Source organism: Zonotrichia leucophrys, chromosome 5, assembly GCF_028769735.1.
Source record: "Zonotrichia leucophrys gambelii isolate GWCS_2022_RI chromosome 5, RI_Zleu_2.0, whole genome shotgun sequence".
NCBI classification, from domain to species: Eukaryota; Metazoa; Chordata; class Aves; order Passeriformes; family Passerellidae; genus Zonotrichia; species Zonotrichia leucophrys.
In genome coordinates, this window is record NC_088175.1 from 61,428,504 (window position 1) to 61,567,056 (window position 138,553).

General features: G+C 50.7%; 5 protein-coding genes and 1 non-coding gene across 8 annotated transcripts; 3 read left to right on the forward strand and 3 right to left on the reverse strand.

Annotated features, from left to right (window-relative positions):
- The first annotated feature begins 653 nt into the window (after window positions 1-653).
- Window positions 654-17,137, forward strand: PRPF39 (pre-mRNA processing factor 39). Of its 2 annotated transcripts, XM_064715999.1 has the most exons (14): window positions 654-744; window positions 4,549-4,898; window positions 5,263-5,388; window positions 6,025-6,143; window positions 6,894-7,061; window positions 7,652-7,808; window positions 8,653-8,760; window positions 10,564-10,728; window positions 11,037-11,163; window positions 11,623-11,891; window positions 12,432-12,616; window positions 13,830-13,904; window positions 14,433-14,553; window positions 16,438-17,137. In XM_064715999.1, exons 2-14 carry the CDS (start codon window positions 4,569-4,571, stop codon window positions 16,486-16,488), a joined length of 2,001 nt encoding a protein of 666 aa, XP_064572069.1. In that variant the 5' UTR covers window positions 654-744; window positions 4,549-4,568; the 3' UTR covers window positions 16,489-17,137. The 2 variants fall into 2 exon arrangements, with proteins under 2 accessions (XP_064572069.1, XP_064572071.1); XM_064716001.1 differs by lacking the exons at window positions 654-744; window positions 4,549-4,898; window positions 5,263-5,388 and adding an exon at window positions 5,441-5,897.
- On the forward strand, window positions 11,975-12,060 carry LOC135449281 (small nucleolar RNA SNORD127). The gene has a single exon (XR_010440707.1). It is a non-coding gene; the product is annotated as a small nucleolar RNA SNORD127 (small nucleolar RNA).
- An 837-nt stretch (window positions 17,138-17,974) lies between the features above and the next one.
- Window positions 17,975-23,035, reverse strand: FKBP3 (FKBP prolyl isomerase 3). Its single transcript, XM_064716003.1, has 7 exons — window positions 22,601-23,035; window positions 22,399-22,500; window positions 22,215-22,322; window positions 21,590-21,725; window positions 20,685-20,752; window positions 18,928-19,025; window positions 17,975-18,202 (listed from the first exon to the last, which is right to left on the reverse strand). The coding sequence occupies exons 1-7, from the start codon at window positions 22,709-22,711 to the stop codon at window positions 18,148-18,150; spliced, it is 678 nt and encodes a 225-aa protein (XP_064572073.1). The 5' UTR covers window positions 22,712-23,035; the 3' UTR covers window positions 17,975-18,147.
- Window positions 23,036-23,050: 15 nt separating this feature from the next.
- On the forward strand, window positions 23,051-81,097 carry FANCM (FA complementation group M). Of its 2 annotated transcripts, none has more exons than XM_064715997.1 (23): window positions 23,051-23,554; window positions 24,607-24,779; window positions 25,639-25,716; window positions 26,188-26,346; window positions 46,245-46,376; window positions 47,185-47,317; window positions 47,995-48,123; window positions 48,567-48,668; window positions 50,064-50,251; window positions 51,560-51,766; window positions 55,336-55,570; window positions 60,424-60,581; window positions 61,451-61,597; window positions 70,636-72,424; window positions 73,172-73,251; window positions 73,352-73,420; window positions 73,873-73,977; window positions 75,615-75,771; window positions 76,526-76,632; window positions 77,605-78,102; window positions 78,773-79,154; window positions 79,569-79,860; window positions 80,885-81,097. In XM_064715997.1, exons 1-23 carry the CDS (start codon window positions 23,125-23,127, stop codon window positions 81,012-81,014), a joined length of 5,880 nt encoding a protein of 1,959 aa, XP_064572067.1. In that variant the 5' UTR covers window positions 23,051-23,124; the 3' UTR covers window positions 81,015-81,097. The 2 variants fall into 2 exon arrangements, with proteins under 2 accessions (XP_064572067.1, XP_064572068.1); XM_064715998.1 differs by having other exon boundaries at window positions 50,067-50,251.
- Window positions 27,702-38,557, reverse strand: LOC135449240 (heme-binding protein 2-like). Its single transcript, XM_064716002.1, has 5 exons — window positions 38,303-38,557; window positions 34,584-34,675; window positions 33,454-33,595; window positions 31,579-31,762; window positions 27,702-30,714 (listed from the first exon to the last, which is right to left on the reverse strand). Exons 1-5 carry the CDS (start codon window positions 38,529-38,531, stop codon window positions 30,543-30,545), a joined length of 819 nt encoding a protein of 272 aa, XP_064572072.1. The 5' UTR covers window positions 38,532-38,557; the 3' UTR covers window positions 27,702-30,542.
- Window positions 81,098-82,130: 1,033 nt separating the features above from the next.
- On the reverse strand, window positions 82,131-98,376 carry MIS18BP1 (MIS18 binding protein 1). Its single transcript, XM_064716004.1, has 16 exons — window positions 98,122-98,376; window positions 96,724-96,846; window positions 95,915-96,408; window positions 95,118-95,194; window positions 94,449-94,579; window positions 91,140-91,230; window positions 90,754-90,926; window positions 89,927-90,090; window positions 89,396-89,501; window positions 87,894-88,725; window positions 86,989-87,158; window positions 85,249-85,397; window positions 84,614-84,762; window positions 83,321-83,405; window positions 82,728-82,770; window positions 82,131-82,625 (listed from the first exon to the last, which is right to left on the reverse strand). The coding sequence occupies exons 1-16, from the start codon at window positions 98,237-98,239 to the stop codon at window positions 82,528-82,530; spliced, it is 3,003 nt and encodes a 1,000-aa protein (XP_064572074.1). The 5' UTR covers window positions 98,240-98,376; the 3' UTR covers window positions 82,131-82,527.
- Window positions 98,377-138,553: the final 40,177 nt, after the last annotated feature.

Here is a 138,553-nt window from a genome sequence, read left to right on the forward strand (position 1 = left end):
GGCAGGGGCTGCAGAATCCCTGAGGAGCCGGGCAGGGGCTGCAGAATCCCTGAGGAGCCGGGCAGGGGCTGCAGAATCCCTGAGGAGCCGGGCAGGGCTCACCTGGAGCAAAGGAGGCTCAGGGGCCCTTGTGGCTCTGCACAGCTCCTGCCAGGAGGGCACAGCCGGGGGAACAGGGACAGGAGCAGAGGGAACGGCCTCAGGCTGGGCCAGGGCAGCTCAGGGTGGGCACAGCAGGAATTTCCCCACGGAAAGGGGGCTCAGGCCTTGGAACTGCCCAGGGAGGTTTACAGTGCCCATCCCTGGATGACACTGGAGGTGTCCCAGGAATTCCTGGAGGTGGTGTGGGAGACATGGCTTAGTGGTTTAAGGGCTAGTGACACTGCTGCGTGGACAGCGGGACTGGGTGATCTTGGAGCTGTCTTCCCACCCTAATGATTCCAGGATGTGTTTCCATAGGGGGTTGTGTTTATTCTATTCCCTTTACCGGGCTGTATATATTTCCTTTAGCGGGCTATATTTATTTTATTCCCGTCCCGGGCTCTGTCTCCCAGCCCTGTCCCTCAAGGCCCGGCGCCATTTGGCGGGAAGGGGCGGGCGCTGGGGGCGGCCGGTGCGCACGCGCGGGGGCAGGCGGGCACGCGGGCGGTGCGCGCGCGCGGGGCGTAGTGCGCGTGCGCGGTGCGTGAGGCCCGGGCGAGGCGGCGGCGGCTGTGGCGGCCCCGGCTGTGGCGGCCCCGGCAGGTACCGGCGAGGGGCGAGGGGGCTGCGGCGGCACGGGGCCAAGGGGAGGAGAGCGGGGAGCTCCCACAGCGGCCGGGAGCGGCCGGGCCGAGGGACAGCCGGGGCGGGAGGGCGAGGCGGGCGGAGGCCGGGCCGGGCCGGGCCGCGCGCGGGGCGCTCCGAGCGCCGTGTGGGCCCCGCGGCCGCTGCCAGGCCTCGGGTTTGCTCGAGAGCGGAACTGTGCCGTGGGGGTGCATCCCGGTATCCGTGCTGTATCCTTGTATCCCCGTTCTCTGCGTTGAACGGCCGCTGGGCGAGTAACGGGCCCTGGCGGAGCCGCTCCGCGCCGCGCGGGCTGTGACGTTATTGCCCAGCCTGGGCCCCGAGAGGCCCTGGTGGAGAGGGAACGGCCTCGGGCTGGGCCGGGGAGGCTCAGGGTGCACACCAGCAGGAATTTCCCCATGGAAAGGGAGCTCAGGCCTTGGCAGGGGCTGCCCAGCGAGGTTTGGAGTGCCCATCCCTGGAGGTGTCCGAGGAATTCCTGGACGTGGCACTCAGAGCTCTGTGCTGGTGGCGAGGTGGGGATCGGGCACAACTGGGACCCGATGGCCTTGAAGGGCTTTTCCAGTGAATGATTCCGTGATTCAAACGCAATCACGGCCCGGCCGCGCTGGGCCCGGGCAGCGCCAGCCCTGCCCCGGGTGGATCCAGCAGCGCCTTATCCGGGCTGTGAATGGAGCGTTCTGGGCAGAGCTCAGATAAGGCTCCGCATTCCTGCTCCTCTGCAGCTTCCCTGTTTGTTTCCCATTCGCTCATTCACGTTTATGAGCGGCAGTTTTGTGTACAGCAGTCTTTTGTACCAGGCTGAGTAATACATGTTGGCATCAATTATTTAATACCAGTGTGTGTGTAGCTGTCTGATACTCTGATTCAGTTGTTTAGCCTGTGTGATGTCAAACGCTTTGGAATTAACGTGAAAACCCCCGGAATTGAAGTGGGGGAATTAAGATTAAGGTGGAAACCCCGGAATTAAGTTTCCCTGGTGTGCCCCACCCCTGGACTTTTGTGGCCTGTTGCATTGGCTGGTTTAAGCCATGGATTGCTGTCAGATTTTGGGATATGCCGGGGATCAGGCTGGAAGAGCTGTCAGACAGACTTGGTTTCAGTTTGGAGCCACGTGTGCCGATCCTTGTGAGTTTTCACCAGCTCATCCCTTGGGTGCCCATCCCTTCAGCTTCTCCCTCCTCATCTGAAGACAACTGGATTTGGAGAGCTGATTTTTTAAGATGGAATATGTCTTCTGAATCAGCTAGAGAGAGAAAACATCTGTTAAACATCAGAATAAGTTTAGGTTGTGAATTTCTAACGATGACAGAATCCATGGAATTGTTAAGGCTGCTCATTAAATCCAGCCATTCCCCGTGCAGCCAAGGCCACCCGGTGTCCCCAAGTGCCACATGCACAGCACTTTAAATCCCTGCAGGGATTTAAGAAAAATCCTCCCCAGGGATGTGGCCTGGGCAGCTGTGCCAGGGCTGGACAGCCTTGCTATGGAGAAATTCTCTGATATCCAACATGAACCTCTCCTGGTGCAATTTGAAGCCATTTCCTCTCATCCCATCACCAGTTACCTCTGTCACTGTTAGGTCACATTTTAGAGCTGTAAAGAGCCTTTAAAGTGTTTTCTCTGGTGTTGGGGCTGTGGTTTGTGTCACTCCCTGCTCTTACCGCTCGGTTTTAGAACCTGAACCGAGGCACCCTCAGAGGTGCAGCAGCCTCTGAGTGATTCACATCTCTGCCTGTTGCACTGGGAAAGGCACAGTGATACTCTTTGATACTTAATGTATAACCTAATGTTACAGATGAGGGTTTTTCTCAAAATCTAGAGGCACACAATGGTTTGGGCTGGCAGACACTTCTAAGCCATCGAGTTCCACCCCTGCCATGGGCAGGGACACCCATCACTAGCCCGGGCTGCTCCAAGCCGTGGCTGCCTAATGATGGAGAGCAGAAATGCTTTAAAAGCACTTATTAGAAAACTTGCAGGGTAGACCACGTGGACTCTTGGACGTTGTGCCGAAGTTCCTTGGCTTGGGGAGCTCCTGGGGAAACATGAGCTGTTATCCCAGGAGCTGAAGCTGCTGAAGATAAGGGAGAGAGATTTTTCCTTTCTGGCAGGAACTTCACCCCAGGATGTAGTGGTGTCTTCTCCATGCCCTTGTTGAAGTGAAGGGAGTGCTCTGGGTGTTGTCTCTTCAGGTTTCTGGGGAGTTCTGGGCTGGGCACTTGTGCTTTCTTTTTGAAATCCCAAATGTGTTTGCCACCTGCTGGGAGGAGAGCACAGGAGGAACCAGGAGTGCAGTGCAGGGTGTGAGGGTGTCAGTCCAGCACTGTCCTTTGTGCCAGCTGCACTCAGGGCTGGGGGCTGCTGTGTCCTGCAGGGTGCTGTCCCTGGGGTGTCAGTCCAGCACTGTGCTCCATTCCAGCTGCACTCAGGGCTGGGGGCTGCTGTGTCCTGCAGGGTGCTGTCCCTGGGGTGTCAGTCCAGCACTGTGCTCCATTCCAGCTGCACTCAGGGCTGGGGGCTGCTGTGTCCTGCAGGGTGCTGTCCCTGGGCACGGAGCAGGCACAGCTCAGTGTCCCTGCTCTGGCTCTGGGAGGGAAGGCCGGGCACAGCCAAGGCTGGGTGGCACCCAGCCAGGTCAGGCTGGCCTGGTGCTGGCACAGCAGGGCAGGGCCAGGCTGTGGCTCTTGGCAGGGACATCAAAGGAGGAGTGGGAGGAACAGGAGTCTGTCCCAAGGGCCAGAAGGAAGCGCCTGGCACTGGGGGTGGTGGGACTGAGGGGCTGCAGGTCAGGGGCAGCCACAGCATTTCTGTGTCTCTCTGGTGCTGCTGGGTGTGTTTGGACATCACTAATGGGGACTGAGTTGGTGCTGACAGGAATTCTTGTCTTTGCTTTAGCCTGGTGTTGAGGGCACCTTTTAACACCTGTTTGTTTCACAAAGAATGTACTGACTTGTACTGAGTAGGAAAATTGAATAAATTGAGGGACATGGGTCCGTGGTGGCCCTGACACTGCTGGAGTGACTTGGACCTTGATGGTCTCTGACAGCTTTTCCAGCCTGAATGTTTCTGTGGAATTTGAACATTGTGACGGTGTTCACAGGGGTTTGCGGGTGAGGGAAGAGACGAGAATGTTGACTCCGTATTTCAGAAGGCTGATTTATTATGATATATATTACATTAAACTATACTAAAGGAATAGAAGAAAAGTTTTCATCAGAAGGCTGGCTAAGCTAAGAATAGAAAAGAATGATAACAAAGGTTTGTGGCTCAGACAGAGTCTGAGCCAGCTGACTGTGATTGGCCATTAATTACAAACAACCACAGAGACCAATCCCAGATGCACCTGTTGCATTCCACAGCAGCAGATAATCAATGTTTACATTTTGTTCCTGAGGCATCTCAGCTTCTCAGGAGGAAAAAATTCTAAGGAAAGGCTTTTTCATGAAAAGATGTCTGTGACAGAACATAATTCTTTATTTAGAATAAACTTCCACTGGGCTCCTACAGGAAAACTGTAGTGATTCACTTTTATACCTCAGTAGCTCCCTGCAGTAGTTTTTTAGAAATCCACAGTTTGTATGTGCAGATGTGAAAATCTCTGCTGTTAATATTTTTCTTGTTGAGCCAGGCTGATGTGTGAGGCAGGTGCCATGGGGGCTGTGGTGCCATGCAGGGATGCCTGGAGCCCGTGGGCACTCTGAGCTGGGGATCTGAGCCCAGCTGTGCCCCAGGAGTGCTGAAGGGAGCTGTTCCCCCAGGATCCAGTCGCTGTGGTGCCATGGAGAACGCAGAGAGCACGGAGGAGGAGCAGCCGACTGTGGGCAATGCGAGCGCGGAGCCCGAGGCCGGGAGCGCGGCCGAGGAGCAGCACATGGACTTCAGCACCGAGATCATGAGTGTCACCGAGATGGAGCAGTCCCCAGACAGCTCCCCAGACCTCAACGAGGACAACACGCAGGAGAGCGAAATCCCAAACATTGAGAGCTTACAGACCACAGATATCGAGGCTGACTTCCCTCCGGATTTTGACAAGTTTTGGAAAGTAGTAGAGGACAATCCGCAGGATTTCACAGGATGGGTTTATCTACTGCAGTACGTAGAGCAGGAGGTCAGTACCTGCCCCTTTCTCCTCAGGCTCCCCAAAATAAATAAACAAAGACAACTAAAGTTGTGGAATTCCAGTGGCAAATGTAGAATGAACATCAAGCTGTCACAGACACTGATTTAAGGCAGCTGTCCTTGCCACTGCTGTCATTTAATCATAGAATGCCAGGATGGTTTGGGTTGGAAGTGACCTTAAAAAGCTCGTCCAGTTCCACCCCCCTGCCATGTGCAGGGACACCTTCCAGTAGCCTGGGTTGTCAATGTCAAAATAGCACCAGGCGTTTCTAACATTGTTAATAATTGTATTTAAAATAGCCTGAGGCTGTTGCTAAGGGAAGCCCTGATTGTGCTCTCTCTGTTTCCCACAGAACCACTTGCCAGCAGCCAGGAAAGCCTTTGACAGGTTTTTCTCACACTACCCCTACTGCTATGGGTACTGGAAGAAGTACGCAGACCTGGAGAAGCGCCACGACAACGTCAAGCAGTCAGACGAGGTACGTAGGGCCCGGGGCCAGCGCTGCCACCAGTCCCAAAGCCACCAATGACTGTCCCACTGCGAGTCATTGGGCTGCCAGTGCCTGCCCTGCACGGCCAGGGCTCGAGGGACGTGTTTGCACGTGTCACAGCTGTGGCATTTGGAGCTAATGTTCTCTCTCTTTGTTGGCAGGTGCGTTAAACCTCTACAGTTTGTCAAGCTTTGCAGTGCAAGCCTCTGTATTACACTGCAGCTTAACAAGTAGGGCAGGGCTTTTCTGTCACTTCCATTTATTACTCATTTTCAAAACAATAATAGTTGGTTTGCTGGTCACAATTGCTCCATCTTATTGCATTTTTGGTCAGACGCTGTCAATGATGCTCTAATGGGTCTGTGCCCTATGGTCTGTACCCCAAAGCCTGCCCACACAACCTGGTCAGAATGCAGGGACCGCTGCGCTTTGAAGATCAAGACTCTGCACGTGGAGATCAGAACATTGCCATGTTCTATCCAACCTCCACCCGAATGGTAATGGTAGATTATTTAAACAAAATTCCAGTAATTAGTATTTCTAAGGTTCACCGGATAACACAGTGTTGCCTCTCTCTTAGGACCCCATTAAGGATTTGAAGTACAGTTCATGTTCTCTTCATAGGTCTATCGCCGAGGGCTTCAGGCAATTCCTCTTAGTGTTGATCTTTGGATACATTATATAAACTTCCTAAAGGAGACTTTGGACCCTGCTGATCCTGAAACTAACAGTACCATCAGGGGGTGAGTTGGGAGCAGCCTGATACCCATACACATCGCTGGGGTCAGGTTATTGTGTTTTTAAGACAAGAGGCAAAATCATAACAACCTGGTGTCACTCTAAAGATTTTTAAATTAAGAGGTGATGGAGCCAATTTCCATAAGAAGGGGGAGAGTGTGCAGTGTGGTACAAGAGGAAAAAGCTTGAGAGCTTCAGACTGGATGTCTGAAGACATATTAAGAAATACTTAGTGCAGCATTTGGAATCCTGGAATTTTATTCCTTGGTGTTTCCAGGGTATGCCTAGGATGTGTCTGCTTGCTGTGGCTGGCAGTGGACCCAGTTAAAGGGCTGGGCTAGAGTTTGAGCAGAAGGCTTAATTGAACTAGAATTGAATCTCAGCCAGGCTGCAGAATTGCTGCACAGCTTTTGGCTGTTAAGCTGCTGCACTGGTGGGTTTGGAGTCTGTACAAGACAGAAGTGGTAAAGGTTGTGTATTTTCCTCATATCTTGTGTTCCTGCCAGTGGCTTCTGCTGTTGCTTGTATTTGTTCAGTTGTGGAAGTGCTGGTGGAAAATAATGAGTGTGAGCTTTTGGAATCTCTAGACACCTTTCTGTAAATATCTGGAAAACACTCTGAAGTATGTCAATAATTAATATAAGTCTAGTTTCAAGGAAATGAGGATGCTCATAACCTTTAATAAGAGCCAGGACTTTCCTTCCTTGCTCTGGTCCTGGTATCCAGAAACCAGTGTAAAACCTTTCCTTTTCCAGAGCCTATGAACACGCAGTGCTGGCTGCTGGGACAGATTTCCGCTCTGACAGACTCTGGGAAATGTATATAAACTGGGAAAATGACCAGGGAAACCTGAGGGAAGTGACATCCATCTATGACCGCATCCTGGGAATCCCAACGCAGCTCTACAGCCATCACTTCCAGAGGTAAAGGAAAGCAGGCAGTTAATGCCATGAGCACAAGAGCTTGGAACAGGCCTATGTAGTTACTTACTCACATACTCAGGCACTTGGGCTGATTGTTGGAAAGTACTGATGCACATTTAAGGAATTTGGGTTCACGTACATTCAGAGGTTTTGTTGTGGAATAAGGACAGACCTTGGAAGTGTGGGGGAGAAGAGAGGATGTCTTAGAAATCAGAATGAGCAGTTCTGGACTTTAATACTTGTGCAGTGCCCATGTGTGGTGTAGCACCAATTTAACTGAGGAATCCTGGTTAAGTTAAATTGCACACAGTCTTCCCCAGATCTCTTGGTGTGGGAAATAAATTATTTCCTTTATAACTGATTTTGTCCTTTGCCACCTCTTTTCCACGGCAAGGGTTCTGTCCCTTTGGCACACGGCGCTCGTGAGGGCAATGGGTGCTGGCAGTTGTGGCTGTGAGCTGGCAGCACTCAGTGTCACTCAGGGGCCATGGAGCAAAGCAGAACCCCCTGGGATTTACAGCTGTGCCCTGTTGGGCAACAGTGCAGCGTGAAACAGCCCCTTTGCAGTGCCTCTTTGTGGCTTTTGCTAGGTTTAAAGAGCACATCCAGAACAACCTGCCCCGAGACTTCCTGACCACAGAGCAGTTTGTGCAGCTGCGCCGGGAGCTGGCGGCCGCCAGCGGCCACAGCGGCGAGGACGGGGACGAGCTGCCCTGCGGCACCGAGGACATCACCGACCCTGCCAAGGTACGGCACTCAGCACCAGCCTGCCCTTCCTGGGCTGGCCAGGCCTTCACTGCAGCCACCCTGTGGCACTGAGGGCATCACTGACCCCACCAATGCACCTGCATGGGGTGGGCACAGGCACCTCTGTCCTTCCCTGGGCTGGCCAGGCCTTCCCACCATGGCATGAGTCACTTGAGCTGGTGCCAGATGAAGCTCACTAGCACCTATATCAGTGCCAACCTGCAAGCACTGGCTAGGACATCATCTGACCCCACCAATGCACTTCTGCATCGGGGTGGACACTGCACATTCTGTCCTTCATCATGGGGCAGGGTGTTCACTGCAGCTGGCGGTTTGCAGCTGTGGCTGGCCACAGAGCTCCTGCACTGCCCTGTGGCTCATGTGCTAACAGGACAGCCCCTTCCAGTGCTGAGAAGTGCAGGAGCATTAAAGAAATGAGTTAGAAAATGAAAGAAGTGGTGTACAAAACCTAAGGAGCAAATAGTAATAATTCCAGGTCAGCAGATTGATATCTGTGGTCTAAGAAAGCTCCTCACCAGCACTGGCTTGGGCAGGTTCAGACTGTTACAGGCCTAGGAAAGCCTGGAGCTGTCCAGAGGAATTGCTGATGGTGAAAGCACAGACACTGAAACCAGGGCTGACTTGGATCCAAATCCATCCTTAATCTCCAGCCAGCTTTAGCACAGGATAAACACCAGCTGAGCTGTGTGTGCTGAGGCCCAGGGCTCAATCAGGCAGTGTCCCAGCCCTTCCCTGGCTGCTCAGGGAGAATCCATGCACAGGAGGCAGTTACAAAGGTGGTACCATGTCTGCTTGTGTTACATGTTCTGACATTCTGTTCTAGCTGATCACTGAGATAGAGAACATGAGGCACAGAATCATTGAGATCCATCAGGAGATATTTAACCACAACGAGCATGAAGTCAGTAAGAGGTGGACGTTTGAGGAAGCGGTAAGTGTGGTGGGGTTTGTGTGAGGCAGCAGCAGCAGTGGTGCAGGGAGCAGGACTGGGAGCTGGGAATTGTGTGAAACAGCCTTAACTTAAACTGCTGGGAGGGGATTGAACAGAGACTCAAAGCTGGAACAGTTTCACTTCTCTGCCGTTTTTCTTGTGAAGAGGCACCTGGTGATGTAAAGATCTCAGAGCAGTGCTTGGAGAGAGGCAAGGTGCTGTAATGTTTGCTAAGCCAGTGAGTCCTGGGAGTTAGTGCTGCTCATGCCCTGGGGTGGTGCAAAGGCATGAGGGGATGGAGGGGACTCCCTTTGAAAGGTAAGCCTGGTCTCAGAGGAGAATGAAACTCCTGTGGTTTTCTATTGTAACATTACACACTTAATCAGGTAGCTTTTGTTTTGGACCTCCTATGTATAATATATTAAAAGTACTCAACTAAACTAATAATTTGATCACTTCAAATATTCAGCTTTTGCTGTAGAGTTAGGTTGGATTCCATTCAAAAATACAATGGGAGGTTTTCATCTCAGTCTTTGTATTTTTCTCCCTGGCAAACAAGGTCCTTGTTTTAAATTTACTTCTTATTCTAAAGAGTCCACTGTGTTACCCAGCTGGGACAGATTTTCAGAGACTCTTTACTGGGTTGGGTGCTGCCTGCACTGGGTGGGACTGGCCAGGAGCTCTCAGCCATTGGCAGTGAGCTCTGTGCCTGTGACCCGTGGCAGCAGGGAGCAGAGCAGTGTCCCACATTCCTGCCTGGGGAAGCCTTAAGCTGCCAACCTGTGGGACCTGGGAGAGCCCTGGAGCTGTGGGCATTGGGCAGGGCAGGTGTGGGAAGCTGAGTGTCCTTGTGGCCACAGAGTGCTCTTGTCACCAGCAGTGTGTGCTCTGCAGCCCCAGGGGCTGGGGGCAGCTGCACATGCAGAGCTCGGCCTGGCCATACAGGACAGCACAGATCCCACCCAGGGCTGGGCATTCCCTAGAGCTGCTTCCAGCAGGAGGGGGACTGTGAGCTGGGCAAAGTGGCCACAGGGTGTTGGGTTCCACACCAGAGGTCAGTGAGGAGCATAAAGGGAGGGATTGGCTTTAAATTTCAGGTGGATTTGAAGAACTGGATTCTCCCTAATTACTCTAAGTTCTTCATCCATTTGTATGGGTTTGGATCTGAGAGGAAATTGCAGCACAGGAGAGAGATAATCAAATGCAATGAAGATGATGAGCAAAAACAGAGGATCTCTGGCAGGATGCCAGACAAAGCAATTTCAATTTAAACAGAGCAGTTTTTAATTTTCTGTGCTGAGCTCTGACCCACCCAGCCCCTCTTGCAGCCACCAATAACAAGACAATGGTGCTAAATTTGTGGTCTTGCTATAACCAGATTGATGTAAATATTTGATAGGAAGTCCAGTTCAGTTTCCTTGTCATGATTCTCAACCAAGTTCTGAGTTGAATTTGTGGGCTGGCTGTCCCACAGTGAGCACTTCCCCTGTGTGCCTGCATGTGGGCAGTGTCCAGTGTGTCCGTAATGTCACTGACCCTGGGCTGCCTTGGCTCCTCCCCCAGCATCTCTAAACACTTGCACTCCAAAAGCTCTCTAGGAAAGGAGGTTTCTAGCCTGGAATGTCACTGCAGAAAATCCCTTGATCCATAGCTGGATAACCCTTGATTGAGTAGATGAGGAGGTGTCCCAGGAGCCCTGGTCACTGAAGTGGCAGGAACTGAGTGTTGGTTGTGTGGCTGTTGATTGTTTGAACCCTTGGTGGTGTGTTTGTAATCACCAGTTGCATCCTGTGACTCTTGCAGATCAAGAGGCCTTACTTTCATGTAAAACCTCTGGAGAAAATTCAGCTGAAAAACTGGAAAGAGTACTTAGAGTTTGAGATAGAGAATGGCACTCACGAGCGAGTCGTGGTCCTCTTTGAGAGATGTGTCATTTCATGTGCCCTCTATGAGGACTTCTGGATCAAGGTAAGGGAGGCAGCTCACGGCTCTGCTGGTGCACACCTTGACCTGGTGACTAACCCTTGTACCCTGTGGAACGTTGTTCATCTATAACTATATCTGTTGCATTAGGAGATGGTCTGCTTGCAACCAGATTTGACTGCTGCATTTGCCAACTGCGTTGCCTCTCTACGTCCTTCCTTACAGAAACTAGTCTAGTGGTTCCATAAAGGTGCTGAATGGGTTTAAACAAAAGAATTTTATCGTTCTGGCGTGTTCTTGGAGACAACTACAAGCTTTAACCTGCCTGGTCTCTGCTCTGTTTCCAACCCTAGTATGCCAAATACATGGAGAACCACAGCATCGAGGGCGTGAGGCACGTGTACAGCAGGGCCTGCACCATCCACCTGCCCAAGAAGCCCATGGTGCACATGCTGTGGGCAGCCTTCGAGGAGCAGCAGGGTAAGGGCAGCCCTGCCTCAGGGGGCTCTGCTGGGGGAGCTCTGGGACCGTGTTCACAGGGCTCTCAGGATGAGGGAAGAAACAGAGATCTGACTCCATGTTTCAGAAGGCTGATTTATTATTTTATGTTATATATTACATTAAAACTATACTAAAAGAATAGAAGAAAAGGTTTCATCAGAAGGCTGGCTAAGAATAGAAAAGAAAGAATGATAACAAAGGCTTCTGTCTCAGACAGAGGGTCCAAGGCAGCTGACTGTGATTGGCCATTAATTAGAAACAACCACATGAGACCAATCCCAGATGCACCTGTTGCATCCCACAGCAGCAGATAACCATTGTTTACATTTTGTTCCTGAGGCCTCCCAGCTCCTCAGGAGAAAAATCCTAAAGAAAAGATTTTCTATAAAAGTTATCTGCGAGTCTGCCCTGTCCTAAAGCATCTCCCTGCTCTTGCAGGCAACATTGATGAAGCCAGAAGGATCCTGAAGACGTTTGAGGAGTGCATCCTGGGGCTGGCCATGATCCGCCTGCGCAGGGTGAGCCTGGAGCGCCGGCACGGCAACATGGAGGAGGCAGAGCAGCTGCTGGAAGATGCTGTCAGGAATGCCAAGTCCATCAGTGAAGCCTCCTTCTATGCCATCAAACTGGCACGGCACCTCTTCAAAGTGCAGAAAAACCTGCCAAAGGCAAGAAAAGTGCTGTCAGAAGCCATAGAACTGGACAAAGTATGTGTTCCCTCTCGACTCTCTTACCCAAACCTCAAACCACCCTGGTGTCTTTCTCTCTTTCTGAAGCATTTTGTGAAACATGGCAGCAGTGATGACAGGTGTTGTAACTGGATGTAATGTCCCATTACTGCATGGAGACAACAGTCCCTCTAAACTGATGCTGCCATGTCCCAGCTTGGGAATCTGGAAGTTTGAACCCTTATCCCATCAGAAGCACAATGTGCTTTACACCTTTATTTTAATTTTTAGAATCTTAAACGTTCTCAGTGCGTTCAGTGTTATTGGTGTGGGGCAGTGTTTGGTGGTTTGGTGTCAGCACAGGAATATCTGGCACTCAGATGCTGCCAGCAAAGTGCAGCACCTGGGTTTGTGGTGTTGGTCACTTCTGGTGTTTCTGCAACAAACCAGCCCAGGGGGAGGAAATTCCCTTTATTGCCTGTCATTGTGTGTGTTCATGGGGTGAACTGGGGTGTGTAACAGAGTTAAAAACCTGCTGTGAGGGTCAGGTGTGCACCTCCTAATGGCTGTTTTGCACAGGAAAACACCAAACTGTACCTGAACCTGCTGGAGATGGAGTACAGTGGTGACCTCAAGCAGAACGAGGAGAACATCCTGAGCTGCTTTGACAAGGCCATCCATGGGGCCTTGTCCATCAAAATGAGGATCACCTTCTCTCAGAGAAAAGTGGAATTCCTGGAAGATTTTGGGTCTGATGTGAACAAGTAAGATGTCCTGTGGGCAGTGGCCAAACTGGGGTCCCTGGGAGAGTGCTGGGAAAAGGGTGGGGTCAGTGGATTCTGTACAATTATTTCCTTTATCAGCTCTTTGTAAGGAACAGCTGCTTTTCTAAACCAGCCTCCTGGTGTTAAACAGGAATAGATTTGTAACCAGGAATAGATTTTTATACAGGAATCTCTTTTCAGACAATTGCCCCTTTTATCTGGAGTGCCCATCACCTGACTGAGCAGAGCTGTGCTGCCTGCCAGGTTTTCCTGTGGCTGGTTACCCTTGCTAAGCCCTATGGAGGGAGGTGCTCATTCCCAGGGGAATGGGACAGTCTGTGACAGGAATGGGACAGTCTGTGACAGGAATGGGACACTCTGTGACACAGGTGTCCTTTGAGACTGTTCCTGGCAGCTCTGCTTGTTTCCAAAACTGCACTGGTCAGGTTTTCCAGTGTTCAGCACTACCAACGACTGTGCACTTCTGTGGGAGGATACACCAGAAATGCAAGTTTTAGTTCAATGCTACAATATCTTTTTCCTCTTAATTGTCTATTGTTTTTATTTACATTTTGCAGCTAAATAACCCAGAAGGATTAATGACAAGTCAGTTTTTCTGCTTTGTGTGTTTTAAACAATAGCTGTCCTTAAATTCTGCTGCCTCTGCAGGGCAGCCAGTCAGTGCAAGTTTAGGATCTGAGACAGATCAACACAAAGAATTTTTGCATAATCCCAGAGCACGCTGTCAGAAGCTGCAGATTTTGTGAGATGCTGCATGGGGGAGGGCATTCAATATTTGTGAGAATTTTAGGCAGGAGTCTCCTGTGCTGCATTGACCACACTTGTTCTTCCCTGCTTGATGGGCAAAGGCTGCTTTGGGATTGGAATAATTTCCAGTGTTTAAATGCTGAGTCCCACATCTCTGTGCTGCTGTGGGTGGCATCTCCAGCAGGCTCTGAAGGAGCAGCTGAATCACAAATCACTTCTAGAAAGCTTCTTTATGAAGGAGCTTGGTAAAAACTGCATGGAGTGTGAGGGAAGTTGAGCAGGTTGGGAACTGGAGCTGTTGTGAACAGAACCAAGTTGGCTTTCCCCTGTTCATTACTCATTAGAATGCGTTACATTGCAGTTTGCTGTACTGTTGCAGCTCCCTGTAGGCTTTGCTCAGGTGTTTCAGGTACTGACAGGCCCTGACTGGCTGTGCTCTCCCCAGGCTCCTGGATGCCTACGACGAGCACCAGGCGCTGCTGAAGGAGCAGGAGACGCTGAAGCGGCGAGCAGAGAACGGGTACGGACTGAGCCCGGCTGCCCTGGGCAGGGCAGGGAGCAGCCTCACCCTTAGTCTGGCAGTGGAGGTGTTTGTCAGCTTTGAACCCACTGATGGGAGAACAGAATCACTTGATTTTAGTCCTGAAGTGTGTACTGGATAGAGCTGTGCTGCCTTAAATATTCACAGAATTGTTTGCATTGGAAGGGACTTTAATGCCCTAAAACCTGCCATGGACAGGGACACCTTCCATAGGCTGTTCAGAGCTCCATCCATGCTGGCCTTGGACACTTACAGGGATGGAAATTTGGAAAATAAATTTTTGGATTGTTGAGTTGAGCCAAACAGTGCTGGTAAAGTAACTCAGTCTCTAAGCAGGAACGTGCCTTTGCTGTCTCAGTTTGGGCACCAGCTTTAAACCCAGCCTGTTCTGCACAACCCAAACCGTCCATCCCTGACCCCAATTCCCTCACCCCTCTGGGCCAGGGCAGCAGCTGAGCAGAGTTTGGGCTCCCAGCTCTGCTCTGAGTGTGCTGTGTTCCCCTGCAGCTCCGAGGAGCCGGACGAGAAGAAGCTGCTGACGGAGGAGGCGGGGCTGGCGTCGGCCCAGCTCATGGACGGGGACATGCAGGTCAACCAGGCTGCCTACAACTACAACGCCTGGTACCAGGTATGGGGCTGCCTGCAAACTTCCAAACTCAGCTCTTGGGGTGCTGGCACCTCCTGGTGTGCTCCACAAGTGCTCAGAGTTGTTGTGTGGAGCAAGGAGCAGTTTGGTGGCTGTACTGTCACACAGGGAGGTGTGTGGAACTGTTCTGCCCTTTTCCTGTGTGCCTGGAGAGTGACTGTCTCCAGGCAGTGATTCCTGTAGTGCCTTGGAATGGGTTCTGCTGGTACAAAATCAGCTTGTGCTCTGGGGCTCTTCCTCCAGGGCATTTTAGCTTGGAATAGAATTGTTGGGGTTGGAAAAGCCCTCTAAGACCATCCAGTACAGCACTGACAAGGCCCCCACTGACCCATGTCCCTACTGGCGCAGCCATGTGTTTTTCAAATCCATGGAAGTTTTGAAGTGGTTTTATGAAAAGCATTGTTCAGACTGTGGCGAGCCCCCAGAGCTGGGGGAGCAGTGGTACAGCTGGGGCACAAGCCCTGGGTAGCCCTGCTTTGGGATTGTCCCCAGCCAGATCAGGAATTCCTTCCCAAGTCAGGCAGTGGGAGCAGTCTCATCCTGGGCCAGGAAAAGTGCCCTGAGCTTCACACACAGCACTGCAGGAATGGCAGCCTTGAGGCTGGGCCAGGGGGACTCAGGCTGCAGATCAGGGAAGGGCTCTCCCCCAGAGGGTGGAACAAGCACTGGAACAGCTCCCCAGGGAATGGGCCCTGCCCCGAGGCTGCCAGAGCCCCAGGAGCACAGGGATGCCAGGCTGGGATGTTGGGGTGTGTGCAGGGATGGGGCTGCACTGGCTGATCCCTGTGGGTCCCTCCCAGCTCCGGACGTTTTGATTCTGCTGTGCTGGGGATGTGTCCTGTGGCAGCCCCCTGTGGGACCTCCACCCCTGCCTGCCTTCCCTGCCTTTCCCAGGGTGCTGTTCCACAGGGAATGGCACTGATACCCTGCATTCCATAGGGAATGGCACTGATACCCTGCATTCCATAGGGAATGGCACTGCTGTCCTGCATTCCACAGGGAATGGCACTGATACCCTGCATTCCACAGGGAATGGCACTGCTGCCCTGCATTCCCAGGGTGCTGTTCCTTAGGGAAAGGCACTGCTGCCCTGCATTCCCAGGGTGCTGTTCCTTAGGGAATGGCACTGCTGCCCTGCATTCCACAGGGAATGGCACTGCTGCCCTGCATTCCACAGGGAATGGCACTGATACCCTGCATTCCACAGGGAATGGCACTGCTGCCCTGCATTCCACAGGGAATGGCACTGCTGTCCTGCATTCCACAGGGAATGGCACTGCTGCCCTGCATTCCACAGGGAATGGCACTGATACCCTGCATTCCATAGGGAATGGCACTGCTGCCCTGCATTCCATAGGGAATGGCACTGATACCCTGCATTCCACAGGGAATGGCACTGCTGCCCTGCATTCCCAGGGTGCTGTTCCATAGGGAATGGCACTGCTGCCCTGCATTCCCAGGGTGCTGTTCCACAGGGAATGGCACTGCTGCCCTGCATTCCACAGGGAATGGCACTGCTGCCCTGCATTCCACAGGGAATGGCACTGCTGCCCTGCATTCCCAGGGTGCTGTTCCTTAGGGAATGGCACTGCTGTCCTGCATTCCATAGGGAATGGCACCGCTGCCCTGCATTCCCAGGGTGTGCAGAGGGAATGGCACTGCTGTCCTGCATTCCCAGGGTGCTGTTCCTTAGGGAATGGCACTGCTGCCCTGCATTCCCAGGGTGCTGTTCCTTAGGGAATGGCACTGCTGCCCTGCATTCCCAGGGTGCTGTGCTGGCACAGAGGGGCTGGGGGGGCTGTGCTGCCCCAGGGGCTCCAGCAGGGACTGACTGGTGCCTGATGCTGCTGCTGTGTTTGGTTCCAGTACAACTACCAGAACGCCTGGAATTACGGACAGTATTACCACACAACCTGATCCCCGAGGGAGTGGAGTTCACTGTGCTGCAGTTTCAACAAAGATGGAATAAAAAAAAATTATATTTTTCTAATTTTGGGCTGTGAAGGAACTGTTGTGCCACCTGCTTTTGGTCCTCTGCATGTGAACCGAGCTGCTGCTCACGGGGTATGTGTGAAGCAAGATTCGTGTGCTGGTAACTGATAAATGGTCTCTGTACAATTCTCATTTACCATAAATGATTTTTTTAATTCCCTGCACTAATTTATGGAGTGTCAGAAGAATTCTCGTCGGTCTCATGATTCCATAGCTGAGTGGGTGAAGCTGTGGGGGTTTGGGTTGGTTTTGCCCCAGAGCTGCTGTGCTGCCTGCCCTGGCCCAGGGCTGGAGCCAAGGCTTGTCCCGCTGCCAGCCCAATGCCAGGGAGCTGTGCCAGGGCCGGGCTGTGCTGGGATTGGGGCCCTGGCAGAGCTGCCACACGGCTTCTGTAGTGTGGGAGGGGCAGGGATTAAACCACCTTCATTCTTTTTTAAAAGCACAAACTGTGTTCGGGATGAGTTTTGTATTTAGAGTTTTTCATGTACACGGTGTGAGCAAAACTTTTTTCATTTTGATCAAAGTGATCATTCCCATTTTTGTAATAAAAGCGAGGAATTCAGTAGTGCTCTGAGCTTTCTTGGACTGCCTCATTCCAGCCAGGAGAGAGAACAGAATGCCTGAGTTGAGCTCTGGTGGTGTTCACAGGAGGGGCTGTGGCACAGGGACACCTGGGAACACCCAGATCTCTGCCAGCAGAGCTGCTGTCAAATAAATGGAGTGGGAACGCTGTGGGATTGTGGGGCAGGAATGCTGTAGGACTGTGGGATGGGAATGCTGTGGGGTTGGGCTCCACAGGGGCAAAGGAGCCCTGGCTTGGGTGTGGAGCCATGGGATTGTGAAGCAGGAATGCTGTGAGATTGTGGGATGGGAATGCTGTGGGATCATGGAGAGGCAATGCTGTGGGGTTGTGGAGCAGGAATACTATGGGACTGTGGAGTGGGATTGTGGGATGGGAATGCCGTGGGAGCGTGGAGTGGGAACGCTGTGGGATGGGAATGCTGTGGGGTTGGGCTCCACAGGGGCAAAGGAGCCCTGGCTTGGCTGTGGGGCCATGAGATTGTGAAGCAGGAATGCTGTGGGGTTGTGGAGCAGGAATGCTGTGAGATTGTGGAGTGGGATTGTTGTGGGATGGGAATGCCGTGGGACTGGGGGGCAGGAATGCTGTGGGAGTGTGGAGTGGGAACGCTGTGGGATGGGAATGCTGTGGGAGTGTGGAGTGGGAACGCTGTGGGATGGGAATGCTGTGAGATTGTGGAGTGGGAACGCTGTGGGATGGGAATGCCGTGGGACTGGGCTCCACAGGAGGGAAGGAGCCCTGGCTGGGCGTGGGCCCTGCTGCTCCCGGGGGCTCTGCAGTGCCCGCAGAGGAGCTGGGGGAGCACAGACACAAAGAAGGGAGGAGGCACTGGCAAGTACAAACTCTGCTTTAGTGGTGGGGCTGTCACTACAGCAGCGGGGCAGGGACAACACTCAGCACTCATCCCCACAAAGGCACCGCTGTAACCGGAGCCAGGAGTTACAGCAAGGCCAGCAGGAAGCTCTCTGTGGCAGAAATGGATTCCCAGCAGCACAGGGAATTCTTCACTCAATATCCACCAGCTCCACTTCAAAGAAGAGTTTTGCATTTGGTGGGATCCTGTTGGCAAATGTTAAGGAAACAAAAAGCAAAGGGCCCTTGCAGTGACCCCTCCCTGGGCAGGGAGTGCCCAGCTGCTCGCCAGCCTCTCCCCTGGCCCTGGCATGGCCCTGACCTGGTGGGACACCCAATCCAGCCACAGCTGCTGCCCAGCAGGAGCTGTCGGGAGCCAGGGACAGCCCCACCATCGGCACAGCTGCTGCTCCTGCCCTGCCCTGAGCTGCCCAGCCTTGTCTGCAGCTGTGGGGCAGGGCCTGGGGAGCTCACACTGTCCCACTGAGCCCAGGCAGCCCTTCAGATCACAGCATTCCAGCACAGCAGAACAATCCCTTCTCCTCCTCCGGGAGGGTTGGCAAAAATAAACAGGGCTGCATGAAACACTGTGGGATCACTCCTGCACCCCCTACTGCAGCTGTACCCCAGAACCAAGTGTAACTCCCTGCTCCTGTTTCCCTGCACTGGTGAGGATCCCCATCAGGCAGAAGCATTTGCAAGCAGCTGGGATGAAAATGCAGGTGGAAAACAGCAGCAGGCTCCCCCTGCATGGGTTATTCTCCAGAAGAAAAGGGCAATTGCTCCCCCAGGAAGTGCCCAGAACTCCGAGTGGGAATATCCTGAGCCTGCTGTAACAAGTGAACCCCTCTCCTGCATCCCATAGAGCTCTGTCCCTCCTTGTCCCCAGCACTGCCAGGCTCCCTGGGCAGTCACAGGCCGTGGAAGGATACTTGGCATCGGGCTGCCCCTTCTTGCCATAGCCCCACTCGGGCTCGATCTCCAGCTGCGCCTTCTCTCCTTTGCTCATGGTCAGCAGGGCCTCGTCCCACTGCAACGGCAGAGCAGCTCCAGCCAGGGATGGGACAGCGGCCACGGCACTTCCCAGCTTTTCCTGGGCCCCAGGCACCTCCCCAGCCCTGTGCAACACCCCGGGGGTGTTCCCTGTCCCCACACAGCCCCACACAGCAACCTGTGCCCCCGCGCTGGGATGGCACCGGGGAGCGATGGGAACGCGTCCCATCAGCATTGCCAGCCTCAGGATGCCCTTCCAGGGAGTGCCCAGGGATTGGTGCTGTGCCCACTGAGGGAAGGCTCTGGCACCCACAAACCCGGGAGAAACCTGGGGCACCCACAAACCCGGGATAAACACAGGGAGAAACCTGGGGCACCCACAAACCCGGGATAAACCTGGGGCACCCACAAACCCGGGATAAACACAGGGAGAAACCTGGGGCACCCACAAACCCGGGATAAACCTGGGGCACCCACAAACCCGGGATAAACCTGGGGCACCCACAAACCCGGGATAAACACAGAGAGAAACCTGGGGCACTCTCAAACCCGGGATAAACCTGGGGCACCCACAAACCCAGGATAAACACAGGGAGAAACCTGGGGCACCCACAAACCCGGGAGAAACCCGGGGCACCCACAAACCCGGGATAAACACAGGGATAAACCTGGGGCACCCTCAAACCCGGGATAAACCTGGGGCACCCACAAACCCGAGATAAACACAGGGAGAAACCTGGGGCACCCACAAACCTGGGAGAAACCTGGGGCACCCACAAACCTGGGAGAAATCTGGGGCACCCACAAACCTGGGATAAACCTGGGGCACCCTCAAACCCGGGATAAACCTGGGGCACCCACAAACCCGGGATAAACCCAGGGAGAAACCTGGGGCACCCACAAACCCGGGATAAACACAGGGAGAAACCTGGGGCACCCACAAACCCGGGATAAACCTGGGGCACCCACAAACCCGGGATAAACACAGGGAGAAACCAGGGGCACCCACAAACCTGGGATAAACACAGGGAGAAACCTGGGGCACCCACAAACCCGGGATAAACACAGGGAGAAACCTGGGGCACCCTCAAACCCGGGATAAACCTGGGGCACCCTCAAACCCGGGATAAACCTGGGGCACCCACAAACCCGGGATAAACACAGGGATAAACCTGGGGCACCCACAAACCCAGGATAAACCCAGGGATAAACCTGGGCCACTGCTGCTCCTGCAGCCCTGCCCATGGACACAGCCCCTGCCCAGCTCCAGCCACATCCCACACCAGGACACCTGGAGCAAAGGGGGCTCAGGGGCCCTTGTGGCCTCCCAGGGAACAGGGACAGGAGCAGAGGGAACGGCCCCAGGCTGGACACAGCAGGAGTTTCCCCATGGAAAGGGGGCTCAGGCCTGGCACAGAGTCCAGCCCAAGGAATGCACACAGGGATGGAGGGATGGAGCCTGGGATGCCATCGGTCTCAGCTGCTGTGAGGCTCTGCCAGGGCTGACCCCAGGGAACAGAGCCCGTGTTCCAAGCTCTGCCTGATGAGGGAATGGCTGAGGATCAATGTTCCATCCTCCCAGTGCAATCCCTCAATCTGCCCCCAGGAGAAAGAGAGCCCACAAACTGCACCCCTGTCCCAAAGCACAGACTGGAACTGCCCAGGGACTGCAGGGAGCCCTGAGTGCTTTACTTACACCTCGGATCACTTTTCCTACACCAACTTTGAAACTCAAGGGCTTGGCTGCTTTTTTCTTCTTTGAACCTGGAAAAGAGTTTTGTGTTCATTTGCCTCAACATCACACCAGCACACTGCACACCTCTGTAGAAAACTGCCATTGCAATAATGCTTTATATAAATAGCTGCTTTCTGATATTACTTTTAGCCCAATATCAGATTTTCAAGGGAAATATTAAAGCTGTGCACTAAAAACATCATTACATGTTGAAACTGCACCAAAGCATCTTTCAAACCCCAAAAGCTCATTCCTGAATTACTCAAGTTGACTGTACAAGTTATGGACATATTAAGGAGCCAAGAAAAGCCAACAGGGAACATACAAGTATGAGGAATTACAGTGACTCTGGAATACTGTTCCTGAGCGTGGGACAGCACTGCTGGGAAAGCCCTTCCAGTACTGCACCATTTCTGATCTGTCACAAAACTGCACACCAGAGTGTTCAAACCCCTCTCATTCCAGTGCCTCCATATGTAAAGATTTACTACAGAGTGGCCCCAAGGTGTGTTTATTTAGAGAAACTGAGGACACTGCTGGTGCAGGAGTTCTCTAGGCACCATCTCCCCGGGGGACTGACTCCCTGCATTCCACATTCCCAGGGCTGGCAGGATGCAGCCGTGTCACTTGACACCAGCCAGCCCTAAAATACTGCCCTTGCTAGCTCATGGAAAATCGGGATCCGGGAGCTGCAGGGCCGCTCAGCAGCACCATGATGAAGCTGTTTGTCAGGAATGCTCCCACAAACACCTCCCGGGGGCAAACCCCTGCCCTCATCTGCTGGAGGAGCCCGGGTAATTCCCTCTAGGAGCATTTGCAACCAACCCCAGGAGTTTGTCTGCACATCTGTGTACCCATAACCTTACTTGATTGAATATTGGTATCGAAGACTGTCCCATCCTGCAGCTTTCCCGTGTACCAGCAGTGGACAGTGTCTCCCTTCTTCGGGAAGTTGGTTTTATCTCCCTTCTTTAAAATGGATTTTGTGTACTTTGGTGGCCCCTAAGGTTATAAAAAGAGAGTTATGACTGGTGGGTTAAACAATCTCAGATATCCAAGACTGAACAACCACTGAGTTTAAGGCACCAAAAAAGACACTTAATGAATGGTGTGTTCATGCTACTGCAGGGCTGCAACATTTGTGGAAAATGCAGCTTAAGGTTAAGGTTGGGTATAAACATCAGATTTCTTACTGTAAGCAGGTTTTGAAGACTTATAATCAGACAACCTCCTGATCTGGAAGGGACCCACAAGGACCATCCAGCCCTGCTCAGACCCTCAACAATCCCACCCTGGGCATCCCTGGCAGTTTATCTGGAGCTCTGGCAGCCTCGGGGCCGTGCCCATTCCCTGGGCAGCCCAGGCAGTGCCAGCACCCTCTGGAATAGTGGAACCTTTCCCTGATATCTCCCTAACCCTCACCCCGAGACAATCCACCCGCATAATTTGATTTTCCAGGTGAAAAACGCGAGTCGAGGGCATCACACCAACCTCCTCCACAGCCTCCTCAGCCTTCACCGCCTTCCCCTTGGCCTCCTCTGCCTTGGCCGGCTTCGCCTTCTCCGCCGCCTTCTCGGCGCCGTCGGTGCCCTTGAAGCGCTGCGGGGGGAAGGATGAGGAGCCGCACGCACAGCCCCGGCCCTGCCCGAGCCCAGCTCCATCCCCGCGGCCTCACCTGCGTGTGGAAGAGCTGCGTGTAAGCCGCGATCAGCTGCTCCTTGTTCGCCGTCTTGGCCACGTTCTTCACCTGCCCCAGCAGCTTGTGCTCCGCCAGGAACTGCGGGACACGCGCGCCAAGCGTGAGGAGAATAAAACAACCAAAACACCCCAAACCTCCCCCGCATGGCTCCAAATTATGGATTATCCCCCGCCATTACCGCCTGCGCCGCGTTCTCCTGCAGGAATTTGATGATCTCCTTCTTAGCCAGCGCCTCGCTCCGCAGCTCCTCGGCGCTCCAGGGCTGCGTCGGGCCCGCGGCCGCCGCCATCTTCCCACCCGCCTCCCTTCTGCTCCTCCTCCGGGGAGGAGGGCTGGGATCCGCCCGGCAGGGAGAGGGGCGGGCCGGGGAGCGGGCTGGGGGAGAAGGGGAGGCTCCGGAGGCGCTTCCCGACCGTCCCCTTCAGCCCCGGCCGAGCTCCCAGCGGGAATTCGGGGAGGGGCGCCGAGGGAGAGATAAAATGGCGCCGCCTCGGGGCTGTTGGAGCACGCCCTGAGCGAGGGCAGCGGCGGCAGCAGCGGGACCTGCCCCGGGCTTGGCGGGCACCTCAGGGCGAGGGGAGGGCCGGGGGAAGGGAGGAGGGCCGGGGGAGAAGGGAGGAGGGCCGGGAGGCGGCTCCGTCCCTCTCGGCGGCGGTTTCAAGCGGCGGCGGTGGCGGTGAGGCAGGCTAAGATGGCGGCAGGATGAGCGGCGGCCGGCAGCGCACTTTGCTGCAGGTGTGGCGGGCGCCTGAGGGCAGAGCGGAGCGGAGGGAGCCGGCCGCGGACAGCGATGACGAGCTGCTGCTGGCAGCCGCAGCCGCGGCCGACCCCGGCCCGCCGCAGGGCTTCAGCGAGGCCGCGGGCTCCATCTGGATCTACCCCACCAACCTGCCCGTGCGCCCCTACCAGGAGCGCATGGCCGGCGCCGCGCTGCTGGCCAACACGCTGGTGTGCCTGCCCACCGGGCTGGGCAAGACCTTCGTGGCCGCCGTGGTCATGTACAACTTCTACCGCTGGTTCCCCTCGGGCAAGGTGCTGTTCCTGGCCCCCACCAAGCCGCTGGTGGCTCAGCAGATGGAGGCGTGCGGCCGCGTCATGGGCATCCCGTGCCGGGACATGGCGGAGATGACAGGTACGGCCGCTGCCCGCGGGCTGCCCGGCGTGGAAACACACAGTGTGAGGGGAAAAATAAAACGTGAGAGGTGTTGGAAGGGCTGAGTGCTGCTTTGGCCGTAGTTAAAAGCACAGGTCGCCTGTATAAAGGGTGAAGCGCTGCGGTGCAGCCCTGTGGGTCACAGCGGGCACGTCTCTGCACACGCAGAGCGATGCTGAAGCCAAAGAATAATGGCTCTTTAAACCCACACTGGAGCTGTTTCTGCTCCTCCTTCTCATCCCCTTGTCTCTTTCCGTGTCACTTTCATTGTCACTTTCATTGTCACTTTCATTGTCACTTTCATTGTCACTTTCATTGTCACTTTCATTGTCACTTTCCATTCACCTTTTTATGAAGTTTTTGCAGCCCCCTGAGCTGCAGTTTATTCCTCGCTGTGGTAACAGCCTCAATGACTGAACCCATAACCTGTTTTTAGACCCAGACCTTTCCCAGAGGTCTTTTAAATGATGTTTAGGGCAGTGGGCATCTAAAAGGCATCTTGAGCTCCCCAGCCTTGATTTCCATGGTTCTGGATTTAATTTTTTAATGCAAAAAACTCTTCCTAGTCATTGTATTGCGTCAAGGGGAATATAGGTTGGATATTAGGAAAGAGCTGTGCAGGGAGGCGGTGCAGTCCCCATCCCTGAGTGTGTTTAACAAAGCCTGGATGTGGCACTGGGTGCCAGGGCTGAGCTGAGCTGTTGGGGATGGATTGGACTCCATGATCCTGAAGGTCTCTTCCAACCCAGTGATTCTGTGAATATTCTGTCAATATTCTGTGTTCAGTGAGGGTGGGCAGGCCCTGGCACAGCAGTGGCTGCCCCTGGATCCCTGGCAGTGCCCAAGGCCAGGCTGGACATTGGGGCACCCTGGGACAGTGGGAGGTGTCCCTGCCATGGCAGGGGTGGCACTGGGTGGGATTTAAAGTCCCTTTCCAACCCAAAGCATCCCATGATTTTATGTGTCTGCCAGCCCTGTCACTGTCAGATACCTTGCTCTGAGTTCCCTGATGTTGTTTCTTTGATTTCCAGGAGGAACCCAGGCTCTGGGCCGCCGGGAGCTGTGGAACACCAAGAGAGTCTTTTTCCTCACCCCTCAGATAATGGTCAATGATCTCTCTCGTGGGACCTGTCCTGCTGTGGAGATCAAATGCCTGGTTATTGATGAAGCCCACAAAGCCCTTGGCAATCATGCCTACTGCCAGGTAGGGCTGGAGCCACCCCACTCTTCTCTCCCAGTCACAAAAGCCTTCCCCAAAATTGTTTACAGGATCTCCATAAAGCATCAGTGTCATTGCTGGGGGGAGATTGCTGTCCTTGAGGTCCTTAACTTTGTTTGAAAGCCCTCCAACATTCCTGTGTGTTATTATTGCCTTGTTTATTAATAATACCTGTAAGGTATGTTTTTCAGTGCCTCCATTAAATTGTAATTTTGGTTTAAAGACAGTTTTGGCTGGGCAATGTTAAAAAACCAGTGTTTTTGTAAGGTTCTTTATTCAGTTCAGGATTTCTTTTTAAATTTGTTGTTTCTGTTGATTTGCCAAGAGTTTGTTGCATTATCAAGGGTTAATCTCCTGAGAGCAATAGGTGACCTAAAAGTTACTTTGGTACACTGGAGAAATTTACTGGATATTTGTGGATTTCAGATTACATAGGATTAATCATCCATGAATTACATTTTTTACAGTTTATCTTCAGACTCACTTTTTGGCAGCTCACCTGAATTAGTGGGCTGTCAATACTTTTGTTAAATCAAGTGAGAAATCATTTCATAATTTTTCCAGGTTATTCTTGGTACGTTTCCAGGATGCTCCTGGATCCCTGGCAGTGCCCAAGGCCAGGTTGGACATTGGGACACCCTGGGACAGTGGGAGGTGTCCCTGTGGATGACAAGGGATGGAACAGGATGATCTTTAAGGTCCCTTTAACCCAAACCGTTCTGGGATTCAGTATTTTTGGAGTGTTTTGTTAAGCCTTTCCCACTCAGTGGGTATTTTCACTGCTGTAGTTTGCACAAGGAAATAATCTCCTCTCAGGGCATTAATGAAGCTTTCCTGCTCTCAGGTTGTGAGGGAGCTGAGCAAATACACCAACCAATTCCGGGTCCTGGCGCTGAGTGCCACCCCAGGCAGCGACACCAAGGTGAGCCACAGCTCCTGCTGTGCTTTAAACAGTCAGGGCTGGGTGGGAGCTCTGTTCTTTGCCTGAAGCCTCTGCAGGCCCCTGAGGAATTGCACACCTAGACTGAATCAATTTACAGTCCATTATTTGATGAGGTTTGGAGTTTCTCATGCTGTAAACCACATTTTATTGATTTGGGAGGGTGGGCAGGCCCTGGCACAGAATCCCCAGAGCAGCTGTGGCTGCCCCTGGATCCCTGGAGTGCTCAAGGCCAGGTTGGACATTGGGGCTGGACACCCTGGGACAGTGGGAGGTGTCCCTGCCATGGCAGGGTGGAATGGGATTTAAAGTTCCTTTCCAGTCCCCAAGTCTGGAATTCTATTTCCTGACCTTTTCTTTTTCATTGTAGGTAGTGGGTGTCTTCTCTTTGCGATTTTATGTAACCCTTGCTAAAATACAGAAATAGTTACTTTGTTTTTATGGCTTTACCAGGCTGTGCAACAAGTTATTTCCAACTTGCTGATTGCTCGGATAGAGGTGTGTGCTGAAGATTCTCCTGAAATTCAGCCTTATTCTCACGAGAGACAAGTGGAAAAAATTGTAGTTCCACTTGGGGAAGAACTGGTAGAATTTCAGAACACTTACATCAAGGTGAGTGGCTGCATTTCCTTTTTGGTCAGTGGCCAGTGACAGGAAATGTTTTATCATCTCTGTCTAGACTTGCAGTGTTTATAAAGACAACACTTTCTTGTGTAATTAACCTTGATTATAGGGTAAATTAAGCACCATGGGTTCAACTCCAGGAACTGCAGTTTCATTGTGCACCAGGGGCACCTTTTACCTTGCAGTAACTTGGAAAGCTCAGGTGGAAAACTTGGAATTGAATTTTCCTCATCCTTTTTCAGCAGGCTGCAAAATGGACCCCAGACCTAAACTGAGGTTTCTGCATTTGGCTGAACTCAGTATTAAGATACTGACAATGCCTTGAGGAATTTGTGTGTGGCCTGGAACATTTTCTGTGATTAAGAATATTCTTTAGAATAAGCTTTAAGTCATCTGTAAGTGTAATTAGTTCTCCTGGAGGTTTTTTTTTAAATTGGTTTATTTGGCGTATTAATTTTTATTGGCCTATTTCTATTATGATGATGACATCTTTTTCTTTTTTACCAATCTTTACTGCCCAAATATAAAGAGATTTTTGGGGACCAGAGCTGTTTGTCTGTCAGTTGTAACTTAGTGATCTGTGCCTTCCCAGTAGGATACTTGTTGGTAAATGATGTTCCATAAAACACCAGTCTGGAAAGTGTAAAATATCTGCTCTTTTTGTGTTTAGAGGCATAAAAGGTTAGGATTGAGTTATGTATCAGACTCTTGGCCTCAGAGCACGTGTGTTTAACAAAGCCTGAGCTGTTGGGGTTGGACTCGATGATCCTGAAGGTCTCTCCCAACCTGGTAATTCTGGGAATTTGGTTAAAATTGATGGATTTTGGTGTAGCTGTGTGAAGAGCACTGGAAGGCAAACTTGTGAGTGCATCAGATGTTTGCAACCCAGGGACCTGAGAGTGTTTAAATGAGGAACTTCCAGTGCTAGAGAGAAACTTCACAGTAGTTTTGCATTGCTGCAGGTGCCTCTGAGGGCTCTGTTAGTGCAGGGCTTTGTTTTGGGGTTCAAGCTGTGGGTGAGCACCTTGGTTTGGCTCCACCAGCCCTGCAGTGCTTTCTGTTTCCTTCCTCTGCTGTGGATTTGCATTTCAGGTGCCGCTGCTTTCCTGGAGAACACAGCTTCTAGTGACAGCCAGGGCTGCAGGGAGGGTTTGCAGAGGGTGCCAAGGCCCAGCCTCACTCCTGGAGCCCTCAGCACGTGGGGAAAGGGCTCCTGGCCCTCAGCCTCTGGGGCCTGAGGGGCCCATTTCACATTTGGCTTTCGTAAAATCAGAGCAGTGTCCCAAGGCAGGAGAGCAAGAGCAGCTGTGTGTGCTGCAAGAACGAGAGCCAGGTGTCCTGTGCACAGTAAAACCATTCTTTAATTGTGCCAAACAGTAAACAAGACAACATTTCAGTGTGAGCAAAGGACAGTGTCAGACAGCACAGCACAACAATGCCAGAGCAACTCTGTGGAGATGTCTTTACATACAATAAGCAAGGCCCTGAGTATCACAATAGCTGGAATCAACTTTTTAGGCACTAACTCTGGTTTGGAAAATACACAGTATGCAGGACAACACTTATCTGTTAAGGCTACGTCATTTAATCTTCCAAAAATAGGGGTGAATGCTGATGTGTTATCTCCTTTCATGAGTGGAAAGCTAATAACTTCACATTAAAACTGAAAATCCACGAGTGGCTCTAAAGCAGAGCCACGAGTGGACAACAAAATACCTGTTCTAGGCAGTCATGCCTGTCATGGTGTGTCAGGTCTGAGTGGCAGTGATGTTTGCTTGGCATTCAGTGGTGTAACAACTGAATAAACTGGATTTTGTGTCAGCTAAACACTGGAGCTGTTGGTCCCTGTGCTCCCGAGGGCCAGTGGCAGCTGTTGGTACCAAGCCATAAAGTGTATCGCCAAACTGGAGCTGAAGTACGGGTTTTGTTTGGGTTTTTTGGGGTTTTTGTTTTTTCTCAGCAGCAGAAGCCATCTAACAGGAGTGAAAATAAATAAATACTACCTGGGGATTCACAGTTTGCCATAAAGAGCAGGGAGAGCTGGGCTGCAGGTGGGATGTCAGCACACTCAGACAGATCTGCTCGTGCTTCAGGGATGTTTCTAGAACATCACCCACGGGGAGCTGAGCCACGGGAGGGGCTGGCAGGGACATCAGACACAGCAGAGGCTTAAAATGTGAATTATGTACAAACTGGTGTTCTGTGGTGAGAGAGAGGAATTCACTGCTTCCAGGAGCTATCCAACATCTGTTGTGCCAAAGCATAAGGAGAATTTCCCTCACTGGCAAAAGAATTCAGATGGCAGAAATTTCTTTAATTTGCCATAAAATCTTGTCAGAGGTGAAAATTACTTCTATGTGCTCTTACAAAAATCTGGGGGAGGATATGAGAAAAAAACCTTTTATTTAATGCCTCCCTGGGCCCTCTAGTCAACTCAATTTTAAAAATACTTTCACTGTTTTTCTTTAATTAAGAGCCTCTAGTTTAATACTGGCTGGCATTTTTAATTTTCCTTCTCTCAGGGCTGGGACACTGTATTGCATTTTAGTTTGTTTGGGCTTTTTCTCCGCTCTCCATAAAAACTCTTGGGTTTTTTGTGCTAAAACTAAGGCTTTTGTGTCTCTTTATTTTCTGTTTCCTTTCCCCCTCTCCTTGCCGTTTCCCAGGGAATCTCTGTGCCCAGCAGGCACCAGAGGGCACCGTGGTCCTGCTTAAACCAGGGCCACTGTGATCCTGCTGCTCAGGGGGAGGTTTTGGGCTGAGCACAGAGCCCTCCCTCCCTGTGGGACCAGGAGCCTTGGGGTTCTTTCAGAAGTCCTCCACAAATCCATGTTTGGGGTTGTTTTCTCACCCTGCTGTGAGTTAGCAGCCCCTGGCTCTGCTTGCTGCTCTGTGTGTTGGAATTAAAGAGCCCCGAGGCTCTGCTGGAACCCTAAATCCTGTAACCAATGAATAATGCTGGTGATGTACTCAGTGAATTTGATATAAAAATATTTACTTCTATAAGAATAAACTCTACCATCACATCAGTAAGGGGAGGCATTAGGGAGGGAGTTTGGAGAGCAGGATTGTTTGCTGCCCTGACTCTAAAGTGCAGTAGGTGCTCCTGGGCTGTGGGGAACAGTGGCAGTGCTGCTCCCAGTCCTTCTGGGGGCTCTGCAGTGTGGGAGCTCAGCCTCTGCAGAGAGCCAGGCTGCCAGCTGAGGGCAAAACAAACAACAAATTGATATTAGGGAGAAAAAACTCTCACAGTGAGGGTGGTCAGACGCTGGGACAGGGCCCAGAGGGGCTGGGGGCTCCCTGTCCCTGGGGATGCTCAAACCCAGCTGGGCTGCCTGGAGCAGCAGCCCTGCCCTCTGCAGAGCTGTCTGCCCCAGCTGAGATGTTCTCTGTGGGTATTTGTGTCATTTGACAGCCAGAAGTGCTGAACAGTTTACTCCAGCTGCAGTGCTTTAACCCCCAGCAAAGCTGTGAGGATAAACTGCTCAGAAAACTGCAGTTCCAAATCACCAGTGTCTCCTTAGGAGTGCCAGAGCCAGCCATGGGGTTCCTGGGGGGTGTGGTGAGGATAACCTGTAACTTTGATGAGGATAACCTGTAACTTTGCTGTCAACACTTGAGTGAGCAGTAGGAGTTTTGGTCTCTCTGCAGACTGGGTGCTTTGGTTGGGAGCTTTCTGAGGTAAGCTTTGGGGATCTCTGTGCCACAGCTGTCAGCATTGGCCTGTTCCTACTCCATGCTCTATCCCAGTGGGCTAAACCTGGTGGTTCTCCTGAGGAACTGAGACCTGGACATTCTTGCAGTGCCTGTGTGAGGTGGGTTTGGTGTGTCACACTGAGAGCCCCAGCGGGGTCTTTGTGCAGCACCGGAGCAGGCCAGGGCTCCAGGATGCCCCCAGGGACCATCCCAAGCCACAAGCAGGCTGGGGATGTGGAAGGGAAGAGGTTTCTGCCTCCCTTACCTGGTCAATAAGATAGAAAAGGTGAACTAACTTTCAAAGTGCTAAAACCCTCCATGAAATTAATGTGAGAGTTGCCGTAGGGATCTGTGCCTGGGGAGCTGAGCTGGGCTGGCTGCCCCTAACCCAGCTGAGATGCCCAGTGCTGACGTGTGACAGGGCACACCTGGGGTCACCTGTGAGGGGAGGAGGCTCCGAGGGCAGCAGCAGCAGCAGCAGGAGGAGCTCAGGGCCGCTGCAGGAACCAGATCTCGTTGTGGCGGTTGGCGGCCGCGGGGTTGGTGTAGCCGGCGATGATGAACGTGTCCCGCAGGCACAGCTCGGGGCTCTCCAGGATGGCTGCCAGCAGGTTGATCTCCCTCATGATGGAGTCCTCGTTGGTGATCCCTCGGAAGCTCCTGTGGGTTCAGCTCAGATCAGCTCTGGCTGCTTCCACAGCTCCCTGACACTGCTGGGAATGGCTCTACACCCTGGGCACAGCCCTGAGCTGCACCTGGGGAGGTTTGGGCTGGAGCTGAGGAAAAAGCTCCTCAGGAAAGAGTGACTGGGCATTGCAAAGGGCTGCCCAGGGAGCTGGTGGAGTCACCATCCCTGGGGCTGTTTAAGTAAAGCCTGGAAGTGGCACTCAGTGCCATGGTCTGGGTGACAAGGTGGTGTCAGGGCATAGGTTGGACTCAGTGATCTCAAAGGTCTTTTCCAACCTAGTTCATTCTGTGACTCATTTTAAACCCACTGTTCTTCCAGAGCCACTGTGTTCATTTCAAACCCACTATTTTTCCACAAATGCCTTCTGAATGACTTGGTTGTGTTTCACCAATGGTACTGACTATGATTAATCCCAAACCATTTTTTCTGTGCCATGTCAGGCACTTTGTTCCCAACTACACAGAATAGTCTGAGGGTATTTTAGCACACAATTACAGATGCATCATTTTACCAAGTAATTGATATAAATATAAAATAACCTGAGCTGGAAGGGACACACAGGGATTGTGAATTCCAATCCTGTCCTTGCCCAGACCCTCAACAATCCTACCCTGGGCATCCCTGGCAGCGCTGTCCAAACCCTCCTGGAGCTCTGGCAGCCTCAGGGCTGTGCCCAAAACCTTTCCCTGTTATAAATTTGTAACCTTTATTTCCTGACCAGGCAGCTTTTACAACTCTTGAAATTAAGTTTTACAAGGTCTAAAAATCCTCACATGCCCGGACTGAGAGCTGGGTGTTTTTGCTGTGTTGAGCAGAGCAGTTAAAGCATTTCTCACCTGCTGTAGACAATGGTGGCAGGCCACTCCTCGATGATGATGTCGGAGTCGAAGGGGTGTGGGGGCTCGTCCTGCAGCACCTCGGGCAGGTAATAGGCCACTGTCACCGCCTGTGTCATCGCCGAGTGCGCCTCGTTGGTGTGCACGATGGTGACGATGGGCACGGTGATGCCCAGGTACAGCCCTGCCCACACACAGGGCGTCAGAGCATTCAGGGGACTCGGGGAAAGCTTTGCACACTGTGCCTGCCTGCTGCGCTCGGGGGTCGAACCCACATTCGTGTGGGGACAGTTTTGCTGAGCTGGGGGTTGTTTGGGTGAGGCAAAAGTTTAGTGCAGTTAAGAGGATGCTTAGGGATAGGGCCAGTATGAACAGGACTATGTTTATTACTCTTCTCTGGGTTTAAACCAGATTCCAAGGATTGGAAGGGGATTGTAATTAGTATAGTGGAAGGGTAAGATCCTCATCAGTAGATAGAAATGTAGAGGAATAATCATACAACAAATAATCATGCAGTCTACAAAGTGTCAGTATCAGGCTGCTGCAAACCCGCAGTGTTTGAAGGGATTTCACTGGGGTGGTGTGGGCAGTGTGGGTGTGCTCCAGGCTGGAGGAGCAGGGAGTGCCCAGAGCAGCTGTGGCTGCCCCTGCATCCCTAAAGGTGTTCCAGACCAGTTGGACACTGGGGCTTGGAGCAGCCTGTGACAGTGGGAGGTGGCCCTGCCATGGCAAAGGGTGGAACAGGGAGATGTTTAAGGTCCCTTCCCACCCAAACCATCTGTGACTCCATGATTTCCCTGTGCTTCTGTGTGTGTGCGAATGTTTGTGTGTTTGTGTCCAAAACACAGCATTTGGTGAGCTCTCCCCTCTTCATGCAGGGCAGGGAGTTTGCCTGAAGTCTTTCCCCTCTAAAAAGAGTTGTGTTTATCTTCAAACTGACCTTGTGTCATGGTTTGAATATTTGGGAACAAAACTGCAGGCAAGAGAAGGGGCTGCTCTGTGAATTCACTGAGGGTTTGCTGCCGTTAAAAATGTTGCAGTATTTTTTTGCATTGTTGTGTGTTTGGACTGCAGGAGGCAGAGGGAGCTTCCCTTCTGTACAGTTTGGTAACAACCCTGCAGTTCTGGAGCTAAAATTACTTTTAAACCACATGAAAGGTTAAAAGAATGGGGAAGGTACCCTGGGGAAGGAAAAGCTTTTGTGATCAATGTTTGTATTTTCTTGGAAAGATACTTAAGGGCTGAGTCAATTACAGCACAGAGCACTGAGCATGGCAAAACTTGATAGTAACTGGAGGATGAAAAATGTGAGAACTGATGTCTGGAAGTGAAAACCAGATTAAATCGGATCGCACACCAGGTGCACATTTTACAGGCAGGCACAAGCTCTCAAGGACATGGTGGATTTGCCATTATTTTGAGCTAAAACTGGATTATCTTGCTGGAAAACATGCTTCAACCACAAATTTGCCGTGTCCATTGGGACAGGGACAATTTAACAGCTTGAACTAAAGGGAAGGAGGCAGAAAACTCTGCTCCCTTTTGGTATCACACTCTGCCAGGTGATTTCATGCTGCTGTGAAAATGAAACTGCAAATCCTGTAGGAAATGGCAGATTTGCAGCAGAGAGCTTGGAGCAGCCTGGGACAGTGGGAGGTGTCCCTGCCATGGCAGGGGTGGCACTGCAGGGGATTTAGGCTCCTTCCAACCCAAACCATCCCAGGATTTCTATGATTTTTCTAGAAAGGCTGTATGATGGAAAAAAACATCTCTATAGGGTGTGTATTTGGGACAAGCTGTTCGAAGCATGTCCCTAATCAGCAGAGAGGGCAGAAACACAATTTTCTAACTGCTGTGGGGTTGGGGTGTCATTACCTGAGGAGTTCTGCTCACAGATGTACCTCATGAGCTTCATGAACCCGAGGCAGATGCTCTGCTCATACTGCTTCTCTTTCATCTTGATGCAAGCCCACTTGGCTTTCCCATACTGCCGTTTCTCATAGAGCAGATCTCCCAGCTGCAGGCACACAGGGGAGAATTTGGGATTGTCAGCTAAAAACATCAGCCAAACAAATACAAGTGAAGCACAAGAACTGCATCTTTTCAGCTCTCAGTGCCATGACCGTGAAAGAAACATGAATTTTAATCCTTCCTCCTCTAAACCAAGGAATACACTGCTAATCTTGGATCAAAACTGACTTCAGCAGATTTTTAGGTAGTTCTCATTTAAAATAAGGATCTGTCATCTTTTGGACTGGCACTATTAAACATTTAGTTGCAATTAACACTGAATAACCTCATTTTTTAGCTGCAGTTGTTACAGTAATACTGTAACATTAAAAATGCTTTCAACATAAACAGTCAGCAGTCCCACACTTCATTTAAACACACTTGAGTGTTTAAGTGAAACACTGTCAAATGATGGTATTTATAAGTGTGAATTATTTAAATCTGTTAAAAAGAAATGTGGCCAAAAAGCCCTCATAGATGGTCAGTAAAGGTTTTCATGGTTTTGATTTAAGATTAAACATTTGTTTGCACATTTCCTGAGCTGGAAGCAATTTGCTGAACATTAATTTCAGTTTTTTATTAGAGGATAATATGGGTTTATAAATTGCTGCTTTGTTTCATAATGATCCGTGATACAGAAGTACATGTTTAGTTTTAAATTTAGTTATTCGTCTCTTTCAAGTACTCTTTGCTAATGTTTTATCAACATGACTGTAAAGGGGCAAATGCAGCAATTTAAGTGAAGCAAAGGGGCATTTTATTTCAAATGGCAAAGAGGAGTTTTTGTTAAATTAATTATGTTTTAAAGGGTATAATTCCTGGCTATCTTCTGGCTTGCAAAAAAGAAAATTACACATGTCCAAGGGATGAGGTGTTCCAAATGAGAGGCAGTGGCACAGTTACAGTGCTTTGCAGCCATGCCCAGAGTCCCACAGAGCTGAAATCCCTTTGTGAGGAGCCCATTCCCATTTCTGTGTGCAGGGGGGCAGCAGTACCTTCTCCTTGCGCTGGATCAGGGTGAAGGGGATGCTCTGCCTCTCCTGGGGGTTGTTATTCCTGGTCAGCTGCTGGATGGGCTCTGCCATGTCTGCAACAGAACCACAGTTCCCACGTGAGACTCCAGAAACGAGACTGAAATGTGCTTCATTCCCTTGGGGGTCTTTGTGGCTGCTTTGGTTTGCTCTTCTCTAGGCAAGGAAAAAGCTGTTCCTAGGAGAGGTTTGTCATGGACGTGTTTTATGAAAAATCCTTATTAGGATTTTGTTAGGATCTTTTCTCCTGAAAAGCTGGGAGGCCTTAGGAACAAAATGTAAACAAAGATTATCTGCTGCTGTGGAATGCAACAGGTGCATCTGGGATTGGTCTCATGTGGTTGTTTTTAATTAATGGCCAATCACAATCTGGCTGGCTCAGACTCTGGTCAGTCACAAGATTGTATCTTTCCTTTGCGATGAAATTCTTTCTTCTATTATTTTAGTATAGTTTTAGTACATCATTTTGTTTTAATATAATACATTAATATTAATATATCAGTTATGTATTACATTAATATAATATATAATATATAATATATATAATATATATAATATAGATAATATATATAATATAGATAATATATAATATATTAATAAATTAGCCTTCTGAAACACGTAGTCAAGATTCTCATCTCTTCCCGTGTCAGGGTTGCCTGCAAATTCAGCAGAGGTTCCCTGGGTTCTGCCCCTGTGCTGGTAGGAATGGTTTCCCTCTCCCATTCCCTCCATTTCCCACCCCAGTGTCCAGGGAAGCTTTTGGCTGTGCCCCATTCCTGGCCCTGTGCAGGGGCCATTCCCAGCTCAGCCCCTCTTGTGCTGCTGGGTTCAGGTGTATCCACACAAAGGACATTGGGGTGGCTGCTCTTGTTGGCAGGCTCAAGGAAATACTGCTGTGGGAATGGATTTCCTAAGGATGTTTCATTCCATAACTGTGGCTGCCCTAACATCCATTCTGGCTGAAGGTCATGGATAAATCCTGCTCAGGAGGTGATCCCTGCCAGACAGGCACAGACAAAGTGTGAGTACAAGGTCAGTCTAAGGAGTGGAACACCTCTCTTCCACAAGAGTTGGTCCCCTGCCTTGCAGAGCTGGAGTGATGAAGCATTTGTGTACTTGGAGAACTAAAAACTCGATTTTATGTGCAGTGTTTGACACCCTGCCCTGCTGCCCCACGGTGTGTGCTGGACATGCAGGACAAGGAGGAGTTTCAGCTCCCAGAGCCCGTTTTGGGGAGCTGGAGGTGCCTCAGGTGGAAGAGGCAGGATAATGGGGGAGCAGAGTATTTATTATCCATGTGGGAGAGGAAAGGAGAGTTAAGATGCAGGAGAATTAACTTGGCCGAGGTCACTCAGTAAATCTGTAGCTGAGCTGGGAATCAAACCTCCATCTCCTGGCATCCACTCCAGGGGTTTAGCCTTAAGGCTGTTTGGAATAGTAAAGATCCTTAAACAAAGGGGAGGGAAAAAAAAAAAGGTAAAAAAGCTACATTGTAGTTAAGTGTAGACATTTTTCCTTTGCAGTATGTCACTGGGAAACATTTAAAATGTAACTAACAACTGGCATGTGAATGGATCTCTTTAGAGGCTGAGGGAAAAATAAAAGTAGAGTTCACCTCTGAATTTTCCAAGAATTAGGAAAGCTTTCAGGACTCTAGAATTAACTCTATTTTTAGATTACTTTATCAATTAGTGGGGGTGGGTTATGTTTTGTGCATTCCATATTAATGCAGAGGATAGGGATTACAACTGATTAAAGTCCTTTGGGGAGTTTTATCCTTCAGTTTCTGAATCTGTGCTCTGTGTTGTGCCAGGAGAGCTCCACCTGTGCAGGGCCAGGCAGGCAGCAGAGGGGCAGGACAGTTGTGTTTTCTGCAGTCATGGTTTGAGTGATGGGAGTGACCATCCCCGACCCCCAGCAATCCCACCCTGGCCATCCCTGAGGGTGTTGTGCTCCCTCCTGGCAGCCTCAGGCCTGTGCCCATTCCCTGGGCAGCTTTTCCAGTGCTGATTCCACCCTCTGGGGGAAGAACCTTTCCTAAAATCCACCCTGAGCATTCCCTGGGTTCTGTCCCTGTCCCAGAGAGCAGGGACATGGGCTGCTCCTTGTCACAAGGGGATTCCTCCTCCTTCAGCCCTGGACAGGACCTTGTATTACTCTGAAAACCTTGTATTACTCTAAAAACCTTGTATTACTCTATCTTGATTTTAGCAACATGTGCTGAGTGCTGCAGAGCAAAGCTGTAGTACTGTGTAACTGTTGTAACTAAATAATATGGAAAACTGTGTAACTAAAAGATGCTCACACCCTGCTTTTGACATATTCCTTGGACTTTGTATCCCTCCTGATGGAATTTAGGAGTCCCAGTGCCTGGCTACCAGAACAGGTAATTCTGGGGAAGGGCTCTGGTTTCCTGCTGCCCTCAGGAGTGTTAAACAGAGACTCTCTGTGCCCTGGGGATGCTGGAACTGTCAGATTGCAGCATTCCAGACACAAACCTGTGGCTGCTGGAGGGACTGCTGACACTCTGGGATGGCCCTGGGCATCCAGAGACCCTCCAGGGGCAGGGAGCCCTGCTCAGACCTGTCTTACCCTTCTTTTAGCACGTTAATTGTCATTAAAGCTTTACAGAGTTAAAATGAGGCTTCAAAGCGTGGCTGGAAAAGGATGGACTCAGTTTGCTATGTTGGAATATAGAAAGAGTTTTTAAAGAACAATAATTTAATAGTGGTAGTGTCCAGTGCAGCCTGGGCAGGGTTTGGCTCTCCCCACCTCGGGAAGGTGAGGTCTGGCCAGGACAGAGATGCTGCAGATCTCAGTCTGCTCCTGTGGCCAGGACAGGGCAGAGTTAACTCTGACCGAGCTCAGCCTGTGGTGGCTCTCTGCTGCTGGTTAGGACTTCTCTGACTCATCACTCTTTCAGATTCCCCAGTCTTTCTTAAAATTGAAAACAACCGACTCTGACTAAGATGAGCCCGGGAGCTGTTGAAAGCAAATCAATCCTTTACTTGTTTACTCTGGGCTGTTTTTAAACACAGCCCTCTTTCCTTGGAGAGCTATACAGGGGTAGAGGGGATACTTTTAGGAAGAACGCTTTTGCAGGTAGTCAGTTTAGTATTTAATTAGCTCTGAAAATTTGTAATGATTGTTTTTAGCGCGAGTGGGTTACTAAATTAGGTCTGACAACTCGCAGTGGTTGTTTTTAGTGAGAATGGGGTACTGAACTCATGTTGTTTAGTGGATAAGATAGTCTGAAAACTCCGCAGTGCTGGATTGTTTTCTCAGTGAGCAAAGATCACTAAATTTAAGGTCTGAAAACTCTCACTGGTTGTTTTTATGTCTGTGGAAATCCAGGGATCATGCATGAAAATAGCTCTGAAAACTCTCACTGGTTGTTTTCAGTGCGAATAGATCACTGAATTAGCTCTGAAAACTCGCGCTGGTTGTTTTCAGTGCGAATAGATCACTGAATTAGCTCTGAAAACTCGCGCTGGTTGTTTTCAGCGCGAACAGATCGCCCCGGCGCTGCTGCAGCCGCCTCCCTGCCCTGTGGAAAGCTTTGCGCCGCCCCGGGTGCAGCTGGAGCCGCCTCAGAGCGGGCTCCGGTGCCTCAGGAGCGTGCCGGGCGTTCACTGCCGTGTCCCGCGGCCCCAGCCCGGCCCCAGCCCGCATCCCGGCCTTACCTCGGGGCACGTCCACCTGGTGCCCCCGGCCCACGCTCTGCCAGTAGCTCAGCAGCCGCTCCTGCTCCTCGTCGTCCATGCGCTCGGCCGCCTCCTCCTCCAGGCTGCTGCCGTGGCTGTGGTACGCCGAGTCGGGGCTCTCCTCGGCCAGCCCGTCCAGCTCCTCCAGCGTGATCGCGCCGGGGCCGCCGGGCCCCGCACCGCCCATGCGGCACCCGCCCGTCTCCATCCCCGCTCCGCGCCCCCGGCGCCGCCGCTGCCGGGCTTATCTAGGGACGGGCACCGGGGCGGGGGCACCGCGGCACCGCCTCTGCCCGCCCAGCGCCAGGGATAGAGCTAGGGATGGGCACCGCGGGCATCGCCTCTGCCCGCCCAGCGCCCGGACAGGGAGGGATGGAGGGATGGGCACAGCGGGTACTGCCTGAACGCCCAGCGCCAGGCAGGGAGGGATAGAGCCGAGGATGGAGGGATGGGGGACCGGGGCACAGCCTGAAAGCCGAGCGCCGGGATAGAGCCGAGGATGGAGGGATGGGGGACCGGGGCACAGCCTGAAAGCCCAGCGCCGGCAGGGAGGGATAGAGCCGGGGATGAGGGACCCGCCTCTGCCTGCCCTGGGCCGGGCAGGGTACCCGGGCATGCAAGGATGGATGGAGGGATGGGCACCGCAGGCACTGCCTCTGTCCGTCCAGCGCCGGGCAGGGCACCCAGGGATGGATGGATGGAGCCGGGGATGGGGAACCACGGGCGCTGCCTCTTCCTGTCCAGCTCCAGGAGGGCACCGAGGGATGATGGAGGGATGGATGAACAGACGGACGGGCGGGAGACCCCCTGTGCCCGCCCAGCCCTGGGCAGGGCACCCGGGGATGGATGGACGGATGGAGCCGGGGATGGAGGGATGAGGACCCAGGCAGGGATAGGTAGAGCCAGGGATGGATGGACCCAGGATGGATGCCTGCTCTTGGTACCTTTACCCCGTGCTGCAGGGACTGAGCAGAGCAGGATTTACACAAGTTTGTGTTCTGGCTGTTTTCCCACTCATTCCCTCTCTCCCAGCTGCTCTCTTTGTTGTGTCTTCCCCACTGCTCTTTGTGTCCTATTCATCATTCTTTATTGGGATTTTATTTTGCTGCTTTCAAACCACACTTTAAAGACAGACCTTTCATTTTATTTGGAGAGCTCTGAGGTCTTGCCAGAATATTAGGAGTACAAAAACTGGGATATTTTGTTACTGAAGTCCAGCTTTGGAGGTTTTCAGCTGTGTAATTTTGCAGTTGCTGAGACAAGCCTTTGAATGAGGAGATGAGCAGCCCTGTTATGGGGTGGATATGGCAATTAAAGCAGGATCTGGGTTTGAATCAGGAGTCTTTGTGGGCTCTGTTGTCTTTTATTCCAAATTTAACATGGAATGGCTGTTGTGGCAGGAAAGGGAATCCAAGGGCATTTAGGGGTTTAGAATAATAGGAAAATAGTCCTTTCCTGTGCACTGTTGATGCTTCCAGGGAAAGCTGGAGCTTGGGGATGTGACTGTTGTGATGCTAAATCTGCCCCCTCTTTTTTCCCTTTTTCTGGGCAGTCCCTTTCTCCAGGCTGAGCTTTGGCTCCCCAGCCCCAGGGGCTGAGCTGGCTGTGAAAATGAACCCTGAATTGCCCCAGAAGCTGAGATGTGCCCGTCCTGATGTGCTCTGGCTGGGCAGACCCAATTCCTGCTGTGCCTTGGAAGTGCTCCTGGGCAATTCCTAACCAGAGGCGCAGCTGGGAATGTCCTGAGACATTCTGCCCATCCTGCAGAAAATCATTAATGGAAAACAATCCGAACTCTTTTGCTTACACATTAATTATGAGAATTAATAGTTGCTTATATGAAATTATTTCTAAGTATGAAGCGTCTTTGCTGGAGATGAGAGAAAAGACAAAGAAAAACCAACCAGCAGAAAAAGAGTTTAAAATCACAGCTAAGTTTCTCTATATATGCCAAATACCACAGAATATTGACTGGGAGAAAGAGGCTGGGAGGAGTTTAAAATCCTGTTTTAAAAATCCATCTGTACAAATTATTCTCTGTGTATTTAATTTGTCTTTGATTCCTGATGAGCTTGGTAATTAGTGCATTTGGTGGAGTACTGAAAATGTGATGGGCTGTGTCTGGATAAATAACAGAGGAACTCATTATTACTGCAGGTGAAAAAAAAGCTGATTTTTGTTGTATTTGTTGTGGTTTTTTCCCCAAACTTGCTCATTTTGTGTATGACTGCTGGCTAATAAACAGCCCCTCTTTGAGAAAACACAGTTTTGGTGGTGCTGTGTTCTCTGTGCATTCCTGGCAGGTTCTATCTCTGAATAGAACAGAAAAACTGATATTCAACCTTTAAAATTTCAGATCCAAACTATCCTCAGTGGATGCTCCTTTCTGTCTGACAGTCACTTTCTCAGTGGCAGGTTGATATAGAAAAGCCACTTCTTTTTTAAGATCTCTCAATGAAAAGTAAAATTGTTCTTGGTGAAATTACAAAGTAAAAGCTGGAGGTCTTGTTTTATAACCTTTATGAAAGGAGAAATGCTGTAACAGAAGAAAACTCAGCTGTTAGAAAAAGACAAAGTATTGGGTTTTTTGGCTTCCCGGGAAGAACAGTGGATTTTCAGTGTGTCTCATGTCCCTGGAAGATTGGGAAGGGTGTGAACGAGTTAATATAAACTTAAACAAAACTTTGGTGCCAAGATCATTACTGGGCTGAGAGTATTGGGTTTGGAGAGTGACAGGATCAGCTAAAATCCACCCTGCCCTGCTGTGCCCTGCTGCTCTCCTTCCTTTATTGGCCAGGTGAGAAAATGTCAGGAAGGAATTGCACAAAATTCATTTTTCTGCCTGGTTCAGAGTTTGTTTGTCATGACTCCGAAGTTTTACAAGGTAAAAACTAAAGCTCAGTGCCAGTCAGAGCTCCAGAGCCTCCCCAGCAGGCAGACACTAAACATGGTTTGCTCCTGCAAGTTATTTGGGGAATATTGGTTGCTCCATGGGTATCACACTTGGGGAACCCCAGCCTCCCTGATTTCAGTGCTGGACCAGAGCAGGGAACGCTCTGGATCCTCCTCTGCCCTTCCCTGGAGCTGTGGGAGGGATCTCTGCCCTGGCACAGCCCTGCTGTGGGTCCCAGTGCCCCTGAGCAGCAGGGCCTGGTGGGCACAGCCCCCTCTTGCCCTGCCCTGCCTTCCTTGGCTCTGTTCCTTCGGAAGGTGAGGAGCTGGAGCAGCTCAGGGCCAGCATGGATCTGGGTTTCTCCTGGAGCTCTTGGGCAGAGCAGGGGTTGGGCTGTGCTGCTGCCCCCTGGCACTACCTGGGCTCGTTTCCTTCACCAGCTCAGCCCCAGAACGTTGAGAGGAGATCCCTGGATAGCCAAGACCAGGCTGGACACTGGGCTTGGAGCAGCCTGGGACAGGGAAGGTGTCCCTGCCATGGCAGGGCTGGGATGGATGGGACTGAAGCTCCTTCCAACCCAAACCAGTCTGGGATTCTGTCAGGGGGTCTGGAGGAAGGTGCAGCTCTCTTTCAGCCCAGTGTGGCTCTGTAAAACCCAGGGGAGGCTGGGGGCCCCTGGGGAGCTCCTGAGGAGGGGATGCACCTGTGGAGTCCCTGTTTGTGGAGGTCCTGCCTGCATGTTGGGAGTTTGGCTGGCTAAGGACTGGAAAAATACAAAACCGTGGCTAATTCCAAGTCCTGCACCTGCACAGATAGCAGTGTCCTTGGGCCTAGCTGTGGTAGGATAACAAACAGTGAAAGAGACATGAGAAAAGAGAGATGTAACCCCTAAGGAATGAGGAAGAGTTCATGGCATAGTTTAACCAATAGATTGCTTGGCTTACAGAATATTCATAAGCTTATTATTTGCTGTATAAGTGTCTGATACTTTCTTCAATAAATTGGACCAGACCGGGTTGAACCTGTGATGAACCAAATGGTGTCCTGGTCCCCTTCCTTCGACAGCAGCAGGTTTCTGCCACCCCTCCTTCTCCCCTGGCAAAGAAAAGGCACTCTAACAGTTATTTGTGGGTGTTTTTCTTTGGTAAAGAACCCCTGCAAATCTGCACTAAAATAATTAGGTCAGGGCGTTAGTTTAGAGCCTTTGTTTCTTATTGTGCCAACAGAAAACAGATTAGGAGCAGTTTTTAGTGAGGTGTAGCTGGCACAGGAACACAAGGCCTTTGCCCTGTACACGAGTGCTCAGCTCCTGTCAGAGCTCCAAACCAGGTTCTAAGCTCATCATGGGCTCCAAGAACTCGTTGTGGTTTGCTGTGGGAGATAGCTCAGAACAGAACAAGTCTTTGTGCTCTTGGCAGGTCCAGTGCAGGGTGGGATAACTCTGCCAATTGTCTTTTATCTGCTGGCTGTAAATCTGTCAGCTCTGAGCTCCATCACTGAGCTGGAGAAAGCCACGAGTGCTCCTGAGCAATTAATTGGAATTAATTCTATGGCTGTGTTTGGGTAACACGACACTGGAGTGTTTTGGAAAGGCTGAGGGGACTTTTCCAGAAGTATTATCTTTTTAATTAAAAATGAAGGTATGGAGGCAAGATAAATGGAAGCAGGGAGCAGTGCCTGCTGCTGAGGCTCTCCTAAGTAGGTTGTGTTTACTGTTCCCTGGGAGTCTGAAGCTCCAGGTGACTGCAGCCTGCTGCCTTTCATAACAGCACCAGCTTGTTTTGCAGAAGGTGATTAAATCAGACAGGGGTGTACATTGAGCAAACAGGGACAATATCATTTTCTTATATGTTAGTAACTAGGTCAAGGGATGAAACAGAAAAGTACAGGTAATGGAAATTGCTTTTTAGAAAAAAACACTCTGCAGCAGCTATAGGAAATCATAAACCAGTGCTGAAATATCAGATTTAATGGCCATTACTTTTTAATGAAAATATTCATTTCTTTTCAAGAGGAACATCTGTGAAAAGCCTGAATCGGTTTCTGCTACCTGAGATATAGTTTAAGCTTCATCTTCAGCATTTCAAGTGTGCCCATGTCCAACTGTTTGGGGTTTGAGGGGAGGGTAATGAGATATTCCAGTGGTATCCATTCAAATAAAAAGCACTGGGTTCTTCCTTCAGGGTCAGCATTTTGGTTTATTTGGAAAATGCCTTTTCCTGTAAGCTGGCACAGACATCACTGTCTCTGTCCTTTTAAAGGGACTCATCAGGCACAGCCTGGATTGAAGAACAACAGAACAGTAGCAAACTCTGTGATAAAACATCAAGTTCTGAATTTTAAACCCTTAAAACTAAACTGCATTTTTAATTTTGTTCTCACTGATATGAGAAATGAACTCCTTGTGTGTTCAGCCTTCCCAGTGGCTCGGTGAATGGTTTTGGCTGTATTTTAAGAAAACAACATTTGATTTCTTCATTTATTCCCTCCCTTTCCTCCAGAAATTCCTGGCACTTCTGCAGCCTCCAGTTGGTGTTTGCTTGTTGGTGGTGTTAGAGGTGTTAGTGGTTTATTTGGCTGAATTAATCCATGAGCCTTAATTAGAAGGAATGCCTGGGGATGGAGTGTCCTGCCTTGCTTTCCCTGGGAGCTGGGAGGCCGTGACCCAGCTCCCCTGGGGACAGAGGAGACCTGGAAGGGCTGGGAAGGCCTTGGAGTGTCCCAGGTGACTCCTTTGGGTGCCCCAGGGGACACAGAGCAGGCAGGGAGGGGCTGCCCCAGCCTGGCTCCCATCCCATGGCCCAGGGTAGAGTCAGGGAATGGTTTGGTTGGAAGGGAATTCAATCCCATCCTTGCCTGGGTTCCTCCTGGAAATCAAAGAAACAACATCAGGGAACTCAGAACAAGGTATCTGACAGTGATCTGACAGCGACAGGGCTGGCAGACACATAAAATCATGGGATGCTTTGGGTTGGAAAGGGACTTTAAATCCCACCCAGTGCCACCCCTGCCATGGCAGGGACACCTCCCTCCCACTGTGCCAATGTCCAGCCTGGCCTTGGGCACTGCCAGGGATGCAGGGGCAGCCACAGCTGCTCTGGCAATTCCAGCCCAGCCCCTCTCACCCTCCCAGGGAAGAGGAGCAGCCCAAGATGCCCCAAAGCACTGAGGATCCCGGCTCCATGGCTGTGAGTTCCCTTACCTGCTGTGAGCTGCTTTCCCTGCTGCTGCTGCAGTGTGAGGGACCTGGGCCCTGGAGATTGCCCAGCACGGCTCAGCTGGGGCTGCCCAACTTTCCCTGAGCCCTTCCAAATTTCCCCTTGCAGTTTTGATTCTTTGGGGGATTCATGCTGCTCTCATTGATGATGGCAGTTACTCCCACTCCATTCCTTAGGATTTTAGATTTGATTTAAATTAGATATTGGGAAGGAATTCCTGGCTGGGAAGGGCTGGGCTGGAGTTGCCAGATTTGCTGTTGCTGCCCCTGGATCCCTGGCAGTGCCCAAGGCCAGGCTGGACATTGGGGCACCCTGGGACAGTGGGAGGTGTCCCTGCCATGGCAGGGGTGGCACTGGCTGGGATTTGAGGTCCCTTCCAGCCTAAACCATTCTGTGATTCTGTTTTCATTTTAATGCCACACAGGTTCTGCACACAGAGTAAGAAGATAAAAAAGACCTATAAATAAACAATATCATAAACTAATTTTTAGACTAAACCATAGGAATAATCAAAGCAAGCAGACAGAAGTTGAGCTGAGCTGCCTCTACACTGCCAGAGCATCAGCAGCATGTGTTAAGGATATTTGTGCATCAGAACAGCATCTGGAAACCCAGATGGAGGAGTGTCCTGAGTAACAAATGAGTGTTGTTCCTCAGGGATGAACACAGACTGAGTTCTACACGTGGCTCTCTGTACCTGTCAGGACATTTTCTCCCCACCAGCTCCACTGCTGGGATCAGTGCTGGAAGCCTGACTTAGGCCTGGCTGTATTGGTTTGGTTGGATGCTTTTCAGTGGGCTGAGGGACACTGAAGGGATTAAGCACTTGTTACACTATAGCCCTCTTAGGGCAGGGCAGCTGGGCTGCTGCTGGGGTGCCTGAACACTTGGGAAACACAAACTGTGAGCTTTGGAGAAGCCTGTTCTTGTGCACTTTTGGGGCCCTTGGCCAAGGGGGCCAACAGGTTGTAAACAGGGTTTGTGGGACAAATCTGATTACTGCAATTATGGCAGAGTTAGTGCTCAGGCCAAACTAAGTCTGTGGAAAAATCCTGACCACCTAAGGCTGGGAAGCAAAGAGGAAAAACAGGATTAAGATGCATTAGTGCAGGTTATTGTCCTTGCTGCAGCGAGGTGGAAAGCAGGTACATGTGATGTTGGAAAACAAGCTGTGTTTTGGGGTGGGTTCTGCAGGAAATGGGACACGCTGCTGTGCTGTGCCCGTTCCTCTCTGCTCCTGTCTCCCAGCTCCCATCCCTTCCACACAGATCCTGCCCAGTCCTTCACCCAGTTTGGTCTCTCAGAGGTGAATCCAGGTGTTCCTGGGACCAAGGTGCCACTGGAGTGTGAGCAGTGAGAGGGACTGCAGCCCCTGTTCCACACCTGGGGGTCCCTCCCATTCCTGTCCCCCTCTGCTGGCTCAGCCCTTGTTCCATTCCACATCCCGGGGGGATTTTCCCCTCCTCAGTTCCTGGCTGGATCCAGGGTTACCCTGGGGCAGGAGGGCATGGGAAGGGACCCCCAAGGATCCCTTGTCCAACTCCTGACCTGCACAGGACACCCCAACATTCCACCCTGTGCCTGAGAGCCTTGTCCAAGTGCTCTGGCAGGAATTTGGGGAATTAACCTAAAAACATCCTGATTATGGAGGAAGAACACCTGGTACAGTTACACAGCACAGCTCCCTTTGGAAAATCCTGTGTCTCAAATAAAACCAACCAGCTGCTCATGTTCTGTTGTGTAGGATCTACAAAAATAAAATCATGTCAAAGGGCTCACCCCCCTTCACCTTGCTGGGTTTTGCTTGCAGGTGCTGGAAGCATTTGCTGGGCGCCTGATTAAGGTGGGAGTTTTATCCAGGAGGGATATTCCCAACCTGACCAAGTACCAGATCATCCTGGCAAGGGATCAGTACAGGAAGAACCCCTCTGCACAACATGCAGTAAGTTCTTTATTTATTTCATGCTATTAAAGTGGTGAATAAATAGGAATAATCCATCATTACAATATTTCCGGAGATATTTTAAGTAGATTTCTGTTTTTAGCCATGGAATAAAATAGAATCACAGCACAGTTTGGGACAGAAGGGATCTTTAAGCTCATTTATGGAATCTATTTATCTATTTTAAGATCATTTATGAAAAATATTCCTAATTGTTTGCAATTCTGGATGCCAGTATAGAAGGGTTAAGGAAAAGATCAGGCACTCCATTTAAGTGAAATTGCTTTGAGAACTTATATTGTAATCACTGACAGCCAAGTTTTCATTTTTCCCTCAGAGGTATATTCCTGGTTTTTGGTAAATCCTTATGGAATGGTCAAATTTTGTAAATTAAAAAAAAAAAAAGCCTAAAAAAGGACTGTGTGCCTCAAAAAGAGCAATGGGAAATCTCCTTCAGTGTAAGCAGGCAATTTTCCTGACTTAATTCCATAGCCTGGGTGGATGTGCCAGAAATCCCAGATTTTCCCAAATGCTGATGGCTCAGCTGTCAGAGTCTGAGGGTTGATGAGCTGTTTTTGGGAGATGATGGAGGTATTTTGGAGAGTATTTTGGGGGTGGAAGAGGATTGCCCTCACTCAGCGTTGTGCAGTCTGTCCTGGAGGGCTCTGATGGACAGACTGCTCCTGGGCATCCCTTTGGGGTTTGCTCTGCTCCTCAGGTGTCACTCTGGTTTTGGGCAGGAATTGCAGTGGGATTCCTGCTCCTCAGCCACCTCCTAACTCGGTAAAAATCTGCTTTTCTCCCCCAGGGAATCCATCAAGGCATCATTGAAGGAGACTTTGCCCTTTGTATCAGTCTGTACCACGGCTACGAGCTGCTGCTGCAGATGGGAATCCGCTCCTTGTTCATCTACCTGTGGGGAATCATGGATGGCTCCAAAGGTGAAATCTCCTCAGAGCATCCTTCCTGTCAGCTCCACCCTTCTCCTTCCATTTACCTTGCTGTATGGCTGGTTTGGCACAAAACACATTAAGGAATGAGGGGCTGCAGATGGATTTGGTGTTTTGTTCCCCTTATTCACAGAATCACAGAATGCCCAGGTTGGAAGAGATCATTGAGTCCAGCCCAGCCCCAACAGCTCAGCTCAGCCCTGGCACCCAGTGCCACATCCAGGCTTTGTTAAACACACCCAGGGATGGGGACTGCACCACCTCTCTGCACAGCCATTCCAGAAATTAATCACCCTTTCTGTAAAACACTTTTCCTGCCATCCAACCTGAATTTCCCTTGGCACAGCTTGAGGCTGTGTGCTCTGGCTGTGTCAGTGCTGCTGCAGACAGAGCCCAGCCCCAGCTGAGCACAGGCACCTTTCAGGAGCTGTGAGAGTGATGGGGGCAGCCCTGAGCCTCCTTTTCTGCAGGCTGAGCACCCCCAGCTCCCTCAGGGCTTCCTCACAGGGTTTGTGTTCCCTCTCCAGCCTCGCTGTCCCCTCTGGACGTGCTCAGTGTCCCAAGGTCCTTCCCAAGCTGAGGGGCCAGAGCTGGGCACAGTGAGGTTTGCTAAAGGCAGAGTTTGGGAAAGGAAATGGGATCCTGAGATGTTCCAACTCTCTCCAAAGGATTGTCCCGCACCAAGAGCGAGCTGGGGCGCAACCAGGACTTCATGGAGCTCTACCAGCACCTTCAGGACATGTTCTCAGACACTGCTGTGACTCCTGAGAGTGGAAGTGCTGGCAACAGCACAACAGGTCAGGATTCACCTCTCAGGGACAGAATATTCCTGTTTAAAAGTTGTGCTGCCCTGGCTGCTGCTCTTTATTCCATATTGAATTCCCAATGTTCTGTCTCTCCCTCCCTGTCACTCTTCCCTCAGTGGTTTTAGCTACTTTCAAGGAAGTTTTCTATGCTTGAAGGTTTTTATTTGCTCTAAAAGGGGGGTTAAAATACAACTGTTTCACTGCAAGTCTTTTCCAGTGTGACTAACAAAAGTACCAGCACTTTCTCAAAAATTTGGTTTAACAAATGTTCTTCTGTCAGCATTTTATTGTCTTGTTTAGTACCAATATCTAAATATCAATATCAGGATTTGGGTCTGACTCAGATAATTACAGTGGAAGGCAAGGAAGTTCACTGAACCTTCCTGCTTGTTGCAGGTTTATTTACATCTTTCATTACTTTATTTCCTTTCCAGCATTGGAAAAGAAAAAGGAATTTGTCTACGGCCATCCAAAATTGAAGAAATTGGAGGAGATTGTAATAGAACACTTCAGATCCTGGAAACAGGGAGGTTCTGGTGAGTACCAACAGCTCAGGAAAATCTGGGAATGGAAACAAGGAATATCCTCCTGATTGATTTCCTCCTTTGTGCTGCTTTATTGCTTTGATTGTTTGTGCATATTCCCCTCTAGAAAACTTCACCAAAAGATTTTTGTAAGATAAAACTTCCTATAAATTCTCATTATTGATTTGATATGAACTGCTCTAACAGCTGAGTAAAACAGGGATAGGGAGCTCATTCCTGGGGCTACCACCTTTCCTGCTGGTCCTGTCCCAGTTTGTCCTGGCAGCCCCCCTCAGTTCCTGCTGCAGAGTTCCATGAACTCATTTAAGGGCCTCAAGTGTGAAAATTCTGATATCCAGCCTGAGGATAAACAATCTGAGGTATCAATTTGAAGTTCAAACCTTTCAGTTACATTCACCTGTCTCTCTCTCTCTCTCTCTCTTCTTTTTCATCCTGATGAAGACATCACCCAGATCTCTTTGGTTTTGAGATGTTTCAGCTTCTTGATTCCAGCCTTTGGAATATTACATGAGTAATAATAACATTTTTTTTGCATCTTGTTCACTTTTTATCTTGCCTGTTTGGGTCTTTGTGCTCTGTGGAGTTCTGCTAATTTCTGACCTGCCCTTCCCTCTTTCTTTCTGTCTTTTTTTCTCTCTTGGATGCCCTGCTCTCAGCAAACCTTTGAAATGACTGATATTTTCTACTAGGAACTTTGTTTCCCAGTTCTGTGTTTGTAACTTTAGGATGCACCCCAATGCATTTAATGCAGTTCACTCCTTTTTTTCCCTTCCCATTCAGAGTTCTTTCTGTCCTCCTGCCTCCCTTCTTTTGCCTCCTCTGTAAAAACCCTAATTTGAGATGGAAAGGGAGGGAATTCATGCCCAAAGTCGTCAGCCATACCTGGAACAGCACCAGCCCCTTCTGTTCCATCCATTCCCCTGCATCCCTGGCAGTGCCCAAGGCCAGGTTGGACACTGGGGCTGGAGCAGCTGGGACAGGGGGAGGTGTCCCTGCCATGGCAGGGGTGGGATGGGATTTAAGATCCCTCCCAACCCAAACCAGTCTGGGATTCTGGGATCATGGTTTTGTTGTCTTGAGGGTCCTGAAATGGAGACAACAGCATGGTGAACTTCATTCCAAAACACTTCCCATCCAACCCCAGCTTTTCAAAGTGACTTTAGTGAGGGTGCCTCAGATAAAGACATTCTTATTCTCACATTCTCCAAAACTAGAGCATGCTTTGATCCAAAGAGGAATTTTAAGAAGGTGGATCTTGGAGCATTTTCTGCTCATTTTCTCTTCCCATTAACTGAGACCGTGAGAGCTGTGAACTTGTAACTTGTGGGGGGTGCCCTGTCCGTTTTTACTGATGATTCTATTAAAAGCTGCCATTTTCAAATGCAGCAGGTGAGGACAGGAGCGAGGGCTGCCCCGGGGACACGAGGGTGATGATCTTCTCCTCGTTCCGGGACAGCGTGCAGGAGATCGCCGAGATGCTGGCGCGGCTCAGCCCGGCCGTGCGCGCCATGACCTTCGTGGGACACTCCTCGGGCAAGAGCACCAAGGGCTTCACCCAGAAGGAGCAGCTGGAGGTGAGCAGAGGGGAGGCTGGGACGAGGAATTAGTGATAATTAGTGATCCACATTAATTGTGTGAATAACCTCAGGAGTATGGACTGTGTGGCAGCGGCTGAGCTGTGAGTGCCGTTGGTAAATCCCCGTGGAGTCCAGTGGTTTCCAGAGGATCCAAAATTATGTGCACTGAACAAAATAGACCAATTATTTATATATTGATATTATATATAAATAGAGTTATTATAATTTATATTGTTTATATTATATTAACAACTGCTAAATTAAAATGTCAAAAATCTGGGGAAATATGCGAATACGTGCTGTGGGAATTTTATTTTTCTTCTAGGTAGGACAGATAAGATCTAGCATTAAATTCTGATCTAGCAAAGCTAAAAAAAGACAACCCCTAAAATATTTAATTATTAAGGTGGGAGAATCACTCTTACAAGAATACCGTGGTTGGAGACAGAATAAGATGCGCTTTTTTCCCCCTTTGTTTTAGAGTTAAAAATTGTTGAAATGCTGATGCTGTTGCACTGGGGTGTGGTGTTCGATCACAAGGTAGCAGCTGGGAAATTTAAAAAGCCAAAATTTGTTGTTTTAGGATTGTCTTGGTTTGAAAAGCCAGGTGTCTGCTAAGGAAGGCAGGAGCCTCCCCTGAAATGGAAAATGCAAACCCCCTCCCTCTGAACTGTTATAATTTTGAAATGAAAGGGTTCTCAGGCAAAGATATGGGAGTAGGAATAACAGTTCTTTATTAGGAAAAAAAAAGAGTAAAAAAAAAAAGCATAATACAAAAAAAAAACCCTGCCAGAGTGATCACAGTCCCTGCCCCCTGTGTGCCAGGGGGTGTCCCAGCCCCATCCAAGGGGGCTCAGCCCTCCTGCAGTGCCAGCTGTGGCTCTGCTGCAGCACGGATCCTGCACAAGGGGGGAGTTTTCCTCTGCAGCTCCAGGGCTGCTGCAGATGGGCCTGGGCTCCCTCTGGCCATGCAGGGCAGCAGAAAGCTGCTCCTCTGGCAATGCAGGGGGCAAAGGCTGCTGTGCTGGGCCAGGCTCAGATTGGATCCAGGTAGGAATGCTTGGCTCCTCCCCTGGGCGGAGCATCTCCCCATGGGATGCTGGGATTGGATCAGCCCTGCAGGGACACTCAGTGGCCATGGACAGCAGAGATCTCCTGGAGGGAGGGTTGGCCGGGGCAGAGATAAAACTGCCCCATGAACAGAAGATAATTGCCCTTGCTCTGACAGATCTTGCAGCCCAGGACAAGGATACAGCTCATTTTTCCTGGCTGAGCTGCTCAATCCCATTCCCGCTGTCCCTGCAGGTGGTGAGGCGATTCCGGGAGGGCGGCTACAACACGCTGGTGTCCACGTGCGTGGGCGAGGAGGGGCTGGACATCGGCGAGGTGGATCTGATCGTGTGCTTCGACGCGCAGCGCAGCCCCGTGCGCCTGGTGCAGCGCATGGGCCGCACCGGCCGCCGCCGCCACGGCCGCATCGTCGTCATCCTGGCCCAGGGCCGCGAGGAGAGGGTGAGGACAGAACACCCGGCTGGCCATGGGCCGTGGGCAGGGAACGCCCAGCTGGCCATGGGCCGTGGGCAGGGAATGCCCGGCTGGCCATGGCCCGTGGGCAGGGTTAGGGATGGGAGGGCATGGCGTGGTGTGACCGTGTTCACAGGGATCCGAGCATGAGGGAAGAGACAAGGATCTGACTCCATGTTTCAGAAGGCTGATTTATTATTTTATGATATATATTATATTAAAACGATACTAAAAGAATAGAAGAAAGGATTTCATCAGAAGGCCAGCTAAGAATAGCAAAAGAAAGAATGATAACAAAGGTTTGTGGCTCTGACAGGGTCCAAGCCAGCTGACTGTGATTGGCCGTTAATTAGAAACAACCACATGACACCAATCCCAGATGCACCTGTTGCATTCCACAGCAGCAGATACCCATTGTTTACATTTTGTTCCTGAGGTCTCTCAGCCTCTCAGGAGGAAAAATTCTAAGGAAAGGATTTTTCATAAAAGATGTCTGTGACAGGGTGGCACAAGGGGCAGGCAAAGGGCACTGCCCTACAGGGAAGATGGGGCCCAGCCACCAGGGATTCCACAACCCATGAGGGAACAGGGAAAGGAGAAATCATGAGAATTTGGGATATAAGGGGAAAGGAACTGGGATGGATCATGGTGTCGTGCAAGACTCCATGGGGAAGTTCTTTCTGTCTGCCCAGGTGGGGAGAGCTCTCTGGTAGGTCTGTCCAGGGCAATGTCCTGGGGATTTGCCTGAGGGGGAAGGATTCAGAGGATTCCACACTCAGAGAGCATCCCAGCACAAACACCCCAACAACCCCACCCTGGGCATCCCTGGCAGCGCTGTCCAACTCCCCTGGAGCTCTGGCAGCCTCGGGCTGTGCCCATTCCCTGGGCAGCCTGGGCAGTGCCAGCACCCTCTGGGCAAGAGCCTTTCCTGATCTCCAGCCTGAGCCTGCCCTGGCACAGCTCCAGCCCTTTCCTGGGTCCTCTCCCTTCCAGGGAGCAGAGCTCAGAGCTGTCCCTTGGGACAAAGCTGCAGCCCCCAGGGAGTCTCTGCTCTGTGTCCTCATTCACTGTCACAGGAAACTCCAGCACAGAACTCCAGAATGGTTTGGGTTGGATGGGACCTGAAAGATTCTCCAGTTCTGCCTCCTGCCATGGCAGGGACCCCTCCCACTGTCCCAGGGTGCCCCAGTGTCCAGCCTGGCCTTGGGCACTGCCAGGGATCCAGGGGCAGCCACAGCTGCTCTGGCAATTCCAGCCCAGCCAGGAATTCCCAATTCCCAATCTCCCACCCATCCCTGCCCTCTGGCACTGGGAGCCATTCCCTGGCTCCTGTCCCGCCATCCCTTGTCCCCAGTCCCTCTGCAGCTCTCCTGGAGCCCCTTCAGGCCCTGCCAGGGGCTCTGAGCTCTCCCTGGAGCCTTCTCCTCTCCAGAGGAACATTCCCAGCTCTCCCAGCCTGCCATGTCACCAGGTGTTAAACTGCAGCTCAGAGATTCCAGGGCTTTCCCGGGGTGCAGGGGAAGGTGTGGGGTGGGGGCTGGAGCTGGGGGGACTCTGGGGGTGCTGCTGGTGGCAGTGGCTGTGCAGGCTGGTGCTTACCGGGCTGGTGACGCCACTGGCACCCAGAGCTGGCTTTAGTGGCCGCGCTCTTGCGTGTGAGGGTGAGGAGATCGGCTTAGGTGCAAATCCACTTTGGCCGGGCTCCTGCAGCCCAGCACTCAGGCAGAGCATCATTAATCATCCCTGGGTACAGACTGTCCCTTGGGACATCCATATCCCCTGGAGATGTGCTGGGAGCTGGGGGATCCCTGCACAGCAGGGCCAGGCTCACCTTGGATGGGACAGGGCAGGATTGGGGCAGGACAGGCTGGGCACTCCCTGCTGCCATCACCAGTGACAGGGGGTGCAAAGCAATACAGCCAAGATCTGTGTGAATCAATTGTAAACCCAGAGTTTCACGTTTTGGTATTATTTCATTTATTCCAGTCAGTGCTGTAGCTCTGGCTGGGATTTGTGGATGGCAGGGATTTAATTCTGAATGAGACTGCAGAGAATCCTCCCTGGGGGGAAAAATGTTTCCCCTTTGAAGGGATGGGACTTAAAAATGATAAACCTGAGTGGAGCTTGTAAATAGATATTTTCTGGTGCTGCTTACGGAGGCTGGTTACTATTGAAAGCTCTGCTCTGTAATGGGATATAAAACAGTCCCTTAAATTCCTTGGAGCTTCACTTAAGTACTTGGATTACTGTGCTGTCCAGATTTTCTCAGATATATTTGAAGCAGAACCTCCCCTCAGGTAGAACAGTCATTGTATACATTTTTTTTAATTTTGAGGTCAGAAAATAAGTTTAATTGCAAACCAATATTGTCTTGATGGGTTTGTTTGGTTTTTCTTAAGGGTGTTTTTTGGGATTGTTGCTGGGGTTTTTAAGTTTAGCAGAACTGGAGAGACTCAGTGTGGAGGTTCTTCTCCATCACCTAATCTGCAGCTAAATAATTAACATCCATGTATTAATTCATGGGAATTTGTTTGGGGGTTTTTGTGGGGTTTTATGCCCTTTGTTTTAGTTTTGGGATTTTTTTTTGGTTTTTTGTTGTTTGTTTTGCTTGCTTTAATTTTGAGGTTTGTTTTTAATCAAACCACTTCAGGTCAATCACAAAGCTTGTGGAGATGTTTTATTGGGAGAAAGGGGTCAGTGCAGGTCCGGCACTGTGACGTTGGCAGGAATTTCTGTCAGCTCAGTGTTTATTCCGTGGCTCCCACGTGTTCCCAGGGCAGCCTCTCCACGTGGCAGCCCCAGGGCCAGGCTGGGGATGTCCCCTGGAGCTGCTCAGCACACGGAGGGAAAAGCCAGTGAAGTCACAACTCTGTGATGCTGCTAATTTTGTTAACACCACTTTTTTCTGCCATAAGAACACTGGGGTTTTTTGGAATGCCTGAGGGGTTGATCAATGCTGGCTGTGGGCCTCTTCCAGTTTTATTCAGGGAAATTATTATTTATTTTATTTTATTTATTTTTGCTCCCTGGAATCCTCTCTGTCAGGTGGCAGCTGCCCCCTGGGACTCTCAGGGTCTCACAGGGGCTCAGGGAGGAGCAGAGCACCAAACCTCCTTGGGGAGGCACTTCCAGAGGGAGGCCCCAGTTTCTCTCCTCACATTCCCCAGCTTGGCCATGGTTTCTCCATTGCACAATAAAATGGGGTGTAATTAAAAGGACTCAGAGCACTCATGACATCAACAAATCATCTTAGGCTTTTTTTTTTTTTTTTTTGCTTGAGCTCCTTTCCCTGTTTCTGATGTAATCTAATTTACATCATCCCTGTATCAGTGACAGCTTGTAACTTCCCCCAGGCAAGGGCTGTGCTCCTTTCTCACTCTCCAGTGCTGTGCCTGCTTCTGGTCCATTAAAAACCCCAAACCAAGCAAGTCCTTGCTGAGGGAACAGGAAATGATGAGAAACCCCACAGCCACTGAGGTGTTCTTTTAGTTTTGATTAAATGCTGTGAAAAAACCAATCAATCAGCAGATGATTTATCTATTTACCTTCTCTTTCAGACCTACAACCAAAGCCAGTGTAACAAAAGGAGCATCCACAAAGCCATCTCAGGGAACAAAACCCTTCGTTTCTACCAGCACAGCCCACGGATGGTTCCAGAAGGCATCAATCCCAAAGTGCACAAAATGTTTATCACTGCTGAAAAGCAGGAGCAGAGCACCTCCAGGGTGCTTTCCAAAGAGAGGAGATGCAGTTCCCTGCAGCACAAATCTGCTCTCTCTGCCTGTGTCACTGGTAAGAGGATTATGGTGTTCCCAGCGCTGGCAGCCCTCCCTCCTGGGAGCTTGGGGCTCTCAGGGTCACTCTGTGAGCTCAGACACTGCCAGGGCTGCTCCTGGGCACCTCACAGCTCTGCCCTTGCACCTCCACATCCTGGGCCAGGCCTTGCCTCATCCTCCTCCTCCATGGAGTCACTCCCTGCAAGTCAGAAACTCCAGCTGCACACACAGGAGGCAAATGTGCATCCCAAAATCCCAGAATCCCAGACTGGATTGGGTTGTGGGGACTTTAAATTCCCAGTTAGGGCAGGGACACCTTCCCCTGTCCCAGACTGCTCCAGCCCTGTCCAGCCTGGCCTGGGATGCTCCCAGGGATGGGGCAGCCACAGCTGCTCTGGGCATTGTGGCTTTGTAAATGACAATAAACCAGAAGTGCTTGAAAACGGAAGGATTTTGCTGTGAGGAAAAGGAGAAATCAAGGGTAGGATATTTATGAATTGTGCAGACCCTCTTGGAGAAAAATTAGGAAAATTCTCTTGGAGGCTTTCTAGCTGATGCAGTTCAATGACATGGAAACTGAACACAATCCTAAGATAGGAAAAAAGTATTTTATAAATACTTGTGAATTTTCCTGCTCTGTCTCTTTGTTAGTGCTTTCTGTAAAGACCAACAGCAACTTCTTGAAAGAAGAAACTCGGAGCCTTGGGAAAGTTCCTATTTCTGATTAAACAGGCACAGCTGCTGGAAAACAATCAGAGCCCATCATGGGATGAAATTAATAATTTTGGAGCATTTGTTGGTCTGTCCTAGAACAGAGAAATGAGCAGGGAGGGCATAAAGGAAACACTAATGCTGGGAATGCTCCTGCTGTGGGAGCAGCACAGGGGCTGGAATTGCCTTTCTGTGTGAGCCATGTGGGCAGGGCTGGGGCTCTGGGTCCCCAGAGGGACCAGGGCTCAGTAGCCAGAGGGGGTCAGGGCAGAATCCCCAAAGGCTGAGTCCCCAGAGTGACCAGGGCTGAATTGCCAGAGGGTGATCAGGATTGAGTCCCCAGAGTGACCCAGGCTGAATTGCCAGAAGGTGGCCAGGGCTGAGTCCCCACACTAACCAGGGTAGAATCCCCAAAGGTGGCCAGGGTAGAATCCCCAAAGGTGGCCAGGGTTGAGTCCCCAAAGTGGCCGGATTTGAGATCCCATAGGTGGCCTGGGTTGATTTGCTGAAGGCAGCCAGGGCTCAGTCCCTAAGGAGGCCAGGGCTGAGTCCCCAGGGTCACCAGGGTTGATTTGATGAAGGTGGCCAGGGCTCAGTGCCCGTGGTGGCCAGAGCAGAGTCCCCATAGGTGGCCAGGGCTCTGAGTCCCCAGGGTGTCCAGGGCTTTGTCCCTAAGGTGTCCAGAGCTCAGTCCCCAGGGTGTCCAGGGCTCAGTGCCCAAGGGCAGTGTCCAGGGCTCAGTGCCCAAAGGTGGCCAGGGTTGAGTCCCCAATGTGTCCAGGGCTCTGTGCCCAGGGTGGCCAGGGCTCAGTGCCCAAAGTGACCAGGGCTCCATGCCCCTCCTGCCAGCCAGGGCTGCCCTGTGCAGGTCACTGAGCACCACCCTTGTGTGGAATCCCTCCCTTGCTGGGTGAACCAGGGGCACCCAAAAGAGGACAGAGAAAGGAGATGACTCTTTTGCATTTTCTTTTCATTTTAGTGCTGTTTCCACGATAAAAGTGGGTGAAGCTGGCAGCAGTGGGTGAGCTGGGTGTGTTCTTATCTCTGCTCTCACTTTGTTGTTGAGGTCCAGTTCATCCTCAGGTTTCTCCATGACAGAAACTGAGCTGTCATGGGCTGAGTTATCACAGCAATGTCAAACATTCTCCTTATTTTCTTGTCAAAATCAATACAGTAATGGAATCATTTAGGTTGGAAAACTCTGAGTCCATTGAGTGCAAGCATTCCCCAGCAGTGCCCAGGCTACCAGTGCCCTGTGTCCCCAAGTGCCACATGCACAGGGCTTTGATCCCTCCAGGGATGGGCACTCCAGCCCTGCCCTGGGCAGGTCCAAGGCCTGACCACCCTTTCCATGAGGAAATTCTGCCCCGTGTCCAACCTGGACCTTCCCTGACACAGCTCGAGGCTGTTTCCTCTTGTCCTGTCACTCATCACCTGAAAAAATACACATTTCCTGTTCTTCCTAATTTGATCCAATTTTTATTCATTTTACACCCCTCTTTCACTTCAAAACCTCCTCCATAACTTTTGTCTGTCAGCCCCAGAAGGATCCAATATCTTGTGCTGTCCCACCATTAACCAAGTGTGTCCTGCAGTTTTCAGATCTCTCCTTCAAAAAGTGCAGCAAAAAATCCCTTTACTTCATAAGCCTCTTATATAACTTCTTGTTTTTTAATATTCTTTTTTTTCTCTCTGATTTTTGAGTTTTGTTTTGTTTGGGGTTTTTCTTAAGAGTTTGCTAAAATGAGGAGCATTTTAATATTGTTGTTCCTCAGAGCTGAATCTCATTTCAAGCTGCATGTAATTCCTTTTTCTTTTTGCTTTTGTCCAGATGAAATCTCATTTTCTTTATTCTTCTGCTGGTTCTCCACAATTCTTCTACTCCCTCATTTCAGATGGATCAATTTTGAGTTGTCAATAACCATGGGTTTTGTTTGATTTTACAGTTTCACATTATTTCTATAATTGCTGGTTTTATCCTAATGATAATTGGTTTGGACTCACTTTTTAAGATTGCCAACACCTGCTTTAGGGTTGAAACACCTGCTCTGTGGGGTTTTCATGCCTTTCCAGTTGCCTGTGGTTAATTCTTGCTCTCTTCCCGCTTCAAGAACAGTGAAAATGCATTAGTTCTGGAGAAGAACAAGGAAAATAACGTGGATGATTTGAGTGCTGTGTTTGTGTCTGGTAGGGCCTGGCATCCCCAACTCGGAATGTTCTGGAGGATAATTTCCCATGGGACAGCAGCAGCTGCTTCCCATGGAGGGAGAGGCTGTGCCAGGGACTGCAGGATGTGCAGATTGCCAGCCCTGATCCCTGAGCCTTATCAGCCTCCCTGAGGATGGGAATGTTCTCCCTGTGCTCCAGTGTCTGATGGCAGCGCTCATGTTTGTCCAGGTCCCTCTCTCTGTGTTTGGGACATGTTGTGGGCAGCCACCATCCTGCCCAGAGCTCTGGGAATGCTCTGTTCCCAGGCCCTGGCAGCTGCTGCAGGCTCCTTGCCTGGCAGGGTTGCAGCATGGCTCACCTGGGCTGGTATCAGGGGATCATCTTGTCCCTGTCCCAGGCAGCTGGAACAGCACTGAAGTCATTGCTGTTCCCACGTGCCCTGGTGGGGCTGGCTGGAAACAGGACTCAGGAACAGGGAATGGGCACAGCCTGAGGCTGCCAGAGCTCCAGGAGCGTTTGGACAGCGCTGCCAGGGATGCCCAGGGTGGGGTTGTTGGGGGTCTGCGACAGGGTTTGGGCTGGGTGGTCTTTGTGGGTCCCTTCCCACCCAGGATATTCCTGATTCTGTGATCCCTGTGGGTCCCTTCCCACCCAGGATATTCCTGATTCTGTGATCCCTGTGGGTCCCTTCCCACTCAGGACATTCCTGATTCTGTGATCCCTGTGGGTCCCTTCCCACTCAGGATATTCCTGATTCTGTGATCCCTGTGGGTCCCTCTGATGAGGCTGCCCTAGAGCAGGGGCTGGATGGAGCTCCAGAATAAAGCAGGGATTTATTCAAAGCATCTCCTCCATGGATCCACCTTGGGCAGCACCAGAGCCCAGCCAGGGCTGCACCCAAGATCAACCAAAATGGCCCCAAAATGCACGGCCGGGCACGGGCTCTGTCCCTGGGATCAGTTCTGCTCCATTTGCACCTTGCAGTTCATTGTCCCATCCCAGCTTTAGCCCAGGCAGTCCCACCCTGCTTGTTTTTCTCTCTCCAGCCCACGGGGTTTGTGCTCTGGGGCTGAGATTTGGGTCATTTGTCCTTGGTGCCCAGCTGGAGCAGGAATTGTTTTGTCTCCCTGCTCTGTGCACAGAGCTCACCATCCCTGATGAGAGCCCAGACCCCACACTAAAGCAGCAGAGAATGTGAAACATAGAAAAGCTAAACCTGAGGCATCACCTTCCCACTCAACGTTCCCTGATTCCAAATTCTTCTCTGAGAATTGTTCTTATTTCCTTTTCCTTCAGGTCTCTTTTTTCCTCTCCTGCCAGCTCCTTGGACTGGGTGTTATCTCTTCAGGAAAGTGCCATCCACACTTGAGTCAGAAATACTCCATGGCAGTGTTGATCTTCTGGGATGTTTTAGTGATGCCTTAGGAACATCAGAATTGGTTCATTTTTCCAGGTTCTCCTGAGCAGGACGTGAGCAGGACTCAGGGTTTGCTCTGTGCAGACACAGCCCCTGGCAGCTGGACCTTGAGAGGACTGAGAGATCCTGATTCCTCCTCTGTGGCATTAACTCCCAAAAGAGCCTGGGCTGCAGATCCACCCCAGATCCTGGCAAATACCTTCATTGTTTTTCTCCCAGCTTCACACATCTGGCCTGACCACAATCCCATTCTCAGCTCTGGTTCTTTGCAATCACTTCCCAGCCAGGGCTGTTGAAGGGATTTGGCATTATTTGGGATAGTGATTTATATCTTTCTCTATTTTTATGTGATGCCCTGCCCCAAACCAGCTGTTTAATGATATTTATCCTTATAAAACATTAACACTCTTTGGATGCTTGTCCCTGGATTCAGATTCTCTGCATCTGCTCTTGGTTGTGGCTCAGAGAAGATTTTATTTTTTGTCCCTGGTACCACACCGAGTTCTTTCATTCTGTGCATCCCTTTTCCTACAGCAGGTAACATTTTCCTGTTGTTGTTTTTCCCCCCACAGGCCAAAAGCAAACAAACTCCCACGAGAGCTGGTCCTTGTCCCCCGAGGAGTTTGAAATATGGGACAGGCTCTACAGGATTAAGGAAAGTGATGGGATAAAGGAACCAGTGTTACCTCGAGTTCAGTTTGAAACCTTGGAAAACCTGGAGGAAACACCAGTGAGTTCCATGCAATGAGGCCTGAAGGATGCTGGAAATGCCAGCCTTAACTCTGGATCTGTTATAAAAATGCCTTTTTGAGTTTTATATGTGGGTTTTTGAGGTTAAGAATTTAAAAATTGGATGTTTGAAATGGGTCCTTGAGGTTGGGTCTGTAAGTAAAAAGTTGGGTCGATAAATTAAAATTATATTAGTTAAGTTGCAGTTCTGAGACATTAAGTTCTGCTCCTGTTTTTAAGAATTCCATGCAGGATGGTTTGGGTTTAAAGGGATCTTAAACCCATCTCATTCCACCCCCTGCCCTGGGCAGGGACTCCTGGGCACCTTCCCGTAGCCCAGGCTGTTCCTGATGGTTTTACTTCAGACCAGATGTTTAAATCCTTCTGTGCATTTCTGTATTTATTGTTGTGCTGGTGTTCACAGGGGTTCTTGGATTGGGGAAGAGACGAGCATCTGACTCCATGTTTCAGAAGGCTTGATTGATTATTTTATGATATATATTACATTAAAACTATACTAAAAGAATAGAAGAAAAGGTTTCACCAGAAGGCTAGCTAAGCTAAGAATAGAATCTGAAAGAATGATAACAAAGGTTTGTGGCTCAGCTCTCTGTCCGAGCCAGCTGACTGTGATTGGCCATTAATTAGAAACAACCACATGAGACCAATCCCAGATGCACCTGTTGCATCCCACAGCAGCAGATAATCAATGTTTACATTTTGTTCCTGAGGCCTCTCAGCTCCTCAGGAGGAGAAATCCTAAGGAAAAGATTTTTCATAAAAGTTTCTGTGACAATTGTCCCTGACAGCGAGGTTTAGCAAAGTATTCCCTGCTGAAAATGTCCTTTCCCATCCCAATTTCCCCTGCAGAAGGAGGGGGCAGCTCGGGAGCTCTCCCTGACTGAGTGGAGCGTTTGGCAGAATCAGCCTTTGCCCACATCCCTGGTGGATCACTCGGATCGTTGTCACCTCTTCATCAGGGCCATGGACATGATGGAGCTGATGAGGCACCAGCAGGTAAGAAACCTGCCCAGGGGCTGAATGCACTGTTAGAATAGTTTAAAAATAATGAAAAATTTAAAAAAAAACAGTAATTGTGAAAAGAATTATGTGTATTTAATCTGGTTTAAAAATGTCTCTCACTGCTGTGCTGTGATTCCTAATCTTTTCCACAGAAACTATTTAAAAAAGGGGAAAAAACCCACCCTTAAATCAGTTTTTTCTGAGTGGATTCCAGTATCAGTTTGTGACAGAATGACATGAAATACAGGAGCTCCAAATGCCAAGGAGCAAAGCCACTACGAGTGATATCAGAGCTGTTCCAGGATTTGGGAAGAGTTTGGCATTGTGTGTACATCAAAAGCTGACAGAAAAGTCATGCAGGAGCCCATGGCCTGTTTTAGGGGATTTATTTTAGGCTTTTTGAGCTTGTTTTTATGAACTAAAAAGCCAATTGTTCCTAAGAATTAAGGGATAAGAGGAGCTAAGCCAAACAAACATGGATGGGAACTGTTTGGGAGATGGGAATTTTGTTTTCTGACAGGGATGGATACAGAAATCCTTCTGGAAGGCACAAGGAAGGGGGTGCAGAGGTGGATGGAGGCTTCAGTGGTTCACCACCTTATGTTTCCCTCCAGCTGAGCTCCCCAAATGTTGCCTTTCAGCACGTGGAGGTTTTTTAGGTCATCAGAAGCTGTTGCTAAGCTGCCAGAGTTTCCTGAATAATACCGGGGCTAATCAAGGAGGAGAATGGAGACATTGTGGTTGTGCTCCTGGGGTGTGAGAGGGAGGCTGTGATCCGACCTGGCCAGCTCAGAAAAGCTTCTCCATCCCACCAGAGACATTCCTGACTCCTCTGGTGTTGGGTTATACCTTTTTCTGACCCAGAGATGGGGCAACTGAGGTGTTTTAAAAACTTTTATTTTCAGTCTCATCAGAAGAGTGAGACAATACAGATGTTATAATTCATGCTATCACAATTATAAGTCAACTCTTTCTTAATTACAATACACTCTAAGTGTTTCTTGGCCTATCAGCTGTAGCTACACTATATTGTAAATGCCTTAAAGTTAATTGTCTAAAATTACTCTTTGTAGGTCTTACTATAATGCATTTTTCATAGTTCTATGTCTCTAAGGTATTTAGTCTTATTTGTAATGCTATCCTTTGAAACTTGTTTCTAGTTTAATTTTTTTCAGCAGTTTCTGTTTTATTCTATGGTATTTTTAAGCCAGCATTTCTTATTTCAAGGTTTGTATACAGATGTACACTGTGTGAGCCTTCTGTCAGGCTTGGAGAATTTTTCCAAATCCATTTCCCACACTCTGACAGTGCCTGTCCCCAGCTGGGGTCAGGGACACACTGCAGGGGGAGAGGGCAGGGATGGCACAGAATTCACAGAATGCCCAGGTTGGGAGAGACCTTCAAGGTCATGGAGTCCAACCCAGCCCCAGCGCCCCAACTGAACCCTGGCACCCAGTGCCACATCCAGGCATGGTGACTCCAGCACCTCCCCAGTTCCTGGGAATTCCCAAATTTCCCCCAAACTCCCAGAATCACAGAATGCCAAGGTTGGGAGAGACCTCCAAGACCATCGAGTCCAGCCCAGCCCCAACAGCTCAGCTCAGCCCTGGCACCCAGTGCCACATCCAGGCTTTGTTAAACACACCCAGGCATGGGGACTGCACCACCTCCCTGCACAGCCATTCCAGAACTTTATCACCCTTTCTGTAAATAACTTTTCCCTGATATCCAACCTGAATTTCCCTTGGCGCAGCTTGAGATGTCAGGAGGAGGGAAATGGTTCCAGAATCAGCAGGTGCCCCCTGAGCCTCCTTTTGTCTGGGGTGAGCCCCAGCTGGGTTGGCCTCCAGCCTGCTCCATTTGTGCCAGCAGGCAGAGGTGCAGCTGTGGAGCTTCCTCGTTCCTCACCTTCCTCCCAGGGTGTCCCTGGTGTGCCCAGGGTGCCCCAGAGCACAGGAGGTGACACAAGGTGACACTCACCCTTTGGAGCCTCCCAGGGCGAAGCAAAGCGCTGGCAGGGCTGGACTCAGCACTGGCACCAGGGTTTTAAATTAACTCCAGAGCTTCCTGGGCTCCTTCTTACACTGAACCAGCTGGTGCCAGTCCAGGGACACCAAAAGTGTTCCACAAAAGGGGAAGAGGCAGCAGTGCCCTGATCTGATGGGATCTGATGTGATCAGGCTGCTCTGACACTGAGCTCTTGTCTGGAAGGTTCAGTGACATTCCCTGAAGTCATCCCTGCCCTCCTGGGAGGCACTGACAGTGCTCCCAAGGCTGGGGATGTTCCCACTGGAATTCAAAATGTTCCCCTGGAGGAGAGAAAGGTCCTGGGAGAGCTCAGAGCTCCTGGCAGGGCCTGAAGGGGCTCCAGGAGAGCTGCAGAGGGACTGGGGACAAGGGATGGAGGGACAGGAGCCAGGGAATGGCTCCCAGTGCCAGAGGGCAGGGATGGGTGGGAGATTGGGAATTGGGAATTCCTGGCTGGGCTGGAATTGCCAGAGCAGCTGTGGCTGCCCCTGGATCCCTGGCAGTGCCCAAGGCCAGGCTGGACATTGGGGCACCCTGGGACAGTGGGAGGTGTCCCAGGAGTGGCACTGGGTGGGGTTTAAGGTCCTTTCCAACCCTTCCATGGTCCTCTGATGGAAGGGTTTGCATGGATGTGCTGTGCATCAGGTTCCTGCTATAAATATTGCATGGCTAATTACACCCAACTGATCTGTGACGTTCGTTTACGGTGCTTAATTAACAGAGGGGTTTAACACCAATACAGGTCACAGCTCTTTCCTTAAATACCCAAGAGAGGGAACCTCAAAGCACAGTTTTATTGATGATTTTCTTACTGGGAGATGAAACGTAAAATCAGGCCAATCATTATTTTACTGTGAATAACGAAATGATCTGGAAATTTCTGCTCAATTATTTCTTGGGCAGAATTTCATTCAGAGATTTGTCATGACAATAAAAGCCAGCACAAGAATAATTTGTGTGGCTTTTTGGGTATTTTCTGTTAGAGAAGAAATTCACTGATGTTTTTCCTTGTACTCATTCAGTGATTCAAGAAATTTGTATTTTATATTATTATTTATATTTTGTATAATAGCTTAAAAAAAGTTAATTTAAAGGCTTTTTTTTTTAATAGATGATGTGAAAATGGTTGGGGGGAAAAAAAAGGTTTTATATGCTCTTAAAATCTCTTAAAAGAAGTTGGCCCAGTCAAAAGAAAATAAAAAAGTCAAAGAAGGCCCAGATGTGACCCCTGGAAAAGGCACATCCAGCAAAGCCTTTAATGCCCCAGGGGCTTTATTGCTACAGCAACGCCTGTGGGGCAGATGGGGGATTTACTCCCAGGGGGATTTTTGGTGCAGGATGGGAACAAATCAAGTTGTCCTTCTGCAAAATTATTCCATCTCTTTGAAGCATTTTTTGCAAATTAAATGGTGCTATTTGGAAATAAGGCTGGGCAGAGTGATGCTTGGAGGGGGGATGATATTTGTCCAGGTTCCTCAGGGAGAGGGAAGTGCCAGTGCTTTGTTTTTCCTTAGGAGAGAAGGAGGAATGATTCATTTTAGTGTCCAGATGGGAGGGTCACTCTGGAGCTTTCCCATTTCCAAGCTGGCAGTGGGAACTCACAGCTTTTCACAAGAAAAACAAAATAAATCCCAAAATCTTTGGGATTGACTCAGTTTTTCATCCTCTGACCTCACACACCTTGGGAGGGACAGATCTCCTAACCCTGGGATGACCCTGGAGCTGCTGGCTCTGGAATTTTATTTAAATTTAATTAAATTTTATTCAAATTTCAGCTCTGGGATTTTATTGAAATTTATTTTATTTAATTTCAGCTGTCATTTATAATGTGGCTGGGGCTGCCTCAGGGGATCCTCTGCCAGCAGGGAAAACATTCCCAGGACACTCTGCAATCCCAGTGAACCTGAAAAGGCTTCCCAAACCTTTGGAGTTTTAAATCAGATGTGTTTTGGGGGAAAATTTGGTGTTTTCAGCCAGCTGGACCTTTTTTCTCAGGACACCCTGAATGAAAAGTTAAAAATGGTTCAGATAAGGGCAATGAAATGGTTTTATCTGGGTTTTTTACGTTCTCATAGCACTTAAGTTCTCTCTGATTAAAATCCTCTTCTGAGATGTGTCAAAACTTCTGCTTCCAGAGAAGGTGGAAGGGTTTGGGCTGGTTTTGGAGGGTGAGGTGCCAGGGAGCCCCAAAATCTCAGCTCTCCAATTCAGGTAGTTCCTTTGAGTTGCTTCTTCTGACCTTGTTGCCAAATTTTCTAAATTCAGGCATTAACTGAGACCAGGGCTGGGTTGTTTAGACCTGGAACTGCAGGTGCTGGGTGCTTTTCCTGGGGCTGGGGTTGTGCTCCCAGAGAGAACAGAGGAGTCACAGGGATTTGGGATGGTCCAACCCCAGCCACTCCATGGATCCCTGCCCTCAGCTTCCAGCTCTGCCATGCCAGTGGCACAAAGAGAGCAGGGGCAGGGCGTGTTCTCACTAAATGGGATTGTTCTGATGGAATCCTGGAATGGTTTGGGTTGGAGGGACCCTAAATCCCACCCCGTGCCATGGCAGGGACACCTCCCACTGCCCCAGGCTGCTCTGCCCTGTCCAGCCTGGCCCTGGGCACTTCCACAGCTTCTCTGGGCACCCTCATTTATTTCCTGATGTTCTTGAACATTCACTCTTCAGCCTCTTTATTGATCCTGCTCCCGTATTTACCAGGGCTCATACCCTGGGCTTTGTAACCATCCTTCTTTTTAGGGATCTAAGGCTGTTTTTATTGGGTAGCAGAAAGCAAAACCCAAGAGAATGAGCAGATCCATCACTAATGTGATGCCATTAGGGAGAGAATTATCTCAGTTTGGTAGAAGGAAATTGGGGTTTCTGTGTCCCTCAGGCTCCTTCCATGACCCAACTAAATAAATTGTTAAAGATCATCTCCTGTAATACAGTTACACCTCCAAAGCCAAGGTTTTGACAGTGCTTTTTCCCTGCAGTGCTGGGGCAGGGAGGGATTGCAGCTCCTGGCAGGGCTGGTGAGCGAAGGCCGAGCTCAGGGAGGGCAGCAGGGCACGCACAGGGCACCAGGACTGTGGGCAGGGACCAGCAGGGCAGCAGGGCTGGGAGATGGTGGGAAACATTCAGAACAAACTCCTGGAGTCACAGGGAGGTCTGGGTTGGAAAGGAGCCTAAAGCTGTTCAAGAGGGGATGGAGAGGGTTTGGGTGAGGAGCAGCTTCTGCTTGGCCAGAGCACACAAAGGGCAATTCTGCAGGGTTTCACGCAGGCTTTACTTGTTAGAAATCCACATTGTAGCTGTCTATGGGTTTATCCTGACTTTTCAAACAGCATCACCAGGTTTTCATCAGGCAGAGGAATCTTGTTAGAAAATGTGCATCCAAAGCAGTTCAAGAGGAGAGAGAGGGTAATTGCAATTTTGGTACTTGATGCAATAAATTTATATATGGGGAACCAGAATGGGTATTCTTACACATCTATTTACATCTCAAAATTAATTAAAAAATATATAATATTAATATAATAACATAATATTATAGTTTATACTATTAATATATATATATAATATAATACTATATAATATTAATATAATCACATTTTATTATAATCTATACGATTACAATTCAGAAAAATAAATAATTTGATAACTTATATAATATTATTACTATAATATAAGATAATATTATGATTATTGTAATAACTATATAGTTATAGTTATATAGCTATATATAGCTTTATAACTCTATAGTTATAATAATATTATCATTAGTTATAATAATATAATGTAATATATATTATATAATATATAATATACTATAAACAGTATTATAATATATCATATCATATCATCATATTATCTATAATAATATAATATGGTATATACTATATAAAATATTATTATATTAATATATTATTATCATTTTATATTTAGTATTAGGATTTTCATTTTCTCTTCCTATTCTCTCTGCTAAAGCATATTTTGTTTTTTAAAGGGAATCAGTGAGTGCAGGCAGGCTCATTGATTGAGTCCAATAATCCCAGAGCTGTTTTCCTGCTCCTGACCTATTTTCTGAGGAGCTGGTACACCCTGCAGCTCTGGGTTAGAGGGGAGCTGGGCAGGTAATTTAAGGTTCCCCATTTGTGCACGTTCAGGCCAACCCATGCTAATCCCAGAAGGGCCCTTTCAGTGTCCCAGCACGGGGTGGCCTGGCTGGGACAGGGTGTTTTGTGCAGGAGAAAGTGTTTGGGTGGAAGTGGGGCAGTTACACAAGGCCTGAGCCCAAAGCAGGTCAGCCAGCTCTGCCCTGGATGCTAAATTTGGCTCTGGGCTGTCCCTGGCCCCAGCAGCACTGCCAGGCTCCAGCAGGGCTGAGCTCCTCTCTCAGCACCCAGGGCTCTGGGGGGACATTCCTGGGAAATTCCTCACTGATCCTGCTGCCTGTGCTGGGATCCCACAGTCCCAGAAAGGTTCGGCTGGGAAAGGACCTTAAATCCCATCCCATCCACCCCTGCCATGGCAGGGACACTTCCACTGTCCCAGGGTGCCCCAATGTCCAGCCTGGCCTTGGGCACTGCCAGGGATCCAGGGGCAGCCACAGCTGCTCTGGCAATTCCATTAGTTTGGGATTTGTGGGTTTTAGGGGTTGTATTTGAATGGTTTTGAATCTGTAGGTATTGAGGTTGTATTTGAGTAGGTTTGAATTTGTAGGGTTTGGGGGTTGTGTTAGAGTGGTTTTGGGTTTGTAGGTTTTGGGGGCTGTATTTTGATTGGTTTGGGGGGTTTAGTTTGAGTTTGGGGTTTCATTTGAATGGTTTTAGGGGTTGTATTTGAATAGTTTTGAATTTGTAGGGTTTGGGGGCTGTATTTTGATTGGTTTTGGGGGTTTAGTTTGGGTTTGGGGTTTGTAGGTTTTAGGGGTTGTATTTGAATGGTTTTGAATTTGTAGGGTTTGGGGGTTGTGTTAGAGTGGTTTTGGGTTTGTAGGTGTTGGGGGTTGTATTTCGATTGGTTTTAGGGGTTTAGTTTCAGTTTTGGGTTTGAAGGTTTTGGGGGTTGTATTTGAGTGGGTTTGCATTTGTAGGTTTTAGGGGTTGTATTGGAGTAGTTTTGAATTTGTAGGTTTTGAGAGTTATATTTTGATTGGTTTTGGGGGTTTAGTTTGGGTTTGGGGTTTGTAGGTTTAGGGGGTTGTACTTGGATTGGGCTTGGGGATTGTAGTTTCATTGGGGTTTGGAGGTTTTGGAGGTTGTAGTTTGATTGGGTTTGGGTTTGTAGCATTTAGGGGTTGTATTTTGATTGGGTTTGGGAGTTGGAGTTTGGAGGTTTTGGAGCTTGTAGTTTGAGTTTTGGAGGCTGTAGTTTGATGAGTTTGTGGTTTGTAGGTTTGAGGTTTGTCGTTTGATGGGTTTGGGATTTGAGAGCTTTGGAGATTGTAATTTGATTAGTTTTGAGTTAGTGGGGTTTGGAGATTGTAGTTTGATTGGGTTTGTAGTTTTTGGGGCTGTACTTTGGTTAATTCTGGGTTTGTAGGGTGGGGTTTGATTTGGTTTGGGTTTGTAGGTTTTGGGGTTGTTTGAGTTGGAGGTTTTTAGGTTTTGGGATTGTACTTTGGTTCATTTTGGGTTTGTAGGTTTTGGGGTTGTACTTTGGTTAATTCTGGGTTTGTAGGTTTTGGTGGTTGCAATTTGATTGGGTTTGGGTTTGTAGGTTTTGGGGTTGTTTGAGTTGGAGGTTTTTAGGTTTTGGGATTGTACTTTGGTTGATTTTGGGTTTGTAGGTTTTGGGGTTGTATTTCGGTTAATTCTGGGTTTGTAGGTTTTGGTGGTTGTAGTTTGATTTGGTTTGGGTTTGTAGGTTTTGGGGTTGTTTGAGTTGGAGGTTTGTAGGTTTTGGAGTTGTACTTTGGTTAATTCTGGGTTTGTAGGTTTTGGGGTTGTACTTTGGTTAATTCTGGGTTTGTAGGTTTTGGGGTTGTACTTTGGTTGATTTTTGCGTTGCAGGACAATATTAGACCAAGCCTGATCAGCGCTGCACTCTCAGAACTGTGTGGGCTGAACAAGGACAGCACCTCCTCCTGTTTCACTCATGTTCAGTGGTCTGGCAGCTAATTAATCCTTAATCCATTTAATTTCTGTCTTGTTTGTGTAACGCTGAAATGCTTGAATTGAGCCCTTGTGCAGGGGGCAGCTGCTCCTGAGATAAACCCGAACAGACCCTTATCAGCCCCGTTGTTGTCACTGCAGTGCTCCTCTGCTCAGGTGACACCTGGGCACTGAACTGGAACCAGGGCTGCAGTTCCTCTTGCTTTTCACACAAAGAATTCCGTGTTTTGAGTCTGTGTTCTGGCCAGGCTTGAGGTAAACAAATTATTTACAACCTGCCAGATCAAAATCGTCCTAAAGCCCTCTTGTGACAATTCTTTTCCTCACTGTTTTTATTAAGCCTTCTCCTAAGGCACCTTTAGTTAAAAAATCCAGACTTGGAGTTTCTTTGGATATCTTTACGAATGGATGGTTTAAGCATCAGCATCTGTGTGAAATTGGTGTTGAAATGATGATGATGATGATGATTAATGACAAAATCTGTTAATAGTGCACAGTTTGCTTTGCGTGCTGCAGGATCCCCAGCTCTGTCAGGGATCAGTCTTCAAATTCCTGCAAGGTAGCTTTGGATCTTGCTTCCAGAAATATCTTCAGACAAGCCAATCTCTAATTATAAAGTAATTTTTCTGACCCTCTCTAAAGGTACCTCGTGTAATTTCAGTGATTGAGGAATCCAGGGATTCATCTGCCAGAACTGCCAAAAAATAATTGTTCTGTTCAGATCCTCCATGTCCAGGTCCACTGTGCATGTTTAACAGGGATGGTTGCCTTTTGAACAGCAGATATATATCATGAGAAGTTGATTCAGAGTCTGTGGGAAGTTGTGCAGGAGAGCCAAACCCTCATCCCTGTTGGGAACAGCCCTGGGTGTGCCTCTGGTAACCTGTGCCCTGTGTCCCCAGGGAGACTGCAGCTATGAGCAGGAGCTCCAGCCTCACCTCAGGATGGAAGATGTGAACATTCCAGGGAACAAAAGGAGAGCTCGCTGCTCCAGGAAAGACCTGGCAAGATCCAAACCCAAACCATTCCCTCCTGATGCAGGTGACGACGAGAGTGAGTTCTTTGCCACCTTTAAAAGAACCAAAGCCAAGGCTCCCAGAAGAGCCCCTGGGCTCAGTGAGGAAGTGCCTGTGGTGCCTCAGGATCCCCCTGCCCCTACCTCAGGAACGAGGCTTGCTGTGCCTGGACCCTCTCACCCAGGCAGTGACAAGGACGAGGGGATGGAGGTGACATTTGATTTAAATGCATTTATTGACCTGTGTGACAGCAGTGACAGCTCTGAAGGCCCTGCCAGTCCAGCAGCACAGAACAGCCCTGCAGGTGAGGCCTGTGGGGCCCTGGGGAGGATCCACAGGGACTCAGGGTACGAGACCTCCCCCGTGGCCTCAGACCTGTTCTATCTCCCTGAATCCTGCAGGGATTCCTTCACCCTGCCAGGGCCGCCCCAGGAGCCCCCGGGGCTGGAACAAACATTTTCCCAGGTGCAAAGGCTTTTGTCACAGTCCCCTCCCTCTGGGGATGAACTGGAGGGTTTGGAGAGCCTGATGAGAGAGGAGGGAACAAGATCTTCTCCAGAAGTTCTCCCTGATGGTCGCTCAGAGGCACTGCAGGACAGCGTCTCCCCCACGTCCCCAAAACCTGATCCTTCCCTGCTGCTCCTGGTGAATCCCAAAGCAACACTTCCCAGGGAACTCTGTGCCTCAAGAAGTCCCCATTTGTCCAAAACCGTGTCATCTGCCAAGGCTGCTGCTGTTGAAGAGGAGCAGCTCTGGAATGACAGCTTTGATGGCCTGTTCGACGGCGAGGAATTCCCTGAAATCCCAAACAACGCTCCCAGCAGGGACCAGCCCCTGGCAAACGGCCCTGCAAAGGAGCCTTTCCTTCCCAAGGACACAGCAGAGGCTGCCCTGGCAGTTCCTGGTGAGGAGCAGAGTCTGCATTTGTTTGAGGATGAGGCTGGTGAGGACACGGGCGAGGGCAGCCCCGTGAGCACTGAGCCTCCAGCTGGGACCATCCCTGGGGCAGAGGGGCAGCCAGGCAGGGACCTGCCCCGTGTGAGCCCCACCCAGCCCCGCAGGGAGCCCATGGGGACAGCAGCAGTGGCCCTGGAGCAGGATGATCCCTACGACTGCTCCCAGGACCTGTTCTCTGTCACCTTCGACCTGGGCTTCTCCCTCGAGGACAGCGGGGACGAGAGCCCTGAGGAGAGCAGGAGTGCTGGTGAGCCCACGCCGAACAGAGCCCTGGGGAGTGCCAGCACAGCCCTGAGGGATGGCTGCAGGCTGGAAACCTCCCCAGGGTGGGACTGCAGGAGGCTGCAGAGCAGGGACATGTCCACACCGCTGTCACACCTGAGCAGGGGCAGGAATGGCAGCGAAGGGGCCGGGGGTGCTCCTGCTGCAGGGGCTGTGCTCGAGTCAGGAGGCAGCAGGAGGGGAAGGGAACGCCCTGAACCTGTGCCTTCAGCACTTCTGACCCCAACGAGCAGGAAGGGTGTGAATATCAAGGCTGTCAAAAGAATCTCTATGGAAGTCTTCTCGAATGCCAGGGAGCAAATTCCAGAGGTGCCTCCTGTAGATCAAGTCAAAGAGAGCCCATGGAGGCAGAACTTTGGGAGATCAGCCTTGGATTCCCCTCCAGGAAGGACAGAAAGCCTGGAGAACACCAAACTCCATGGATCCCATGCTGCAGGTAGGAATTTGGTGGGACAGGAGTCAGACCTTCATGGTTTGGAAACAGGATCCAGGATCTTTTGGATCCTCACTTTGGTTTTATGGCTGAGGTGGGAGGGTTGGAAGGAAGAGGAGTAATGGCTGAGATGCTGAAGTTGGGTCAATGAGGGGACACTCCCTGGCTCCTGTCCCTCCATCCCTTGTCCCCAGTCCCTCTCCAGCTCTCCTGAAGCCCCTTCAGGCCCTGCCAGGGGCTCTGAGCTCTCCCTGGAGCCTTCTCCTCTCCAGGGAACTATCCAGCTCTCCTGGAGCCTTCTCCTCTCCAGGGGAACATTCCCAGCTCTCCCAGCCTGGCTCCAGCCCTGGGGCAGCTCTGGGCCCTCTCTGGCAGGGACATTTGCAGCCCCACTGCTGTCACAGGGATTTGTGCCACAAAGTGCTGCCACAACTCTGGCTCTTGCTCAACTTTTAATGGCTTCTTCTCTTGGTGTCCTGCTTTCTCTTCCCTTTTCCTGCCTGTGCTGCCTGGAGAAATCACTTCCCCCCAGGGCTCTCCAGGGAAGCAGGATTTATTGTCCATCCCAGCTGGAGATTATCTCTTTTGATTAACAAGGCTGAAGAGAACAATATTTGCCCTGTAGATCAATAAATAATCTCCTTTGGAGGTGCTTTTCTGAGAGAGGCAGGGTTTGATTGCTCAGCTCTAACAAAATTGTGTTGGGAACTGTGCAATTCTGGTGAATGTTGTTTATTCTGTTTTCTGCAGGACCCAGCAGTGACAGCGAGGAAGAGATTGTTTTCCAGAGGAAAAAAAGGATAAAAAATAATGTTTTGAAGTCTCCTGATGTGAGTCTTAGAGGAAAAAAATAGACAAGAGAAGCAAAATGGCAATTTAAGCAGCCAAACACAAACTCTGTGTGCACTGATGTTGATGTTGTTCCCACAGGGGATGGATGGGAGCGACCTGGAGTCGCCAGCTCGGGTCACCAGGAAACGCCGGCGCCCTCCCAGCATGGTCAGCAAAGAATGGGGAGAAATAATGGGAGCCCACTCCTGCTTGCCTTCTGTTCCCTCCCGGGGTCTCCACATTTCACAGCATCCCACAGCGGTTTGGGTTGGAGGGACATCAAATCCCACCCAGTGCCAGCCCTGCCGTGGCAGGGACACTCCCACTGTCCCAGTGTCCAGCCTGGCCTGGGACACTGCCAGGGATCCAGGGGCTTTGATGTTTGACAGCCAGGAAGGGTGAAATAACCTGCCTGCCACAGAGCTTTGAACCAAAAAAAAGCAAATTCATGGCACATTTGAGCTGATTTTTCATCCAGATCCCATTTTCCCGCCCTGGTATTGGAGCTGTCCCTGCCCATGGCTCTGGAGCAGCTTTCAGGTCCCTTCCCACCCTGGGGCAGGCTGGGGTTCAGTGACTCCTGGGACGGTCCCTTCTCACTCTGTGTGTTCCCCTTGCAGTCAGACACCTCCAGTGAGGACAGCGGGGATTTCCAGAGGGGCAGGAGCAGCTCCAGGGCCCGGCCAGGAGGAGCCAAATGTGCCAGGAGCTGTGGGACAGCCAAGGTGGGTGGCACTGTGTCCCCCAGGGACACTGAGCTCAGCTTTGGAGCTGCTGGAATTTGGGAATGCTGGGCAGGGGGCCTGGGGGCACAGGGGACTGCAGGGCTGGGTGGCAGCTGTGACAGCAGAGAGCAGCTCAGAGGGCAACTCCAGGGATACCCTGAGAGGAGTCAGGGTCCTGTCCAGAAAGGAAAAAAAAAAAGTAATAATATTCCAAATTATAGTAAAAATATTATATTATATTATATTATATTATATTATATTATATTATATTATATTATATTATATTATATTATATTATATTATATTATATTATATTATATTATATTATAGTATATTATAGTATATTTTGTGTATTTGTTATTATATATTAGTATAGTATATTTATTATGGTATATTCATTATATATATTATATTTATTATATTTTATTACATTGTATTTATTATATTTTATTATATTCCCTGTGAACCCCTTCCAGATCAGGGTATTCTGGGATTGTATGTTATATTATAATAATATATAATATTTAAATATTTTTAACAAAACAAAATAACAAATTATTATTGATAATGATGATGATTATAACAACAACAACAACAACAACAACAACAACAATAATAATAATAATAATAATAATAATAATAATAATAATAATAATAATAATAATAATAATATAACAGCAATAACTACAATAAAAATTTATTGTTATCATCATGAGGATTGGGCTGCTTGCTCACATGAATGATCCCCACTGATGGCCTCAGCCCTGGACATTTAAGGCACCAATGGTCCCTCAATCCCAAGTGTTAAATCTCAGCTCAATCTTTAACACTTCAGCAGGAATGGAGGCAGGAGGGGAGGCAGCACCAGACTTCCTGAAGCTAAAAAGCTCTTAAATATTTATGGCTGTGGTTTCACTGGGCAGAAATTGCCATAATCAGGGCTCCAGGGCACAATATGTTGGACACTTTAAAATTTTTTAACAATAATCTTCATTATTAAGACTTCTCTTATGGTATCTGTTTTATGGCAAACAAACCATTCTCTTGGAGCCATGGAGATACGTAATATTTTTGGGGCTAATTTGATGTTTTACATTAGTACTTTACAGCTGAAATTACAGGAGAAAAATGAACTTAATGTAAAATATCTCGGGCAAAACACCTTCCTGAATTAACTTTTGTTTCTGTGTACGCCCTTGGGAGTGTTTTGTTGCCTGGTTTTGATGGAATTTAGGATCAAGTCTCCTGCACTGCACTCACAAGGGAAGTGTCGCATCTTCCCTGGACTGAGCTGCACCATCTGAGGCATTCATTGTTTGATGAGTCCTAAATCCTGAGCAGAAAAGGGCAAACCAGGGTGGGGTCTGTGTCTGAAATTCCTGCTGCACTTGGGTTTGGAGGAATCCTAAATCCACCTGGATTTTTGAAAGCACAGGAAATGAGTAAAACTGGATTTATAAGTTACAGAGTGACCCATTGTGTGTGCTGGGCACTGTGAGCTGGGCACTGTGCCCGTGCCATTCCCTGCCCCGGCAATGATCCCGTCCCAAGGTGGAGCCCCGGGGTGGCTGGGGCAGAGCTCTGAGGGCAGTGCTGGCTGACGGGGGCAGCTGTGACTGCCCTGCTGCTGTGTGCAGGCTGCAGGCAGGCAGTTCCTGCAGGAGGAGGCCGAGCTGTCCCTGCTGGATGCTGAGGGCATCTCGTCGGACGAGAGCGACGGCACCGGGGAGGAGCTGAGCCCGTCCCTGGCCCAGTTCCTCGATGATGAAGGGGAACCCACACAGGCCCTCAATGGTGAGTGGGGAGCTCCCAGAGCATCCCTGGGGTGGGACACAGGAGCTGCTCCTGCCACAGCACCCAGGGCTCTGCCAGCCTGGAAACCTCCTGCATCCTGAGGGAGCAGCTGGGCTGGGCCAGGGGAGGTTTGGGATGGATCTCAGGGAAAGGCTCTTCCCCAGAGGTGCTGGCACTGCCCAGGGAATGGGCACAGCCCGAGGCTGCCAGAGCTCCAGGGGGGTTTGGGCAGCGCTGCCAGGGATGGACAGGGTGGGATTGTTGGGGGTCTGGGCAGGGATGGGGCTGGGATGATCCCTGTGGGCCCCTCCAGCTCAGGATATTCTGGGATGGAATGGCAGCTTTCATGACAGAGGCTGGGTACACTTGGAATTCAATAATGGTTTGGGTGGGAAGGGACATTGAAAACCTTCCAGTGCCACCCCTGCCATGGCAGGGACACCTCCCACTGTCCCAGGGTGTCCCAGTGTCCAGCCTGGCCTTGGGCACTGCCAGGGATCCAGGGGCAGCCACAGCTGCTCTCAGAAGTCCATCCCAGTATCTGGGAATTCCTTCCCAATCTCCCATCCATCCCTGCCCTCCTTTGTCCATAATCCTGGGCTTTGGGATTTCTGGAGAGGGTTGGAGATTTTTACTTTGGGAAATACAGGCTTTTGGGAAACCATGAAGGAGCACAGAAAACACAGTGTAAGAGTGTGAATTGAGTATTGTGTCAGTACTAACCCTGAGTTCCTGTGTCTCCCGGGCCCTGCAGACAGCGAGATGAGGGCCGTGTACCTGAGCTCCGTGCGCAGCCCCGCCCTCGGCAGCCGCTACAAGATGGTGCACAGGCACTTCAGCCCCTCGGCCATCTTCTCCCAGGTGGGGAGGTGTTCTCTTATACATTACAACAGCTCTGTTATCATTAGATGTTGTCTTATGTATCAAGAGTTCTCTTATCATTGTAGTGCAAGCATTCCATAGCCTCAGAGTTTCATTCCTCCTCGATGTTTTCTCATAGGCAGCTCCTCTAAGCACTGACAGTTCTTGGTTCTTGCAGCAGCCCTCTGACTTCTCTGAGTCCAGTTCCCATCAGTCCACTCTTTTATACCACTTGTGCTTATTGATTACAGCTGTTGCTTGTTATCATCCAGCCTGCTCCTAATCTTTAGTAATAGGGCCCAGCTGCAGCTCGTTGGGGGATAAGATCACATTCTGCATTGCCCATACTGTGTCCCCTACAGGGGCTGTGACCCACAGCACCCACAGAGGAGATAAGATCACATTCTGCATTGCCCATCCTGTGTCCCCTACAGGAAGGCAGGGGCTCCTCTCCTTGGGGATTTCCCTTGTGGGACCACAGGGAGGTTCTTGGCCTGCTCTGCAGAGCAGTTACAGCCTTTTCTTGGTAAATTACAAGTTCAAACACAGACCTTCAGCCTGGAGAAAGGAAGGATCCAAGAAAACCTCAGAGCCCCTGGCAGGGCCTGAAGGGGCTCCAGGAGAGCTGCAGAGGGACTGGGGACAAGGGATGGAGGGACAGGAGCCAGGGAATGGCTCCCAGTGCCAGAGGGCAGGGATGGATGGGAGATTGGGAATTGGGAATTCCTGGCTGGGCTGGAATTGCCAGAGCAGCTGTGGCTGCCCCTGGATCCCTGGCAGTGCCCAAGGCCAGGCTGGACATTGGGGCACCCTGGGACAGTGGGAGGTGTCCCTGCCATGGCTGGGGTGGGGTGGGATGTGATTGAAGCCCCTCAGCCCCAGTATTTGTGTGGGGAGGGCTGGATAAGCCAAGGGCCTTCCTGCTGAGGAGCAGCAGAACCACTGCAGCTTTCCTGGCTCTGTTTCCCCCAGATCCCCGAGCAGGACGTGACCTATGCTGAGGACAGTTTCTGCGTGGGGGATGAGGAGGAGGAGGCTCCCAGTGGCTGCAGTGAGGAGGAAGAGTGTGTGGATTTTGCTCTGCTCACCAGGGAGGGCAGCAGCAGCAGGCAGCGGTACCTGACCCGCCGCAGGAGGAGGCTGAGCCAGGCCCCGGGGCAGAAGAAACCTTCCAGAATCATTGTCCTGAGTGACTCCAGCGAGGAGGAGACGGGAGCCAGCAGGGAGAGGCCCCTGGAAGCAGGGCAGCTCCCCAAGGCTCTGCCCAAAGCCCCCTCTGCACAGCCCAGGAGCGGGGCTGGGGAAGCCACAGCTCCTCGGGCTGGAGGGCAGGACACTGAGAGGCTGCTGGGCCTCGAAGCTTCCGTGTCTGGGATGTTGGATCCAGCCCCAGAGCAGCCAGGCAGGAGCACATCCATGCCCCCAGCTGGCTCTGGCTGCAGGAACACGGATCTGCAGGCTGCTGCTGAGGTCAGTGCCCAGGGAAAGCAGGGAGCTTCCTTGTGGGAGAGAATTCCTGGGCAGCAGCAGGAGTCAGGAATCAGGGAATGGTTTGGGGTGGGAGGGACCTAAAGCCCTTCCCATTGCACCCCTGCCTTGGCAGGGACACCTTCCATAGAGCAGGTTGTTCCAGCCTGGCCTTGTACATTTCCAGCACCATCTCCCTTTCCTTGCTGCTAGAAGCTTTGTACTCCCAGGGTAACCTGGAGTATTTCAGGAGTGAACAAATTAAAACTGGCCTTAGATTCTCCCTTGGTCATGGAGGATGGTGGAACAGCAGTGTGCACTGATTCTTTGGGTTTGTATAGAAACTCCTGGTTCACTGTCTGAATTCAGGGCTTGGGTTTGTATAGAAACTCCTGGGTCACTGTCTGAATTCAGGGCTTTCAGCACCTCCCTGAGGTTGGGTTCCTGATCTCTCACGCTTCCCAGCCTGATCTCTGATTTACAGCATCCAGGTTTTGTTGGACTTCTCAGTGAAAGCTGCTGCTTTTGTCATCCAAACCTTGGGTAATCAGCTCACTGGGGAGACAGATACAGGGATTAAAGTGTCAATAATCTGAAAGTGTTGGTACTGCAAAACATCCTTTTATTGATTTGATGTAAAACTCCCACAATCTGTGATTTTCAACATTCTCAGGTGTCCAGCTCTTTGAAGACCCACAGGAGCAGCTCAGGCTCGGCGCCTCCTGCTGTCCCAAAGCCTTCCTCAGCCGGGGCTGGGATTTGCAGCGTTGCCTCTGAGCGCAGCCCCTCGCTGTGCATCCTGGCCGACAGCCGCGAGATGTGCTCGGGGCCGGAGGTGCTGTCGTGCCTGCGGGCCGGGCACGGGCTCCGGGTGCAGGTTTGCTCCCTGGGCAGCAGCGATTACATCGTCAGCAACCGCCTGGCCGTGGACAGGGTGCTGCAGTCGGAGCTGCAGAGCCCCGGGAACAGGAACAAACTGAGCCAGAGGCTGCAGCGCCTGCAGGGCATCTTCGAGAGGATCTGTGTGATTGTGGAGACAGACAGGGTCAGGCCAGGTGGGTGCTGCCAGAACGCCCTGCCCTGAGGGGCACAGGGAATGGCTCCCACTGCCAGAGGGCAGGGATGGGTGGGACATTGGGAATTGCTGGCTGGGAGGGATGGAATTGCCAGGGAAGCTGTGGCTGCCCCTGGAACCCTGGCTAGGTTGGACATTGGGGCTTGGAGCAGCCTGGGACAGTGGGAGGTGTCCCTCCCTGGGATGGGATGGGATGGGATGGGATGGGATGGGATGGGATGGGATGGGATTTAAGGTCCCCCCCAACCCAAACCATCCTGGGATTCCATGTCAGGAGCAAGCACAATTTTATCCACGCACAGACATTTGTTTTAATCCAGAAATCCAAACCCTGCAATGAAATGATTCCACTGGACAATAACAGATCTTGCTTTCCTGTGCTTCCACTCCTCAGGAGAGACATCCCGGTGTTTCCAGAGGACTCAGCACTACGATGGAGCGCTCTCAGCCTTGGTGCAGGCTGGGATAAGGATCCTCTTCAGCTCCTGCCAGGAGCAAACCGCAGCTCTGCTGAAGGAGCTGGCTCTGCTGGAGCACAGGAAGGACGCTGCCATCCAGGTGCCAACGGAGCCAGAGGGGCACGGCCGGGACCTCCTCAACTTCTACCTGAGCATTCCCAACCTCAGCTACGGAGCTGCCCTCAACCTCTGCCACTCCTTCGGCTCCATCACAGCCGTGGCCAACAGGTAAGGGCAGCACAGGGCTGGTGGGGGCTCCAGGGCCCAGCCTTGCGCTCCTGCTCCTGCCCTGGAGGCAGGGAGAGCCTTCCTGCACCGTTCCTGCCGGGATCATTGCTCAGGGCATCCCTTCCTGCACCTTTCCTGCTCAGGGCATCCCTTCCTGCACCTTTCCTGCCGGGATCATTGCTCAGGGCATCCCTTCCTGCACCTTTCCTGCCGGGATCATTGCTCAGGGCATCCCTTCCTGCACCTTTCCTGCCGGGATCATTGCTCAGGGCATCCCTTCCTGCACCTTTCCTGCCGGATCATTGCTCAGGGAATCCCTTCCTGCACCGTTCCTGCCGGGATCATTGCTCAGGGCATCCCTTCCTGCACCTTTCCTGCCGGGATCATTGCTCAGGGCATCCCTTCCTGCCGGGATCGCTGCTCAGGGAATCCCTTCCTGCACCTTTCCTGCCGGGATAGCTGCTCAGGGCATCCCTTCCCGCACCTTTCCTGCTGGGATAGCTGCTCAGGGCATCCCTTCCTGCACCTTTCCTGCCGGGATCATTGCTCAGGGCATCCCTTCCTGCACCTTTCCTGCTGGGATCGCTGCTCAGGGCATCCCTTCCTGCACCTTTCCTGCCGGGATCGCTGCTCAGGGCATCCCTTCCTGCACCTTTCCTGCCGGGATCGTTGCTCAGGGCATCCCTTCCTGCACCTTTCCTGCCGGGATCGCTGCTCAGGAAGAGCCTTTCCCACCCTCTCCCAGGAGCTTTCCTGTCCCATCTCAGCTCTTTGCACATTCCTGTCTCTCCTGCTGAGCAGCCCAGGGCCCTGACACGGGCTCTGCTTCCCTCCTGCTGCCCCTCGCTCTCTTTCCCTCTGGCATTCCCTGTTTTCACTGCTCAGGTTTGCTGCCCACGCTCGGGCACCTGTGCAGAGGTGACTCCAGCAGCTCCCGGTGCCGCCCCATCCCGGGCAGTGCGTCCCGGGCTCCCGGTGCCGCCCCATGCCGGCTCCGGGGCTCCTCCCGTTCCCTCTCTTGCAGCTCGGTGCCGGCGCTGGCGGCGGGGGCGCGGCTGAGCCGGCCCCAGGCCGAGGAGCTCCATCGCTTCCTGCGCCACCAGTTCGATCTGCAGCTGCTGCCGGAGCCCCTGCCCGCCAAGGGCAAGGGCTGAGCCCGGCGCTCCGGGCCCTGCACTGCACTTTACCCGGTCGGGATTGGATGTAAATAATGTAAATAAACACTTGTCGAACCTCAGGGCGTGGGAGCCGCGCTGCCCCGTGTGTCCCCAGGGTCCCTGGCCGGGGAGAGCGCAGCTCGGGGGGTGGCCATCCCCAATTCCTGTACAAACCACAATAATGGCTCGAGTGCTTCAGTAAAGCTTTAGGAGCCCAGCAGCAGCTCCTGCCATCACTGAGCCCCGCGTTTCCAGGTCACAGCGGGAATTGCCGCTGTTCGTGTTCCCGGCACAGGGCTGGGGTTTGGGGGCCCCGGGGCAGCGCCGCCCCCTCCCTTGGAGCCTCTGCCCGGGCTCGGGTGCCCGATCCTTGCCCAGCCCCGGCGCCGCAGCCTCTGCTGCCACCGGCTGGAACAGCGCGGGATCGATCCGTGTTCCTGAACAGGGAGAAATCCATCCCTGGAGCGGGAGCTGGCCTGGGCAGCCGGGTCAGCCACTGCCCCCGCAGCTGAGACCCCGCCTGCAGAGCTGCCAGCCCTGGAGAGATCCAGAGGAACCCATGGAGCTGCTCCAGGGCTGGAGCCAGGCTGGGAGAGCTGGGAATGTTCCCCTGGAGAGGAGAAGGCTCCAGGGAGAGCTCAGAGCCCCTGGCAGGGCCTGAAGGGGCTCCAGGAGAGCTGCAGAGGGACTGGGGACAAGGGATGGAGGGACAGGAGCCAGGGAATGGCTCCCAGTGCCAGAGGGCAGGGATGGGTGGGAGATTGGGAATTGGGAATTCCTGGCTGGGCTGGAATTGCCAGAGCAGCTGTGGCTGCCCCTGGATCCCTGGCAGTGCCCAAGGCCAGGCTGGACACTGGGGCACCCTGGGACAGTGGGAGGGGTCCCTGCCATGGCAGGGGTGGCACTGGGGGGGGTTTAAAGGTTCCCACCCAAAGCATTCTGTGATTCCAAACCAAGAGGATGAAGCCTTGCAGGCACCATTCCTGGACAGCTCCTGGATTCTGCTGCCCCACAACAACGATGAGTAATCTCTGAGTAAAAAAAGCTTCCCTATCTTACATTAAGGAAATGTAAAAATTCAAGCTGTCCCTAGAGTAAATTAAAAAGCAATTTCAGTTCCTTCTGGAGTGCTGCTAAATTTATTATACAGACCTATCCCAGAAGATATTTTAGCTTAAAAAGAATCAAAACTTGGCAGTCATTGGTATCTATGTACATTTCTCCTTCCCAGGAGAAGCCTGGACAAGGAAATGCCACTTTGCACACATGGAAAAGCCAAACATTGGCAGCAGGGTGGGAATGGAGTTAAAACACATAAAACCATAGCAGGACAGCTTTTCCAAAGTGAAATCATTCCAGCAGCAGAACCCCCGTGCTCTGAACAGCAGGTGCTGAACAAGACATCCGTGAAGCCCATCAGATGGAAAAGCAGGAGGTGCTGAAGAAAACATCCACAGAGTCCACCAGATAGAAAAGCAGGAGGTGCTGAACAAGTCATCCACAGAGCCCATCACATGGAAAAGTAGGAATCCTGCTCCTCACTGGAGCAGGACGAGTTTGGCGGCTCAGCTGTGAAGAGCTTCCCCACCACGGGGGCCGGGGTCACTCCTGCAATGAAAACAGGGATTGTCAGGGGGTGTCCCAAGGGAAATGGGACACAGCTGACGGTGATGGAGAAGGAAGGGAAGGAGCTGGCAGTGCAATACTCACTCTGGGTCCTGCGGGACGCCGGTGTCTCGTGCACAGCTCGGGCCTGAGGGAGGGAGGGAAGGAAGGGAAGCGGCTCAGCCAGGGCTGGCGCCAGCTCAGGGTCCCCATTGCCCAGAATGCCACAACTTTCCCTGAACCACAGGCACAAGCTGCTCCCAGGACCAGCGGGTTTTATGGAAAAGCCAAAGGAGCTGCAGAGGCTGGGAGAGTGGAAGAACTGCTACCTAAATTCAGGGATACAAGGCTGACTTATGGTCACTGGGTGATCCTTGTGGGGCCCTTATTGTACCTCAGGATATCCTATGGCTATTGTTCCTTTTCCCACTGTTCAGAGGAATTGACCAAGAACCTAAAGACCACAGAATTCCAAAGCAATTCCAAATCCTGACTAAAAGCAATGGACTTAATCCTGACAATGAAGAGCTCCCTCCTCACAAAGGAACTTCTCTCCACAGCAGCAGATACCAAACCCAGGGAGGTTCCCATTTTCCATGCAGAGCACACAGGGGGCTGTGATCCCAGGATTGTGTCTCCTGTGGCCAAGCTGTGCCTGGCTCAGGTGGCAGTGGCAGAGCCAAGGAAAGCAGCATTACCGGCTTCTTCTTGACCTTGTCCCAGGTGCCTCTGCTGCCCCGGGTGTTCTTCTGCAGGTGGAACACGTGCCGGTCGTAGTCACTCCTGGGCACAAGGGAGCAGGGCTGGGAGCCTGCCCTGGAACCCTCTGCAGGCAGCCAGGGAGCCCCAGAGCCCCAGGGAACGAGCAGGGCTGGGCCACGGGCTGCACATCCAGTGCAGGGATCCCACTGAGCCTCATCCCAGTGCAGGGATCACACTGAGCCCCATCCCAGTGCAGGGATCCCACTGAGCCTCATCCCCATCCCAGTGCAGGGATCCCACTGAGCCTCATCCCAGTGCAGGGATCACACTGAGCCCCATCCCAGTGCAGGGATCCCACTGAGCCTCATCCCCATCCCAGTGCAGGGATCCCACCCAGCCCCATCCCCTTCCCAGTGCAGGGATCACACCCAGCCCCATCCCAGTGCAGGGATCACACTGAGCCTCATCCTAGTGCAGGGATCACACTGAGCCCCATCCCAGTGCAGGGATCACACTGAGCCCCATCCCCATCCCAGTGCATGGATCCCACTGAGCCTCATCCCCTTCCCAGTGCAGGGATCACACTGGGCCCCATCCCCATCCCAGTGCAGGGATCACACTGAGCCCCATCCCAGTGCAGGGATCACACTGAGCCCCATCCCCATCCCAGTGCAGGGATCACACTGAGCCCCATCCCCATCCCAGTGCAGGGATCAGGAGTGTCCACTGAGCCCCATCCTCAGTGCAGGGATCCCATGCCCCATCCCAGTGCAGGGATCCCACTGAGCCCATCCCCATCCCAGTGCAGGGTCACACCAGCCCATCCCCATCCAGTGCAGGATCACATGAGCCCCATCCAGTGCAGGGATCCCACTGAGCCTCATCCCCTTCCCAGTGCAGGGATCACACTGAGCCCCATCCCCATCCCAGTGCAGGGATCACACCCAGCCCCATCCCCTTCCCAGGCCCAGCCCGTGTGACACAACCCCAGTGGCTCCAGGCTCCCAGATGTTCTGGTTGTCAGAGCAGAGCCTGAAGCCCTGGCTGAACAGGGCAGGACTGAAGGCTCTGCTGAGGCTGAAGGCCAATCCAGGGCCATTCCCGGGGCTGGGAGCTGAGCAGCTCCAGCAGCACACAGGCTGCAGGGAACAGCTTTTCCCAGGCTAAGCAAGGCTGCAGGAGAGGTGGAAGCGAGCTGCTGTCCCAGCTCCAAAGCCACCTTTCTCAGAGACAAAAAGGGATCCTGGGCAATGCCAAGGCTCACAGAGAGCTGCTGGAAGAGCTCCTACCTGTTGATGGGGACCAGCATTCCCGGGCTGATGTGCTCACACTGTGGGGTTCTCACAGGGGGAAAGAGGCCTGAGGAGGGGCTGAGCGGGAGCTCCGAGAGGGTGAAATCCTCGGCGTCCCCGTCGTGGCTCCCTCGCAGTGCTGGCAGCTGTGGGGCCGCCCCAGAGCTGTCAGTCACTCACCTGAGCCTGGAGTGCCTTTCCCCCCTCTCAGCGCTCCCTCCATTCCCTCCTGCCCTGGATCTGAGTCCCCTGTCCCTGCTGAGGCACAGCCCCAGCCCCGTGCCCAGAACGGGACACGACCCTGCACCTCCCCCTTGGTCTGAGTGCCCCTCCAGATCCTGCCCAGCACTTGGCCCAGGGCTTGTGGTGCTGCCACACCCTCAAAAAGTCATTTCTGGTTACAGTCCCAGGACTGCTCAGAAGGACGATTGCTCAGGTGGTGCTGTCACCATGCAGAGGCTCCTCCCAGCCTGTCCAACCTTCTCACTGCCACCAGCCAAGGGCTGCTACAGCACGTGAAGGCAAGAAGCCCCTTCCCACCGGCCCCCAGGACTGTACTGGTGGAACAGGAGCAGCCCCCTGGCACACCCAGCAGGAGAGCAGTCCCACAGGAGCTGCTGTCCCAGGCTTACCTGGACCCTCCTCTTCTGGAAGGGAGTTGCACAGAAGACGTCGTCGTGGTTGTCCTTGGGCAGGTGCTCCAGGAACTCCCTCATCTGCTGCTTCCGTTTGAGGGTGCCCACCTTGGCAGTGATCACTGGCTCCTTCTTATCTGCAGGATCTGACCAGGAATTGTCTCAGACAGCAGCCATGGGGTTAAAATTCACTGCCACAGGCAGTGCCACAGCCCAGTCCATCCTCAGGTGAAATCTCTTACAGCTTCTTTAGGATGCCTTTGAGTTCTCACACAGTTTCTGCTTTCCAAAGCAGTTTCCCCACTCCGTCTCCAGGGGAGGGTCACTGCAGAGCCCCCCAGGGTCACACACAGGGTTCATTGTGACTGTGACAGAAGTGAGCTCACGTGTGCCTTGCAGAGAGCAAACCCACAGCAGGGTCCCCGTGCCAGCGAGGCTCAGAGCTCTGCTGCTCAGGGACACTGCACTGAAGGCGGGCTCAGGAATGCTCAGCTCACCCTGTGTCCATGGCAAACCTTCACCCAAGCCAGCCCCAAGTGAAGCTGCAGTGTGGGGATGGCAAACTCCAGACAATGGGACCAGACTGGCCTTGGGCATCCAGGGACCCAAACCCCACCAGGACAGAGCTCTGCAAGGAGCTCGTGACCTGCTGGGCCTCCAGGAGCCTCTCAGGATGGCAAGAGCTCTTTCCCCTGAGGGGTGAAGGCCAGAGAGTCTTCCCCTCATGCCAACAACTGGAAAACTCTACAAGAGGAAGGTTCTTTCCTTTCTCTTCTTGTCACCTCAGTCATTCATGACATTCTCCAACCTCCACAGCAAAAGGTGACCTGGCTCACTGCCACATCCTGATGTGCTCCTGTGGATTTATCCCATGGGAGCAGAATTGGTGACGCTGGAAAAGCCCTCCCAGCCCATCCAGTCCAACCCTTCCTCAGCACTGCCCCATGGCCCCAAGTGCCACATGCACAGGGCTTTGAAATCCCCCCAGAGACGGGCACTGCAACCCTCCCTGGGCAGTGCCAAGGCCTGAGCCCCCTTTCCGTGGGGAAATTCCTGCTGTGCCCACCCTGAGCTGCCCCGGCCCAGCCTGAGGCCGTTCCCTCTGCTCCTGTCCCTGTTCCCTGGAGCAGAGCCCGACCCCCCCGGCTGTGCCCTCCTGGCAGGAGCTGTGCAGAGCCACAAGGGCCCCTGGCCTCTTTGCTCCAGGTGAGCCCTGCCCGGCTCCTCAGGGATTCTGCAGCCCTGCCCGGCCTCGGATTCTGCAGCCCTGCCCGGCTCCTCAGGGATTCTGCAGCCCCTGCCCGGCTCCCTCAGGGATTCTGCAGCCCCTGCCCGGCTCCTCAGGGATTCTGCAGCCCTCCCAGCCCTCAGGGATTGCGCCCTGCCCGCTCCTCAGGGATTCTGCAGCCCCTGCCCGGCTCCTCAGGGATTCTGCAGCCCCTGCCCGGCTCCTCAGGGATTCTGCAGCCCCTGCCCAGCTCCCTCAGGGATTCTGCAGGCCCTGCCCGCTCCTCAGGGATCTGCACCCTGCCGGCTCCTCAGGGATTCTGCAGCCTTCCAGCTCCCTCAGGGATTTCCCCTGCACCAGACTGGCTGCCCCTTCTCTCAGGCTCCCCCCTCAGGGATTCTGCAGCCCCTGCCCAGCTCTGCTCCCTTCCCTGGGCATGCTCCAGCCCTCAGTGTCTGAATGAGAATCATTTACCCCCCACCCAAGCCCCAGACAGAAGGTGCTGGTACCTTTGCTCTCAGCTTTTCCCGCTGTGGTTTTCCTGGGCTGCTGTTTGTTGGCTCTGCCCTGCTGCTCCTCCAGGAACTTGCCCTGGCACTCCTGGGCCGAGCGGGAGCCCACGGCCATGGCCACCTCCTGCCAGAAGCCGCTCCTGTGCTTGGGGAACGCCGCGATGGCCCTGGGGGACAGCAGGGACACGGTGTCACCTGTGGGGCACAGCTCTGGGAACTGCACTGAGGCAAACTGGCCTGGCCTCTTGTTGCCCCCCCTGGATCCCTGGCAGTGCCCAAGGCCAGGTTGGACATTGGGGCACCCTGGGACAGTGGGGGTGTCCCTGCCATGGCAGGGGTGGCACTGGGTGGGGTTTGAGGTCCCTCCAACCCAAACCATTCTGTGATCCTGTGCTGTCTTTTATTCAGAACAGGCAAATTTATTTAAACACCCTTAACTGACAGATGTGTCACAAGATAAATTTCCTGCTCACTTGTGCAGGTCCCCTCAGACCTGAGCTACTGCTCATCTAAAAGAGCTAAACCCAAACCTGGCCATTTTACACTGTGTCTATGAAATATTGCCCAGTGGTTTAAGTAATTGGATGATGGATTAATTGATTAATTGAACACCCTTGCAGTTAACCTGCTCACAAACCACATCATGTTTAACCTGTTACTGCAGTTTGGGGAGGGAACCTGCTCCTCTCACCTGTGGCCCTCACCATATTATACTGATGTTTCACTTGTGAAGAAAAGTAATAGGGAATAATAATTCTAATTATTATTAGGGAATAAAAAAAAGGGAACTGAATGGAAATATTTCTAATAGGAAATTAGAACACAACCCCCCAATCCAGACCATCCAACCCCTGCTGATGCCTAAGGGAAACTTTTCCTCTGAGCACAGAATGAGCCCTTACTTGTGAAGCTTCTGTAATTCCTTCTCAGACCAGTCATCACCTGGCCTTGCAAAGAGTTCCAGAGGTTTCTGCCCCCTCGTGTCTCTGGGTTTTGCTGCTGCAGGCCTGGCAGTGTTGGGGCCTCCATGGTTTGTTTTCACAGGGGGTGCTGTGGCGTTGGTGCCCTCGCCGGGCATCTCCTCGGGCTCGGTGTCGGAACGGAGCCGGTGCCTGGCAGGGCTGGCACTGCCCCGTGCCCTCGTGGCCCGGGCAGGCAGGAGGGAAGCACTGGACTCAGAGGATGCTCTCCCTTCAGAAGGGGGCTCAGACTCCTCACTGGACCAGGGCCCACTCAGCCTCACCAGCACATGCCGGGAGGGCTTTGCTGTCCTTTGGCCACAGGCCTTGCTTGCATCATCCCTGGAACCTCTGGAGCCAGAGCAAGGATTCCGCTCTCGAGACTCTTTTGGTTTCAATATAGCCTTCTTCTTCCTCCTGATCAGCAGTGGGGTGTCCTCACTGGACTGCTCCTCCTCATCCTCTGAGGGCTGCTGGGTGAGGAGAATCCTGTCCTTGGCTGACCTGAGGGAGTTCCTGTAGCCCTGCTCGTACATGCTCAGCCCTGCAGATGCTGCTGCTCTCCCTGCTGCCCCCGGGGCTCTGCTGCCGTGCTTGTTCAGCTCCTTGGCCTTTGAGGAAGCGCCCCTGGCAGGGAGCTGGGCTGGTTTGGGTTCTGTGCCCCTCATTCCAGGATCATTCTCCTCCTCATCCGACGGGACCTGCCTGCCCTTCCTGCTGCTGCCAGGCCTGGGCTCCCCTCGGGGAGCGGCTCCTCCTCTCTCGCTGCTTTTCCCTGCAACAGAGGGAGGAGGCGGAGCCGTCAGGGTGCAGGGCGGCTCCTGCCGTGCTGGCAGCACAGGCACCTGCACCCCCTCCAGAGCTTTACCTGCCAAACTACAAACTCAGAGCTGCTCTCAAGGGCTCTCCGAAACTCTACTGACTGAGCAGGCACATCCCCAAAGCTCTGCTCTGCTCCAGAGAGCTTTTCTGCAGGAAACATTGCAGCTGCTTAAGAGAGAAACTTCTGCTTTATATTCACATTCTTCTCAGGCTTCTATCACCACCCAGATTCTACTAAAACCAATTTTTTATTAAAAACTCTGTTAATAGATTTTTTTGCCAACATTTTCATTGTTTTCCATCCACGTTAAAAAGCAAAGCCAGGCCTCCAGGTCACTGGATTGGTGAACTCCAAAAAGTCCAAATCCCTTCATTTCAATTTCCATTTCTATGTCCCCATTATGTAATTAACAAAGTGATTTACACACATAGTTCTTGTTTGGAGCTGTGAAACTCCACATGAATGCTACTCTGCTGATTCTTCAGAGAAAAAGCAGTTGATCATTAAAATATTTGAATAATTTCTTTGCATTAACAGACCCAACCCTACTTCTCCAGCATCCACTCACAAGTCCACTGATTCCATCAATAACTTGAAAATAGAAAAAAAAAATAGTTTTTACCTTTACTTTGGCTTTTTGGCATTTCCTTTGTTGTCTTCATGTCTTCCTTTTGTTTATTCTTGGAGATGAACCTGGTCTTTCTTTTGGGTTTTTCACTACTAGGGATCTTCAAAATAAAACAATTGACTCTAAAATTAATTTCATCTCCTTTTCTCCAGGCTGAGCCCCTTTCCCAGCTCTGTTCCCTTCCCTGGAAATGCTCCAAACCCTCAGAGTCTCTCTTGCAGTGAAAGGCCCAGAACTGACCCCAGGATTTGAGCTGGGACCTCACCAAATTCCTGTCTGATACAATCACCTTTCAAAACACCCCCAGTTTTTTCCCCAGAAAGAATTCCCCATTTTGTCAGATCTACAGACCACAATTACCTCATAATATGGACATAAGACTATTTTTTGGTGTGTTTTCTAATATTTTGATCACGTTTCCAAGATTTCCTTTCCCTTCAGGGGTGTCTAAGAGCTGCCCCTGTTCTGTTCCCCACCTGGCCAAATTTAATAATTCTATTTCAGTCACACTTAAGAGGCTCTTACCAGGTTCAGATAATCCACCCATCCATTTTGTATGGTGACATTGAGCCCCTGATCCACAAACTCCCTCTGGCCACACCAGTAGCTCAGGGGGGGTTTGACGAGGCGCCCGCTGCGGGTGTACACCGTGCTGGAGCCATTCCTGGAGCTGGGACTTGGTGTCACCACTGCAAGGGAAAAATGCCCAAGGAAAGAAGAGTTTATTCTCAAATATTGCATGGAAAATTCAGTTTAGCAGAGGAACAATGTTGTGTTTAAACTGGACTACAAGGGAAATGTAAAATGTACCCAAAGTTGTTCTTTTCAAAGCATTGTGATAGAAATGACAGGACTGAAGTAAGAAGCTTCCCAAATTATAAACTTTACTGTGGTGAACTTTTCACTTTTACTTTGTTTAGAAGGTTATAAATGCTGTGAAAGTTGTTTGAGGAGGGAAAATGATAAAGCAAAGTTGTTACATGGAGCAGCTGCTCGCTGAGACAAATGAGGGTGAAAAATGAATGGGAGTGATGAGAGAAAAGCATAAAAGCTTTTGCAGTGCTGGCAAGAAAACCTGATTGCAGCAGTAACAAACAGCACAGTGGGGTTAGGGAAAGGCCCATTGGACAAAGAGCCCAGAAAAAGTTAAAAGTTAAATCTGAGTCAAAGCCCAGAGCTGTCAGTGCCTGTGGCAAGGCAGGGACTGCACTCGAAGGCTGAGCCAAGCCAGGGGGCTTTTACAGCTCTACAGCCGATTCCTGCAAACACAGGCAGCACAAGGAACCTTCCCACAGCCCACTCCAGCCACCCCCAGGCGTCTTTTCCAAAGGAAAGGATTGGTAAATACTCACAGATGTTCTCATGGTTCTCTGGTGATACCTCATAGGTGGCGTTCCTCAGTGCAGGTTTCCTGGCTTTGCTCACTGAGCCTCCTGCAGGTTCCAACACATCAGTTCCCTCCACAGAGTCATTCTCCTCATTCTCCTCATTCTCCTCCCCACCACTCTCTTGAGCTTGTTCTTTCCTGAGGGTTTGGAGTTTGAGACAAGAAATAACAGCCACTGAGGGAGCTGTTTGTTAATAACCAGGGAAGATTGAAGCCCTGGTGGGCCAGCACAGCACAATGGTTTCATGCCCACATCTAAAACACTTCACACCCCTCTGGTGTAACACCCTCAAAAAAGTCTCAATGAACACTTAGAACACTGCAGGGATAGAGAATCTCCAAAGAACTTACCTCCTCCTTTCCTCCAGCAACTCCTCCACGTACTCCTTCCACCTTCTGGAGAAGCCAAACGTGAATTTCTTGATGAAGCGGTAATGGAACCCTGGGGGAGCACAGGGACAGGAAAGCAGCTCAGCAGGGCTGGCACCCCTCAGGGCACACAAGGAGCCCAGAGAGCAGGGCTGGCACCCCTCAGGGCACACAAGGAGACCCCAAGAGCAGGGCTGGCACCCCTCAGGGCACACAAGGAGCCCAGAGAGCAGGGCTGGCACCCCTCAGGGCACACAAGGAGACCCCAAGAGCAGGGCTGGCACCCCTCAGGGGACACAAGGAGACCCCAAGAGCAGGGCTGGCACCCCTCAGGGCACACAAGGAGCCCAGAGAGCAGGGCTGGCACCCCTCAGGGCACACAAGGAGCCCAGAGAGCAGGGCTGGCACCCCTCAGGGGACACAAGGAGCCCAGAGAGCAGGGCTGGCACCCCTCAGGGCACACAAGGAGCCCAGAGAGCAGGGCTGGCACCCCTCAGGGCACACAAGGAGCCCAGAGAGCAGGGCTGGCACCCCTCAGGGACACAAGGAGCCCAGAGAGCAGGGCTGGCACCCCTCAGGGCACACAAGGAGCCCAGAGAGCAGGGTTGGCACCCCTCAGGGCACACAAGGAGACCCCAAGAGCAGGGCTGGCACCCTCAGGGGACACAAGGAGCCCAGAGAGCAGGGCTGGCACCCCTCAGGGCACACAAGGAGACCCCAAGAGCAGGGCTGGCACCCCTCAGGGCACACAAGGAGCCCAGAGAGCAGGGCTGGCACCCCTCAGGGCACACATGGAGACCCCAAGAGCAGGGCTGGCACCCCTCAGGGCACACAAGGAGCCCAGAGAGCAGGGCTGGCACCCCTCAGGGGACACAAGGAACCCAGAGAGCAGGGCTGGCACCCCTCAGGGCACACATGGAGACCCCAAGAGCAGGGCTGGCACCCCTCAGAGGACACAAGGAGCCCAGAGAGCAGGGCTGGCACCCCTCAGGGCACACAAGGAGACCCCAAGAGCAGGGCTGGCACCCCTCAGGGCACACAAGGAGCCCAGAGAGCAGGGCTGGCACCCCTCAGGGCACACAAGGAGCCCAGAGAGCAGGGCTGGCACCCCTCAGGGCACACAAGGAGACCCCAAGAGCAGGGCTGGCACCCCTCAGGGCACACAAGGAGACCCCAAGAGCAGGGCTGGCACCCCTCAGGGCACACAAGGAGCCCAGAGAGCAGGGCTGGCACCCCTCAGGGCACACAAGGAGCCCAGAGAGCAGGGCTGGCACCCCTCAGGGCACACAAGGAGCCCAGAGAGCAGGGCTGGCACCCCTCAGGGCACACAAGGAGCCCAGAGAGCAGGGCTGGCACCCCTCAGGGGACACAAGGAGACCAGAGAGCAGGGCTGGCACCACTCAGGGCACACAAGGAGTCCCAAGAGCAGGGCTGGCACCCCTCAGGGCACACAAGGAGCCCAAGAGCAGGGCTGGCACCCCTCAGGGCACACAAGGAGACCCAAGAGCAGGGCTGGCACCCCTCAGGGACACATGGAGACCCCAAGAGCAGGGCTGGCACCCCTCAGGGCACACAAGGAGCCCAGAGAGCAGGGCTGGCACCCCTCAGGGCACACAAGGAGCTCAAGAGCAGGGCTGGCACCCCTCAGGGCACACAATGAGACCCCAAGAGCAGGGCTGGCACCCTCAGGGGACACAAGGAGCCCAGAGAGCAGGGCTGGCACCCCTCAGGGCACACAAGGAGCCCAAGAGCAGGGCTGGCACCCCTCAGGGCACACAAGGAGCTCAGAGAGCAGGGCTGGCACCCCTCAGGGCACACATGGAGACCCCAAGAGCAGGGCTGGCACCCCTCAGGGCACACAAGGAGCCCAGAGAGCAGGGCTGGCACCCCTCAGGGCACACAAGGAGCCCAGAGAGCAGGGCTGGCACCCCTCAGGGGACACATGGAGACCCAAGAGCAGGGCTGGCACCCCTCAGGGCACACAAGGAGCCCAAGAGCAGGGCTGGCACCCCTCAGGGCACACAAGGAGCCCAGAGAGCAGGGCTGGCACCCCTCAGGGCACACAAGGAGCCCAGAGCCTGTTAAACCCAAAGAGCAGAGGAACTGACCCACACAATCCCACCCAGCACACTCCAGTCAGTCACTCAGCCCTAGGAGACCTCTGCAGCCCTAGAGCCACTCTGCTCACAAGCCTTATGCTGCTACTTTTCCTTCTCAGAATATTAAAATAGAAATAAATATAAGTTCTTAGCAAAGAAAGTAATAAAATCTTCAAGTCAGAGAGCAGCCAGAGCAGGTATTTATCAGCAGGGACCCCAGTGCTGCAAGTGAGAAGGAAACACTGAAGTCACAGACACTTCCTTGGGCCTGACAGAGCCAACAGTGAAGGTGTGCTGGGTAAAAAATGGTGCAACACACCTGGGGCACACCTGTGTTAGGAGCAGTAATGCTGAGGGAATGGCTGGGGCTGGAAGTGGGTGGAGATCAGGAAAGGCTCTTCTTCCCCAGAGGGTGCTGGCACTGCCCAGGGAATGGGCACAGCCTGAGGCTGCCAGAGCTCCAGGGGGGTTGGACAGCGCTGCCAGGGATGCCCAGGGTGGGGTTGTTGGGGGTCTGGGCAGGGCCAGGGGCTTGGGATGATGATCCTGGGGGTCCCTTCCAGCTCAGGATATCCCCTGACTCCAACTATTCATTCCACCCATGCCACAGGGTACCTCTGTGTCCTCAGAGCTGCCTAAGAGCACTCACAAGTGTCACAGACATCTTTTATGGAAAACCCTTTCCTTAGGATTTTTCCTCCTGAGAAGCTGAAAGGCCTCAGGAATAAAATGCAAACAATGGTTTTTTGCTGCCGTGGGATGCAACAGGTGCATCTGGGATTGGTCTCATGTGGCTGTTTCTAATTAATGGCCAATCACAGTCAGCTGGCTCGGACAGAGAGCTGAGCCACAAACCTTTGTGATCATTCCTTCTTTTTCTATCCTTAGCCAGCCTTCTGATGAAACCCTTTCTTCCATTTTTTTAGTATAGTTTTAATGTAATGTATATCATAAAATAATAAATCAGCCTTCTGAAACATGGAGTCAGGTCCTTGTCTCTTCCCTCATCCTGGGACCCCTCTGAACAGTCACAGCCAAGCAGCTCATTCCCAGCCAGTGTGCCAGAGGAGCACACAGAGCACAAATCCTGTATTTGCACTGCACGAAAACCCCGTTTCCTTACAAACCCACATGCTCCAAACCAAGCTGAAGCAGTTTATAATTTGTAAGGCATTCAGAAGCAGCAGCTCACCTTCCCTCCTCATGGCAGCAGAGTCAATCCTGCCCTGCAGCAGGTACACGGCTCCCGAGCAGGTCTGCACCTGGTTGTGAGTGACGCGCTCCGTGACGGCGCTGCTGTGCCACAGCTGCTGCCTCATGTCCCTGCCAAGAGACAACACACATCACTGCCAGCAAGGATTCCAGGCTGGAATGCTGGCACTCCATGGAGGGGTGGGCATCCCTGTTTTCTGAGGGATTCAGGTGCTGCAGGATGTGCTCTGGGCTCAGGTTTCCTCTCTCAGCCTGGAACTGACACAGCTCTGGCCTGGGGCAGGGGACAAAGTGAACGTGTCACTGCTGCAGGTGTCACTCGTGGGACAGCAGCCCAGCCTGGGTGGGGCTTGGAGCAGCCTGGACAGTGGGAGGTGTCCCAAATAGCTCTGGACAGTTTGGGCTTTGAGGTCCCTCCCAACCCAAACTGTCCAGAGCTATTTGATATTTGATTGATTTCTCTGAACCTTTCTGATTATCTCAGCACAGGACTCTGGAATGAGCTCCCCAGCAGTTCTGGGTGCTCTCCCTCTCCTGCCCACACAAAGGAATTGTGTCTTCCTTGATAAAGCAGTCTAAGCTCTGCACCATTACCTCATGTTTGGTGTCCATGGTTTACTTTACAGTAAAATAAAAAACTGGTTCTTACTTCCTTTTCCCTTCCACACAGATTGCCGTGTTTCCAGCCAGCACTTTAATCCTCCAGCTGCTCAGGCAGATGTTTTTCTTTCCCAGAAAAAAAAAGAACATAAATAATTTAGAAGTATTTATTAGCCAGCACTCCTCAGTGATCAGATCCAATAACAAAAATAACTCTTTCAACATCTCCTAAACTACAAATCTGGAATATTAGAGGATACCTGATCCTCAGCTCAATCCTGAAGGTGATTTGGTTTAATTCAGGAAAAACATCAAACACTCTTGGCCATGGTGAGGGAGAACAGAACAAGTCCCCTGCAATCCCAGATTTCCCCAGGGAACCCCAAGGACTTTGCCAGGATGTCCTCAGAGAGGGAAGGATCTGCAGGCTGCACACTGCTCTCCTAGGAAAGGATTTGCTCCAGTTAAACTGAACAGGAGCCTGGGTGATCCACAGGAAAGCCAAGCTTTCCTGGCACATTCTGGATGGATTCATGCCCAGCTGGGAGAGGCCTCTCCTCCCTGGAGCTGAGCAGGCAGCCAGCAGCTGGCAGGGCCCATGGCCACACCATGGCTTGTACACACTAAGCCAAAAGTGCTTCTTTTACACAACAAACCCCAAGCCCTGAACACCTGTCATCTTGGAGTATGGAAAAAAGGAACCCTTTGCATGGGGAAATATACTGCCAGAATCTAAAGGAGTAACAGTTTACCCTCCTTTCAGTATTCCTGGCTTGTGACAAGAAAAAGAACTTTTGGTGTTATTGAGGAATTGCTCATTTGCCCTCAAGGATTATTTTCTCCCACCTCTTTGTGTGCTTTGCCAGCAGGTTGGTCAGCAGGAGCTTTATCCAAAGGGACCTTGGGGTCTTCTGCCCACTTCTGCTTCCTTGGAATGTGGACTGGAGAGGAGAGCAAGATGCTACAGACGGGCTGCGAGGGGTTTGCAGGATTGGTCTCTGGTGCCTTTTCCACTGCTGGAGCAGCTGGTTTTCTGCTGGGCTGCAGCTCTCTCCTGTCCTCATGAAGCTCTGTACATTTTGCTTCTGCATTTCTCCACCTTCCTTTTGCCTGATCCCCATTTTCCCAAGGCGGGGATTTCACTTGCAGAGGAGAAGCCACTGTCCTTTGAGGCATTTCTCCATCAGCATCCACCTCGACAGATTCCACCAGGAAAACATCCACATCATCCTTATCAGAGTCCAGCTCCCCTGCAGGCCCATTCCCTGCCTGCACTGAGGCATCCTCTGCACCTCTGCAAGGAGGAACATTCTGCTGCCTTTGGGTTGAAGGTGGTGTAGCTGCCCATTTAAAGGGAAAAAAAAGGAAAACCAAAGAAATTAGGGCTATTTAAGCATGAGGGCATGCTTAGATAAAGGAATAACAAAGAAATTAGGGCTATTTGAGCATGGGAACATGCTTAGATAAAGGAATAACAATGAAATTAGGGGAACAGGCTGCCCAGGGGGTGGGGGGACCCATGCCAGGAGGGATTCAAAGCCCTGTGGATGTGGCACTTGGGGACAGGGGACAGTGCTGGGGGGACTGGATGGCCTCAGAGGTTTCCCAGGCCCAGCAATGCCAAGGTTCTCTGTCTGGAGGGGTTTGTGCAGTACCTTGGTGCTGCTGCTGCTGCCACTTGACCCGCAGGAAGAACTTCTGGGGGGTTTCCAGCACGGGAGGCTCTGCTGGGGGCACTTCCAGGGGCTCCATCCTGGGAGTCTGAGGCAAAACTGGCTCTGGAAAATAACCAGACAAACAAACCCCAAACCCCTCTTTCCGTTTGGGGAAGAAAAACATTTTCATGGGGGTGGGGGGGGGGGGAGAAATATGATTTTTTAATATGCTGTTTATTAAAAAAAAACCCCACAGAATCCCAGAAAGGTTTGGATGGGAATCCATCCCATCCCATGCCACCCCTGCCATGGCAGGGACACCTCCCAGTGTCCCAGGGTGCCCCAATGTCCAGCCTGGCCTTGGGCACTGCCAGGGATCCAGGGGCAGCCACAGCTGTGCCAGGGCCTGCCCACCCTCATTGTAACAAAGGGTCACAGCCAGCTTGGTGCCAGCTGCAAACCTGCTGAGGCTGCCCTGGATCTCACATGGCAGGGATAAACATATTAAAGACAAAAGCCAGCAGGAGGAGCCCGGGAGAATGCCCCAGTGGGATTTCAAACCCTTCCCTTCCCTGCACAAACTGTCAGGAACAGTTACAGCAATTTGTTTTGATTCTTTTAGTTACAAGGTGGTTTTGAAGGTGTTGCACGGGCCAAGCCCACTCATGAACACAGCAGAGGGAACAATTAGTGCCAGAGTGAGGGAGAGGAGGAGGAGGAAACCAAAAGGGAGGGAATCCTCTATGATACAGAGCAGGGAAGAGACCTCAGCACTGCTACAGACACATTTCAGCACTAAAAAACCCTCACCACCCAACTTCTTTTAATCTCAGCACCTGGGGTGCAACCAGCGCTGGTGCCAGTGTTTTTTACACCCACCAGTGGTTTTTACACCCACAAGGGGCTCTGGCTGCTTTTCCCAGATCCTGAAAGAGCCATGAATGGGACACAGAGGGAAAACGTTCACACCTGAGACAGCTCTCCTGGAGAAGCTGTGGAACAATGATTGCTTCCCACGTGTGCCCAGGCTCGGGTGTGATGGGTGTTGGTGTCAAGGCTTTGTCTCTCCATGGGCGTTCCAAGGACAAAAGGATTAAGGCAATGGGCAGCAGCACTGAGAGCTCTTTCCTTTCAAGAGATGACTCTAGTGTGCTCCAAAATAATAAAAACCGTCTGGGAAAACTATTAATAATTCCTGCCATTTGGGACTGCGGACTGGTGCAAAGAATTAAAAGGTTTAGGGGAATGTGAAAATCAGGGATGCCACTTCCTGCAGCGCAAGATGCCTGCAAGTTCTAGGAACTAAACTCAGGTTTACACCTTTATGCTTTTTATTCCAGGCGTTCTGAAGGCAAACACACCGTTCTCACGGAGTCACCGAGGGCTCGTGGAACTCACCTGGTCCCGGCTGAGCGCTGCCCGCCCCCCGGGCCGTGTCGGGCCAGTGCTGCGGGGCCGCGGGGCTCAGGATCACATCGCGGGCGATCCTGCGCCGCTGCTCCGCCCGCGCCTTCATCCGCTGGAAGATCTTGGCCGGCGACTCCTGCCCGGGCGGCTCCGGAGCGCGGCGCTTCGGGGGCCGCTCGGGGCCGCGGCCGGGCCGGCACTCGGGGCCAGGCCGGCACTCGGGGCCGGGGCCGGGCCGGCACTCGGGGCCGGGCCGGCACTCGGGGCCGGGGCCGGGCCGGCACTCGGGGCCGGGGCCGGGCCGGCACTCGGGGCCGGGGCCGGGCCGGCACTCGGGGCCGGGGCCGGGGCCGGGCCGGCACTCGGGGCCGGGCCGGCGCTCAGTTCCCGCGATCTGCGGGCCCGACGCGCGGCTGTCCGCGGCCGTGCCGCTGGCCTGGCCTGGCAGGAGCTGCTTCAGCGGGGTGAGCGTCCCGGCGGGGATGCTGTTGAGGGACACCGAGCGGAGCGGCGGCTCTCCCCAGGCGGAGGGGCGGCTGGGGGTGGCGACGATGTCGCAGACTCGCCCGCGGCGCTGCCGGGTGGATCGCAGTTCCCTCATGGCTGCGGATCGGCCTCGCCACTCCAGCGGCGCTCCCGGGCCGGCCCCGCTCCCCTCACGGCGCCCCGCGCGCAGATTCGAGCGCAGCCGCCGCGCCCGCCGATTGGTGGAACGGAGCGCAACCGCGGGCCGAGACCATCTCGCGCGGGTGCGGGGGGTGCTAGGAAATAAAGCCACTGCCGGACGGCGTTGAGGCAGGCGGCAGCAGGCCCGGGCTGTGCCTGAGCTCCCCTCTCTTCCGCACGGTGGTTCGGTCCGCCCGTGGGCGGGCTCCGCGGCCGTTAGCGCTGACGCGGAGCGAGGCCGGGGCGGGGCTGAGGCGGGGCCCGGGGCGGGCTGAGGCGGGGCCCGGGGCGGGCTGAGGCGGGGCCCGGGGCGGGCCGAGGCGGGGCTGAGGCGGGCCCGGGGCGGGCTGAGGCGGGCCCGGGGCGGGGCTGAGGCGGGGCCGAGGCGAGGCAGCGACTCACAAAAAGCTCCCGGAGCGGGGTCGGGTGTGCTTTGTGTTCGCTGGAGTCTTTTCGACGTGCGGGAGCCGGCCGAGCCGCAGGAGGGATAGGACGGGGTCGGGCAGAGGCACAGCCCGGCTGCCTCAGCCCCGAGCGCGGCCGGGCGGGCTCCAGGGTGAACAACGGGAGGTGCGAGGGGCCGGAGCGTCGTCTGGGCCCCAGTGAACGTTCAGGGTTGTCAAAAAAACCCATCAGTGCACGCTATTGATTGATAAATAGTAGATTTAACTAGCGCGCTGGAGGTCTGGCAGGCTCTGGTGTGTCCCGGCTGGAAGGTTCTGTATTAGGGGTTCGTAGTTCAAGTGGACTACAGAGGAAGTTACTTGAATAATGCATAAAAAATAGAGGATAAATCATAATCCCAGGTGCACCCAGCACCTGGTTCTCCCTGCTAACAAGCAGCCGCAATGGGATCAGGTGTGTCTGATCCTAAATTAGTCCCAGCAGGTGGGGGAGAAACTCAGCTCTGGGTAAGAAATTGCTTCAGTGTGTGCCGGTTAATAATAAACAGCTGTGTTAAAAACAAGGTGTCATTCTGGGGTCCTGTTTGCTACTGTGCAGCTTGTTACAGTAATGAAAGGCTGGGGGTTCATTACAGGAGGTGCGTGTGCTAATTAGCAGGTCAGTTAATAAAGCAGGCAGGGAGCTGAGGAGAATGAGCCCCCAGGGATGCAGTGCTGGGATCAGAGGCAGCTGAGTGCCGCCTATTTCATAAGGATCCCTTCATGGAAACACAGAAGGGATCTCTGATTTCCTCTCCTGCCATTTGTCATTGGCCTTGGCTTCCTGCTGGAGCCTCCCAGGGAAGAATGGGGCTGGCAGATCTGTGGGTGGGATAGGGAAGGAGACCATGGAAAAGTTACAGCGGGGATAACAAGCTGTGTTTAGGTGTTACATCAGTGAAATGCCTGTGGTCTCTGATGCAGACTTCATACAGGTGGCATGGCTTCATTTGTCCTTAAAAAGCCTAAAAAACACCATTCAATCCCTAATTTACTCCTTATATTTAATGATATCTCAGTGCTCCCATAGTTTCTTATCTCCTTATCTACTCAGCTTTTTCCTAAACGATCAAAGCAAAGAAAATTTGTTTTGCCCCAGCTACTTGCAGAAGCCATTATTGTGCTTCCTTTCAGGAACAAAAGAATCCACAGGAACTCAAGTGAGGAGAAATTCCTTCTTTCCAGGAACAAATGGCTGTGTGAGATCCGTGGGCGTGATTTGGGCAGGTGTGAAATTCCTGCAAGTTTGGTTGGAATTCCTAAGCTTGGTCAGCGTGGCTGAGCAGGTCCCCTCTTGTTTGTGTTACCTGATGCCAGTGGAGCTTCCCCAGTGGAATCCCAGATTTGCTGGGCTTGGAAGGGACCTTAAATCCCCCCCAGTGCCACCCCTGCCATGGCAGGGACCCCTCCCACTGTCCCCAATGTCCAGCCTGGCCTTGGGCACTGCCAGGGATCCAGGGGCAGCCACAGCTGCTCTGGCAATTCCAGCCCAGCCAGGAATTCCCAATTCCCAACATCCCATCTAAATTTCCCCTCTGGCAGAAATACTCTATTTTTTTTTTCCATAAATGGCATTTCTTGAATAATTTTTAAGCTTGCTGTTTGTTCCACAAAGGAAGAGAATCAGGCCCGTTATTCAGAGAAGAAAGACTGATCCAGACTAAGCAGGAAAAGCTGTTGGGGATACAAGAGTTAATTTGATTTTTGAGTGTGGGTGGTTCTGGGGCAGAGCAGGTGCCCCTGGAGACAATGAATGCAAATTCAGCTCAAGGCCTCTGAGTGACTTCTCAGCCTCATCAGCTGCTCCTGCTGTGGGTTTAAAAGGAGAAAAGTGAATTTTCCTGGGATTTATCCATGTGGATCACAGCAGTTCCCAGAAAGGGCCTAAAACCGGGAGTGAGTCCTGCTGGTTTCCCTTTGGGAAGGTGGCTGATGCCAATCAAAACCTTCATGGAAAAATAAAAAAAAGAATTAATCATGGGGCAAGGAGGATGATTGCATTGTAAGGAGTTTTCCAAGCCCCCCTTCCAGACTTCTGCTCTTTAGTTCCCAGTGGAGGTGCAGAAATTCAACCCCAAAGTCTGTGGTGTGCATTGTACAGCCCAGCCACCTCAGTGAGATCTGTGGGGTGGGGTAAAATGGGCAAAAACCCCCAACCCCCCTTGCATGCTGTTTTTATGTGTTTTTTCTTGGAAATATTTAAGGTTTTCCCCTTTTTTTTTTGGCATGTTCCTTTGACAAGTCTTGTCAATTAATCAATCCTGTAAATTATATATATTAAATATAGAGTTGTAAGAATAATGTATATTCAGCATTTGGGGATCTTAAATCAATTCATTGCATGTCTGGAAGCAATACCCAAAATGTTTCTTTTGTTTGGGGCAGCTGGAAGAAAATACTTCTATTTCATACATTTATACATATATAGGTTAGGTTTATTAGTGACTTTAAAATGCAGAAATACAGAATAATCTTCATTAAACCTGAGGAAACCTTTTCCTGCTGGATTTCATTGTATCTCAGGCTGACAGAACACCCCACACTGTGCTTACAGTGTTTTATTCTTATTTCTTCTTTTCCTGCTCTGGGTTAGGATTATTTATGTTCTCAGCCAGCAGCTCAGGGGGTGGAAGGAGAGAATGGGAAAGGAGGTTGTGCTTTAGGGATAGCAGAAAAATAATTAATTAAAAAAAGAAGAATTATTATGAGCAGATGTGCCCGGGCTGGGGTTCCCTTTGTGAGGAGTGAAAAATGCCAATCACTTGTTTTTGAAACTTTTAAGAGTTTAATAATAATAAAATGATTATAAAAATAGTAATATAAGAGAATTAAGGGAATTAATACAGCATCACTTTCGAACACAACACATATAATATTCATTTGAATATTTCTGAAAAGCCAATCATAAAATGCACATTTTTCACAAGGTGGAATTTGCTGCCTACCAGAGGTGGGTGCCGGACTCCGGGGCTCTGCAGGTGTGTGAAAAACACCAATCACTTGTTTTTTAAAATTTAAAAGTTTAATAGTAATAAAATGGTTATAAAAATAGTAATATAATTTAATAATAGTTTGGACAATTAGGATTAGGACAATATGAGACAATAAAAACAAATGGTTGTGGACGGTCTGGGTACCTCTTTCTGGGCAAAATAAGCCTGACAAAGGCCCCACGTGAACAGAGGATTAACCCTTAAAAGCAACAGCCTGTTGCATATTCATACAGCTCATCCATGATGCATAAATTCCATTCAAACACAGGATCCTGGCTGGGCAGTGTCAGCTTCTTCCTCTTCTTCAGGGCTGAGGAGGCAGGAAGAACTCAATAAGAGAGCAATGAATTCTCTTTCTTTGAAACATTCAGGTGTCCTGTGGCTGCTATGTCGCTGTGAGTCCTCTCTTTACAAAAAATATCTTACATTGCGTAGTTTCTATTTTAACATTATGTTATAACCTAAAACTCTGTTTAATACACTACTTAAGAGAATTAACACAGCATCACTTTCGAACACAACACATATAATATTCATTTGAATATTTCTGAAAAGCCAATCATAAAATGCACATTTTTCACAAGGTGGAATTTGCTGCCTAGCGGAGGTGGGTGCCGGACTCTGGGGCTCTGCAGGTGTGTGAAAAACACCAATCGCTTGTTTTTTAAAATTTAAAAGTTTAATAGTAATAAAATGGTTATAAAAATAGTAATATAATTTAATAATAGTTTGGACAATTAGGATTAGGACAATATGAGACAATAAAAACAAAGAGTTATGGACACTCCAGGTACATCTCTCTGGGCAAAATAAGCCCAAAAAAGGCCCCACGTTAACAGAGGATTAACCCTTAAAAGCAACAGCCTGTTGCATATTCATACAGCTCATCCATGATGCATAAATTCCATTCAAACACAGGATTCTGGCTGGGCAGTATCAGCTTCTTCTTCTGGATCCTGATCCCGATCTCCAGGGCTGAGCAGGCAGGAAGAAGTTCGTTTGTTCTGATAATGGAGCAATAAATTCTCTTTCTCTGAAAGATTCAGGTGTCCTGTGGCCGCTATGTCGCTGTGAGTCCTCTCTTTACAAAAAGTATCTTACCTAGCGTAGTTTCTATTTTAACATTATGTTATAACCTAAAACTCTGTTTAACACACTACTTAAGAGAATTAACACAGCATCACTTTCGAACACAACACATATAATATTCATTTGAATATTTCTGAAAAGCCAATCATAAAATGCACATTTTTCACAAGGTGGAATTTGCTGCCTAGCGGAGGTGGGTGCCGGACTCTGGGGCTCTGCAGGTGTGTGAAAAACACCAATCGCTTGTTTTTTAAAATTTAAAAGTTTAATAGTAATAAAATGGTTATAAAAATAGTAATATAATTTAATAATAGTTTGGACAATTAGGATTAGGACAATATGAGACAATAGAAACAAAGAGTTATGGATGGTCTGGGTACCTTTTGTGGGCAAAATAAGCCCAAAAAAGGCCCCACGTTAACAGAGGATTAACCCTTAAAAGCAACAGCCTGTTGCATATTCATACAGCTCATCCCTGATGCATAAATTCCATTCAAACACAGGATTCTGTCTGGGCAGTGTCAGCTTCTTCCTCTGGATCCTGACGGCGTCTCCAGGGCTGAGCAGACAGGAAGAAGTTCGTTTGTGCTGATAATGGAGCAATAAATTCTCTTTCTTTGAAAGATTCAGGTGTCCTGTGGCTGCTATCTCACTGCCAGTCCTTTCTTTAAAAAAAGTATCTTACCTAGCATGGTTTCTATTTTGACATTTTGTTATAACCTAAAACTATATTTAACACACTACTAAAAAAATTAACACAGCATAACTTTCTAACACAACACATATAATATTCATTTCAATATTTGCGAAAAGCCATTCATTAAATAAATATTTTTCACATGAGGAAACATTTCTGCATCCCGAGGGAAGCTGCGGCTGATCCAGAGGGAAGGAGAAGCGGTGGGAGAGGAGCGCTGTCCCCACGAGGTGGCAGGAGCTGCCTTCCACATCCATCCCTCCATCCCTCCATCCATCCGTCTGTCCGTCTGTCCGTCTGTCCGTCCATCCCTGGCGCTCTCCTGCTCCGCCTGCGCTGCTCGGGGGCAGAGCTGGAGCAGCTGTGGGCAAATGTCGCGACAGGACACGGTGAAAAATGCACATTACATGGCTCTGCCCAGATATTTACTGCGTGTATTTTGTTGTATTGATTAGTAGTGCTGTGTAAACATTTTAATAGTGTGCTTAATGTAGTTTTGTAGTTAAATGTCACAGATATATTTTATGAAAAACCCTTTCATTAGGATCTTTTCTCCTGAGAAGCTGGGAAACTTCAGCTTCTCCCTGTTCTGCTGCTTTGGAACGTGATTTGGAGAATTGTTTACCCAGCATGTGAAATTGTTTTTACTCGATGACCAATGACAGCCACCTGTGTCGAGGCTGTGAGCAGTCACAAGATTTTATTATCATTCCTTTTTCCTTTCCTTTCCTTTCCTTTCCTTTCCTTTCCTTTCCTTTCCTTTCCTTTCCTTTCCTTTCCTTTCCTTTCCTTTCCTTTCCTTTCCTTTCCTTTCCTTTCCTTTCCTTTCCTTTCCTTTCCTTTCCTTTCCTTTCCTTTCCTTTCCTTTCCTGAACTTTCCTGAACTTTCCTGAACTTTCCTGAACTTTCCTGAACTTTCCTTTCCTTTCCTGAACTTTCCTTTCCTGAACTTTCCTTTCCTTTCCTGAACTTTCCTGGAACTTTCCTTTCCTTTCCTGAACTTTCCTTTCCTGAACTTTCCTTTCCTTTCCTGAACTTTCCTTTCCTTTCCTGAACTTTCCTGAACTTTCCTGAACTTTCCTGAACTTTCCTGAACTTTCCTTTCCTGAACTTTCCTGGAACTTTCCTTTCCTTTCCTGGAACTTTCCTTTCCTTTCCTTTCCTGGAACTTTCCTTTCCTGAACTTTCCTGAACTTTCCTTTCCTGAACTTTCCTGAACTTTCCTGAACTTTCCTGAACTTTCCTGAACTTTCCTTTCCTGGAACTTTCCTTTCCTTTCCTTTCCTTTCCTTTCCTGGAACTTTCCTGGAACTTTCCTGGAACTTTCCTGGAACTTTCCTGGAACTTTCCTGGAACTTTCCTGGAACTTTCCTGGAACTTTCCTTTCCTTTCCTGGAACTTTCCTTTCCTGGAACTTTCCTTTCCTGGAACTTTCCTTTCCTTTCCTTTCCTTTCCTGGAACTTTCCTTTCCTGGAACTTTCCTTTCCTTTCCTTTCCTGGAACTTTCCTTTCCTTTCCTTTCCTGGAACTTTCCTTTCCTGGAACTTTCCTTTCCTGGAACTTTCCTGGAACTTTCCTGGAACTTTCCTGGAACTTTCCTTTCCTGAACTTTCCTGGAACTTTCCTGGACTTTCCTGAACTTTCCTGAACTTTCCTTTCCTGAACTTTCCTGAACTTTCCTGAACTTTCCTGAACTTTCCTTTCCTGAACTTTCCTTTCCTGAACTTTCCTTTCCTGAACTTTCCTTTCCTGAACTTTCCTTTCCTTTCCTTTCCTTTCCTTTCCTTTCCTTTCCTTTCCTTTCCTTTCCTTTCCTTTCCTTTCCTTTCCTTTCCTTTCCTTTCCTTTCCTTTCCTTTCCTTTCCTTTCCTTTCCTTTCCTTTCCTTTCCTTTCCTTTCCTTTCCTTTCCTTTCCTTTCCTTTCCTTTCCTTTCCTTTCCTTTCCTTTCCTTTCCTTTCCTTTCCTTTCCTTTCCTTTCCTTTCCTTCCTTCCCTTCCCTTCCCTTCCCTCCTTCCCTTCCCTTCCCTTCCCTTCCCTTCCCTTCCCTTCCCTTCCTTCCCTTCCCTTCCCTTCCCTTCCCTTCCCTTCCCTTCCCTTCCCTTCCCTTCCTTCCCTTCCCTTCCCTTCCCTTCCCTTCCCTTCCCTTCCCTTCCCTTCCCTTCCCTTCCCTTCCCTTCCCTTCCCTTCCCTTCCCTTCCCTTCCCTTCCCTTCCCTTCCCTTCCCTTCCCTTCCCTTCCTTCTTCCTTTTCCTTTTCCTTTTCCTTTTCCTTTTCCTTTTCCTTTTCCTTTTCCTTTTCCTTTTCCTTTTCCTTTTCCTTTTCCTTTTCCTTTTCCTTTTCCTTTTCCTTTTCCTTCCCTTTCCCCTTTCCCCTTTCCTTTCCCAGCAAACATTCTGGAGCTTTTGGGGCTGCTCACAAGTTCAGATTGTGCTGAGTTAATAATCTTATTTAAACAGTGATTGAATAGAAAATATTCAGTTGCTATCATCAAAAATGAATATTTCCCTTACGACCACAAAAGATAAGTATTTGTTTTATGTATTCTCTAAGAGTTACTGTATTGATTACCAATAAAAGATCCAAGCTATTACAATCATTTCACCTGTTAATTCTTTTAAAACACCCTTGTTGTCTCTTCCCATTTTGGTAAAGTTTTATTTTCACTCATCTCTGTAACTTTCCTTATCTTTTGAATGTTTTTGCAAAGTGATCTCTCCGAGTAATCTCCATTGGCTGCAAGGCTGATTTTTCTTTAAAGACAGATTGTTGTGCCTGTTGTTAACACACAGCACACTGTGGTGATGGAGTGCCCTGGTTTGGGCTGGGACAGAGCTCAGCTCCCTCCCAGGAGCTGGGAGTGATTTGAATTCAGAATGAGGGTAATGAGCTGGGGTTGAACCACCAGAGGCTGACATTATCTCCCTGCAAGGTGAGGCGTTCTCCCACGGCCATAACCTGCCCCAAGATTTGGCAAGAAGTTATGCAGAAGTAATAAAGGAAATAAAAAAATTCTTGTGGCTCATAATTAGGGGTGTTTTGAAGGGGATTTTTCTCTGGTGGTCATCTTCCAGCAGTGAAATTGCAGTGTTTCCATTCATGGAAGAGAAATCACCTCAGAAATAACAATCAGATCAAACTTGTGCATCTGAGCAAGGCCTGAGCTGAAATGCTGTAATGCTTAAGGCAGAGCCCTCTGCTTTTCTTGGTTTGTTTTTCTTCACCAAGGCCTAAGCCCCTGCTGGAAAGACTCCTTGTGTAATTCCCTGCTAGCTGGAAATGGGGAAAAAAAATTGTTCCCCTCAGCTCTTTAAACAAGAGCAGTTGGTAATTTCATTCTCTCCTGGAGCGTTCCTCCAGAGTGATGAGATTTAGCCTAATCTGCATTAATGCTGCCTTTTAGCCCTGGTTCAGGAAGGAGCCCAAAACCCCACCTGGAGCTCACAGGGCTGCTCTGGAGCAGGCACAGAGCTGGAGATCTGTCCTTTATGGGGAATAAGAAATGTTAATGCACTCCTTAGCATTTCAATGGCGTGATTAAAAATTCCAGAGCCTTATTAATTGAATATTTTATATTCCTGCAAATGGCCTTGATCCTCACAATGGCATACTAATTCCAAGGGAAGGGAGAGGGAACACGTTCAGATTCCTGCAAGGAGTCCCTGCAAACAAGGTTTTAAATTGATGGGTTCTTGATGGATTGATGGATGTGTTTGCATTTGGGATTTATGGGGTTCCGGAGTGTGTTTGCATTTTGGATTTGTGGGTTCCAGAATGTGTTTGCATTTTGGATTTGTGGGTTCCAGAGTGTGTTTGCATTTGGGATTTATGGGGTTCCAGAGTGTGTTTGCATTTGGGATTTATGGGGTTCCAGAGTGTGTTTGCATTTTGGATTTATGGGGCTCCAGAGTGTGTTTGCATTTGGGATTTATGGGGTTCCAGAGTGTGTTTGCATTTGGGATTTATGGGGTTCTGGAGTGTGTTTGCATTTTGGATTTGTGGGTTCCAGAGTGTGTTTGCATTTGGGATTTATGGAGTTCCAGAGTGTGTTTGCATTTTGGATTTGTGGGGTTCCAGAGTGTGTTTGCATTTTGGATTTATGGGGTTCCAGAGTGTGTTTGCATTTGGGATTTATGGGGTTCCAGAGTGTGTTTGCATTTTGGATTTATGGGGCTCCAGAATGTGTTTGCATTTTGGATTTATGGGGTTCTGGAGTGTGTTTGCATTTGGGATTTATGGGGTTCTGGAGTGTGTTTGCATTTGGGATTTATGGGGCTCCAGAGTCACATGGGTGGGGTTTGCTCTTGGCACTGCAAGGAGAAGCTCAGTGAGGGACCATCCCAGGGGATTAAAATTCTCTAGGTTTCAGTCACCAACCCATCAAGGACACCAGCCTAGGCTGTAGAGCTGAACCTTTCCCCTCTTGTTAGAATTTAAGGAAATTCCAGGCTTCTCCTCTCTGAAGTCACAAAGACTGGGAAGGTTTGACAAAAGGGAATTCATGACCCTGTTCAGGAGGTGAGGAGGAGAAGCTGAGGGAGCTGGGAAGGGAATGGAGAATCCCTGAGGATCTGGGAAGGGCGTTGGGCACAGCTGGGACTCTGATCTTGGAGCTCTTTTCCAATCTCAGGCATTCCAACATTCCCAATTCAGTTTTCTCCTGGCAGAACTTCCATGCAGGGTTACAGAGAGTACATGCTCTTATAGATTTCGAACACATTTCTTGCTTTTCTTTCTCACATTCTGCAAAAATAGTAATTAACAAATAAATAAGCCATTAAGGCTGTGTGAGGCAGCCAAATCCGCCCCTTCTTTTGTGGGGCTGACATTCATCAGTCCATTTCTGGTGAAATTTAGTGTCAGGTGTGGAGTTTTTACTCCACTCTTTAATGGCTATCCCAGCTTTCCATCCACAGCACTGATGACGACTTTATTTCCTTCCCCTCTCTCCTGTTTTGATAAAATCTGATTTTACTTTCAAGACAAGAAAAGAAAAACCTGTTAATAGAATGATTTTCCAAGAGCATTGGTGTCCCAGCTGGGGCTGGGAATTCTCCAGGAGGCTGGAGAGGCAGCAGTGATGCAATTTCATTTTTCTCTGAGGCTTCTTAGCTTCCCTGAAGAAGAAATCCTGGTGAAGGGAATTTTCAGGAAATATGAGGGTGGTTGCCATGGCTTGTGAGTGATAGAGCCACCCCTAAAGCTGCCAGCTACAGCTGTAGGCAAGCCTGGAGCCCCTCAGTTCTGGTTACAATCATTATTTATTTCTCTTTGTTGCGCATCTTAACACATAACAACCAACCAGCATCATGCCCAAAACCTTTACTGTTACCCACAGCCTGGCACAACCACTGTCCTTAATGGTCAGGACATGATGGTCATTATGGTCATTGCTATCCAACCACATGAGTTAATGTGTTACAGTTTAAGCTTCAAGTTGTTTTTCTGTTTTCTTGCAGTGGAAAATTCTTAGACCTTTTTTCTACTTGCCACATTGGCATGTTTGTTTGCCTGTGCTTTCTGCTTTTCCTATTTCTGCTTGGTAAAATCATCTGTTTTGTTTGTGGTCCACATATCCTTTGCTCTAGTTATAAAACCTTCCAGCTCAACTTAACCTTTGCTTTTTTAGTTGTCCAGTAATGACCGGTTATTTTACACATCTGTTATTCTTCTGTATCAAAACTTGCTTCCGTCTCTATTCTGCTCTCAGGTTCAACATTCAGAGAGCTTTCTGCCAAGCACACATATCTGGGAAATTTTATTGTTAAATTTTCATCTTTCCTAACAGGCTTGGAGCCGCTTGGGACAGGGGAAAGTGTCCCTGTCCATCCAGGGGTGGCACTGGATGAGCTTTAACATCCTTTCCAACCTAAAAGTGGATGGTTGATTGATGATTTGTGATCATACTTACATTTTTGTTTAGTTTTTTTTTTTTGGGGGGGGGGAAAGAAAACAAAGAGGATGGTTTTAGGGTTAGTTCTATATTTGTTTTGGGGTGATTGTGGAATGATGGTGATTAATTGTTTAGTTTTTAATACTAGGAAATATAGAGCAAGGGTAATTGAAAATGGATTGATGATAAATGGTTTGCACAATGTAGGGAGATATGGTTTTGGGAAGAGATGCTCCCAGGAGCTGGAGTGACTGGACAAAATAGGAGTTTAGATATTGGGATATTAGGAATAAATTTAATTATTTAACAAAATAATTAAATTTAATTATTTTAAAAAAAATTTAAAAGTGAAAATAAAAAGAAAACTAATGCCTAAAATGAGATTAAATGTTAGTTCCTAGCAAGTGGTAAAATAATAAATATAAAAAATTATTTAAAAAATAATGGTCTGCTGACCATTACACTATGTGTTGTGCAGTCTGAGATTTGATGAAAATCAGCTTTTACCAATGAGCAGATAATCAAAAAAAAAAAGGGAAGGAACAGAATCTGGATTATAGTCTAACTGCAGAGAATTACTGGAATATTCTGTCTCCTTTTTGAAGCATCAGCAACAGGTCTGAAAAGCCACTGTGGCATTTGAGCCTTCCGGAGCTGCAGAGGGGAGGTTTCTGTGTTAGGAGGTGACGGATGGTGCTCCTTGCTGAGTGTTTTATTCCCTGCAGGTGTCAGGGGCAATAAAGCCAAACCCTTCCTCCTCTTGCCCCTCACCTGGAGCTGCCCTCTGAGCTCCTCCTGTGGTCCCTGCTGGCCACGAGCCCCTCGTGGGCACAGCTCTGCCAGGTCCAACCTCTGCTGCCCCTGCCAGGTCTCTCTGCTCGGGGCTGAGGGGTTTGTGGGGGCCTGAATATATGTTGTATTGTAATGTGGGTCTGAGTTGCTCCAAACGAGGCACAGCTGCAAAGTCCTTGGTTGGGCAGCAGCTGTGGCTCATGAAGGTAACAGAAATAAATAGGGGTGGGTTGAGAGCCCAGGGGGAGCCCTTGAGAAGACAGGAAGGGCTGTGCTGCAGAGAATGGAGCAGAACAACACTGCAGTGAAGATTACAACAACTGGTGACCCTGTGTGAGGAAGAACACTCAGCCAAACATCGAGAGAAGGTGTGGAGTCCCCCTGGCAGCCTGAGAGCTGGGACTGTAGAACACAATATGGCCTTTGAATGAAGGAGCTCTAACTTCAGAAAGCTGTAAGAATATGGCCTTTAAGGAAAAGAGCCTTGGAGCATCGAGGGATTTGTGTGTGTGTTTAAAGACAGCTGAGAGCTGGGACTTTATAGGGATATGTATATTCTATGTGTGTGTTTAAAGACAACTGAGAGCTGTGGCAGCCTGAGAGCTGGAGCTCTATGTATATTGTAATTGTGTAATTGCTAAAAGTAAAGGGGGGAAATGTGGGGGCCTGAATATATGTTGTGTTGTAGTGTGGGTCTGAGTTGCTCCAAACAAGGCACAGCTGCAAAGTCCTTGGTTGGGCAGCAGCTGTAGCTCATGAAGGTAACTGGGAATAAATAGGGGTGGGTTGAGAGCTCAGGTGGAGCCCCTGAGAAGACAGGAAGGGCTGTGCTGCAGAGAATGGAGAAGAGCCCCAGCAGAGAATGGAGCAGAACAACACTGCAGTGAAGATTCCAACACCTGCTGGCCACGAGCCCCTCATGGACACAGCTCTGCCAGATCCAACCTCTGCTGCCCCTGCCAGGTCTCCTTCCTCGGGGCTGAGGGGTTAAATTGGGCACACAGCTCCTTTCCTCCAGAGCTGTGAAGGATTTCAGAGCATTGCAGCTTCATGGTCTGTGCTTTCCGCTGGAATTATTGCTCTGAAACCCCCTGGAACGTGTTTACCCCAGCTCTGCCTGGCAGCGTTCCTCTGGAGCGCAAAGAGCAGCAGGAGCAGGGCTGAGCAAGCAGAAATGTGCCATTTTTAACATTGCCAGCCCCAAAATGTGGGGTCTGGGCACTGCTTCAGCTGGGCAGGGCTGGCCAGGTGAATTTTGATTTTTATTTCCTGTCACAGAGCACTGGCAGGGCTTGACACTGGGTGAGGTGGATAACTTCCATTCCTGACAGTCCTGGAATGGTTTGGGCTGGGAAGGGACCTCAAATCCCCCCCAGTGCCAGCCCTGCCCTGGCAGGGACACCTCCCACTGCCCCAGGGTGTCCCAGCCCTGGCCCTGGGCACTTCCCTTCCAATCCACACTGTCCCTGTGGGTCTGTGACTGCTCCCAGGGCAGCTGTGGGAGCTTGGAGCCCATTCCCCCTTTCTGTGGGAGTGCACATATCCTGGGGAATGCTCAGTGCATCCTGTGAGGCAGGGGCAGGAGCCTGAAGCACGAACCCAGGTGGCTTTGGGATGATTGCTGCCTTTCTGTGTCAGTCCTCTCTGGAAAGCAAAGCCAAGAATCCCATTTTTTGTTTTTATTCTTTGAGCCTGGCTTTGTCTGTGTGCTCCCAGAGCCATCACTGTGTGACAGGAAATGTGCCTTGGGCTGGGATGATGATGCTGGGACGATGATGCTGGGACAAATCCCTGCCTTTTGTGGCTCCACCTGGGGGCTCTGGGGTTGTGACCTGTGTGAGCCAGGCCAGCCCTGCACTGCTCCTGAGGGACCTGAGCCTTTCCCAAACCAAACAGGGTGGGAATTTATTGAAGTTGGAGGGGAGACGACCCACCTTCCGTTGGTCAGCCATCGACTCCACTTTATTCATCAATCAGGCACTTTTTATAATAGTGTTAATTCACTTCATGCACATTGCAAAATCTGAGCTCACAATAGGTCAGAGATAACATACCAACCCCTCCTTATGTTTCCAATACCAAGATTTGGGTTCTCAAAATTATTCTTGCTTTCCCAAAACAGCCAAAGATAGAACATCCACTTGTTATGAGAAAGCTGCCTGAGAACTCTGATGTGCAAGGCTCTCAAGGCCTTCATGTTTGTCACTTTTACCTGTAATTAAAAATAACCTGAGAACCTCTGCTGTTTACAGAAGCAGGCTGTGAGAACCTGCTCCTCACAGCTGCCTTCTAGGCCATCCCTGAAAAAATCTCCAACAGGAATTCCCACAGGATCTCCTGTCAGTGCTTCCAGCAGCCGGGAAAACCAACGTTCCCATGGGGTGTCCCCACTCCTGGCACACCTGTGCCCACCTGGGCTGCACTAATGGCACCTCCAAGCTCGTTATTCGGGTAACTCCTGGCAGGACAAGGAGCTTGGTTCATCCTCATGTTCCCCTCATCTCAGGGGATTTTCCCTTCCAAAATCATTTGGGATGTCTGGAGGAGATCATTGGAGTGTCACCAGTTGGGTTTAGCACACAGGACTGGGAAGCAGCTGGAAAAGAGTGCTCAGGAAAGAGGAGGCTGTGACATTGTCAGGGTCCCCCATGGCAGGAAGGGAATGATGAATCTGACTCCATGTTCTTAGAATGCTAATTTATTGTTATATATTACATTACATTATTTTGTATTTTTAAAATTTTATTTTTATTTTATATTTTATTTCTTATTTCTATTTTATTTTAACTTTATATTTAATATTATATTTCTTATTTTTATTTTTTATTTATTTCTTATTTTATTTTTTATTTTTATTTTTTATTTTATTTCTTTTTTATTTAGTTTTTATTTTATTTTTTATTTTATATTTTATTTTATATCACATTTTATATTTTATTTTATTTTATATTATATTACTATACTAAAACTATACTAAAGAATAAAGGATACTTACAGAAGGCTTAACAAGATACTAATTAAAAACTTGTTACTTGCCAGAGTCCCAACACAGCTGACTGTGATTGGTCATTAAGTCAAAACAATTCACATGAAACCAATGAAACAATCACCTGTTGGATAAACAATTTCCAAACACATTCCAAAGAAGCAAAACACAGGAGAAGCAAATGAAATAATTATTGTTTTCCTTTTTCTCTGAGGCTTCTCAGCTTCCCAGGATAAAATCTTGGGCAAAGGAAATTTTCAGAAAAATGTGATGGTGACAGGAGGCACAGGTTGGTTTGTGGTGTAGGGAGAGGGATTGGGGAGCTTCCCTCAGCTGGAGCCTTTCACAACCTTGTGAAAATATGATAAAAATGAAAGGAAGAAAGAGTGCAGCACTCCCTGTTAGTGATCAGTTCCATTATTGAGGGATTTTTCACCACCCCATGCTGTGTATCATGAAATTACAACGAGATAAGCAAAGTTTTATTTGCCCACTGTCTGGGAGACAGAATCTTTTGCTTGAGATTCAATTTCTACCACCCATGTTTCTGGAATTATAAATGTAATTAACTGACTGTGGTGTGACAATGACAGCTTGGGAGTGCTAAACTGCTGAAGTTTTGTCTGGAAAAATCCATCCTTGTGCAAGCTGGAGGGGGGCCTTTGCTGGCTGCTCTCCCTGGGAAAATGAAAGCAAAAAGCCATTTTTTTGCCATAAAGGAAAAACACTTTTGTTGTTTAAAGGACCTGGGATGTTTCCAAATTGTTCTGTTAAGAAGCTGAGAAATAAATACATATTGTAACATGAATTTAATTTGGGCTGGCACTAAAATCCATGATGAAACAAGGATCATAAAAAGCCTGTGAGCACTCCAGGCTGTGAATGGACATTCCCAGGCGTCTCTGTGAGCTCCACGTTGCCTGGAAAACAGGAGGGCGTTTGGGAATGGCACAAGGTAATGCTCAATTTATTGCTGGAATGCAAACCCTGAGTGTGGGCAGCCCCCAGCACCTGCAGCTCCCACACCCACCCTGCCTTCACCTTCCCTTGATTTATTATCTGTAATTGTTTTTAGAAATAGAATTCCAGACTGGTTTGGGTGGGAAGGGACATTAAAAACCTTCCAGTGGCACCCCTGCCATGGCAGGGACACCTCCCACTGTCCCAGGCTGCTCCAAGCCCTGTCCAGCCTGGCCTTGGACATTTCCAGGAATGGGAATCCTGCAGTAACCTGCTTATTGTGGGGAAAGTGTTCCAGAAGGATCAACTTGGGACTGACCTGGCACAGAAAATGTAAACCTTGTCCAATTTATAAGCACTGAAAAGGTCCTACAGTGAGGAGCACAAGGTAACTTCCCTAAATCTGGTAGTATCTGTGGGAATCTACAAACTCAGAGGGTTTGGGAAAGCTGCAAAAGGCAGGCCCCAGAGACAGCAGAACTGTGATTGGAGCTAAGCAGCAGCCATGAGATTGGTCAGCAGAAAAATTATTTAAACTGTAGAAAAGCAAGGACAAATAGAACAATGGTCTGTGTATTAATGCTTGTCTAGAATAACTCCCTAAGCTACAGAAAGTTTGTCCAGCAAGATATTAGGAAGTTTAAAGCTCAGTAATGGAGTTGTGCATGTGTTTGAGGCTCACAAGCAGGGATTGTGTTTGAAATAAGCAAGCATTGTTTAACCAAAGGTACCTGTGCTTACAGTGGTTGGATGGAACTGCTGTCAATGTGCTTCTGCTTTGTGTGATTGGTCACAAAACTCATAAAGTGAGTTGTGACATTGAGTTCTGTGTCTGCTGCCTGGGATGTGAGCTGGTGGCATCTTCCCATTGCCATAGCCATGGAATGAGAGTGATGCTGGAAAATCAAACAGCTCAAGGCACGTTCCAGCAGCCCTGTCCCATTCCTGTCTGTAAATAGCCCCCCTTGCCAGCGATAGTATCCTCCTTTTTTCAGTCATTCTCCGTGCCAGGGAGCAGGGGCAGGCACTGTGTGGGAATGCCAGGCAGGGATCCCAAATTCCAATCCAAACTCCATCCCAGGATCCGGCCCTGAGCCCAGGGGTGTGGTGACAGCACTGGAGCACCCCAGAGATGACCCAGACCCAGCTGCTCCTGGCCTCAGCAGGAATCCATCCCACAGGAAAACCTGGGAGACATGGAATGGAAAATGGTGGAAGCTGATGTGGGAGTGGGTGCCCAGTGCAGTTCAGTTGTTTGCACAGAGCCTGGTTTTGTGTTTCACTCTGAGAATCCAAACCCCATTGATGCAGCAGCACTTTCATTTTATATAGGAAGAAATAGAAAGAATGATTTGTGTGAAACTCAGCTCCCTTCTGCCTCCCCAGAACTCACCTTGGGGTTCAGCTGGGCTGGAATTTGCTGCTCTGACCTCTCTTATTCCACCCCAGGGGAGCACAACCACGCCTGGGTATTCCCTCCACACCCTCCAGGTCACTGCCTGTCACAGACATCTTTTATGAAAATCCTTTCCTTAGGATTTTTCCTCCTGAGAAGCTGAGAGACCTCAGGAACAAAATGTAAACATTGATTATCTGCTGCTGTGGAATGCAACAGGTGCATCTGGGATTGGTCTCATGTGGTTGTTTCTGATTAATGGCCAATCACAGTCAGCTGTCTCAGACAGAGAGCCGAGCCACAGACCTTTGTTATCATTCTTTCTTTTTCTATTCTTAGCTGGCCTTCTGATGAAATCCTTTCTTCTATTATTTTAGTACAGTTTTAATGTAATATATATCATAAAATAATAAATCAGCCTTCTGAAACATGGAGTCAGATCCTCGTCTCTTCCCTCACCCTCAGACCGCTGTGAACACTGTCACACCTGCCTGCCCCAGAAAATCCAGGATGCAATTCCCCACCATTGAGCACAGGAGCAGCAAACCAGCCCTGGGAGTTTATTTATGGATCCTGGAGATGCACAGCCCTTGCATTCCATTAAGCAGGGCAGGAATGGGGTGAATCCTTGGTCCAGTGCTGGGAAAAGCACTGTGGGTTTTTGCTGGAGTCTCCACTGGTTTAACCTGTGCCAGGTGATATTAATGATTAATGATTAAAATGATTAATGACTAAGTATGAATGGTTCAACTACCAGAAGGTCTCGGAGGGCTGCTGTAGGGTATGGGGGGGGGGGGGCAGAAAAAAATTCTGCAGAGATAATAAATGATTTGGACATCTTGACCTTGGTGGGCCAAAAGCCCTGGGAGAAGCAGAGAAAGGAAGAGAAAAGGAGAGGAAATTTCAGGAAAGAAAAGGAAATTTCGGGAAAGGAAATTTCAGGAAAGGAAATTTCAGGAAAGGAAAGGAAAGGAAATTTCAGGAAAGGAAATTTCAGGAAAGGAAAGGAAATTTCAGGAAAGGAAAGGAAAGGAAATTTCAGGAAAGGAAATTTCAGGAAAGGAAAGGAAATTTCAGGAAAGGAAAGGAAATTTCAGGAAAGGAAAGGAAAGGAAATTTCAGGAAAGGAAAGGAAATTTCAGGAAAGGAAATTTCAGGAAAGGAAAGGAAATTTCAGGAAAGGAAAGGAAAGGAAATTTCAGGAAAGGAAATTTCAGGAAAGGAAAGGAAAGGAAATTTCAGGAAAGGAAAGGAAATTTCAGGAAAGGAAAGGAAATTTCAGGAAATTTCAGGAAGGGAAAGGAAAGGAAAGGAAAGGAAAGGGACTTTTTGCTTTGTTTTAAGGCAATCATTCAAGACTGTGGTTAGGCAATGTTGCTAAGGAACATAAGCTGTGAGAGGGTATAAGGTGAGCTGTGGAAATCACAAATTGGCTTCTTGCTTGCACCAGGAATCCCATCTCTCAATCGCTGTCAGTGGGGCCTGTGTGGAACACGTGTGCTCCACCACCTCCTGCTCCTCCAGTACATTAATTTAGCCTTGTTTGTGATAATTAGCCCAAATGTTCAGCATACCCACATTTGCCAAGAGCTGTGAGACCAGCCTAGTTCATCTGGAGAACGTGTCTGCAGCAGCAGGTCCTGCGAGGCACGAGGCCAAGGCTTCCTTCCTCTCCTGTGCTCCTCCCATCTCTGTTTTGGGCACAGATTTACATTGCAGGGCTGGGAGGATCTGCCAGAGCTTCCCTCAGGAGCATCCCTGAGTGATGGTCACTGGACACTGGGGTGGGTTTGGTTCCTGCCCCCATGGGCAGCAGGGTTCTGCTGAGTGCTCAGCAGAGATTTGTGAACTTTCTGGGTGTTCTTCCCGCAGTTTGTTCTGTGCCACAGATCTTTTAAGTGTCGCAGAACCCCAGGATCCCTGAGGCTGGAAAAGAGCTCCAAGATCAGAGCCCCGGCTGTGCCCAATGCCCACCCTGTGCCCAGCCCAGAGCTCTCAGTGCCACCTCCAGGGGACACCTCCAGGGATGGGCACTGCAACCCTCCCTGGGCAGTGCCAAGGCCTGAGCCCCCTTTCCATGGGGAAATTCCTGCTGTGCCCACCCTGAGCTGCCCCGGCCCAGCCTGAGGCCGTTCCCTCTGCTCCTGTCCCTGTTCCCTGGAGCAGAGCCCGACCCCCCCGGCTGTGCCCTCCTGGCAGGAGCTGTGCAGAGCCACAAGGGCCCCTGAGCCTGCTTTGCTCCAGGTGAGCCCTGCCCGGCTCCTCAGGGATTCTGCAGCCCCTGCCCAGCTCCTCAGGGATTCTGCAGCCCCTTCCAGCTCCCTCAGGGATTCTGCAGGCCCTGCCCGGCTCCTCAGGGATTCTGCAGGCCCTGCCCGGCTCCTCAGGGATTCTGCAGCCCCTGCCCAGCTCCCTCAGGGATTCTGCAGCCCCTGCCCGGCTCCTCAGGGATTCTGCAGGCCCTGCCCAGCTCCTCAGGGATTCTGCAGGCCCTGCCCAGCTCCCTCAGGGATTCTGCAGCCCCTGCCCGGCTCCCTCAGGGATTCTGCAGCCCTGCCGGCTCCCTCAGGGATTCTGCAGCCCCTGCCGCTCCTCAGGGATTCTGCAGGCCCTGCCCGGCTCCCTCAGGGATTCTGCAGGCCCTGCCCGGCTCCTCAGGGATTCTGCAGCCCCTGCCCGGCTCCTCAGGGATTCTGCAGCCCCTGCCCGGCTCCCTCAGGGATTCTGCAGGCCCTGCCCGGCTCCTCAGGGATTCTGCAGCCCCTGCCCGGCTCCTCAGGGATTCTGCAGCCCCTCCAGGTCTCTCTTTGCTGTGAGCAGCCCAGAACTGACAGGAACTCGAGGTGCCCCAGCAGTGCCAGCTCAGGGACACCCAAGGCTCCTTTGTGGCTCTGAGGAGCACCAGGGGCAGGGTGGCAGCGCAGCAGGGACAGTGCCCTGCCAGCACTGCTGAGGGACACAGGGACATGGAAACACAGCCATGCTCTGAGCACCGTGCTCACACCCTGCACTCATTCCCAGGGGAGAGCAGGAGGAATGGGAATAACAGAAACAGGGAATGTGGGTCTGGAACAGAAGGACAATGGCAGAGACAGGGAATTGGCTCTGGAGCAGAAGGACAATGGCAGAGACAGGGAATTGGCTCTGGAGCAGAAGGAATGGGAAGGACAGACAGGGAATGTGGCCCTGGAGCAGAAGGACAATGACAGAAACAGGGAATTGGCTTTGGAGCAGCTGCAGGAGCTTTTGGAAAGGCAGACAGGGAATTGGCTGTGGAGCAGAAGGAAGGACAATGACAGAAACAGGGAATTGTCTCTGGAGCAGCCGCAGGAGCTTTGGGAAGGGCAGACAGGGAATGTGGCCCTGGAGCAGAAGGACAATGACAGAAACAGGGAATTGGCTGTGGAGCAGAAGGAAGGACAATGACAGAGTCAGGGAATGTGGCTCTGGGGCAGAAGGAAGGACAACGACAGAAACAGGGAATTGTCTCTGGAGCAGCCGCAGGAGCTTTGGGAAGGAGCCTCTCCAGTCCCAGCACGTGCAGGGAGACTCGGCCTCCCGAGATCTGAGAGCCATTAATCATGTGGAATTAAGGCAGTTAATCAAGTCTCAGGAACTGACAAAAGATTGTCCCTGAGGCTCTTTTACCTGCAGCCTCTTTGGAAAATGATGGTTCCAGCTTTCCACTCGGCTGCCCCGCGGGCAGAGCCCAAGGTCAGCCCTGATCCAGCTGAGCCAGGGCCCTGCTGGGGCTGGCACTGCCATGCTGGGGTCACCCCAGTGCCAGAGGGACCCCAGCAGTGCTGCACACACCAGTTCCCTCTCTGGAAGCTGAGGTATTTCCCAGTGCCCTGAGATGTGCAGGGTGTCTCTGTTTCAGCCCGTGCGTCCGAAGAACGAGTCTGGACTCTTCACTTTTCAGTCTTGAGGTTGTTTATTAATTCTTATCTATAAAATTTTCTTTCTGCCCAGCCAAGATCTGCTCAGCAGGGCAGCCACAGGCACTCTGTGTTGTCCTTTTATACTACAAACTACGTATAACATATTTACACTTAATTCCCAATACCCATCATCTATGTTAGACAGTGCACTTCTACTCTAAACCAATCCCAAAGAGCCAACATCACTGCAGAAAATGGAGAAGGAGAAGAAGAAGAAGAAGAAGAAGAAGAAGAAGAAGAAGAAGAAGAAGAAAGGCTGGACATGCCCAAGTACTTCCATCTTGTCTCCGTAACTCCCATACCAAAAATCCTAAAATCTACATTTTCACCCTGTGAATATTTTATTATTACACCATTCAAACTTGTGTGACTTTCAGGTCCTCATACAAAGCTGGTAATTGGCTCCAAGGGTCAAAATCAAATCCCCAGGTGCTCTGGGCTGTGTGCCAGGGTCTCTGAGCTCCCCAACAGGGTCCTTGGCAACTCTGGACACCCAGAGGGATGCACTGAGTTCCAACACCAGTGAATCCACCATGAGCTGTGGGCAGGGATGTGCAGCTCGAGGCTCGGGCTCTGCTCTCGCTCTCCCAGCTCATGCTGGAACACTAATTCAGCTCATCTTTTCTCATTACATAGTTTATGTCATTAATTTCAAGTTGAATTGCTCCAGATGCTGATCCTGCCCTCCTTGCTGGCACCTGCTCTCTTCCTGTCAAACCCAGCCAGGGGACAGTGGCCCAGCCCAGGGCTGCTCCCTGCAGGGTGAATGATCCAGGGCAGATCCCACATGGACAGAGAGGGGCCTGAGGCCACACTGGCACAGCATTCCCAGCTCCCAGCGCTCTGGGATGTGAGGGACAGGAGACTGGGGCTGTGTCCTGTCGCAGACATCTGTTATGGAAAATCCTTTCCTCCCTCTCAGGGGGGTTTTTCCTCCTGAGAAGCTGAGAGACCTCAGGAACAAGATGCAAACAATGGTTATCTGCTGCTGTGGAATGCAACAGGTGCATCTGGGATTGGTCTCATGTGGTTGTTTCTGATTAATGGCCAATCACACAATCGGGCTCTCTGTCCAAGCCAGCTCCCTGTGATTGGCCTTTAATTAGAAATAATGTCCCTGCCATTCCCTCCTTCCCGAAGCAGCCAAGAGCAGCTGTTCTGTGTCCTGTCCCAGGATCAGGGTTATTCTCTCCTCATTCCCGTGCGGATCAGGGCTCAGGACCATTTTCCCCCCGCAGCTGTGCTGTGGCAGCGCCGTTCCAGGTGCAGGTCCCAGGTGAGGCAGATCCCATCCGTGTCTCCTGTCATTGCCAGCAGCAGCAGCAGGTGGCGAGCCCAGCCTGGGTTTCGTTCCTGCTCCAGCCGCAGGAATTCCCCGGGAGCAGCAGCACGGCAGCCCTGGCGCTGCTCTTGGAACCGGTGAGATGCCCCTGGTCTGATGGGACACGGGGGGCAGCTCCTCCTGTGCTCCCGATCCAGATCTTTCCTGGGGTTTTCCCCCTGCACAGGCTGCCCAGCCTTTCCCACCTCGGCAGGGAACATTCCAGAGCTGGTCCTGCCAGGGGCTGGGATTAAAGTCCATTGAAGTCAGCACAGGCAGGGAATGCTCTCGCTGAGTGGGGAGGTCCCGGTGGATGCTCTGCTCCACCTCATGCCCCAAAGTCTGGGGCAGGGCTTGGAATTCACAGAATCCAAGAGTTTGGGTTGGGAGAGACCTCAGACCCCACCCAGAGCCACCCATGCCATGGCAGGGACACCTCCCACTGTCCCAGGGTGCCCCAATGTCCAGCCTGGCCTTGGGCACTGCCAGGGACCCAGGGGCAGCCACAGCTGCTCTGGCAATTCCAGCCCAGCCCTCCCCACCCTGCCGGGGACAATTCCTTCCCCATATCCCACCTCAATTTCCCCTCTGTCACTTTGAACCCACCCCTCCTTGTCCTGCCCCTCCATCCTTGTCCAAAATCCCTCTCCAGGTTCTTTGCAGGCCCCTTCAGACATGGAAGGATGAATTGCCAGGGAGACCTTGGAGTTTTCAGCTGCATTAAACCTCTCCAAGATATGACTTGCTGTTTTTCATATTTTTTATCAGTCTGTGGAGAATAAATTAGCTCAGGTAGGAGATGTGGCTACCGGGGAGATAAAGAGGTCAGGGACTGTCCCTTCAGGTCTCTGGTGCCTGCTCAAAGCGCTCCTTGACCTCGGGGAAGAAAGAAGCTGGTTAAAATTGGAGTTACTCAGTTTAACTGAGATAAATAACCACACACAGCACAAGGAACCTCTCTTGGAGAAATTAATTTGAATTAAGTTGCAGGAAAAACTTGTATTTTTCTGTGGTTACTTCAGGGGGGAAACTGAAAACATTTTTTTGCAGAATGTGGCATGTGATGAGCTCAACACTTCCTGGGAAAACCTGAACAATGGGGACATTTGGATAAGGCTGGAATTAGGTCATGTTTGGCCAACGCTCCCAGGGATGCACAGGGGGGATTGGGGGGTGTCTGTGCAGGAGCAGGAGCTGGGCTGGGGGATCCTGGGGTTCCCTTCCCACTCAGGATATTCCAGGATTTGGGTTGGAATCCTCTCCACTGGTGTTCTGTGCATCCCACTCAGGATATTCCAGGATTTGGGTTGGAATTCTCTCCCCCGATGTTCTGTGCATCCCCCTCAGGATATTCCAGGATTTGGGTTGGAATTCTCTGCCCTGATGTTCTGTGCATCCCCCTCATTGGGATTCCATGGGATCCCTTCCTGTGGGAGGCACTGGGGTGGGCTGGGGATGGAGCACAGGAGGGGGAACCTTGGCAGGAATTTGGGTGGCTGTGCCAAGACACCAGAGTGACATCCATGATGGAATGTGTCCTGGAGGGCTGGAATGAGCCTTTCCATGGAATGCTGTCCCTGACCAGCACTGGGAATGCTCCCTTTGCTCCCAGCAGAATTCTGGAGATCCCTGCTCCATGCACCAAACACCTGAGGTCCCCTGGGAGAGCACTGGTTCCTCCCAAGATAAACAGAAATGTTCTGGCTTTTGTCCAGAGAATCTTCCTGTGAGGAGCAGCTGAGGGAGCCGGGCAGGGGCTGCAGAATCCCTGAGGAGCCGGGCAGGGCCTGCAGAATCCCTGAGGGAGCCGGGCAGGGGCTGCAGAATCCCTGAGGAGCCGGGCAGGGGCTGCAGAATCCCTGAGGGAGCTGGGCAGGGGCTGCAGAATCCCTGAGGAGCTGGAAGGGGCTGCAGAATCCCTGAGGGAGCCGGGCAGGGGCTGCAGAATCCCTGAGGGAGCTGGGCAGGGGCTGCAGAATCCCTGAGGAGCTGGGCAGGGCTCACCTGGAGCAAAGGAGGCTCCACAAAGGGGTGACACACAAGGCACTGGGACAAGGGGACAACACCACGGCCCTGCTGCTCTGGGACCCTCTGGGGGTGCTGAGGGGGGCAGGGGGTGCCCAGAGAGCAGCAGAGCACTGAGAGCACACGGCTGGTGTGGCTCCACCTGGGTGAAATGCATTTTCTGGCTCCTTGGTGTCTCTGAGGGAAGCCTGAGTGAGCCCAGGATTGGTTCTGGAGTTAAACCCCCCTTGTTTCCAGCACGCAGTGCTGCTTCTCCCTGCTGTGCTCCATGGGGAAGGGAGGCGAGGGTTGGGGAAGATGAAACAGGAAAGCCTTACAAATATGATTGCCTGGCAAAAGATTTGGAGAATATGGAAACTATAAGGGAGATTGAAATGAAAGCAAGCTTTGAGAGCCCTCAGTTACTGAACAACTGGAAAACAATGGTGTGGCTGCTGAAGGTGATCCCCTTTTGATGGAACAACACCCTCTGCTTGCAGACAGGCCCAAGGGTCAGAGCAGACCCTACAGCTTGGCAGAAGGGCCCAAAGAGGAGTTTGTAGGGTTTGAAATGTAACACAGTGTAGTAATGTAATGATTCTTATAGGCTGTATGTAAATGCTGAAGGATTTGTATTTTGTACTGGATTGGTTAGTGAGAATCAGAATATTCAACATAGAAGATGATTTATTGTATTGTAATGGGAACTTTGCTCACTTAGCCCTTACCTCTTGTCTCTTAGCTCTTGCCTTTTATGCTCTTACCCCTTTTACTCTCACGCTTTTGCTCTCTCACCCTCTCATCCTCTCTGCCCCTCTCTCCTCTGGGGCCTGCTCTGAGCTGTGGCTGCAGCTCCCAGCAGGGCCCTGCACCCAGGCCCTTTGCAATAAACCCCAAATCCCAGCAGGGCCCTGCACCCAGGCCCTGTGCAATGAACCCCAAATCCCAGCAGGGCCCTGCACCCAGGCCCTTTGCAATAAACCCCAAATCCCAGCAGGGCCCTGCACCCAGGCCCTTTGCAATGAACCCCAAATCCCAGCAGGGCCCTGCACCCAGGCCCTTTGCAATAAACCACGAATCCCAGCAGGGCCCTGCACCCAGGCCCTTTGCAATAAACCACAAGTTCCTGACCTGGCTGCAGAGATCTCCATCCATCCCCACCATCCTACCCCTGACACTCCTACAGCTGAGGCTGCACTGTCCTCACTGCCGCACCTCCCTGTGCCAGCCCCGAGCACAGAGCAGCAGGAGCAATGGCCTGAGGAGCCATTTGGAGGGGTTTGAAAGCCCTGTTGCACATCAGTCTGCAGTGTCCCCACTGCATTAATATTCCAGGGAGAGGAATGTAACAGAGCCATCTCGTGATTACTCTGCTGATTACGGGGCATCATTACCCGTCCCTCTCAGCCAGCTCTGGGCTTTGAAGCTGCAGACAAATAATGAAGGTGCAGAGCAGAGAGCACCCTCTCTCTCTCCCTCTCCCCAGGTAAAACACCCTCTGTGATTTATTACCTCCCCTTAAGAAGAGCGGGACATAAATTACCGAGCGTTGCCAAATCTTTCAGCTCCCATGGACAAGGCTATTTGCTAAATAGTCTGTTGGAAGGTCCCTTTTGATGCTGCCCAACATCCTAACAGAATTTACCTGGAAACAGGTGTTCTTGATGAGTTTCATTATTAATCTATAGAAAGGAGTTTCTTTTCCCTCTGAGAGGATGTGTCTGAAATAGAAAACACAGTTCAGAGGTCCCGGCTGCAGCCATCATCCCACCTTCAGTGGGCTGAGAGGGTTCTGCTACAGCCCTGCCTTGATTTAGGGGGGATCTGAGCACAGGATTTATGGAGAGATCTGTGCCTGGAGATCTGTGCCACGGGATTTATGGAGAGATCGGTGCTATTCTGCAGGACAGGCATAGAAAAAGTGAGATAACTGAAAATAAACTTGGGGCAGTGCTGGCAAGGACATCCTCATGCCTCATGAGCACAGAGCCTGGAGATGGACATGGCACCCCAGGAGCTTCCTTGGCGTCTCTCTGCTCTCCTGGGCCCCTTCACCCCCAGGGACATATTGTCATCAGTTAAGCCCATGAAAAGGTTAAAATTATTTCCTTCTGGAGCCCACAGCTGTATTTCCACTGCTTATCTTGCTCTCTGCTCTGAGGGTCTTGAACTCCATGTTTTCCCATGGTTCTGTTTCCAAGGCTGCATCATCCATGAGATTTCTTCCTGCTCTGAGTACAGGTCACAGCATCTCGCCTGCTCATTTCAGCAATCACCTGCAGCAAGAAATCGTCTTTATACACCCTGGAGATCCCCTGGATCACCTGCACCGAGCCTGGCACAGCATGCCCAGAGTGGCTGCCCCTGGATCCCTGGATGTGCCCAAGGCCAGATCCCATCCATCCATCATCCATCCATCCATCCATCCATCCATCATCCATCCATCATCCATCCATCATCCATCCATCCATCCATCCATCCATCCATCCATCCATCCATCCATCCATCCATCCATCCCTCCCTCCATCCCATCTCCCCCAGCCCACCCCCAGCAGTTTAAGTTGGGCTGAGCTTTGCCAAGCCAGGCCTGGACAATCCCTGAAGCAGGAGGGATGGCAGAGGATGGAGAGGGAGAGGCCCACGGTGCCGAGGGGGAGATGAGCTGAGCTGAGAGGAGTTGTCAGCTGGGGTTCGGGGGTCACAGCAGTGATTTATTTTTAATTTGGGTGCCTGACAGCCGGGATTTCATTTGTGGCTCCGCAGGCCACACCAAGCAGGAGGTGTCAGCTGATGTGTCGCATCACATCAGAGCAGAGCCGCCTGTGCTGCACTCACAGACACCTTGCAGTGACTCCCTGCAAGCTCCAGCTGGGAGGAGGGGGCCTGGAGCAGCCTGTCCTGCTCTGGGAATGCAGCAGGATGGATCTGTCCCTGTGACACACACAGCAGAGCCCAAACCCAGCCTGGCTGCAAAGCTGGGACCAGTTACACCCAACCCATGGTCCAGAGGAGCCACTAAATCCATCCAGCACCATGACCTGGATTTATTGATGGAATTAATGGCACAGAATGAAATTAATGCTGGAGCTGGGCCAGGGCAGGTTTGGGTTGGATTTCAGGGAAAGGTTCTTCCCCCAGAGGGTGCTGGCACTGCCCAGGCTGCCCAGGGAATGGGCACAGCCTGAGCTGCCAGAGATGCCCAGGGTGGGATTGTTGGGGGTCTGGGCAGGGTCAGGGGCTGGGATGATCCCTGGGGGTCCCTCCCAGCTCAGAATATTCCATGGTTTTTTGACAGCTGCTCTAATCCTCTGCTGCTGCCAGCTGGGGGTGGATTGCTCTGGTCACTTGTGGAAGCTCAGTGGGAAGGAGAAACGCAATTCCTCTCCATGTGTCTCTTCCTGCTGGGCTGCTGTGATGCCTTCAGACCTCTTTGCATCAGTTTTAATCACAGAATCCCAGGTGGATTTGGATTGGAAGGACCTTAAATCCCATCCATCCCAGCCCTGCCATGGACAGGGACACCTCCAACTGTCCCAGGCTGCTCCAAGCCCCAGTGCCCAACCTGGCCTTGGACATTCCAGGGATCCAGGGGCAGCCACATCTCCTTTCTGCCTCCCCCATCTCCCCAGGCTGTGCTTGTGCAGCAGGTCCTGCTCTGTGCATTACTTGGCTCTTCCCACTATAAACTGCAATCATTTTTTCCCATCTGTTTTCCGGTTGTCAGAAACCCTTTGAATTCTCAGCCTGGCTGCCCCAGCTGCTCAGCGACCAGCCCGGGTCAGTCTGGGCTGTGCCCCTGGTGCTTTTCCTTGCCAGACAGTGCCAGGGCCAGGGAGATGCAGGGGCACACTCAGCTGTCCCCTGGTCACAGGCAGCTGCTCTCTCCCTGGGATGTTCTGGCTCCCTTCTTCTGCTTTGTTTTATCCCTGTTGCCCTGGCTCGCTCGGAAATGTCACGCCAAAGAGCCTCAGAAGCATTATTAAAGTCAAAATAAATGACATTTACTGTCTCCTGCTTTCCAAAAGCCTGTTAGGCAGTCACAGGAGGAAATGAGGGGTTTTTAAACCCTGCCTGCCTGATCCTTTCCCTTTTATTACCATGTCTCTTCCAAGGATAAATCCCCTCTGAGTTTTGCTGGGATAAATAACCGCTAAGTCAATGTAATTGTTGTCTGCAGCGCTGGGCACGGGGCCTGCAGGCAGGGGCTGCTGGCTCAGGGTGAGCTCTGCTCTCGGACACAAACCCTGCTCACCAAGGGGGAGCAGGACAGTGCTGCTGGGGACTGGGAGCCTCGCCCTGTCGGGGTCTCTGCTGCTCACAGTGCCCCCAGATGTGTCACAAAGTCTCTTTTCCCAGTCCTGCTGTCGAAGGAGTCAGAGCTCTCCATTTCTCGTTCCCAAGGTTGTTTATTGTTCCTTATCTATAAAATTCTTTCTCCTCTCCAGCCTAGGTCCATTCAGCAGGACAGACAGAGGCACTCTGCCTGCTCCCAGGGTGGTGTTATGTCTTTATACTAAAAACTACATGTACAATATTTACAGTTACTTTCCAGTCCCTATCACCTATGTTAGACAGTGAGCTCCTACTCTAAACCGATCCAGAAGTGCCACCATCACAGCAGAAGATGGAGGCCAAGAAGAAGAAGAAGGAGAAAGGCTGGACATGCCCAGATTCCTCCATCTTGCCTCTTGAACCCTCATACCAAAAACCCTAAAATCTACATTTCCACTCTGTGATAACTTCACTCATATTCTACTTAAACTGTTGTGGCTTGCTGATCTTCATACAAGGTTGGTAATTTGCTCCATGGGTCATAATCAGACCCACAGGGGCATCTTGGGCTCTGTGCCAGGGTCTCTGAGCCCCCTGGCAGGGTCTGGGCTGCTCAGCACAGCCAGAGGGATGTGCTGGGTCCTGACACCCCCGGAGTCCTGGAGGGGATCCCTGAGTGCTCAGGGCCAGGCAGAGCCCTGTCCCCATCACCAGTGGCAGCTCCACAAGCCTTTGTGCTCCTGAAGATCATGGAATTGTTTGGGTTGGAAAAGCCCTGCAAAATTGAGCCCAGCTGCTCCCCAAGGCCACTCTGACCGTGTCCCCAAGTGCCACATCCACAGGGCTTTGAAATCCCTGCAGGGATGGGCACTCCAGCACTGCCCTGGGCAGCTGTGCCAGGCTGGACAGCCCTTCCAGGAAGGAAGGAGAAACTGAACCTCCCCTGGCACAGCCTGAGGCCATTTCTCCTTGTCCTGTCCCAGACCCTGAACCCTCCTGGCAGGAGCTGTGCAGAGCCACAGGGGCCCCTGAGCCTCCTTTGCTCCAGGTGAGCCCTGCCCGGCTCCTCAGGGATTCTGCAGCCCCTGCCCGGCTCCTCAGGGATTCTGCAGCCCCTGCCCAGCCCCATTCCTTTCCCTGGGAAATGGGAGTTTCCCCAGGACACACAGGTGACCTGGCCACTGGGCTCTGCCCTTCCCACTCCACTTCCCAGCTGAGCTCACACAAGGAATAAAGAGGTTTGAGATTCCAGCACCACTTCCCACCTGAGCACACACAAGGAATAAATTGGTTTGGGTTTGGGGTTCCTGCTCCTTCCCAGCAGTCGCTGTGTGTGCTAAGAGCAGCCCAAGGATTGCAGTCCTGGCAGAGTTTCCTTGGATGTGATTTCCCAAAAGCTTTTAGCTCTACCCTGGGAGTTTGTCTCTAATTGCAGAAATAACAAAATGCCTTTGAGCGTATTTATTCACTGGAGTTTGATTTTAGTTACTCATTATAACAGTGTTAATAGCAGCCTGAAGGGAAGGAGCAGGATTGCATTTGAGCAAGAGAGAGCCAAAGATGAGTTGGTTTAAATTTTTGCTTAATGGACCGTTCTGTCCTCAGAACAGTTTGTCTTTCCTGCCATTTTTATTTCCCCTTTTGCCACTTGATGTCTCAAACCCAGAAATAAAAGGCAACAGAGTTATCTAATACCACAAGTGTCAGATTTCATAACTTGGTGAAAATCAGTCCTTCAGGGAAATTGAATTTATTGCCAGTTGAAAAATGAATGCTTTTATTTGCTGTGGAATGTGAGCCTGCCTTTGTTAGCAAGACTGACCTGTTCTCACTGAAGCCAAAGGTTGATTTTGGCTGCTCACAAGTTGTTCAGGGATGGAAGGGAGAGAAGAGACTGGTGGGAGACTCACATTAAGGAAAATGATGATGGAATTGCTGTTTTTGCCAGAAAACAGCAATTTGCTAGGTCCCCCAGCCCCTGACTCCTGCACGTTATTGAGGTTTCCGTTCTGCAGTTTCTGGTCCCAGCACTCATCCCTGGTCCATGGAATTTATCCTGGACAGGGAGAAAACCCAGGAGTGTTGCAGTAGGTGCCCTGCTTTGCTTCTTGGGCAACAAAAACCCAAATCCTTTAGAGCAATTTGTCCTTTTCCACAGCCAAAGGAGGCTGGAGCTGCTGTTTGGAGGGAAGGCAGGGGAGCAAAGGCTTTGGTCACTGTTTTTGGGGTATTTCCAGGAGACAGGAGCAGTTTCCCAATCCCAGAACCCCAGACTCCCAAGGATGGTTCAGTCCTTCTTGAACCATCCTGAACCACCATTCCTGGGGTGTTTCCAGGAGACAGGAGCAGTTTCCCAATCCCCGATCCCCAGAATCACAGGGATGGTTCAGTCCATCCTGGTGGGAAGTTGGGTTTTGCCAGGCTGAGCCCTCCCTGGTGGGAAGCAAACAAAGCCTTGGCATGAGGGGAGCTGCCTGAGGATGTTCCTTTGGGAATTTTTAATGCATCCAGACCTCTCAGAGTCCTGCTGCACCCCCTGAGCCTGGCTTGCTTAGGACAGCACCAAGCCAAGGCTTCTCCCACTCCTCTGGGCTGGGATTTAAACCCGGGCACCGTTTGCTCAGTGAGTTATGATGGATAGAGCAGGGCTATTCATCTTCCTGCGAGGCTTCAGGGGTTATTTATACCTTCAGAATTTGTCAGAGGGAAATTTCCGAGTCAAACAAACATGTAATTTATTCGTGGCAGCGCACAGAGTCTGAAGAGTTTAATTTCTGTGGAGATGGAAGATGCTAGGAGCCCCATTTGTCAGGGCAGACAGCAGAAGTGATGCCAGGCTGGACTGGAGATCCTTGGAGCATCATCCTCAGCTGGTTCAGGGCTTGTGGCTCCCAGGGAGCTGCTGCTGGCTCCTTGTCTTGGTTTGGAAAGCCAGGTGTCTGCTAAGGAAGGCAGGAGCCTCCCCTGAAATGGAGAATGTGAACCCTCCCCTCTGAATTGCTATAAATTTTAAATCAAGGGGCTCTCAGGCAAAAATATGGGAGCAGGAAATAACAGTTCTTTAATAGGGAAAGAAAAAAAAAAGGATAAAATAAACAATGTTGTCAACCAAACCAACACTGCCAGAGTCAGAACCCAACCTGACACCCTGTGGGTCAGGCTGTTGGCAGCAGTGCCATTGGAATTGTGGCTCAGCCCTCCTGCAGTGTCAGGGCTGGTTCTGCTGGAGCAGGATCCTGGAGAAGGGTGCAGTCTCTGCCTCTGGAGATCCAGGGGAAGGAGAGGCAGCTGCTGTTCCTCTGGGGAATCCAGTGGAGAAGCCGTGCTGGTGTTCCAGAATCTCCAGATTATATCCAGGTAGGAATGCTTGGCTGGTGTTCCAGAATCTCCAGATTATATCCAGGCAGGAATGCTTGGCTGGTGTTCCAGAATCTCCAGATTATATCCAGGTAGGAATGCTTGGCTGGTGTTCCAGAATCCCCAGATTATATCCAGTAGGAATGCTTGGGTGGTGTTCCAGAATCTCCAGATTATATCCAGGCAGGAATGCTTGGCTGGTGTTCCAGAATCTCCAGATTATATCCAGGCAGGAATGCTTGGCTCCTCCCTCTGGGCTCACATCTGCCAATGGGATGCTGTAGTTCTTATCAGCCATGCAGGGACATTCAATGGCTGTTATCAGCAGGTGTCTCCCTGATTATGGAAGAGATAAGGCAAACTGCCCACTGACAGAAGACAGCTGCCATACAGATGGTGATGGAACACATCTTGCCTGGCAGTCTGGGACACTCCTGCTGTCCCCAGGCCCTCAGAAGGGAATGGTTTTTCCATGGACTGAACTTGGAGCTGCCTTTGGAAATGGACAGCTGGATAAAGATCCTCATTTGGAAGTGTCTCCAGCCCCAAGTGCCTTTCTGCAGTGTATTGCTTTTCCATCTGTGAGGCTGATCAAGCTCCTCCTGCAGTTTAATGCTGGGTTTCATCCTGGCTGATCAATAATAATTCCCTGCAGGACAAGCACGGAGGGGTGATGGGAATTAATGAGCTGTGCCTCAGCCCACGCTGTGTTTACAGACTCTGCAAATCCCTGGCACTTGGGTGTCTCTTGGCACAGCATCCTCATTAGAATTATTCCCTTTCCAGATCTTCCTCCACCCAAAAATGCAGATGCAAGTCAGCTCTGAGGTGAGAAACCTCCTCCTTCTGCTCCAAGAGGCTCTTGGAGCATCACAGCCACAAGAGCTGAACTCAGCACAGCAATCTCCAGCTTTTCATTTTAGCTCTGGGCTTCTCTGAGTTTAAATCTGCAAATTTTGGGTGTAAAACTCAATTTTCTCAGGTAGGAGACCCCACCAGCATGTTCCTCCACAGGGATGGGTGACACACCAAAGCTCTTAAAAATAGGAATTTCATAGTGAAATAGCTTAGTAAACCTAATAAAAATAAATAAATAGCTCCCAGTTCTGGGAGCTCTTCACCCTTGTGTCCTCCTGCTGAGAAGGGTTGGAAGCAGCTCCACTTGATGCCATCACTGCTGCTCCAGGAATGACCCCAAGGAACCCCTGGACACGGCGATGGGGTTGTATTTAACCAAATAATCAACTCCTGTGATCACATCTTGGTGCTTTCTTGATGCTTGAAGCTTTTCTGTGCCCTGCAAAAACTGTCCTGAAATTGCTCTGGGACTGGGTGAGTCTTGGCAAAAGTTCTGTGGATCTTCAGAGACCTGACAATGCTCTTAAGAGACTCTGGGACCTTCCTCCTCCTCCTCCTCCTCCTCCCCTGCAGGGTCAGGCTGGGATAAATGCTCCTCCCATGGATAAATCACCAAGCCTGAGGATGGCTACAGACATCATTCCTTGGTTACATGGAGACATGGGGTTTTTACAAAGCAAGGGAACAGACAGCAGGGCAGGGTAAAGATTAAGAGCCTGATGATTTTTTGTCTCTCAAGTGGTCGTTTTTCACATCAGGTGAGGCAAAACTGGGCTTGAGTGACATTTCTCTAATGCAATTAATTATTTATGGTTTTCTGCGAGCAGCAATCAAGAGGAGCAGCACTGAAATGGGATTTATATCCCAGTTGATTTTTAAAGAGAGGCCTGAAGTGAGTGCAGGGTCTGTGCCAGCCCCAGCTGGGTCTGCCTGGGCTTTAGACAGGGACACACCTGGCCAGAAGCTCCAGCACAGGTGGGAGCTGCTCCTCCCCTGCCTCCGAAGGCAAAAATGGTCATAAAATCCAGACTGGTTTGGGTGGGAAGGGATTCAGAGCTCATCCCATCCCACCCCTGCCATGGCAGGGACACCTCCCACTGTCCCAGGGTGCCCCAGTGTCCAGCCTGGCCTTGGGCACTGCCAGGGATCCAGGGGCAGCCACAGCTGCTCTGGCAATTCCAGCCCAGCCAGGAATTCCCAATTCCCAATCTCCCATCCATCCCTGCCCTCTGGCACTGGGAGCCATTCCCTGGCTCCTGTCTCTCCATGCCTTGGGAATTCTCTCTCTCCCTCTTTCCTGCAGCTCCTTCAGGCCACACTGAGCTCACCCCAAAGCTCTTCTTCTCCATGTGAACATTCCCAGCTCTCCCAGCAGAGCTGCTCCATCCCTTGGATCACCCTGGTGCCTCCTCCTCAGCAGCTCCAAGTCCTTCCTGTGCTGAGAGACCACAAATTAATTCCAAAACAATCAATCCCTTGCCAGGGTAAACTTCCATGTCCATAGTTAAGATTGGATGGAGCATTTGTCCTCTTGCATGTCTGGAGCTGTGAAAATGAAATTCCTCCTCCCAGGTAACGTTTGCTGCTCCCTTGGTTGTGTTTTTACCCCCCTGACTACAAGGATTTCTCTGCTTGAGGAGCTGCTGCCCAGATTGCAGCAGAACAAAAGGGAGAAAAAAAACAACTTTTTTTTTTGCCATCTTTTTATTCTTCATGTTCTCCGTTTCTATTTTAATTACAGAGTTTCCAGACACAGGAGGGAATTTGCATTTGATGGTTTGGATGTTAATGATGGTGTTGTGTCTGCTGTAATGAAATGTTTCCCATATGCTGGCTCCAGTGGAAGTGCTCTCCCTGGAGATCTCCAGATGAGCTCAGCTTCCAGGTGCCACAAGGAGTTTGTGTGCTCAGGCTTCACAGGACAAACAGAGACTTTTAATTTCATATCCATGCTTGGCAATGCCTCTGATTTCCATGGGATAAAGCCAAGGATTAAAGCTGAATGGATGGAGCAGGGACTGAGCCCAGGAATTCCAGGAGACAGAACTCCTGCCCTGGGCAGTGCCAGCCCTGAGCAGAGCCCAGAGAGGGGCTGGAGTCTCCTCCCTGGGATATTCCAGAGCCACAGCTCTGGGCCCCCCAGGTTGGGAAGGACGTTGAGACCCTGGAGAGCATCCAGAGGGGCCAACGAGGCTGGAGAGAGGCTGGGAACACAAACCCTGTGAGTGTCACAGACATCTTTTATGAAAAATCCTTTCCTAAGGTTTTTTCCTCCTGAGAAACTGAGAGGCCTCAGGAACAAAATTCAAACAATGGTTATCTGCTGCTGTGGAATGCAACAGGTGCATCTGGGATTGGTCTCATGTGGTTGTTTGTAATTAACGGCCAATCACAGTCAGCTGGCTCTGACAGAGACTCCGAGACACAAACCTTTGTGATCATTCCTTCTTTTTCTGTTCTTAGCCAGCCTTCTGATGAAATCCTTTCTTCTATTCTTTTAATATAGTTTTAATATAATACATATCCTAAAATAATAAATCAAACCTTCTGAAACATGGAGTCAGATCCTTGTCTCTTCCCTCATCCTGGGACCCCTGTGAACACCAGCACACTGTGAGGAACCCCTGAGGGAGCTGGGGGTGCTCAGCCTGGAGAAGAGGAGGCTCAGGGGTGCCCTCATTGCTCTCCACACCTTCCTGCAGGGAGGCTGCAGACAGGTGGGGTCGGTCTCTCACAGAACCAGAGCACACAGTCTGCAGCTACGGCAGGGAGGCACAGGTTGGATATCAGGAAGAAATTTTTCACCCAAAGAATAATAAAGCACTGGAATGCTCTTCCCAGGGAGGCGGTGGAATCACCATCTCTGGATGTGTTTAAAAACAGACTGGACATGGCACTGGGTGCTGTAGTCTGGGTGAGGTGTGAGGGCACAGGTTGGACTCGATGGTCTCAGAGGTCTCTTCCAACCTCATCATTCTGTGATTCTGTGACTCTGGGATTCTGTGATTCTGGGATTAAGTTGTGCCAGGGGAGGTTTGGATTGGGAACCAGGGAAAAATCTATGCACTGAAGGGTTTGTCAAGCACTGCCCTGGACAGTGCTGGAGTCACCATCCAATGCTTGGAGGGACTTCAGAAATGTGACACGTGGGGACATGGGTCAGTGTTGGCCTTGGCCGGGCTGACAGAATGGTTTGGAATTGATGATCTTGGAGGTCTTTTCCAACCTAAATGTTTCTGTGTTTCTGTGATTCACATGGACACACTGCTGAGCCCTGGGCAGGGACCAGTGACCCTCTGTGGTCCCCTCCAGCCTGATCCATCCTGGAATTCTGGGATTCTGTGGCAGCTTTGGGGTGGTGCTGGAGGTCAGGGAAGGCTTTGGGGAGCAAGGGGACAAGTCCTGGCTCTGGGCTCTGCAGTGCCACAGGTGCTGCAGAGGGATTCAGTTTCAAACAAGGCATTACAAAAGGAAAACTTAGGAAATGTGAAAATCAAAAAGCACAGCAAAAAAGTTCCATTATTTTGGAAGCAAAAGCCATGCAGCAGGTTGAGTAAAATTCTTTTACAATACCTGTAAAATTCCTTTAAAATAGGTGTAAAATTCCTTTCTTTCTCGTGCTTTCCAATGCCTTGCACTCCTTTGGCTTCTTTATTCTCGTTTAGGTATGATTCCACCCCTGCTGATTCTCTGCTGTCCCCAGGATTTTAGGGAGGCAGGAACAGCCTCCTGCCTGCCAGCCATTCCTGGGAGCAGGAATTCTGCAGTGGAGCCCTTCTGAGCTTTGCTGGCTGCATTGCTGTAAATCAGGGTGAGCTCCTTGTTTAACTGTTCCCTGGAGCAGGCCCAGCTTTTCCTGCTCTCCCTGCACACAGTCCCAGCCTCTGCTGCATCAAACCCCACCTGGAGAGCTGTGGAGGGATAATTCCCTTTATTCCCAGAAAATCCCGTGAGTCACAGCCCCAGCATGGATCCCTCTGCTCCCACTGAGTGCTGGGGTTTGGGCTTTTCTTTTCCCTCCATGCTGCCAATCACCAAATCCATTCCAATAAAAGCTGCTGGGGTTGTGGTTTTTATCTGGAATTGCTGCTGGCAGGATTAGGAGCAGGAGGAATTGCTTCCCTAAATGTCTCCGAGGTTCTTTACCCACAGCTCGATGCTGGCTGGATGAACCCTGGGGAGATGCCATGATCCATGATCCAAGGAATCTCTCCCACTTTGGAAGCCAGCACGTGGCCTTTGGATTCTCTTCTGCCTGTGAGAGCTCAATTTCTGTGATAATATTTGTGAAAAATAAGGATTTCTTAGTGCCAAGATGTTGAGGGGCTGGAGCGTGTCCAGGGAAGGGAACAGAGCTGGGAAGGGGCTGCAGAATCCCTGAGGGAGCTGGGAAGGGCCTGGAGAATCCTGGAGCTCTTTTCCAACCTAAATATTCTGGGATTCAGTTAACACTGGAATTCCCAACTCATTCTCCAGTCTAGAGCCTGTTGAAGTTAATGAGAGATGCTCTGCTTGCTTTTATTTATTTTTTTTTCCCTGATTGCTCATTAATTGTGTGTAAACAGCTTGGGGTCAGCACAAGTTTGTTTATTGGGATTTATTTAAAGATTCATTTTGTTTGAATTAAATCATTTGATCTTCTCTTGAGCATTTGGAGGAGATGATTTCAGCCACTCCCAGTTGTGTTCCTGGATCCTGCCAGAATGGAGCTGGGAGCTCTCTCATCCCTGGGGGTGTCCCAGGAATTCCTGGAGGTGACACTCAGAGCTCTGGGCTGGGCACAAGGTGGGGAAGGGGCACAGATTGAGCTTGGTGACCTTGGAGGGCTTTGTCAATCCTGGCCTCTCTCTTGGCCAGGAACATGATCCAACTTCCCTGAGTTTTCCCTTCCCCAGCCACAGCACTCATGTGTCTCCTTCTGCCTTTAGAACCCCCCAAAGAGACATTCCAGGGTGTGAAATTGGCCAAGGAGAGCTGATCTCTCCTGGATTTTGGTGTTCAGTGTCCCCTGTTGTGGATCACTCTGGAATTCTGCCTTTGCGGGTGTAAGGCTCTGTCTGAAATTCCTCTCACGATCGTTGTGAAAGGACAGAAACCGGGACCACCAAAAAGATCCTGGTGGGAATCCTGGCCTTGCTGGAGATGGTTGCTCACCAGGATCCTGAGAGCCCTGCTGGTTTGCCAGGCTGTTGTTTGCAGGTGTGTTTGCTGCCGTGGGACACTGAGCCTGGTAAAGGAGCAGGGCTTTTTGCCCTGAATGCTTGCACCTGCTGGAATTCCACCACCTCTTGGCCTGGTTGGACTTTCTGGGGTAACCTTTGGTGGTGCCCCCAGGGAAGACCCCTCATCTGCTTTTCAGCCACCGTGATGGACAGACAGAGATGGACAAAACCCCTCTCAAGGACTGAGACTGAAACCCAGGGGAGGTGTGTGGGGAGCTGACCTGATCAAAGTGAGATGTTTGCCTGCAGGTGTGAACAACAGACCAAGAACAAAATGATTCTCACCCACTGCAGAGAACATGGACTGCCTGTTACATCTGTTTTTTACTGGATCTGTTCCCCTGTCACAGACATGTTTTATGAAAAAATCTTTTCCTTAGGATTTTTCCTCCTGAGAAGCTGAGAGGCCTCAGGAACAAAATGTAAACATTGATTATCTGCTGCTGTGGAATGCAACAGGTGCATCTGGGATTGGTCTCATGTGGTTGTTTCTAATTAATGGCCAATCACAGTCCAGCTGTCTGGACAGTCTGGTCAGTCACAAGATTTTATTATCATTCCTTTCTATTCTTAGCTAGCCTTCTGATGAAATCCTTTTTTCTATTCTTTTAGTATAGTTTTAATCTAATATATATCATAAAATAATAAATCAGCCTTCTGAAACATGGAGTCAGATCCTCGTCTCTTCCCTCATCCTGGGACCCCTGTGAAAACCATCACATTCCCCCTCAATGATTTCTAGATCTGTTCCCCCCTCAGCAATGGATGATTTTCCCTTTCCTTTCCTTTCCTTTCCTTTCCTTTCCTTTCCTTTCCTTTCCTTTCCTTTCCTTTCCTTTCCTTTCCTTTCTTTCCTTTCCTTTCCTTTCCTTTCCTTCCTTTCCTTTCCTTTCCTTCTTCCTTTCCTTTCCTTTCCTTTCTTCCTTTCTTTCCTTTCCTTCCCTTTCCTTCCTTTCCTTCCTTTCCTTTCTTCCTTTCCTTTCTTCCTTCCCTTTCCTTTCTTCCTTTCCTTTCCTTCCTTTCCTTTCCTTTCCTTTCCTTTTCCTTTCCTTTCCTTTCTTTCCTTTCCTTTTCCTTTCCTTTCCTTTCCTTTCCTTTCCTTTCCTTTCCTTTCCTTTCCTTTCCTTTCCTTTCCTTTCCTTTCCTTTCCTTTCCTTTCCTTTCCTTTCCTTTCCCTCTCCCTTAATCCCTCTATCACATTTGCTGTGGCCATTCAATGAAGGTGCATTTGTTCCGATTGATGCTGCGATCCCCTTTCTGTGTTGTGTTTTGCACTCTGAGATCAGTGAATGAACCATCACCACCCCCGTGGATTGTGACACAGGTCCCTGTGCTGATAACCACTGTTATCACTGCCAGGGCCCCCGGAGGATCCCAGCAACTGGAGTGGGCAATTACTGCATCTTAAACTGAATTAAAAAAGGATCCACACAGGGAGAAAAGTTATGAATGTGATCACAGGATTCATTTCAGGAAAAGCTCCTGGCACCGTGCTCTGAGGAGGGATTGATGCCTCCAGCAGGAGCCAGAGCTG

Excerpts from the sequence above, each read along its gene's own strand:
- PRPF39 (XM_064715999.1), top strand. The coding sequence starts at position 4,569 with ATGGAGAACGCAGAGAGCACGGAGGAGGAGCAGCCGACTGTGGGCAAT. Across the intron at positions 7,809-8,652 it reads ACATCACCGACCCTGCCAAG|CTGATCACTGAGATAGAGAA; the intron begins GTACGGCACTCA and ends ATTCTGTTCTAG. Across the intron at positions 10,729-11,036 it reads ATGAGGACTTCTGGATCAAG|TATGCCAAATACATGGAGAA; the intron begins GTAAGGGAGGCA and ends TTCCAACCCTAG.
- FKBP3 (XM_064716003.1), bottom strand. The coding sequence starts at position 22,711 with ATGGCGGCGGCCGCGGGCCCGACGCAGCCCTGGAGCGCCGAGGAGCTG. Across the intron at positions 22,501-22,600 it reads AGGAGAACGCGGCGCAGGCG|TTCCTGGCGGAGCACAAGCT; the intron begins GTAATGGCGGGG and ends CGTGTCCCGCAG. Across the intron at positions 21,726-22,214 it reads CTGAGGAGGCTGTGGAGGAG|GGGCCACCAAAGTACACAAA; the intron begins GTTGGTGTGATG and ends TTATAACCTTAG.
- FANCM (XM_064715997.1), top strand. The coding sequence starts at position 23,125 with ATGAGCGGCGGCCGGCAGCGCACTTTGCTGCAGGTGTGGCGGGCGCCT. Across the intron at positions 72,425-73,171 it reads CCATGGATCCCATGCTGCAG|GACCCAGCAGTGACAGCGAG; the intron begins GTAGGAATTTGG and ends TGTTTTCTGCAG. Across the intron at positions 79,155-79,568 it reads GACAGACAGGGTCAGGCCAG|GAGAGACATCCCGGTGTTTC; the intron begins GTGGGTGCTGCC and ends TCCACTCCTCAG.
- LOC135449240 (XM_064716002.1), bottom strand. The coding sequence starts at position 38,531 with ATGGAGACGGGCGGGTGCCGCATGGGCGGTGCGGGGCCCGGCGGCCCC. Across the intron at positions 33,596-34,583 it reads TGATCCAGCGCAAGGAGAAG|CTGGGAGATCTGCTCTATGA; the intron begins GTACTGCTGCCC and ends GTGTGCCTGCAG. Across the intron at positions 31,763-33,453 it reads CTGTGAGCAGAACTCCTCAG|GGCTGTACCTGGGCATCACC; the intron begins GTAATGACACCC and ends GTGTGTGGGCAG.
- MIS18BP1 (XM_064716004.1), bottom strand. The coding sequence starts at position 98,239 with ATGAAGGCGCGGGCGGAGCAGCGGCGCAGGATCGCCCGCGATGTGATC. Across the intron at positions 90,927-91,139 it reads TTGCTGGAGGAAAGGAGGAG|GAAAGAACAAGCTCAAGAGA; the intron begins GTAAGTTCTTTG and ends CCAAACCCTCAG. Across the intron at positions 87,159-87,893 it reads GAATTACAGAAGCTTCACAA|GGCCATCGCGGCGTTCCCCA; the intron begins GTAAGGGCTCAT and ends GCTGTCCCCCAG.